The sequence below is a fragment of the Podarcis raffonei genome, chromosome 9 (assembly GCF_027172205.1).
Source record: "Podarcis raffonei isolate rPodRaf1 chromosome 9, rPodRaf1.pri, whole genome shotgun sequence".
NCBI lineage: Eukaryota > Metazoa > Chordata > Lepidosauria > Squamata > Lacertidae > Podarcis > Podarcis raffonei.
In genome coordinates this window covers 67261207-67403334 of record NC_070610.1, presented here as the reverse complement: position 1 = coordinate 67403334, position 142128 = coordinate 67261207, and the positions used below count along the sequence as shown (strand labels likewise).

Genomic DNA, 142128 nt, shown 5'->3' with positions numbered 1-142128 from the left:
GAAAAGGAAAAACCCACGTGTTTCCAGAAAAGTGGATCTGAATGCTAAAAATAAGTTTGGCAGACACTGTCTGGCTGTCATTCCTGGCCAGCTGAAAGTTGGACCTGATCAGGGAACTGGAGCACACAAGGTTACAGGATGCAGCTTCACTTACGAGTTCATAGAGGGACAGATCATTATCATAAATTGAGGAAATCTCCATATGGATCAGGAAGAAATGTGGGCAGAATTCTTGGGAACTGGCTTCCCAGTTTTTGAGCTGAGACACAATTTCTGAGAAGTCACTTGACTTCCTTCCTAGCTGCAATGCTTTTAAGGCAGAAAGGGTTTCCTTAGTAGTTGGGACCCGAAACCTAAAAATGTAATCCTGATCCTGTAGTTTCTAAGAACAAAATAATAATAAGTTTATTGCATTAACAATGAACAGGAATGACAATCTTTTGTCAAATCTTGAACACTGTTTCAAGAAATAGAAGTCATTTTCAAGCTGAAGATTAAGGGCTGTGAATGTCCTAGAATCACAGAATTGTAGAGTTGTAGAGAAGGGACCCTGAGGGTCATCTAGTCCAACCCTCTGCGATGCAGGAATCTTTTCCTGAATGTGGGGCTCGAACCCATAGCCCTGAGACTAAAAGTCAGAAATGTGGACTGTGAACACATGACTGGTTGAAGCGCTTTGTTAATGTGTGGTTACAGAATGCAGTGCGAAGTAATTGCTGTGCAAAATGATGTTACATAACACTTAGATTGGTTAGCCTGGCAGACTGTGAGATGTATTCAAAGCCCCAATTACTCAGGCACGGTGAAGGTTACTGTGTGAGCCAGTCTATGCCTCTTTTCATTTCACCTGCGCAGGTGTTGTGGGGGGTGGGAAGAGCCATAAGCATCGCCTTGAGCTTCTTGGAATGATTGCTTCAGGAAACTCTGGCTGTGTACACACTATAGCTTTAAAGCACATTTGAAGGACATTTCCTCTCCCTCAAAGAATTCTGGGTCCTGTGGTGTGTTAAGGGCTGCTGGGAACTATAACTTTGTGAGAGGCAAGCTACAGTTCCCAGCATTCTTTGAAGCGTGTGTGTGCTTCAAAGGTATTATGCCAGGGGTAGGCAAACTAAGGCCCGGGGGGCTGGATGTGGCCCAATTGCCTTCTCAATCCGGCCGGCGGACAGTCCGGGAATCAGTGTGTTTTTGCATGAGTAGAATGTGTCCTTTTATTTAAAATGCATCTCTGGGTTATTTGTGGGGCCTGCCTGGTGTTTTTACATGAGTAGAATGTGTGCTTTTATTTAAAATGCATCTCTGGGTTATTTGGAATTCATTCCAAATAGGAATTCATTCATTTTTCCCCCCTTCAAAATATAGTCCGGCCCACCACATGGTCTGAGGGACAGTGGACCGGCCCACGGCTGAAAAAGGTTGCTGACCTCTGTATTATGTGGACACAGCCTAACAAAAGTTTCCCAATCGAGGTACCTCATTTGTCCAGTATCTACAAATCAAAGAGTCGGGTACAGGGGGTTAAAAGAAATTGCTAACACCCTAACCCTAACCCGAACAACATTTGAAAGGGAATGAAAAAGGTCTCCTCTGAAAATCCCAAGTTTTTAAAGCTCATATTAAACAAATAATATTTAGAAAGGCAAGAAAAGTTGGAATTGCTTACTTGGAAAGTATGCTGTCTTCTCCGTGAGGCAGTAAAAGATATTCATCTATTTGCCTGCTGGAGAAGGAAGAAGGTAACTGCAAGTGTTTTGTGCTGTTATAGAGGTTCAAGGCAAATAAGGTGATATCCCCTTCTCTGTACTTCGGGCTGGAAGGAAAACATGAAGCAGCCTGTTAAAAGGATATACTAGATAATATATAGTATACACTCCAACATTCCTCAGATGAAAATAAGGGCATTCTGTTTGACATGAGGGTTTCCTCCTGGTGAAGTGCAAAAGTTGTTGTTTGTTTGTTTAATTTGTGTGCCGTCCTATAACCTGCAGGTCTCAAACGTTATCAGAGGAAATGCACAACTGCAGTATTTTAAGCACAGAAATCTCTGCAGAAGTCTGAAGGGGAAAGAAAACCCCAAATCAATAAATACAACCAGCCAGTGCCATTTTTCTAGAAAAAGAGGTGTAGGAACTCACTGTGAACACCTCCCTTCTTCTCTTATAATGGCAACGGCACCCAATTTCGGCCTCGCACAGGGCACCGTATTGCAAAAGATTACAAAGTCTGCCTCTGCCAAGGGCCTGGGTTAGGAGGTGCCACACTCGGAGCAAAATGCATAGGGCAGGGCAAACTCCATTCTCCATCCATGGGGACACTCTGGGTGAGCAATATGTGGGGCTGTGCTGCACACACGTTTCCTGCCATAGTGACAGGCGTTTTGCTAGCATCTGCTAAAAATTGCCCCTGCGGATTACCAGGATCCTAGCCTAGAAAGGCATTTGCAAAGCGAGGATTCCTAACTCCTTTTGGAATTTGGGGGAGAGAGTTTATGTGTCTTCACTGCCATCCTTCATAGCTGTCAATTTACAGATTTGAAAATAAGGGACCAGCAGCCAAAATAAGGGATTTTCCCAGCGCAGGTATGTTCAACTTCTGAGGTCCTCCGAGCCAAAGGCAGAAAGCCCAGCCAGCAGCCAAATGAAGCCTCAAGCGGTGGTTCTCACAGCGCAGCAACCCGGCAAAGGGGATGCAGCAAGGAAAACCACCATCCCCTCTCCGCTGGGAAGCGCTGAGCAAAGGCGAGTCCCCAGGCAACGCGGCCGATTTGATCGGCACAAGGCATGCAGGCTCCACCCCCCAGTCGTTCTTAGACTCCTTATTGGGTGAGCAACACAGCCAAGCAACACAGTTGGAGCCTCCCTCCTCCCTGGCTGGCAGGGAGGGAGGGAGAGGAGCTGCTTCCTTTGAAACCCGGGAAATTTACGGGATATCATCAATCCGGGACAGCAGCGGGACATGGCGCTGGGATAAAGGAGTTTCCCGCCAAATAAGGGACAGTTGACAGCTATGCATCCTTTCATTCTGCCCCACTTTTCTTTATCTACACTCGACATGTACAAAGCTTCAAATTCTTTGGTGCAATTGCACTAGCGTGTTTTGCTGCACCAGAGCTAGTGTACCAGGGCCCTTGCACCTTTTCCAAGCCGTCTCTCCCCTTAAGTGAAAGTACAATACTGGGTTACTTTCCCAAAAGGTCTTCAGAGTCTACTAGGCATTTGCCTGAATGCTTACTGGTGCTCATTTGTACAGTGAAGATACACTCGAAGCCTCCTTGGGTCTTCACCCGACAGGCTGACGTGCAGGACTTTGGCACCCACTAGTTTCTTGTATACCAGAGAAAGCCAATAATCCTGTTTACATGGGAAAAGAAGACAGCTTTTATGCATAGCAAAAACATGTTAAAGAAACGTAACCAGCAAAGAGTTGGTGGATAAGCAGGAGCGAGATGGAATCAAAAACACAGAAGGCAATTCACCCTTATCCTTTTCCTCTTCCTATCATTTATTTTAAACTGCTTTGAAATTTGAATTTAAATTGCCGTGACCTGACTGCCTCGAGAGCTTATGGTGAAAGACAGTTAAGAAATTGAAAAAATAATAATGGTAATAATCAGTGGGATTATTTTATTTTATTTTTTTGAAGCAAAATATGTGTTAGCATGCACCATGCCCACCCAACCCTGCCGTCGCTGCTTGCCACCCACCCACTCCCTCCTTGCACCTTTGCCGCTTCCTCTGCCGAGGTATATGAATTGCTATCGACATAAGATAGTATCACCAAGGCAACTATCTGTAAACAAACAATAAACATCCATAAAAATGGCAAAAGTCCCATACTTTTCTGTGCATCAGATGAGGGTTTATTTTTTTAAAAAATGATGTTAAAAATTTGGGGTTGTCTTATACAGTGGTACCTCTGGATGCGAACGGAGCCCCGTTCGCATCCTGAGTAGAACGTAACACGCGACTGCACGTCGCGTTTCCCCGCTTCTGCGCATGCACGTGATGTCATTTTGAGCGTCTGCGCATGCGCGAGCGGCGAAACCCGGAAGTAACGCATTCCGTTACTTCTGGGTCGCTGCGGAGCGTAACCTGAAAACGTTCAACCTGAAGCATATTTAACCCGAGGTATGACTATACATGGATAGTGCATGTGGGGACGTGGGATTGGTTGCTGCCGCGAGTCGGAGATTGTCAGCGGCTATTGGGCGTGTTATTGGTGGCTGCAGCAAGGGCTGGTGCTGATTAGCTGTTGCTGTGGCAATTTGGCGGGCGATTGGTGGCTTCTGCTGGCGCGCCCCCACAAAAAAACCCTCACCAACTCTGGGCAATCCTCCCCCAAAAAGCTCAGCAACTCTGGGCAATCTCCCCCCTTTTTCTTACTTTTGGAGTCCTCCAAAATAGGGGGCGTCTTAATAATAATAATAATAATAAATTTTATTTATATCCCGCCCTCCCCAGCCGAAGCTGGGCTCAGGGCGGCTAACAACAATAAAACAATACAAAAGTACAACACAAACAACACTCTAAAATCATTCATTATAAATTAATTAAATTCAAGCCACTGGCCACCATTGGGCCAGAGCTCCGCGAAGATTGCCGAGGGAGGCAGTCAGGCTGTGCCCTGGCCAAAGGCCTGGCGGAACAGCTCTGTCTTGCAGGCCCTGCGGAAAGATGTCAAGTCCCGCAGGGCCCTAGTCTCTTGTGACAGAGTGTTCCACCAGGTCGGAGCCACAGCCGAAAAAGCCCTGGCTCTAGTTGAGGCCAGTCTAACTTCTCTGTGGCCTGGGACCTTCAAGATGTTTTTATTTGAAGACCGTAAGTTTCTCTGTGGGGCATACCAGGAGAGGCGGTCCCGTAGGTACGAGGGTCCTAGGCCGTATAGGGCTTTAAAGGTTAAAACCAGCACCTTAAACCTGATCCTGTACTCCACCGGGAGCCAGTGCAGTTGATATAGCACCGGATGAATGTGATCTCGCAGCGAAGACCCCGTAAGGAGTCTCGCTGCAGCATTCTGCACCCGCTGGAGTTTCTGGGTCAGTCTTAAGGGCAGCCCCACGTAGAGCGAGTTACAATAATCCAGTCTGGAGGTGACCGTCGCGTGAATCACAGTGGCTAGGTCAGGGCGAGAGAGGTAAGGAGCCAACTGCTTAGCTTGGCGGAGATGGAAAAATGCCGCCTTTGTTATAGCTGCAATCTGCGCCTCCATGGAAAGGGAGGTGTCGAAGATTACACCCAAACTCTTAACGGACGGTGCTGGCACTAACTGCGCCCCCGCAAGAGATGGGAGTTGCCCCCCCAATCCCATATCGTCCCGTCCCAGCCACAGGACCTCTGTCTTCGAAGGATTTAGCTTCAACCGGCTCCCACGTAACCATCCAGCCACAGCTTCCAGACATCTGGTCAGTGTGTCTGGGGCCGAGTCAGGATGGCCATCCATCAACAGATAGAGTTGGGTGTCATCGGCATACTGATGGCAACCCAACCCAAAACTCCGGACAAGCTGGGCGAGGGGGCGCATAAAGATGTTGAAAAGCATTGGGGAGAGTATCGCACCCTGAGGTACTCCACACACCAAGGAGTGGCGCGATGACAATTCCCCCCCAAGCGCCACCCTCTGTCCCCGACCAGAGAGAAACGAGCGCAGCCATTGAAGGACTGTGCCCTGGATCCCCACGTCGGCAAGGCGGTGGTCCAGAAGTTCATGATCGACCATGTCAAAAGCTGCTGACAGATCTAGAAGAATCAGCAGCCCCGACCCGCCTCGATCCAGCTGTCTACGAAGATCATCTGTTAGGGCAACCAGAGCTGTCTCGGTCCCATGACCAGCGTGGAAGCCAGACTGGAATGGATCCAGAGCCGATGTTTCATCCAGAAACCCACCAAGCTGTTCAGCAGCCGCTCTCTCAATCACCTTACCCAGGAACGGAAGATTCGAAACCGGGCGGTAATTGGATAGATCTAAAGGATCCAATGATGTTTTCTTTAAGAGCGGGCGCACCACTGCCTCCTTCAGTTCCCCTGGGAATGTCCCCGTGCCAAGGGACAAATTGATGATATCCCCCAGGAGGGCCCGCACCTCGTCTGGACACGCTCTAATCAGCCAAGACGGGCACGGGTCAAGAGGACAGGTGGTGGGCTTTCCAGCTCGGAGGAGTCTGTCCACATCGGCTGGGGATATCCAGTCAAAGTGGTCCAATACTGGACCCGAGGACAGTCGAGGGGCCTCCAGTTCCTTTATTGTATCCAAATTGGCAGGGAGGTCATGGCGGAGCAACAAGACCTTCTCCGCAAAAAAGCTCGCAAATGCCTCGCAGCCGTGTGTCAAATTGTTATTTAAATTTGGCTGTCCTTCAAGGGACGTTAAAGACCTGATTATACTAAATAATTGCGCCGGGCGAGAGCTAGCGGATGCAATGGAGGCCGAGAAGTAAGACTTCTTAGCAGCCTTCACCGCCATCTCGTAGGTTTTCATAAAAGCCCTATAAGATGTTCTTGAGGCTCCGTCACGGGCACCCCGCCATACTCGCTCTAGCCGTCTGAGGTCCCGCTTCATTTTCCGGAGCTCCTCGGTAAACCAGGGAGCCCGGTTTCTGCGGGGTCGCAGAGGGCGCTTCGGTGCGATCTCATCGATGGCTGCCAGGAGCTGGATATTCCAGCCCTCAACAAGCTCAATCAATGAGTCGCCAGGGGGAGCAAGGTCCCGCAAGGCTTGGCGGAATCTATCAGGGTCCATCAGCCTCTGCGGGCGAGCCCAAATCGGCTCGGCACCTAAGCAGGGTGGGGGTGGAAAGTCAATCCTGGCTTTCAGAGCGTAGTGATCAGACCATGGCACCTTCATCGAAGGAGACATGATCACATCTATACCTACACCAAAGATCAAATCCAGCGTGTGGCCTGCTTGATGTGTGGGGCCCGAAACAAACTGGGAGAGCCCTAGTGTCGCCATGGAAGACACCAGGTCCAGAGCCTGTGAGGAGGGAGTGGCATCAGCATGGATGTTGAAGTCCCCCAATACCAATAGGTTAGGGAACTCCAAGGCCCAGCCGGCCACCGCCTCCAATAGGCCTGACAGGGTGGCTGCTGGTGCGCTAGGTGGCCGGTACACCAGCCAGACAGCCAAGCTCTCCTCGGAGCCCCACACTAGGCCAACACATTCAATGCCGGGGATCGATGGTGATGGTAGAGCCCTGAAAGGACAATCTTCCCGGATTAATAATGCCACCCCTCCCCCCCGGCCCACGGTCCGTGACTGGTGGAGGACGGAGAAACCCGGAGGCGCCATCTCTCGTAAGGTAACTGTTGCCCCTTCGCGCACCCAGGTCTCCGTCACACAAGCCAGGTCGACCCCCTGCGAGATAAAGAAATCTCGCAGGGTGGCGGTTTTGTTGCCTATAGACCTGGCATTGCACAGCACCAGTGACGGAGGTGAGTAATCCTTGCTCGCCCTACCCTCGTCCCTCGGGATGAGGCGCAGATTGGAAGGGGTACGAGCATATCCATATCTCGATCCCCTTCGCCTATAACATCTGCCCCCACCGCCATACCTCCCTCGCCCCTCCACGGTAGCAATCCCAAGCCTCATAGTAGCCTCCATTGATGGCAATTAATGTTATTCTTTCGCAGCCTAAAACAATAAAACCTTAAAACAATAAAAACAAAAAACAAAACAACCCAGAAAACAATAAAACAATACAAATAAAAACTGCAAAAAATACAAATTCATCAAAATCTAACGAATTCCCAAGCCCACCCAAACATCCATCCCACCCCCATATATAAAATCTTATACATGAGGGCGTGTTATACACAGAAATATACAGTAATTTCTTTCCCAAATAGGTTTTATCTTAAACAACAGTAGATAAAGAGTTCACTTGTAATAAATATATCAGTGGTTCAGTGCTCATTTCTTCCCTTTCCAAAATACCGTATTTTTCGCTCTATAACACGCACCCGACCATAACACGCACGTAGTTTTTAGAGGAGGAAAATCTGTAGGCATGCCACCCGTAGGCATTTCCTCCATAACACGCACAGACATTTCCCCTTACTTTCTAGGAGGAAAAAAGTGAGTGTTATGGTGCAAAAAATACGGTAGATTTTATGTTGGAACAACTGCAAATGCAGTAATGAAGAGTCTACTTGTGATAAACAGTGGTACCTCTGGTTACGTACTTAATTCGTTCTGGAGGTCCGTTCTTAACCTGAAACTCTTTTTAACCTGAAGCACCACTTTAGCTAATGGGGCCTCCTGCTGCTGCCGCGCCACTAGAGCACGATTTCTGTTCTCATCCTGAAGCAAAGTTCTTAATCCGAGGTACTATTTCTGGGTTAGCAGAGTCTGTAACCTGAAGCGTATGTAACCCGAGGTACTACTGTACCAGTGATTCAGTGCTTGGACGTTGTTCTGGTAATCCGACGTTTCGTCGCTGAATAGCTTAGTCATCGAGCTTTGTAGTAAAGAATATACAAGTGAAGACTGTATGTAAACAACTTAAAGCACAGAAAGAGGGACGAGCGTAGAAAGAGGACGATGTCCTCCAGTTTGCTAAACCTCCTTGACGGATGCTTCTTCTGATGGAAAAATGCAGATGGGGACAGATATGCCCCTGCTTTAAGTCGTTTACATACTGTCTACATACTGTTACAAACGTATTTACTGTGTTTGCTATTGTTTAAGATAAAACCTATTTGGGAAAGAAGCTACTTTTGCCATTTTTATGGACGCTTATCGTTTGTTTACAGACACTTGCCATGGTGGTATTATCTTGTGTCGATTGCAGGACTCATTGTATCACCACCCTGTTCATTGTTTTATTCACTGTTCATTGTTGGTGCTGACCTTTAAAGGCCTAAATGGCCTCGGTCCAGTATACCTGAAGGAGCATCTCCACCCCCATTGTTCTGCCAGGACACTGAGGTCCAGCACGAGGGCCTTCTGGCGGTTCCCTCATTGCGAGAAGCAAAGCTACAGGGAACCAGGCAGAGGGCCTTCTCCGTAGTGGCATCCGCCCTGTGGAACGCCCTCCCACCAGATGTCAAAGAGAACAACAACAAGTACCAGACTTTTAGAAGACAGCTGAAGGCAGCCCTGTTTAGGAAAGCTTTTAATGTTTAATAGGTTATTGTATTTTAATATTCTGTTGGAAGCCGCCCAGAGTGGCTGGGGAAACCCAGCCAGATGGGCGGGGTATAAATAATAAATTATTATTATTATTATTATATTTATTATTAGAGGTATACGTACTGGCAAAGGCTCAAAGCTGGCGTTCACCAGATGATAGCTTCCTGCTCCAAACAAAACCTGTCTCATCACCACGTCAATGCCCAGTTTGGCAGACAGACCAAGTTTGTCCAGCCACCTGTGTAACAAAAGTAGGGGGGGGAGCAAGAAATAAAGAAAACTTCAATTCAAGCAACCTGAAAAGAATTGGGAGTGGCATCTGTTCTAACTAAAGAGGTGTGATGTTTTGTTCTATGTGCAAGGCAGAAACAAGAGCTGATGCAAACATAAGAAGTGGTGCTTTTAAAAAAAAATACATTCAATAGTTATAAGGTCAGAAAAGGCAGGTGTTCTTTCTAGCAGCATTGTAACCATTACCTTTAAGAAGTACCGTATTTTTCGCTCTATAACACGCACCAGACCATAACACGCACGTAGTTTTTAGAGGAGGAAAACAAGAAAAAAATATTCTAAACGAAATAGTGGATATATGATTTTTGTGGTTCATGCTGTGGCCACAGACATGTGATCTGACAGTGAGTTTGGAGTAGCCCAATGCAAAAATCCTGAGGATCCATTCGGATCCATGCTTTGTAACCACGGAGGAGGGAAGGAAGGGGAACCATGGATCCTCTGCTCACGACTGCAGCAGATCCCGCCCGCCACCCGCAGGCATTCGCTCCATAACACGCACAGACATTTCCCCTTACTTTCTAGGAGGAAAAAAGTGAGTGTTATGGTGCAAAAAATACGGTAGTTGAGAGGAGCAGAGAGAACACTGTAGAAAAGCATTCTCAGTTCTTGGCAGGGACATGAGAGGTCCTTAAATTGAAGTGCCTGTCCTTCAATACAGAATTTCACAGCAGTATGCAGTCCCACAGCTCCCAAATTCCCTTAGTGTGGCTTTTTTCCATAAGAGAAACAAAACAGATGATGAGATATCTAAGCAGACCAGCTTCTGTTACTGTCACCTTATGAAATTTTCTCAGTTGCACAGCAGTTCAACATGCTGCCATCATAGGTCCTGGGTAAAGGTAAAGGTAAAGGGACCCCTGACCATTAGTCCAGTCGTGACCGACTCTGGGGTTGCGGCGCTCATCTCGCTTTATTGGCCGAGGGAGCCGGCATATAGCTTCCGGGTCATGTAGTCAGCATGACAAAGCCGCTTCTGGCGAACCAGAGCAACACCATTTACCTTCTCGTCGGAGCGGTACCTATTTATCTACTTGCACTTTGATGTGCTTTCGAACTGCTAGGTTGGCAGGAGCAGGGACCGAGCAACAGGAGCTCACCCTGTCGTGGGGATTCGAACCACCGACCTTCTGATCAGCAAATCCTAGGCTCTGTGGTTTAACCCACAGCGCCACCTGCGTCCCTGTCAGGTACTGGGTAGGGTAACACAAAAAGCTTGATTCCTCATACAGGAGGATAAATGGGCTCCACAATAGGGGGGGGGAGGATTTGGGTTTGTTCTTAAATAAAACGAGCCCTGGTTTCTAATTCGTCTCCTTTCCGATTCGCCATATGGCATGGTGAGTTTCTAGATGCCGCTAGATGTTGCCGGTTGATGCTAACATTAGAGAACCTCCAGAATGTCAGTGTTTCGTGAGAGAGATTCAAGCAAATGCTAGGAAACTTGGGTGAAAAGAAACTGACTTTTTGTGGTTAGGGAAGTGATTGGGAAATGCACAGAAAAGGAGTAGGCAAGGGGAAGAACCATGTGAACAAATCTAGATGGATTTAGTATGAACACTCATGGTTGTACAGGCAACAACCGATTGGCGCATAATTGTGCACATGCGCATGGCACTGGACCTGGAAAAGACCCTAAAACACCACTAAAAGGTGGAGCGGGGGAGGGGCAGAATGTTTTCTGTGGTTCCCACTGATGTGTTGAGGGGTTGTGCAAGCAGATCAGGACATAAGAGGAGCCTGCTGGCTTAGACCACTGGCTCATCTGGTCAAGCATCGTGTTCTCACAATGGCCCACCGGATGCCTCTGAGGAGCCTAAAAGCAGAACCTGAGCACAAGAGCCCTCTTTCCTCCTGTGGCTTCCAGCAACTGGTACTCCAGCAACTGGTTCCAGTTTCTGGTACTCAGAAACATTACTGCCTCTAGCTATGGGGGCAGAACATAGCCACCATAGCTACTAGACATGGATAGCTTTATGGGCATCAATGATCACAACAGCTTCTCCTGTTTGATCAAAGGAAGGGCTTCTAGGGCATTGGTAGAGAAATCCGCTCCACTTCCCAGTGGGGAGGACTTGTGGTGGACCACATGGCCACCCACTCCCCACCGGGACCGGGGGACTTTGTCCCCCGTTGCCCGAGGGGTCCCGGTCATGTCAGAGCCTGGCCAGCCAATCCACTGACTGGGGGGGCATGGCTGGGACCGTTTAAATCAGAGGCGCGAGCCGGAAGGCCTCCTCTTTGGCTCGCTTCCTCAATCACCCGTCCTCCCTCCCTATTTTGCAGGTTTAGGCACTGGCCTTGCTATGGACCTCGGTTGGTCACAATTGAAGGGCCTGGTAGGAATTTTTCCACATGGCAAATTGGCACTGGCCATGTGGTTTCCGCCTACCTCGTAGCAATCGTCACAACTTTGTTAGGGTTGCGGTTAGGCATTGTTTGACCTTGTGATAGGGGAGGGGAGGTGTGGCTATCACCTGCCCCTACAAGCTTAAGGGTATTCCGTTAAAGGAATCTGGGGGTGTCCAAAGCCCGGGTCGAGGGCTAGGGCCATGACACGACCCCGACGGGAACACCAAGGGGAGCTTGAGTTGGTCTGCATCGACAGGGCTCCCCCTTCCAGTGGTTTGCCCTTACTGGACTTCCTGCACATCGGACAGGAGTCAGATATAGTCGGGTCCATTCAGTGCCTAAGCCAATACCGCTCACATTCTGTAATCAATAAAGTTGTGGCCAAATTTGCCCAATAACATAAACCTAATATCCGTGTCCTTGTGTGTGTTATTTCCCAACGAGGGGGTGGCTATGGGGTCTTGACACGCAACAAGATCCTGGTATTCCACAGACGGAAAGCAGAGCTCGTAGGAACGTATATTATTGTACTTACATAAAACCAGCAAGATACGTATTGGACAGCTGAGGAGCACCCCCTCCGTAGGCTGAACTAGTTTCTCCCAGCCAAACTTTCTTGCCTGGGACAGTGTCATCAACAAGCTAGAGAATGTGAAATCAAAGTATATAAAGGTGAGTCAATTCAGGGACTTGAGCCTGGGAGATTGGCAACTTTAAATTAGGAGGAATAGATGAGCTGTCCAGCCACCCACACAGACTCCCGATTACCTGAAGTTCTTCTTGTACGGCTGTGATGAAAGTGTCCAGCACATCAGGGCTCAGGAAATCTTCTCTGGTAGCAGTTCGGCCATTCAGATAATAGCTGTGAAATCAAGACATTTGACGTAAGTCTACCCATAATTTACGCTGGTGCTGGAAAAGGCTCTTGTGTTGATACAAGATGTCCTGCACAATTTGGATGCTTAAGCCCTTCTATTAGAGATCACCCAGAAGAGAGCTGTTAGGTGTTCATTTTGTTACAGAAGCCCAAATGACCTCAACAAGAAGTCGGGCATTTAATGTCACGGTGGAACACTCTCCTAGCAGACAAGTGACAGGCATCCTTGCTTTTTGACTTTAAGGCATCTGCCATGGATGCTTTAGCTGAGATTCCTGCATTGCAGAGGGGTGGACAAGATGACAGGATCCCTTCCAATTCTATGAGTCTATTCTATGATACCTTCTTGAGTAGCCAGTCATTTCAATGATTGTTCTGTGCCGCTTCTAATGGTTTTTTATGTTTTAATATGCTAGCCTAATATTTTGTGAGGGCAGCATATCTTCTTCTTTGGTGATCACTTGTAGCCAAGTAAGATTGTCTTCTATAAACACGATGGGTTGGGTTTTTGGAATTTGTTTTATGTGTGAAGATCAGTGCATGCTGACCAACGCACAGTCTTCGCAGTAGGGCCCTGTTCCGATGGCATGAAGTAGTCACGTCAAACCGGTAGATTCCTATCTGCTTTAGCCTTCATCCACCTTCACAGGCATTGTAACATACCGATAGTTATCATCCTCCTGTTCTGCCGTGGAGGACTTCTTGGATCATTCTTTGTCTAGCTCCTTCCCTTTGACCTTACCAGCTTGGGTGACCCTGCTGGGAGTATAAGATTCCCAACGGCTTTGCTCACAAGGGTCACAATTACTGAACAGATATCCCCATGGTCAGTTTCCCAAGAAAGACTGAGCACAACAGCACTTTTCCCTTCCACAGTTTCCAGTAACTGGTAAATGTTTTCATACATGCTGCCGTAATGCTTGGGTAGCAAGTTGCTGAATATGAACTCAGTACTTACTGATGCCATGTGACAGAATCAATTACTTTTCCTCCAGATTTCAGGAAGCTGCAAAACAAGAGCAACAAGGCTTAAATTTACCACCTCCTCTGCTTTTCTTCAAATTCTTCAAATTGTGGGAATGGTAATCCAGCAAAACAGACATTGGAACATATAAATTTAGGAAGCTGCCTCAGAATGATTAGGTATACTCCATATTATACTTATTAGACATCCAGCTCAGTATTGGGTCTGTGGTTTTGCTGCTCTGCTCTACTGTAACCTGGTCCGTTTTGTCTCAGAAACAACATTTTATCTAAACTGCAAAGAAAATTGCACCCTGCCCGGGCCTAGCGATCTCAGTCGGGATTGAGGCAACAAACCACAGCTAAAGCCAACAATGGTTATTTGTTATGTTCTGCAGTGGGGCAGAATATCGCATTCCTGATCTATCAAGTAAAATGATGCTGGTGATTTTATTTTTACCTCCTTAGCAACTTCTGAGTGTGCTTCCGAGGTTGACCTACATCAGGCCCATAGAGCTTGGCATTTCTGTAGCTGCTGTAGCTGTCCAAGAGCTGACGTAGTTGTATGAAGTCCTGTCCTAGCTGGGAGCCATCGATATAAATGCCAGACTTCTTCCTGAAGCTGTTGGGCTCTGTAGAAATTGTAAACATCCTTAGATGACTCTCAGAGCTGTGTGACTCATTCAGAATTTGCACAGTAATCAACTAGAAGTACAGAATGTTAAATATCAAACTTTACTATTCCAATGGAACACTTGGAACTAAAGATACGTGAAACTCAGTTTTATTTAAGGGGTAAGGCGGTATCTCAGATTACCTGAGCATCTAAACTGTGATGGATTTTTTTCCTTTCTTTCACTGAATTGCTTTCCATTAAACCAGAGCTTTCCAAACTGTGTGTTGTGACACATTAGTGTGTCCTCCCAGGGCTAGAAATGGGTTAGTTTAACCTCCGGTTTGCTAGTAAAACTGAATTACAGTGTCGCAAAATGATGCCGAGACCATATAATACCAGTTCTGAAAGAGTTACATTGGCTCCCAGTACGTTTCCAAGTACAATTCAAAGTGTTGGTGCTGACCTTTAAAGCCCTAAATGGCTTCGGTCCAGTATACCTGAAGGAGCGCCTCCACCCCCATCGTTCTGCGCTGAGATCCAGCGCTGAGGGCCTTCTGGCAGTTCCCTCACTATGAGAAGTGAAGCTACAGGGAACCGGGCAGAGGGCCTTCTCGGTAGTGGCACCCGCGCTGTGGAACGCCCTACCATCAGATGTCAAGGAAATAAACAACTTTCTGACTTTTAGAAGACATCTGAAGGCAGCCCTGTTTAGGGAAGTTTTTAATATTTGATGTTTTATCGCTTTTTAAATTAATATTCTGCTGGGAGATGCCCAGAGTGGCTGGGGAAATCCAGCCAGATGGGTGGTATATAAATAAATAGATGATGATGATTATGCATGTCTAAAAAGTGTATCACCAACATGAAATGTTGGTGCATTAAACATTCCAAAGCGATGTAACAATTTATTTCGTTGTTGTTGCTGTCTTCTGTCCTGAAGGCATCACTTCACAAAAGCATTGTGTTAAAAAAAATAAAAATCCTTGACATGGCATGTGATTTTGCAGGGCTGAATTTAGGGAAGAGGGGCTTATGGGTTTTCTTCCCCCTCCCACTTTGCCCCCCCATATGCATTTGCATACTGCCAACACAAGAGCACACTCAAATCTGAAACCTACCATTCCCAAGTTCCCAATCCATGTCGTAATTCTGAGATTCAGTATAATTCAAAATCAGCTGGGCGTTTGAGCTGTCCCAGTGGTTGCCTCTCCTCAGCAAAGCATTGAGTCCAAAGATCAGGTGCAGATTGGCGCAGCGTGCAAAGTCGTACAGAATATCCAATGTACTTCCTGTGAGCAGGTGGGAAAATAAGGACAAGGGGTCATGTTACGAGGAGGAAATCCCAGGAAAAAAAATCCCACCCCACCCCCCGGAATCCTAGGTCAGAAAAATCATCTCACTGGAGAAGGTCCACCAGCGAAGATGGATCACAGAATCATAAAAATGTAGAGGTCGAAGGGACCTACAGTGGCTGCTTAAAATTGCACGAACCACAGTTACACATTTTTCTTATCTTCTAGTTTGGCCCAAGTTCGCACAGTCTGAAACAGCATATAACAAATGTGTGGAAGCGGCAACTGCAAAGTTTGTTACATACAGTTGTGAAAAGAATATTAATGCAGAGGGTTACACGTTGTAAAGTTTAATTGCAGTACAGAGTCCAGAAAAAAACATTTGTAATTTTCTGCTTGTTATTCTTTTTTCTCTTAAAAAAGAATATATTTTCTTGCAGATTGGGGGAGACCCCCATTACCCTAGAAATTACCGTATTTTTTGCTGTATAAGACTCACTTTTTCCCTCCTAAAAAGTAAGGGGAAATGTGTGTGCATCTTATGGAGCAAATGCAGGCTGCGCAGCTATCCCAGAAGCCAGAACAGCAAGAGGGATCGCTGCTTTCACTGCGCAGCGATCCCTCTTGCTGTTCTGGCTTCTGAGATTCAGAATATTTTTTTCTTGTTTTCCTCCTCCAAAAACTAGGTGCGTCTTGTGGTCTGGTGCGTCTTATAGAGTAATAAATTGTAGGATTTCTGATTATGTGGAGTATTGAAGGGAAGATTGCAGGCCAATGGGAAAGCATAGGCTAAGCTTCCTTTTTAACCCAGGTCTTCTCCTGGGATTGAGGTGTTAACATGACAAAAGCTGTTGATTCCTGTAAGAGCAGGGTGGCCATCTCTCAAGAGACTGCAATCTACTTTCACAATAAAAAACTGCCAGTGATCTACCCCCGTTTTTTTGGGGGGGGTTCAGCTCAAAGTTGTTGACCTTTTTTTTAGAGAGGAGAAAACCCCATTTTTAAGGGGTTAAAAAGAAGCTTTTGGTGGGGGGACTTCTGTTTTTTGGGGGGGTTAAAGGCAAGGGACACTCACAAAAAGATCACTATGGATGCAAACAGCAGCACAGAGAAAGCTCCATCTTCCCTTCCAGAGATCGAACAACAATAGAGAGCGGGGTGAGGGGGCTGGGCAGGAGTCAGTTTTAGCAACAGTAAGGAAAGGGAGCCAGAGATTGACCGTGATCTACCAAAACCTTGCAGGGATCTACCAGTAGATCACGATTGACCTATTGGACATTCCTCCTCTAAGAGGAATTATTGGTCCTGGACAGACAGAGGTTGCCACATTGATGGGTTTGAGATGTCAGGAAAAGCGTGTCTTTAGTAAGGTGTGCTGGGAAGAAGGGAGAGAGAGAAAGACTGAGATCCATTTTGGGCTGGCTGGCTGAAGGGCGGATGGAGTGCTGCCTTTGACGCCAGGGCTGCTCTGCTGTGGGGAACAAGCCCCTCTTGAGATGACCACGCTATAAAATCCAGACTCCTTCCATGCAGGCTGAAGATGTAAATAGGTGAATTAACCATATTTCTTAAAACTACGACAGTCTCGGCTGTGTCTCAATTCTCCAAAGGAACACAGACCCTGGGTGAGTGCCTGCAACCCCCTGGGTTCTTGCTACCGCTTGGCAGAAAGTAGAGGTGGCACCTAACCCCTGTAACAATATTATATTGGTGGCAAAAATGCTTTCTACACCTCTTGTTCCTGGAGAGGCAAAGAGGACAGACTTGCCAGCGTGTCTGCCCACCTCTGGATTTTAATTGTTGGGCCTGGGAGAGATTCAGGACATTTTATCCTCAATTAATTCCCACTGCAGTGAAAGACTCCTCAATGGGCGGTAATCCAAGGAGTCACTTCCATTAGATTCAGAAGACACCTCTGGACCTTAAATTGAGGCTCATAGAACAAAAAATAATATTTAGAATATACTGGACCCCATTACGGTTGTTTAAAAAAGGGCTATCTAAGGTATCTAACTGCTGGAGATGCAATAGGGATAATGGTTCTCTGAAACATGTTTTTTTCATTGTCCAATGTTGAAAGATTTTTTGGCAGAAGGTAACTGAAACTATCAACTATGGAACAACCTTACATTTACAGAGCAAAATATCCTCTTGAATAATATACCCAGCACTTGGAACATTACAAATACTGTAATAGGCTAAGATCTGGCAAAGCACAATAACAACTTTATTTTCCCTTCTACACGGCAGTTTGAATCCCCATGGTGGGGTAAGCTCCTGTTGCTCTGTCCCAGCTCCTGCCAACCTAACAGTTCGAAAGCATGTCAATGTGCAAGTAGATAAATAGGTACTGCTCCAGCGGGAAGGTAAACGCCGTTTCTGTGCGCTGCTCTGGTTCGCCAGAAGCGGCTTAGTCATGCTGGCCACATGACCCGGAAGCTGTACGCCGGCTCCCTCGGCCCATAAAGTGAGATGAGCACCGCAACCCCAGAGTTGTCCACGACTGGACCTAACGGTCAGGGGGCCCTTTACCTTTAAAGGTAAAGGTAATTAGCAGAGCTCATTAAGTTTCCAGACCCCGTCATTTTCAGCAAACAGCGAAGAGAGAGACCTTCCAATTAGTGCGTGGTGGTTGCAAGCGTCTTACGCGTAATGGTTGTGTTTCGGGGCCTCGTCCTGGATTCCTCCCAGAGGATGACCATTTCCTGGAAAGGCCACTGAGACTGCAGTTGCTCTATGACGTCCATAGGCGTGGATCTGAATCCACAGACATCTGCAGCATCTGTGGCAGCAGAGAGAGAGGAGAGAGAGAAAGAGAACACACAACAGCGATCAACGTTTCAGGGTGATGATCTCACCAGCAGGAACAGTGAACCTTTTGAAGTCTAATAATAATAATAATAATAACAACAACAACAACAACAACAATAATAATAATAGTTTGTTATTTCCCTTCTCATCTGGCTGGGTTTCCCCAGTCACTTTGGGCGGCTTCCAACAGAATATTAAAATACGATAATCTATTAAACATTAAAAGCTTCCCTAAACAGGCTGCCTTCAGATGTCTTCTAAAAGTCTGGTAGTTGTTTTTCTCTTTGACATCTGGTGGGAGGGCGTTCCACAGGGTGCGTGCCACTACCGAGAAGGCCCTCTGGGTCCCTTCCAACTTTACAGTTCTATGAGTCTGTGAAATGCAATTGACTGTAGTTCATTATCCTGATCGAGTATTGGAACGCTGCAATAATGTCAAAAAATTGCAATTTAAAAAACTGATAGATCCATCGACTAAAATCTGACTCTAAACTCATCAAAACTTATTTCAGTTTGCAGTCCTATCCAATATAGATTTTCCCGAATTCTTCGGGGCAAGACCAACCCCTAGCAATGAGTGTCAGTTGCCTGATAGTCTTGGAAAGAACCAGCAGCGCCGTCAAGGATCGTGTTAATTTTGCTTTATCTCGTGTGCCGAGTGCCTGGGGGAGGCCCTTGCAAAAGACGCCAAGAGGCCCTGTGTAAGAATACAGCATTGTCAGCAGCTCCCAGTGCCTGAAACTGGATGAAATTGACATTTACAGTTAGTATAATAGGACTGCTGACACCCGTCTATGAAAAGCCTGTGCAGAAGTTCTAGAACAGATAATATTTTTTTACCCACTTGGCCTCACAGATTGATAGCAACCATTAATGCCACTAACAGAGGGAGCCTGGCTTTTGTTGTTTCAGCCAACTCAGGAGAGAGCAGGTTTTCCTGTGCTCCATTTTCCTTGCAGAAAAGCTGTCTCCCTAATTTCCTAAAGTGAAAGGTGCTGGGTGTCAGGGTAACCTGAAAGCCAAGGCAGCCTGAGGAGCCTAGGAAGTTGCCTTATACCTGGGTCAGACAAATGGTCCCTCTAGTTCAGTTTTGTCCACTCTGACTGGCAACAGCTCTCCAGGGTTTTAGGTACTGTTAATGGAGAAATCTGAGGGCTCCCTTGGACAAAAAACAAGAACACCAGCCAGGAATGCCAGAGCAAAACAGCAGCCAGTAGGCTTGGTTTTTATTGAAGACTGTTGCGACAGGACTCCCACCTGCCACAAGGTGAAACAAGATGGAAGCCCCAAACAAAAGAGAACCCAGACTTTTATTAGCTGCTAATTCCTTGGGATGCGGGTGGCACTGTGGGTTAAACCACAGAGCCTAGGACTTGCCGATCAGAAGGTCAGCGGTTCGAATCCCAAGATGGGGTGAGCTCCCGTTGCTCGGTCCCTGCTCCTGCCCACCTAGCAGTTCGAAAGCACATCAAAGTGCAAGTAGATAAATAGGTACCGCTCCAGTGGGAAGTTAAACAGCGTTTCTGTGCGCTGCTCTGGTTCGCCAGAAGCGGCTTAGTCATGCTGGCCACATGACCCGGAAGCTGTACGCCGGCTCCCTTGGCCAGTAAAGCAAGATGAGCGCTGCAACCCCAGAGTCGCCTGTGACTTGACCTAGTGGTCAGGGGTCCCTTTACCATATGTGCCACAGCTGGGGATGGGGAAAGAATTTGATTCAGTTCATATGCAAAGGCAAGCCTAACTAATTTCCGCTTTTGAAAACGGTAAGCAAACTAAAATGCAGACATCCTTTGAAATTCATGCTTCCACAAATTTTGCGGTGCAGTACTCCAGCCGAGCAGTGTGTAGAAAAGAAAAGCATATACCAGGATAAAATGCCCTGCTCTGGTTCGCCAGAAGCGGCTTAGTCATGCTGGCCACATGACCCGGAAGCTGTACACCGGCTCCCTCGGCCAATAAAGCGAGATGAGTGCCGCAACCCCAGAGTCGGCCACAACTGGACCTAATGGTCAGGGGTCCCTTTACCTTTTAATTCCTTGTTACACCCCCCACCCACCTATATCGCTAATACATCATGGTTACATCATAAAAGGGGAAGTCTGGTGGCAGTAATCTGAGCATCCTGGACCCTGCCCCATGGTTCCCCTTCCCCTCCACCAAACACCCATCAAGTGTAACAAAAGAGATATTTACATTTCCCTGTTTCCCAGCCAAGTTAATCACACCCTTTTGTCTTCATCTGGGTTTGTTATTTCTGGAATGACTACCTGTCTGGCACTCAGGTATCAGAATGCCAGGAATTATCACTCAGGCATGAGTAGCTGAGCTCACATGTCTATAAGGATTTCTGAAGTTTTCCCAGTGAGCCAGTACAGATACATTTATCAGTGAATTGTTACATTTGGTATTGTGTAGCAGAGGCCCTTTGAATAGCTAGGAAGAAACTGTGATGAAGTGTTTTGTGGGGACAAATCACAAAAGTCACAATAGTGATTGTGCTGATTTTGGTAGTGGGCTGCATGTGCATATCTGCTGGAGGGGCAACTCCCCTCCCCAACCTATACATAAATTCCTCCAACAGTAGCTAGCTCTCCTAGCCCTTTTGATACCTCCCTCTTGTGTAGAGGCAATACCATTGAGACAACATAATGATCCACACTTGGAAAATGAATCTGCTTCTTGCATAGAGGATGGTGTCAACTAGTTTTTATGCTGAATATTCTGCATAATCTATCACTCTTTCATCTCTGAAAATCAAAGGCATGCGTAATTGCTTTTGCCACCCAGTGCCCGTCTGCTTTGACTCTGTGCTTGGTGAGACTTACTCATGTGTAAGTGTGCTGCAGCTTGCAACCTTTCGGCTCCAACCTACCTTGTTTAGCCAGCAAATTCTGGCAAACCTCTTCCTCTGCCGTTGGTTTCTCTTCAGGATCAAAGATCAAGAAGTCTGTCTTGGTGCCGCCAAATCTCACAAAGCCAGGAGACAAACCTCGCGCCAATGTACGCAGTTTCGTAGAGCTGGGAAAATGAGAATGCCGAGAAATTGAAAGGAAACACCTTTTCATCCTGTTGGCTTTGATTCGTCATCATCCATTCAGCTCATTCAGTTCATATGAGGCGCTTCTAGACTGCGGCAATTTTGGGGTGGGGTTCAATCACAACTTAGTAAAGTAAGGGAGTGCTGATTTGGAGCTTTCGTGAAACGAATCTGCTTCCCCAAACAATTAGAGTTTTTGTGATAAGGAAAGCGATGGGAAAGCAAGCTGGAAAGTGTAGGATAACACCTAGTTTGACGCAACATTATCTAACCTCCCCACAAACAAATCAGAATAAGTGCTCAATAAACAGGCCAACCAGAGGTGCCCTTATTCTCTGCTCAGTAGTTCCAGAAATTATGTGTGGTACCCAAGTATCAACCTACCCCTCCACAGTCTTGGTGCTGCATGTGTAGAATTCAGCTGGGAGTAAGATGGGGACAAAACTGGAATGAGCTGGCTCTGCTTGCCATTGCCTGTGGCGCCATCTGCTGCTGGCCTCCCCTCCTTCTACCCTATGGGACCAGTTTCCACTGTGTTTTAGAGAGCTGGGAGGGGAGATACGCCTGGAGATCCAGTCTTAGATCTCCCACATTGTGTGTGGTTTGGTGCTGAGCAATCTCCTCCGGTCTGAAGTGTTTAATTGAACACGGCTGTTGGAACAGAAAGCGAAGAGAACCACTAGGAGGATTTCCTTTGCCAAACCTGACACAGCAGCGACCTGTGACTCATCATGTGTTCAACTTTCTTTCTCTTTTGCCTACATGCAATATTTGTAACTCTAAATATAAAGATGGCATACAGACATCTGAAGAGTTTCAAAGCTTGCGCCAGCAATTTAAGCATCACATGAAAGGCTCTCTTCAAAACAAACTTCTTGTGTCTGTTTAAGGAAAAGCAACAGAATGCAGACTAGTTTCAAGTTCTCCTGCCTGCTATATTTACTGACAATATACCACTACGGGTTTTGATGTCTTTTAAGCACCACTGCTAAAGATATTTCCTCTCCCCAGGGCTTAATCTGGATCAGGATTCAGCAGAATTCAGCTCCAGAATCTGTTTCCATCACTGGCGTCCAGAGAATCTGAAAGAATAACAACAAGCATTGCCTCTGGGCATGTGTGGAGTGCATTTCCCCTCACTGCTAGGAAACTGCAGCCTGGTCTACTCACGAGGGATTAAGAACCATGGTTTGCTGGACCTAGGCCTTTTATTTGAACTATATTAGAGATTCTCTAATACTAAAGAAGGCTGATCGCCGAAGAATTGATGCTTTTGAATTATGGTGTTGGAGGAGACTCTTGAGAGTCCCATGGTCTGCAAGAAGATCAAACCTATCCATTCTGAAGGAAATCAGCCCTGAGTGCTCACTGGAAGGACAAATCCTGAAGCTGAGGCTCCAATACTTTGGCCACTTCATGAGAAGGGAAGACTCCCTGGAAAAGACCCTGATGTTGGGAAAGATGGAGGGCACAAGGAGAAGGGGACGACAGAGGACGAGATGGTTGGACAGTGTTCTCGAAGCTACCAGCATGAGTTTGGCCAAACTGTGGGAGGCAGTGGAAGACAGGAGTGCCTGGCATGCTCAGGTCCATGGGGTCACGAAGAGTCGGACACGACTAAACGACTAAACAACAACAATACTTTGTCATATGTTAAAACTGTTACTAGACTGGAGTAGATTAGCGGTGGTGGTGCATTGCATCAGGTGAGATCTCTCCTGATCCCTACACACAGAAAAAATGGCATTTCAAGGACAAAGTTATGCAAGAACTCTTTTTCTAGTTTTCCCTGTTATGTGGATGTTTGAATATTATTCTGAAAATGAATGAAATGCAGCTAAAATATTATGTTCATTTTTCACATGGTCTAGTCCTTCTCCTGCCCACCCCCCTAATATTCTTAAGAGGGTCTCTTTTCCAGTCTTCAGAGAGCAACTGGAAGAAGAAGAAGAAGAAGAAGAGTTTGGATTTGATATCCCGCTTTATCACTACCTTAAGGAGTCTTAAAGCGGCTAACATTCTCCTTTCCCTTCCTCCCCCACAACAAACACTCTGTGAGGTGAGTGGGTGGGGCTGAGAGACTTCAGAGAAGTGTGACTAGCCCAAGGTCACCTAGCAGCTGCATGTGGAGGAGCGGGGAAGCGAACCCGCTTCCCCAGATTACGAGTCTACCGCTCTTAACCACTACACCACACTGGCTTCCACTGGAAGTGGGGAGGCAGAAAAAACTCGTCCTTTCCTTCCAACCTGCAGTTTTGATCTGAATTTTTCGGTGCAGTACTGCACCTAGAGCTCAGAAACTGCTCACGCTAATGAAATTCCCTGTCACAAAATGTGCTTAGAACAGTGGGAGTTTCAAATGCTGCTTGTAACGTTATAAATGAAAAATATATATTTTTCTTTCTTTTGTGAGATTGAGCACAAGGCATCAGATTTGCGCCTCTCATCAGCTAAATGGCAAATATGCAGCAGTTCAGCAGCCACCAACAACTTCCTGGTTGGAGCTGATAAAATACCAGAGTTAAATAAAGGACCAGCCTGATACAAGTGATAACAAGTTTGTTTCTTACTCCACTTTTCTTCTGCTTTTGAGAGCCAAAGTTCAAAGGGCACCCAGCAAAAGAACATGGAAATGAAAACTATACCCATTGTACACGAAGAAATGCTAGGAGGCTGTGTAAAATTGAGGAACAAAGATATAAGGAGTGTGCAGATTCATTAAATAATATGAAATACAATTTGAGATCTTTGGCGTGTTTTTAGTCCTGAGGATGATTAACGGGAGCATGATAATCTGTAGCCAATGTTGCAGAAAGGGGTGATCCCCATAGTCAATACTCAGAGTAGACCCATTAAAATAAAGGAGTTGAAGTTAGCCAAGTCCATTGATTGCAATGGGTATACTCTGAGTATTGACTCAGTTGGGTAGAACACAATACACGGATATTAGTGATTCTGCCAAAGTGGAAATAACAGACTTGGCATATGAATTCTCACAGAATTCAGCTGTATTGTGAGCTGAGATCCTGCAATTTGTACTCTGTAGTTAAACTGGAGACATGTGAGCATATATGCCAGTTTTGTTCCTGTGTGGTTGGCTTTCATCAGGCTATGCACCCAAAGCCAGTAGCCACTGTTAGCACATGCTCAGAAGCTAATCGCTTTAACTCTTTCCTTTTGAATGGAAAAAACCCTTTATTTACTTTCCAGAAGTGGAGCTGTGTTAAATCTCTTGCAGCAAAAACCAATAATAATAATAATTTATTATTTATACCCCGCCCATCTGGCTAGGTTTCCTCAGCCACTCTGGGCGGCTCCCAACAGAACATTAAAAACACGATAAAAGATCAAACATTAAAAACTTCCCTAAACAGGGCTGCAGATGTCTTCTAAAGGTCAGGTAGTTGTTCATTTCCTTGACATCTGATGGGAGGGCGTTCCACACGGTGGGTGCCAGTGCCATTTCCCCATCACATCATCGACTGCAAAAAATCCAATTATAATGTTTCTAAGTGCATTTTTTTGTGCTGGAGTGACAGAGTGCTTTAATCTACTTCAGTTGTGCAAACCTAAATTCGCAGCATGTGTTCTTGAATCCCTTCTGCAAAAGAGTAACTGTCTGGAGGTACCCAGACAGATGCCACAACCTTCTTCTAAATGTGCTTGAAATGTTAAAATGGGAATGTATTTGGAGAACAATACCTGGGTTCCTGTTGGAGAATCAACTGGCTTGAAAACGCCCCGTCTTATCTGTGTTCAGCTAGCACAGCAGTGATCTGTCCAGTGTGGCACAGTGGTTAAAATGTCTGACATTTGAGACATAGGATGAAATCCCCATTCAGCAACGAAATTTAGTGGGTGACCTTGGGCCAGCCGGTATCTCTCAGTCTAGCCTACACCACGGGGTTGTTGAGAGGAAAACCATGTATACTGCACCCTGAGTTCCATGAAGAAAAGGCAGGATAAAAAAAATAAAACAGAGTAAATAAATATCTGTGCTACCTCAGGCTCTTGTGAATCCTGCAGCCAGGAGATTTCTCTGGTGGTTACCAGGATTTTTTGATTTTTTTTTAATTTAAAACCATGCCTTATTTGGCTTTGCATGTATGAAAACCTCCAATCCTGTACTGCTCATGGCTTGAAACTCTGCTCTGGGAAATACAGTAGGGTTGCCATACCTCCGAAATTTCCCAGACATAGCCAGGATTTGGCCATCGGAAACAGTGCCCAGGCAGAAATCGCTTTAATGTCCGTGGAAATCTGGATGTATGGCAACCCATGTCGTAAGTGTAACATTTGGTGATTATTTTTTTAAAAAGTGAAAAAGTATTTTCACTTTTTGAAATATGGCAACCCTAGAATACAGTGCTTCTGCTCCAAGCACCTCTTGACAATACCCAAATTGCACTGAAGAAGAAGAAGAGTTTGGATTTGATATCCCGCTTTATCACTACCCTAAGGAGTCTCAAGGGACGTGGGTGGCACTGTGGGTTAAACCACAGAGCCTAGGACTTGCCGATCAGAAGGTTGGCAGTTCGAATCCCCGTGACAGGGTGAGCTCCCGTTGCTCGGTCCCAGCTCCTGCCCACCTAGCAGTTCGAAAGCACGTCAAGGTGCAAGTAGATAAATAGGTACTCTTCCGGCGGGAAGGTAAATGCCGTTTCTGTGCGCTGCTCTGGTTCGCCAGAAGCGGCTTAGTCACGCTGGCCACATGACCCGGAAGCTGTACGCCGGCCCCCTCGGCCAGTAAAGCGAGATGAGCGCTGCAACCCCAGAGTCGGTCACGACTGGACCTAATGGTCCTTTACCTTTAGCTTTAAGGAGTCTCAAAGCGGCTAACAATTCCCTTTCCCTTCCTCCCTCACAACAAACACTCTGTGAGGTGAGTGGGGCTGAGAGACTTCAAAGAGAAGTGTGACTAGCCCAAGGTCACCCAGCAGCTGCATGTGGAGGAGTGGGGAAGCAAACCCAGTTCACCAGATTACGAGTATACTTCTCTTAACTACTACACCACACTGTATGAATTAATGTGCAGAAAATATTGCAAATCAACTGAGGACTCTTCCTTTCGAGAGAAAAAGGGGGATGTGATCTTCCTTTTGAGCCTCCAACAATTTGGCGCTCTGCAAGCCAGTGTTGACATCGCCAGCCCAAATCAGAGGTGGTTGAGCAAGTGGCCGGGCAGCCCCAAAATCTACACAGTGCTTTTAGCTGCTCCAAGGCTAACTACAGGAATGTATATAGGCTGCACTTAACAAAAAAAACCAACAACACATGTCTAGATGCATTTTAAAACTGCTGGAATGCGGCTACATGTAGCAGAAAGTGATGTCAGCTATCTTAGCAGCAAGGGGAAACAGGATTCTCCCAGCATATCTCACCAGCCAAAGCACCCAGAGCAAACCACAGGAAATGTCAAAGCGAAAATGGTCAGATAATTAAGAGTGCATTTGCACTCCTTAATCCCAAGGGTGCCAACTCATTCATCCTTGCCACCCTACAGCCAGAGGGTAAAGTGGCAACCAGGAAAGCGGGAAAGTGTCACAGGGTGAGTTTTATAAAGAAAAACAATGTGCCTAAAAAAAGGCCATGGAAGTTAGGGGTCACATGGGCATGGCAGAATCCTAGAGTTGGGATCCTGAGGATCATCTAGTCCAACCCCCTGCAATGCAGTGCGATAGGAATCTTGAGGTCTTAGATATATGTTAAATGTTCATAAGTGTACCAACCAAGCAAGTATATAGATCAGCACAAGAAGACCGACCTGAAACCATTTTTGATTCCCAAACTGACCAAATGTTTTCTCTGCAAGGTCAAACGGAAATGGAAAAGCCTCCCCATTGTCTTTTCCTTCACAAATCCTGTCTTAAGGGCACATTTAAGATATGAATAGGGTGTGAGCCTGTGACCTGGCTCAGGAACTAAGTCTTTATCATTACAAAAGACTGGCCAGGCTCCCCAGGCAATCCAATCAAGTGATCATTAAACAGGTAACCTGTCAGACGAGATAAACAACGCGCTCAGATTTCTGCTGTAGACCGCCTTTTCTGTGATGTAGGTATGATGTATTTTGATGCAATTATTTTTAAATGGGTTTTAGCAACTGCTGTGATGGCAAGTGTAGGATTCCACATTAATTAACCCTATTTATCTAGTGAGATCTAATGCGCTCTAAGGTTACAATTTACAATCCTAAACTCTGAACCTTTAGGATCAAGGTCCCCAGGCTACAGAATAAATATACATCACTGCCAACTCAAGGTTGGGTCAGGCCAAGGAGGGGCCCTTCTGAATCCCTGGGGTCACATCAAGTACCCGACCTGGTTGACTGCTGGCACAAGCCCTGGAGATAGACCTCCAGGTTTATACAGTCATTACTGGGACCTTTCTAAGAAACCCTTTGCTGCCACAGCGAGAAATTGAGAAAGAGGCAAGCATATAGCCCAGGGGTAGGCAACCTAAGGCCCATGGGCCGGATCTGGCCCAATCGCCTTCTCAGTTTGGCCCGCGGACGGTCCGGGAATCAGCGTGTTTTTATATGAGTAGAATGTGTCCTTTTATTTAAAATGCATCTCTGGGTTATTTGTGGGGCATAGGAATTCGTTCATCCCCCCCCCCAAAAAAAAATATAGTCCAGCCCACCACATGGTCTGAGGGATGATGGACCAGCCCACGGCTGGAAAAGGTTGCTGACCCCTGATATAGCCCATTGGAGGCACAGTTTGTAGGCAGGAGGGGAATCTGGAAAAACTTCACCAGCACTTGAGATCTTGGCAATGTCTACATCTCTATGCTTAAATTGAAGGACCAGAGACGTCGTATTTAAGATGATGTATTGTTTCTACAGGAAATTTCTAAGGAAATCAGCCCTGAGTGCTCACTGGAAGGACAGATCCTGAAGCTGAGGCTCCAATACTTTGGCCACCTCATGAGAAGAGAAGACTCCCTGGAAAAGACCCTGATGTTGGGAAAGATGGAGGGCACAAGGAGAAGGGGACGACAGAGGACGAGATGGTTGGATAGTGTTCTCGAAGCTACCAGCATGAGTTTGGCCAAACTGCGGGAGGCAGTGGAAGACAGGAGTGCCTGGCGTGCTCTGATCCATGGGGTCACGAAGAGTCGGACACAACTAAACGACTAAACAACAACAACAACAAATTGTTTCTACACTGCCATCAGTTTATATGGAATTTTACAGAGTTTCCTAAGAGAAATGGCAAGTTTAGGTCTCTGCCTGCAAGGAGCTTATGTTCTAAATTTGACAGTGGGGTTAGAGACCTTCTGTGCCTCTGATTATATGCAGAGTGCCTTTTAACTCTGAGAAAAACAGCCCCCTCTTCCTAACTAGGAATTACGGGCAAAACCTAGCGCAGAAAGTATTAGCTCGTGGCTGGCATGTTCAGACTTCTATAGCCCTTTAGTTAGAAGAAATTTGGACAAAACATTTCAAAAAGGGAAGTTTCAGCTGCAGGCAAAAGCCAAGCAAGAGATTTTTCAGCTTTGAGACAAGTTTTCACTCTCTCTCTCACACACACACACACAAAACTTCAGGAGAAACCCAGCTTGGGACTTCCATTTTTACCCACGGACCCTGCACCGAGCTCCGGCAACTTCATCCGCGGCAAAGCAGGCAGCAGCTCGTCAGGTGCAGCTTCCCCCGTTGGTAAACAGCCTTCTCGTAAGGCGCAGCGGGCAAGATCCCGCACACACCCAAAAAGGGGGGAGAAACCAGAAAACGTAACCTACCCCAGGAAGGTGATGAATCTGGGATCCGTGGCTAGGTTGGCATCGATGGTGAGAGACAGGAAAAACGGGCTGACCTCCCTGGCCGGCTGCTCGGGCAGCTGAAAGCTCAGCACGGCCGCCTCGCTTTGGCCGGGATCCGCCCAGGAACCCCCAGTCAGCGGAGCCCGGCAGAGAAGCGCCAGGATCAGACCCAGCCGCGGCAGCATCCTGCGTCCCAGCGCGCGCTTGGAGAGATCGGGAGAAAGGAGATCCTCGCCGGCGCTTGCTCCTCCTCCTGCTATTTCTACTACTGCCACTGCCTGCCTGCCTCGGGAGGTGGAGGAGGAGGAGGAGGGAGCGCGCATTTCTGCGTCCCAAGCGCTGCCCTGCCTCCTGTTGCGGCGTTTTGGGAAAGGCAAGAAACGATCCGCCCTCGGATTTAGTCACCCGACGCGCAAAGACGCGCAGAGGGGACGACCCAGATCAGGCGGGAGAGGCAGTCTTGGAGGTGGTTGGGGAAGAGTTACCACGTTCAGGTGGATCCGGCATCAGTCTCCCCCCCCCCGCGCGCACACACACACTCTCCAGCGAGGCCTTAAATGGCTTGCCCCCCCGGGGGACTGAGCTTGAGGATATTGGTGCCATGGCCACCCAGAACAGAGTGCCTCTGGGCCTGTACAAAGTGCAGCCTTCAGTAGCAGACTGGCCGAGGTCTAGCTTCACGTGGTGGTGGGTACCCACATACACCCCTCCACACACACACCCGCAGCATCTGCCCCATAGGAGCCAACTTCTGGGGCCCGAGGTCCCTTCAGCCTCCCCCATAAAATACTTGAGGGGAGCGTTTACCCCCCCCCCAAGTTGTTGGTCATTGCATGTTTGGTAAGACATACTCTCATGAAAACAGGTTTAGGATTGCTGCCTTTGGGAAGGATCAGATTTGGGGCCTGAGGGCAGTCTCAGGGTTGTGAGGATAAAAGAAGACCACCATGAATAATACAAATAATATCCTGAGCAATTTGGCAGGCAGGTGAGATTAGACACACGCACACACACACACACACACACACACACACACAGAGAGAGAGATTTGCTGCCTCTGCTCATGTTGCTTGCCAGTCCTCCCTATGCCCTCCATCAATGCCTCACCCCAAGATTGTGATGAGGCTCCGCAAACTTTCCAATGGGGGCTGTGTGATGACAGCCTTACATTTTTATGGCTATAGGAAGATAAACATACAGCATAACAAAAACTGTCTTGGTGGGCCATGATATGAACTTGCTGGCTCACGAGTTGTGCAGCTCCGTTCTTCATGGATAGGGTTCAAATGATGTTGGAGATAGAATTAATAGCCTTTGAAACAATCCTATTTATGTTTGCAATTGACTTTTCCCCATGTCCGTTCTCTTCTCCCCCACGTTTTGTCATTTGCTGCTTCCCACAAGCCGCCAAGTTATCAGCAGAGCGAGCATCAGATCTGAATGATAAGACTACAGAGAAAAAGCCTGGGAGAGTGACAACCACAAAGTACGTGTGCATCATATTTCCCCTACACACTTCCTCCAAGGAGATGGTATATATACATGGCTTTCCCTCCTTCCCACTTCATCATCACGACAACCCTGGAAGGTAGGTCTGGTGCTGAAAGAGTCGCTTGCCCATGGACACTGTCTGAACTCTGGCTGAAGGAGGACTGGGGTCACCCCATCCTAGTCCATGCTACTAACAACAACAGTGAGCGAGGGAAAACGGTTCCCCTTTTTTGCTGCAAATTCTAGTGACCTTTTCAAGAAAACAGGAACCCGTACTTTTGCTTGCATGCATTCAAGTAAAACTTTTGTATGTATCTCCAGGAAATCCACATCCTGTTGACTGGGATACACCTTGCAAATCAGAGCAATTTACATATTTCAGAGCATGAAACAGACTCCTTCTAGTTTAGCATCCTAATCTTAGTGTTTGAGCCTATGCCAGAGGCAGAATGCCTCTGAAAATGCCAATTACTGACAATCACAGGTTGGGGAGAGTGCTGTTGTGCTCAGGCGCTCTTTGTGGGCTTCCAATGAGCATCTCTTTGGCCACTGAGAGAACGGAGTACTGTCACCTGTCAGTGTGGTGTAGTGGTTAAGAGCGGTAGACTCCTAATCTTCGTGTCTCCGCTCCTCCACATGCAGCTGCTGGGTGACCTTGGGCCAGTCACACTTCTCTGAAGTCTCTCAGCCCCACTCACCTCACAGAGTGTTTGTTGTGGGGGAGGAAGGGAAAGGAGAATGTTAGCCACTTTGAGACTCCTTCGGGTAGTGATAAAGCGGGATATAAAATCCAAACTCTTCTTCTTATGTCCTTGTGCCTATGGGAAGCCTGAAAGCAGGACCTAAACACAACAGCACCCTCCCCTATTGCTGTCCCCAGCAGCTGGCACTCAGAGGCATATCTTACTTGTGATAATTGAGGCAGAACATAGCCACTGCAGTTAGTAGCCATCGATAGCTTCCTCCACTCATAAATTTGCCCTATCGTCTTTTAAAGCTACCCAGGTTGTCGGCCATCACGACATCTATCTGGGTAGCAAAGTCCATAGTTTTAACCATGCACCGTGTTAAGATGTACTTCCTGAATAATGTCTGGATCAAGCCTTATGAGGAATGGTTGAGGGAGCTGGGTATGTTTAGCCTGGAAAAGAGGAGCCCGGGAAGAGATAGGATAGGTAAAGGTAAAGGGACCCCTGACCATTAGGTCCAGTCGTGGCCGACTCTGGGGTTGCGGCGCTCATCTTGCTTTATTGGTTGAGGGAGCCGGCAAACAGCTTCTGGATCATGTGGCCAGTATGACTAAGCCGTTTCTGGCGAACCAGAACAGCGCACGGAAACTCCGTTTACCTTCCCGCCGGAGCGGTACCTATTCATCTACTTGCACTGTGACGTGCTTTCGAACTGCTAGGTTGGCAGGAGCAGGGACTGAGCAACGGGAGCTCACCCCGTCACGGGGATTCGAACCGCCGACCTTCTGATCGGCAAGTCCTAGGCTCTGTGGTTTAACCCACAGCACCACCTGCGTCCCTAGGAGATAGGATAGCCATCTTCAAACATCTCAAGGGCTGTCACTCTTGTTTTCTCCTGCTCTGGAGGCTAGGACGGGAACAACTGTCCAACAGTGGAAAGGTCTCCATTGGGAGATTGTGGAGTCTCTTTCCTTAGAGGTTTTTAAGCAGAGGTTGGATGGCCATCTGTCATGTATGGTCTAGTTGAGAGTTCTGCATAGCAGGGGGTTGGACCACATGATTCTCAGGGTCCCTTCTAACTCTACAACTCTATGAATCTCCCAACATTCAGCTGTTTGTGGCAGAGGCAGACCCTTTGGATTCGTGTTGCTGCTGCCTACAGAAAAGGAGCTGGGCTGGGGCAACAGCAGATGTGAAGCAGGGCACCAGCAGCACTGATACAAACCCAGCACCACTGTTGACCTTGATGTCGCTCACGGTCAGCCCTGCCCTTGTCAGCTGCAAGGACACCCAGTGTTGGTAGCGCTTCTCTGCAGTTCCACACTACCATGTGTAAAAGGTAAAGGTAAAGGACCTTTGGATGGTTAAGTCCAGTCAAAGGTGACTCTGGGGTTGTGGCGCTCATCTCGCGCTCTAAGCAGAGGGAGCCGGAGTTTGTCAGCAGACAGCTTCTGGGTCATGTGGCCAGCATGACTAAGCCGCTTCTGGCGAACCAGAGCAGCGCACGGAAATGCCATTTACCTTCCCGCCAGAGCGGTACCTATTTATCTACTTGCACTGGTGCGCTTTCAAACTGCTAGGTGGGCAGGAGCTGGGACCGAACAACGGGAGCTCACCCTGTCGCAGGGATTCGAACCGCCAACCTTCTGATCGGCAAGCCCTAGGCCACAGCGCTACCCGTGTCCCCACTTTCTCTAAACAAGTGCATAATTCGGAAGTGGCAGGAGTGTCTTTGATGGCTAGCAGTGCCTTTTACTGGCTACAGCTGTTCCTGGATCAGGAGAGCTTGACCACAGTTGTCCATGTACTGTTTAGCTAAGGCTGGATTACTGCAATGTGTTCTATGTGGGGCTACCCTTGAGGTTTGCCTGGAGGACGCAGTCTGTTCGGCGCATGGCAGCTAGGTTTATTGTGGGTGGGAAGCATCTTAACACCCGGCTGCCACCCTGCTACAAGGCCACGTTTCAGCTTTTGGTACTTAATGCCTATACAGTTTGGACCAGGTGACTTGAGATCACCACACCCCTTAAGAACGTGATCCGTAGGGCATTGTGTTCTGTGTGTTCTGCAGGAATTTGTCCTTTCAGTCCCCAAAATGGCTGCACAGCAAATCAGAGCAGGGCTGTCAGTGGGGCCGCCTTGTTTTGTGGAATAGCATTCCTGTTGTTGGTGCCTACACCCTATGCTTTCCAAAAACAACACTTTTTGTTTTGACACGTTTCCCCTACTGGATGAAAGGTCTCTGCCTTGGATTTTCATTTGGCATTGTTTTAAAGCTTCTTCTCAGTTGCTTTTTGTACAGTCTTTTAGCTGTTCATGTCTGCAAATCACCTTGAGAGACATATTTAAGCAGAGGGTGTTTTGTAAGTTGTCCCTCTCCGCAGAGGTGCATCGAACACCTTCATTATACATGATACCTATTTACACTGGCTTTTGATGTTTGTGATGTATGTTTTTGGTACAACTTATTTTTGTGATCCTAAGTTGTTTTAAATGGTTTTGGTTGCTGTGACCTGCCCTGGGGCTAGGGCTGGGTGTTATTTTTTTGAACATGGCGATGTCTCACTAGCTAAACACTGCGATACGCCAATATGTCACAGTGTCTGAAATAAGGATGGAGCTATATAGAGGCATTGGATGGTTTTATGGTTTTTCCTGCATTGTGATTTTTGCTGGCACCTGCTCATGTGATTCACTGCCTCCGGCATGAGGCAGTGGATTGCTGAGCTGGCAGAGCTAACACAGGCTGCAGAAATAGAAACATTGGCTGGCTTCATAGTTTTCCCCATAAGGCGAGTTTTGCATGCGCACACATTCGCGATATATTGTCAAGTCAAAAATTACGAAACTGATATCACGATATAGACTTCAAACCAGTTTTGGACATGTTTAAATCTAAATCAAACAAGTGTTGGAAATGTAAAGAGAAAGAAGGTTATTTTTATCATATGTGGTGGTCTTGTATTAAGGTTAAAGCTTACTGGGAAATGATATACAATGAATTGAAAAGGATGTTTAAAATAACCTTTGTAAAAAAACAAACAAAGCAGAAGCTTTTCTTTTGGGAATTATAGGGACAGAACTACCTAAACTGTGTATAAATTTATTTATGTATGTGACTACAGCAGCAAGAATGCTACTCACCCCGAAATGGAAAGAAGCAGAAGTCCCAGCAAAGGAAGAATGGATACAAGAAAAGTAAGAAATGGCAAAACTTACTGAAAGAATAAGAAATCAAGATAACAAACTTTTTATAAAAGATTGAAAATGGTTTATTGAATATTTACAGATAAATTACAAACAGATAAAAACATTGGCAGGATTATTGTACTAGCCTGCAGTTTCATAAGAGTATATATTTAAAGTAGATAATTAAATGAGGGAAAAGAGGGAAAAGGAAGTCAAACTCTGAAATGTTAAAATGATTGTAAAACTAATGAAATGTGTAAATTTGAAAAGTATAAATAAAAACTTAAAAAAAGAAGAGTGTTTGGCATCTTCACTACCTTTCAGCGAGTGCTGAGGATGTACCTATTTAACCTGGCCTGTGATATCTCAGGTGTGTGTTATTAGAATCTATCCTATTCCTGTGACAGCAATCTGTTTTAACTGTTTTAATACTGGATTTTAAAATTCTTGTAAGCTGCCCTCGGTTCTGCTGGTGAAGGGTGAATAATAAATTAAACGATCATCATCCCTGACCATTAGCTGTCCTGGCTGGGGCAAGCAGAAGTGGAGTGCAGCAATATCTGGAGTTTAGCTATCCCTGATCTAAGGCATCTATTACTATTTTTGCTGCCAGGTCCAATTTGACTCCTACTTTGGAGTTCTGAAAGTGCGGCAATAGGAATTTGAAAAAGCCACCTGTGTTCGCACGTGTTTTCAATGCAAAAATTGCAATTTCTGCTTCAGGCACATTGATAACACCAGCACATCTGTTCCGAAGAAAGGTGTATTTTCAAATTAGCTTTAGTGCCTCCCAAGACTTGTCATCATAAATACAGGAAGTCACAGTTTAAAGGCGGTGGCACATAAACAAGGAGTAACCTGCCAATGAGTCAGCTGTTCCCAGGCAATCTCCACCCAGCAACAGGTTTTTCTACTTTAATCAATCACAGAGCCAAGTGGGGCCAAAGTGACCAAGTAAATCGAAATGACACAGGCTATTGAAACATACCTTCCGTTAAATACACTTCTATCTTTTCCTACATCTCAAACCAATAATACTTCTTTTCCAGGCTCACAGGAAGACCTCCTCTCTTTGCTATTATGATGCATGAAAATAACCCAAAGGCAAACATTTCAACAGAGTTCTCATAAATCTTTGGACCAAGGCTTGCTCAACAATTCCAATGCACAACACACATGAAATTATTGTTGTTGTTGTTGTAGTATAGTTGTGTCCGACTCTTCGTGACCCCATGGACCAGAGCACGCCAGGCACTCCTGTCTTCCACTGCCTCCTGCAATCTGGTCAAACTCATGTTAGCTTCGAGAACACTGTCCAACCATCTCGTCCTCTGTCGTCCCCTCCTCCTTGTGCCCTCAGTGTTTCCCAAATTCAGGGTCTTTTCCAGGGAGTCTTCTCTTCTCATGAGGTGGCCAAAGGAGCCTCAGCTTCAGGATCTGTCCTTCCAGTGAGCACTCAGGGCTGATTTCCTTAAGAATGGATCAGTTTGGTCTTCTTGCAGTCCATGGGACTCTCGAGTCTCCCCCAGCACCATAATTCAAAAGCATTAATTCATCAGCCTTCTTTATGGTCCAGCTCTCATTTCCATACATCACTACTGGGAAAACCATAGCTTTAACTATACGGATCTTTGTCGGCAAGGTGATGTCTCTGCTTTTTAAGATGCTGTCTAGGTTTGTCATCGTTTTTCTCTCAAGAAGCAGGCATCTTTTAATTTCGTGACTGCTGTCACCATCTGCAGTGATCATGGAGCCCAAAAAAGTAAAATCTCACCCCAAAGGTGGCAGGTTCTCCAGATCTAGGGAAAACAGATTGCAGGGCTAGATAGGTCTTCCAGTCTGATGTAGCTGACTCCGCTTAGGTTTATATGTAAAGGACAGAGACAATCACCTAGATTTTTTAGGGTGGCATTGCTCCAAAAATGGCAGATTACAATTTGCAGCTCTCTGCTGTGGAGCTTACTTATGTTGACGTTTGACCATCCAACTCGCTTTGGTTTCTGAACCTGCTATGTGCCTTAAGTGTCTGCACACACCTGGTTAGAACTTGCAGTATTGCCATCAGTACATGGTAACTAGGTTTGGTTGTCTATAACACTAGCTACACTCACCCAGCCGCTTCCACTGTGGCCTCCTCCTGTTGGAGAATATCCCACCCCACCTAGTTCCCTCATGGACTCAGCAATGGGACCAGAGAAAGGAAGAGGCAATGAAAGTGGCAGATAAGCAACATCCCTGCACCCCAAGAAATGATGGAACACGTGAAGCAGCTTTCCTGTCCCCTCCTCTCTGGTCCCTTGACCAAAGCCGTTTGCCTCGTGGAATTGGTTACAAAAGGTCCATAGGGTTTGTTCCCCAGTAAGTGGAAGCAGTAGTGCGAAGGCTGTAGTATAGACACAGGAGTTCCATTTGTTACTACACTTGTTGTTGTTTAGTCGTTTAGTCGTGTCCGACTCTTCGTGACCCCATGGACCAGAGCACGCCAGGCACTTCTGTCTTCCACTGCCTCCCGCAGTTTGGTCAAACTCATGCTGGTAGCTTCGAGAACACTATCCAACCATCTCGTCCTCTGTCGTCCCCTTCTGCTTGTGCCCTCAATCTTTCCCAACATCAGGGTCTTTTCCAGGGAGTCTTCTCTTCTCATGAGGTGGCCAAAGTATTGGAGCCTCAACTTCACGATCTGTCCTTCCAGTGAGCACTCAGGGCTGATTTCCTTCAGAATGGAGAGGTTTGATCTTCTTGCAGTCCATGGGACTCTCAAGAGTCTCCTCCAGCACCATAATTCAAAAGCATCAATTCTTCGGCGATCAGCCTTCTTTATGGTCCAGTTTTCACTTCCATACATCACTACTGGGAAAACCATAGCTTTTACTATACGGACCTTTGTTGGCAAGGTGATGTCTCTACTTTAGTTACTACACTATAGACACATTAAAAGAGAGTGAGATATACATTCACCAACTTGTGAGGTTTTTTTATGTCTGTTTTGGCATCTTGTCAATGTGCCATGGTGGGACACAGAGCCACAAAATTACAAAACTATACCAGCATGAGTTTGACCAAACTGCGGGAGGCAGTGGAGGACAGAGGTGCCTGGCGTGCTCTGGTCCATGGGGTCACGAAGAGTCGGACACGACTAAACGACTAAACAACAACAACAACATAGAGCTGGAATAGGGTGGATTCTGAAAACACACACCTGAGATATCACAGGCCAGGTTAAAGCGGGGCATCCTCAACACTCACTGAAAGATAGTGAAGATGCCAAGGGTCATCTAGTCCAACTCCCTGCAATGCAGAAATCCCAGCCCCTAGAATATGCCATAGGGAGATGTAGGTACAGCTCTATACATGTTTATGTAGAAGAACTCTCAATATGTGCATAAGATTGCAGTCTAATATACCAAAGTATATTTTAAAATAGCAACTTTTATTAATCCAAAATCAATAAATCATCATTCAGAATGATTTTGTAACCCAGGCATTAAAGAGGTACGTTTATTTGATAGTTTCTTCAGTGCTGGCAAATCATGATTAGGTCTATAAAATTTTTATGTTCAGAGTAGCCCAATAAATTGATCTTTGCTTCAGAACCACAACCCTTTTCTAATTTCCTAACGTGGACTTATGAAAGGCATTGTTTACAGAGACAAAACAAAAATGATTTTCAAAAAGAAAAGCAGCACTTTATAACAGAAATAAGCAGATATCCATAACAAATGATGATGCCATGAGGTCTGAAAGATGATAAATCAATTTCATCTTTGCCAAAGAACATCACAGTTTCATAATGTACTGAACAGAAGTATAGTGAATTTTTTGGAGCTTTTATTAATAGTGAAATAAGCTCAGGTACATGTATAGCAAATAATAAGGGTAGAAAAATAATTGTTTGATTCTTGATTCACATGCTAGAGTGATTAGGGAGCCTCAAGTTATGTCTGCAGGTATTCTCAGTAACTCTTCCACTTCTTCTTGTAATGCCTCGGCTTTTTCAGTCAGGAGCATCTGCATCCAAAAACAACCATGCAAAGTCAAATTAACCTGATACAGTATAAGAAACATTTCAGAATGCATTGGTGGGGGGAAAGTTGACAGTTCTCAGGATGATGTATATTTCATTCTCCTGTAGCGGAAACAGATTCACAAAGACAAGACTAGTCTGATCCCTACAAAGGCTGTATCACACACTCACACATGCCAGTTTCCAATATGCTGGCACCTATTGGTAAAACAAAAAAACAAAAACAGAACCAAGGAAGGGGTTATGCAGATGAAAGGGCAGGGTTTGAGTCTCAGTGGCTATGGTCTCCAGGAGCAAGGGCTAGACTTGACCCTCACTCTTATGGCATCTCCAACTATATCTCTTTTACTTTCTCCCATTTTAGTGAAATCTTATTGTTCATAATGACTTAAGAAGAGCCTGCTGGATCAGGCCAGCATCCTGTTCTCACAGTGGCCAAACAGATGCCTGTGGAGAAACCAGCAAGTCGGATCCGAGCACAAGAGCATTCAGTCCTATGCAAAAAGCAGGCGTTCATTTTTATGCACCTTCCCCCAATTTCTGGTTAGAGAACTGCATCGCAAAATTGAGAGAAGTGCAAATTTAGAAGGATAATTGTGTCTTGGTTGGTATATTGGTTTGAAAATGTGCAGATTAGACCGTTCCCCATTAAGATTCACAATTTTCATCCCCATTCCTATTGATGCTTTTCACAAATTTTACTTGCCTTTGCAGATGAAACTATTTGCCTGGCTTGGCTTCTGGACAAATGCTCAATAGTCTTCACCAGCACGTCTGGATTTGCATTAGCCAAGTGTGCTAAAGTTTTATACCCTGAGTTGTAGAGTTGCTTGGCTCGAGCCTGAGAAAGTGGACAAAAGGCTAATTACAAAGAGAAGTGGCAACAAATCTATTCATCATCACCACTACACCTCTAGTCTCTACCAACCTGTCATATTTCTAGCTACCGTTTCTGACCACTTAATCTTTCATCAAAACAGCCCTTTTTTATAGTAGCTCTGTATATTGGTCAAGATCTTTCACCACCTCAACGCACACTAGCCTCAGTAAGATTTATTGGGCCCTATGATAAACACGGAAACAAATGTGTTTGTTTAAAAATCAGGGCTTTTGGAAATATTTATTCTGTTATTCCCATGTACAAATGCTTTATGGTTTGTATTCTGAGCACATACACATGTAAAAAGGTAAAGGGACCCCTGACCATTAGGTCCAGTTGCGGACGACTCTGGGGTTGTGGCGGTAATCTCGCTTTATTGGCCAAGGGAGCCAGTGTACAGCTTCCGGGTCATGTGGCCAGCATGACTAAGCTGCTTCTGGTGAACCAGAGCAGCGCACGGAAACGCCGTTTACCTTCCTGCCGGAGCAGTACCTATTTATCTACTTGCACTTTGACGTGCTTTCGAACTGCTAGGTTGGCAGGGGCAGGGACCGAGCAACAGGAGCTCACCCCGTCGTGGGGATTTGAACTGCCGACCTTCTGATCGGCAAGTCCTAGGCTCTGTGGTTTAACCCACAAGCACCATCCACATCCCACATACACATGTACTAAGAAGATATTTAAAATATTGCACCAGCCGCTAAGCTTTTAGCTTTTCAATCCAGCATTTTATGTGGGGTTGCAATATCACTCCTGTATAGAGATGATGCAGTAGGTCTATTTAACAGCAAAACTTACTGAGGAAAGCTTTCAACTTTAGAAAGCTCAGTTCAGGGCCATCTCCAATCTGTCTAGTCAATTTCCATAAAAATACTTTCATAAAAAATGACACCAGAGAACTTTGGCTCCATTGGCCAAGTTTATTTTGTCCTCCGTCTTGTACTGAAGATGTGTTTGCTGCTCAGGGTGCTTTGCAAAACATACTCCACAATCATACTGCAATGGTACAGAATTTACAATTCCAAGACACCCCTTAATGCATTTATATACACCCTTTTAAATATGTATCCCAGGGTGGTGTTGACAGCTGTGCAGCTACAGTTAATGGTGCATAAAATAACCGAAAGAACACAGAGTTCGAATAACTTCCTCAGTGCAGCCTACAGCAAAAAACCGCAGTCATTCACTATGACATATCAAACAGCAGCGAAGATCTGTTCCTGTACTGACCCCTCCCAAAGGAACATCATCTCAAAAGCTAACATGGCAAAATGAGACTTGCTGGAGCAATGGGGTCAGAAGCATAGGAATGCAAAGCAGGAAACTTCTGCTGCAGGAATTACGTTTTTTTCAGAGCTTGCAAATGTGCTGCTCTTTTGCTGGGTATTAAAACCCTGCTTCTCTGGAAAAGGGAAAGCTGTACCAATCTCAGGTAGTAACAGTTACTTTGAAGGATTTTCTACAAACCATCTTTAAATTCTGCTTGGATTTGTTTGGTGAAAGAATACAGTCGTATCTTGTTTGTGACTGGGATCCGTTCCGGAGCCTCGGCCGCTAGCCAAAAAGGATGCAGGGCAAAGTGCCACGTCTGTGCATGTGCGTGGAGCGGTTTGCGCTTCTGCACATGTGCGAGCGGCAAACCCGGAAGTAACGAGTTCCGGTACTTCTGCGTTTGCAGCAGACGTTTGCTGGAATAGACGCTAGACAAGGCGGACGTTCGCGGAGGTATTACTGTAGTTATTCTGGTTTGTTACGCATACTGACCTCTAAAACTCCTGCCACCTCCATAAGAGGGATAAGCTCTGCCTTAACACAGTAGGTTAGTTTCTTGGTAAGTTCCGTCAAGAGAGCTTTATAAACCCAAAATTCATCCAGCTCCTGTAAAAATAAAACAATGTAAAATGTTAGGAAACCCTAATTGTTCAGTCCAGACACTGAGGTCCAGCTCCGAGGACCTTCTGGCAGTTCCCTCGCTGCGAGAAGTGAGGTTACAGGGAACCAGGCAGAGGGCCTTCTTGGTAGTGGTGCCTGCCTTGTGGAACGCCCTCCCAGCAGATGTCAAGGCAATAAGCAACTATCTTACTTTTAAGAGACATCTGAAGGTGGCCCTGTTTAGGGAAGTTTTTAATGTTTGATGCTGTGTTGTATTTTCAATATTCGGTTGGAAGCCACCCAGAGTGGCTGGGGAAACCCAGCCAGATGGGTGGGGTATAAAAAATAAATTGTTGTTGTTGTTATTTAAACTTTTGTCCGTCCATTTTGGTCCAAATATTGTCTACCAAAATCCTGCCAAATTTCTGGAAGAGGAACCAATATGCAGAAGTTATTGTGATCTTTTTGCTGCAGATAATTTAAAACAGTGGAAGGTCACTGGAACAGATTCCTTGGGTACCATCTTAAAATGCAATGATTCAATAGCAATAGAAGCAGCTAACAGCAAGAAATCCTTTGCTTTTTTAATTGAAACATGTATTAAAGTACTGTCATAAAAGCACAATGAACTGGTTATTTATTCTCAGCTTGAGGATTCTCCACATGCAAGTGACGTAAAACAGAATGTGTTGTATGTGGACTATTTTTAAGAAATGCAGCTTTGATCAGTTCTGGAATTTGAAAGGGAAGCTGCGTGGAACCATTTGGAAAATCTGAAGTAAAAGAAGTTTCTGAGTGACATTTCTGTGTTCCATCAATGAAGTATTCAGCTACTATACATTACCTCACAGAAATGTAAAACTGAGGAGGAGAACGAAGCAGCTGAATTAAGAAGGGTTTGAATGAATCCTCGTGATATGCTGAATTTTTCTGCCACCTCCCATATGTTGTTCACTTTTAACAAAGCATGAAGAACCAAGGACAAGTAGAGTCTACTGGCTGTGCCAATGTCCACATCCTAAAGGAATATGGAGTATAATTAGAAATTGAAGACACAATCCAATGGAAAAATTGTCTGAATCTTTCCATTTATCTGAAATAGTGGAACACTCTTACAGTTTTAAATCCATCCATTTCTGAGGCTATCTAAACCATGAAATGCAACATAAGAGACCACACAAGACAACTTCCAGCTAGGAATTTCAGAAACAAGTAGTCCCAAATATGACAACAAATAAGCTTTAGTATGATTCTAATATGCTGCTTTTCCGCCATTCATGTGCAGCTAATTTCTGATCTACTTAATGTTAAGGTACCCAAAATTTTAATCCAATCTGTAATGGGAATTGGGGGTTGCTCGTGCGTAAGTTGCCGCCACTCTCGGCGAGGTTGCCGGGATAACCTTTCCCTGGCTGGACAGTCCTGATTCCGCGTCTGTCTCAGTCACTGGCAGAATCCGTCAGTGGGCGTTTCCTGAACTTCTTCCAACATAAAAGTTCCTTGACGGATAGTCTCCGCCTAGCCTCCCTGCGCGGAAGTCTTCTGCGCAGGGTGGGTGTGGGCAGTGGAGGACCCGTGCTCTCTCCGCTGGTCTCTGGCGAAGAGTCCTGGAGCCATCTCTCCGAAGCCCGCCTCTGCCCGCCTTTCTCCCTGGTGTAACGCTGATTTCCTTCCCCAGTCGCTGAGTCCCCTCTTTTCCTGCTAGGACCTTCTCCGGCATCGCTTGGGAGCCCTTCCTCCACTCCTGGCTGCAATGGCAGTTCCCTGACACAATCATTTATGACCAACTCCAAGAAAGGAATCACAGAAGCTCCCCTGAATACACAATTTTGATGGATACCGCAATAATCCATTCCCCCAGTTATCTTTAGACACCTGAAATAAGAAATCTTCCTCTTACCGTTCTGACAGCTTGTCCAGAAGCCTTTTTGGTAATAAAGCTTTCCGGCACACCAACAATCTCTGCCACTTGTTGTTCTGCTGGACTTAGCTGACTGTACTAAAAAGCAGAATTAATCTCAGATCTAAAGGAAAGTTACATTCTGCAGAAAACACAGGGCATGCTCTGTGCCTTGTGAGAGACATAGGAGAGCGGCACTGGACTCAACTGTACAGTGTTCTCCTCCCACCACCCAAACTTGGCATGAGAGCAGAGATATGTGCACACTGCATCACCGCAGGGAATCTCTGGGAATGAGAGATCCCTCCACGAATCCTCCGAGTTCTCTTGTCTTGCCTGGGTGCAAGTTACTCAAATCATGCACGTGCTGGGCTATGGGAAGAAGAGTCCCGTGACGTTGATTTCTAAATGCAGTTGCTGCACGCAAAATGAAAAACTTCACAGATGTGTAACAGATAAAACACTCTTGAGGTATACTGCAAAAAATTCACTAGCTGCACATAAGTTTCAATATCTGCCTTGTAACAAAATGCAAAAAGAAAAAGAAAAACCCAGGAGTTTAATTTTAAAAGGTCTGGATCCTGCATGTATCTGAGCATAATTTATTCCCTAGGATATTTAAGACCCCATGTGCACAAGGAACAACTTTAGCTGTTCCACTGAAGCTGACAAGAGAGCCTTGTGCTTGCTAAGCTCAGAAAAAGAGAGGAAGGCTCCCAGGAACGCTATGTAAATATATAAAAATCTTCTTTTTTCTTTTTAAAAAAGGTTACCTGTCTAAAATAGATCATCCAGTTTGGGCTGCACTGCAAAACCATACTGTATGGTGTTGTCAGGTAGATTAAATGTAGGCAACTTTCAAGGATTAGCCCCTCAAGGCCTTTCTTCAAGTCTGCATAGAGCGTGTCACAGTACGCCAAATCGATAGAACCTAAGGTGTAATAAAAAGGTAGACATCATACAATGGCCCACATTGTACAGATCTGATCTTCAGAATTTGATGAGACATTTCAGCATGTCAACATGTTGGAAGACTGTTAAATGCTCACTACCCTTTCAGGGTGGCAAACCACTTGCTCTTCTTAGCAGGAAGTGCTGTCACCACAAACTCCATATTTGATCCCCACAAGCCAGGTCCAGCAGAGCTCTCCTTGATTCAAGGGGGCATCAGTTCTGTGGGGAAGTAGCCTTTCCTTATGTCTATGACATTCCACACTAAACTCATCACTATCATGGACATGCTTCCAAGCATTGTAGAATACACAGTGTTGCTTTGTCTTTCCCATACCTATCTAGTTGGCTGCTCTGCTTGAAAAGATTGCTGAACAGAATGCTGGATGAGATAGGCTTTTAAGTCTGATCCATGTAGCTTACATGCAGATTGAATTTGTGGAGTACTGGGAAATTGCAGTTCCCTTGCAATACGCACCAGGAACATGTTTTACCTATTAATGTTTCCTTCCACCCCAATGTGACAGTCGGACAAGGTCTGAATGTGATTAAACTACAAAAGGAGGATAATATTTGGGGGGCAGAAATGAGAAGCTAAAGAGATACTGGATTTATTTTTATACGTCCATACAAAATCAGTAGTTGAGCTGGGAACTGAGATCCATCTTGGCCAGGCTAAGACATTTTGATGAGTGAGGTGAAAATCGAATCGAATCAAATCAAATCCCTTTTCACTTCAGAAAAAGATACAGGCAGCAACCATTTTGCATGGAGGGTCCATTTTTTGTCCCTGCACGCGTTGGCAGAGTGAGCATAAGCCCACCCTGCCGCATTCTTCCCTCTCCCGGGTCCCGTGCATCAGCAGATGCACACAAAATGGTCACTATCTGTAGCTATAAATTAAAATTATGGAGATTTCCTGCCCCCTAATTGCAGTCAGAATCCGATTCAAGGTAGCCACTTCATTCTGCCTGCTCGTAAGACTGGCCTTGCGTGACTGTATTTTAATAGATCCCAGAGGGAGGTTTTATACCTTTGTAAGTGGCTTGACCCAACCTAGTGATAACTAGAATTTGTCCACCATCGCAGCTTGTATTATCTTTTAGGAGTCCATTTTGTTTCAGCCCTTGCAATACTTCCGTAGTTACATCCCGGAGGCTCTTTCCTTCAGGCAGAAGCTGTGGCTGGACACTAAACAAGGTTAGATGCATGAACTGGAAAACCTCTTCAGGACTGGTTGCTATCTGTAGTGGAACACAACAGGACAAACGAGAGTATACAAAGACTAAAAAATACTAAAAAAAAGAGTTTGGTGTTTCGTTATTCTACCTGAAACTTTCCCTCCCCCAATCAGTCTTCTTAATACAATCAACCAGTTTTAAGGTTTCAAAATTACCTTTAATCCAACCAATGATAAGATTAAACTCCGGATACCCTTGTTGAACTCAAGCAGGAGATTGCTGTAACAGCTTTCCAGAGGGCTGTATACTAACTTTTGAACCTTAAAAAAAGAGCAACAGCTATGTGAATGCAAGTTATAAAATATGGCATATTTGTACCTAATGTTCCTAAAAGATTATCTTCTCCATTATGTCCTAACAAGATCTCCCCAAGATCTGCACTGCTTTAACCACTGCATTTGTGAATCAACTGCAAGTCATTTGCAGCTAGGAGTAGCATCTTCTCCGAAACTTCATGTTTATGGAATGACCTCTTTCTCGGGGAGTGGCTGTGACTATATAATGTCCATCTATTAATGAAACCTTTGGGCAGTAACAGCTCTTGGCTCTTTACAACTCCTTTTGAGTTTTTAGGATGTATGATAGTTTGCCCTGTCTTCTGCTGTTGCATTTGCATTTTAAAAATTGTGGGTTTGCTCTGCTTGACTACAGCTTTAAATGCTGGTTGTAATCTGTCTCGAGCTGTCTTGGAAAGTTATAAAAGTTTTAAATAAAAACAAAAAAAAAGATACAGAACAGAGCTATTCTCAGGGGATGCTTCCCAAATCTACAGATCTATTCCTCTTCAAATTTACTGTGGATAGTTTTCAATGCTAGCCCTACTCAGAATAGATCCATCAAAGTTAATGGACATGATTAACTTGTGTTCAGTAATTTCAGTGAGTTTACTCAATGTAGGACTTACCTGAATATGACACTGAGCCTTTCTCAGTGGTGACAATTTGGCATTTGTTTAACAGATAAGAAAGCAATTATTTCAGCTGTATATACCTTAACAATGCATATGTTTCATATTTTAAATATGTGGATTTATAATCAGTATTTTATTTTTTCATATATCACATTTTTGTTACAGAATGCTATCTACCCAAAGCCCATGCAGGCAGGCAGTTTATCTTATAAAACATTTTCTAAACTCAGTATGTTATGTTACTGGGTGGTGATGCTATTTTATGATGAGATATCATTGGTTTTCAAGATGAGGTACTGGCCTTGCTTAACTTATAATAAAAGAAAAAGGGCCTTTAAATATACTTCCTAAAAGGATGATCAAATTATTTCAGAGCACGCTTACATTTAAAAATTTGACCATCACCCCATATTACACAACTGACTTATAGTGATAAGTGTGAAAATCAATTTATTTATTTTTTTTGCTGCAGTTACCAGATTCCTGTCTTTCTCTTGCACAATAAGAATGCTTTCACCAGCTTTGTCAATACCGGCACGGCCAGCTCTGCCTATCATCTGTTTATACTGGTTTTTCTTCATGAATTCTGTTGCAACATATGGAGCTCTTAAAATGACCCTGTGGAAACATTGAGAATGTGTTTTAATTACCGTATATAATGTTCAAAGCATTTGATTTTTTAAAAAGTAATTACTGAAATGAAGAAACAAAATGCATCAGATTGTTGGAACCCCATCATTCCTCAGAATTGTTACAGTGCATACAGTTATACAAATTTTTATACCATAGCAACTTTTGACTTTGGAGCACCTTTTATTTCTGAAATATGCTCTAAAGGCACGTAGGAATCTGTAGAGCATTGCATGCAACAGGGGACACAGCAACAGTATCCTTAATAGCCAAACTCTAGAATTCCGCTATGTTCTATGCCTGGTGCTACAGAGAGAATAAAGAATAGTTAGACCAAAAGACAAGTATACTACATCCAAGTACAGTGGTACCTTGGTTTAAGAACTTAATTCGTTCTGGAGGTCTGTTCTTAACCTGAAACTGTTCTTAACCTGAGCTAATGGGGCCTTCCGCTGCCGCGCGATTTCTGTTCTCATCCTGAAGCAAAGTTCTTAACCCAAGATACTATTTCTGGGTTAGCAGAGTCTGTAACCTGAAGCGTCTGTAACCCGAGGTACCACTGTAACTTGATTTAGATTTAATCATAGAATTTTGTAGTTGGAAGGGACCAAGAGGGTCATCTCGTCCAACCCCTTGCAGTGCAGGATTTGCCCAAAGAAGGGCTCAAACCCACAATTCTGAGATTAAGTCTCATGCTCTACCGACTGAGCTATCCTCGGAATTAATGAGTAGGCAGCAGCTGAGCAGCAAACAGTTCCTTAAGGGATACTAAAATCCTCAAGACTAATGCTGCAAATTCCATTCCTTCTTCATCATTGCCAGAAGTGCTTCCAGGAGGAATCATTGAAGAGTGAAATGAGACTGGAAAGGGAAGTTACTTGCTATCTCTAGTACTGTACTGGTCATATGTGAACCCATGCAATAGGAACTCAAGAGCATCTTCACACCAGACCCTAAACTCAGGCCTAGTAAGGACCCCTGACCATTAGGTCCAGTCGTGACCGACTCTGGGGTTGCGGCGCTCATCTCGCTTTATTGGCCGAGGGAGCTGGCGTACAGCTTCCAGGTCATGTGGCCAGCGTGACTAAGCCACTTCTGGCGAACCAGAGCAGCGCACGGAAACGCCGTTTACCTTCCCACTGGAGCGGTACCCATTTATCCACTTGCACTTTGACATGCTTTCAAACTGCCAGGTTGGCAGGAGCTTGGACCGAGCAATGGGAGCTCACTCCGTCATGGGGATTCGAACCGCCAACCTTCTGATCGGCAAGTCCTAGGCTCTGTGGTTTAACCCACAGCGCCACCCACGTACCAACAACAAATAAGGTGGTAAATCTGTTTCTGCAAATTATCACTTCAGACTCCTGCATTTCTTTTGTGCATGGGAGGAGGGAAGGGGGCTCAGAGGACAAAATGTTCTTCTATGTAAAAACATTTCCCTGCATACAGAATGCTAGCATGTCAGGACAAGGTGCCTGAGCTCTCGTTTTCTGGTCAGCTTCCAAAGCTCTGCTGGACCCCTGACTCTGGCTTCATGCTCCTGAGTGAAGGAAATGTTAAAATCTGTTCCATGCTCCACAGGATAAAAACAGAAAGACGCAACATTTCTTAAAGATTAACCTTCGAGCTGGCAAGTTAACCCCAGCAGCAAGGGTAGAGGTGCAGGTAAGGAGACAGAGGATTCCTGAAGAGTAAGCTTCTTCTATTCGTTTCCTTTCCTCACTGGTAAGGCCACTATGGTGATAGGAGATTCCATATGGAATTGTTTGCTTCAGTACTGGGCAAAGTCTTCCATTGCAGATGTTTCTCAAATCTGTAAGAAGATCGCGTTTTTCTTTCTCCTTCAACTTTTTATAGTCTCTAGGAAAGAAAAGTACACTTAGATTATGTTTGCATACCAACCATCTTGGCTATTCCACCTGACTTTCAATTTGAACTTAGCCTGATCTTTTATTCCCCTTCCTTCCCTCCCCCTCCCCCTTTTTATGAAGATTACCCACTCTGGGATCCCACAGCTACTTCTCCCCTGGTCTCCTCGCTGGCTCAAATAGGACTAATTTAGCCAGCTAGCCCTGGTGATCATCTAATGTTTATCGGATGGATTTCCCCCCTAATTGATTTTTGAATTCGGAATTTATTGTTATTCATGTTTTATACTGTATTTTATGCTGTTTTCTGTTGCATCAATTAAGTGCTTTAAATTTGTTGTTAGCTGCCCTGAGCCTGGTTTTCTGAACCGGGAAGGGTGGAGAATAAATAAAAATTTATTTATTTATTTATTTATTTATTTATTTATTTATTTATTTTGTGTCACACAGTGCTAAATTTTTCCTAGTCTCTCCCTTTCTCCATCAACATTACTGCCATAACACAGAATTATATGGTACTTCAGAGGTTGTTATTCTGGACACAATAGTACCATCACACCCTGCAGTACTCAACAGTTTGCTCAAGCTGCAGATATAATCCTACAGTGTTATACATGATCCTGTTTGATCAATGCATACCATTCTGATCACTCTGCTTGCAAAGTGAAGGAACAGGCCTCTGCGCCAACATTAGTAAATTCTGAGGTTAATTGTAAACATGCCAATCGAGTAGGTATACAGCATCCAGGAAGCATACCTGTTCAAGTGCTTGCAAATCATTTCTGCTACGTTTTCACAGTTCTTTTTAGTGGGACAGAAGACAAGGCAGGAGTACTTTGGAATAACTTCCGTCACCAGTGCAATAAGGTGATCAGGGTCAGTCTTCTGCAGACCAGTAGAATACTAAAAGATAACACAGTTTTGTTTCTGTTCTGGATAACTTTGTTGTGCTTCAGTTAATCAAAATATTTATACAAAACTTCAATGTATTTGATGTTACAAACTTATTCATGACTGAAGCATCCGTTTTAAATTGTTGCCTTAAATGAAAAAATAAATACACCCATTTCTTTTGTCATTTTAGTATCCCCCACCTAAGGATACTAGAATCAGGACCATACATTCTCTGCTGGTAAAATACACACATATCAAACATTCTCTGTAAACAAAGTAAGCAATTCTGTTACTACTACTATTACTGTCTAGACTGATTTGCATTTTTAGAGCCAATAGTATATTACTTTAACTGGCTATGGATAAATGTTAAAGAAAAACTTTTTATGCTTATTGACATTACCTTGAAATTAAGAAGACGTGAAAATCTAAAGCCATCTTCCGCTTTGTTATCAACTTCATAGATTGTGTCTCGTATTTTTACATATTCTTTCAGTTCTACCTATATTTTTTTAAATGTACATAGAATAATCAGATTATGACTTCTATTGAGAAAAAGCTATACTGCGAATGTAATGTGGAAGGCATTTGAAGAGAAGAGAAGCTTATTTTTTTTAAAAAAACATATGCATTATTCTTTTTGCCTTTCCTAAAAATCACAAATACTGTAAATTGAAACACTTTCTTGAATCATGGTGTCGTGGCTTTTACATTTTGTAAGGTATTTTCCTTATGACTTGTTTTACAAAGAGGAATCTGTAAACTCATCTTTGCCACAATAGTGATTAGAAAGTAACATATTTTAAAGAAATTTGACCATGCAAAGCTAAACATTTGAAAGGCTAATGATGAATGCTATGTTCACTGTCAAATTAAATGCCTGGAAAAAACAACAAATACCACTTTCCACCAAATTAGTTGCCTAAAAAGCTCAGAAAGGAAAAATGCCTTCTCGTCCCTTCAGCTAGTTCAAAATGGTCAATATGCAACATTTACCTCTAAGAAAGTCAACAAGTTCTCTAGTTAAATACATACTGGTCTGAAATTACTGGTGTAATATTCCGCTTTCAGGAATTGCTGCAGATCTCCAACGTTATTTAAAGTTGCACTCATTCCAATGATCTGAGTGGTTTCTATACAAAATATAGCAACATACTTTGAAATATTACCCTCATTGTATCATAGAAGAATAGTAAAGGAAATTCATAGTATCTCATATTTAAAATAGAACAAGACAATCACTTTCTTCATTAGATAAATAGCAAGAGCAGCATCAACCTCATAATCACCCTTTTTGACTAATTGCACCGGATATTGTTAAGACTGACACACAAAATGCAGCCCTGGATAACTCTAAGCTGAGGTGGCAAAACTTCCTAAGTCTACAGTTACATAATAAAGTATTTGTATATCTGAGGCTGCAATGGTATTCACATTAACTGGGGAATAATTTCAGTGGAAATCAGTTGGACTTGCTGCCAAAATAAGCAGACAAAACAGAGCTATCCCTATCATGAGACAGCTGCCTCAGGCACCTTTCTGTTGAAGGAAAGAGCTCTCCTTGCTACATAGCCTGTTGCCTCCCATGCTCCCTCCATTCTAGGATGTAGCTTGAAAAGGTGAACAAAACAAAAGATAAAGAGGGTACTTTTTATCACATGTGGTGGACCTGCCCCAAGGTGAAAGACTTCTGGGAGAAGATTTATAATGAATTGAAAAAAATGTTGAAATATACATTTGCTAAGAAACCAGAGGCCTTTCTTCTTGGAATAACAGGTTTGGAATTGCCCAAGAAAGATGTTAAATTATTTTTGTATGCCACAACTGCTGCTCAAATTTTATTAGCTAAGAAGTGGAAAACACAAGAAGTACCAACAGTGGAAGATTGGCAGGTGAAGATGATGAACTTTTCGGAGCTAGCCGACCTGACTGGAAGAGTTTGTGACCAGAAGGAGGAGGATTACCAAGAAGAATGGACGAAATTCAAATACTATTTAGTTAAATATGTTAAGTTAAATTAATTGGAGAAGCTTGCAAATAACAGATAGGCTTAGGATTTAATCAGGTAATGGGATGAATTAGTATGTTTAATACTAAATTGGAAAGGAGAACAAAAAGATGTTAAGTGATTAAGTTAATTTTATAAGAATAGTGGTTTTGGAAAACCGTTAAAATGATATACACTGAAATTCAACCAGGGGGATACGAGGAAGTCACTTAACAATGTTACTAAGTTTGGTTTAAATACGGTAGAGATTTATGTTTGTTTATTTATTTAAAAAACATTTGGAAAATCAATAAAATTTTTGAAAAAGAAAAAGAAAAGGTGAACAAAACAAACCTCAGTATATACAAATAGGCTACTTGATTCATTTAATTTGTATTTCTCTTTACCATCTTGAAATAATTTTAAACTTCATGTTGCCAGTGTTGTTTGATGTTTTATTTTGTGTAGCTAACAGCTGCCAACTAACGCTCTCTGAGTGGCTCACAAAAATTAAGAATAAAATAAAAATACAAAATACAAAACAATACAAATGGAATATATTTTATGTTTCCTGGGGTCTGGGGGCATGAGATGAAAAATAAGCATTTAAAACACTTTGCATGTTGAAATATACTATTACACAGACAAATTACATACGTTTTTAGAAACGGCACAATTGCTATAGCTATTATTTGAGTCCAAGACGTGCAGAAATTACTTACTGCTTGTATAAAGAATCTTTGCAAGAGTCATTTCTAGAACAGCCCCACGACTTCCTTCTCCAAGCATGTGCAACTTGAATTAAAGAAAGGTGTATTGAGATTATGAGAGTAGGAAAGAATCAGAACCCAAGAACTTTATGAACGTTAAAATGAGATCAGATTTCTTTGGCATACGTGCTGCATTTTGACCCACCTCCCTCTTTAAAGCTATAGGCTTGGTTCTCTGGCATAGTGTGGGGAGACCAATTAATGTCAGTCTTAAAACACATTTTTATATTTTGTGTTGGTTACAATTGAATGCAAGTATTTGTAATATTACTAGTTACCAATACAGAATCTTGAATATATTTCAACCAATTAGGGATTATTTAAAAAGCCAAGTGCCCATTAATATAAATAAGTAGCACAGTGCAACTTCTACAAACAAGTTTGAATTTATAAATAAATTAAAAGCATTTTAAAATAGTTTCAGGAGTTTTATAACAAACCTCGTCAACCACAACTAGACCCAGGTCACCAATTCGCCCAGTTTCAATCAAGGAATTCACTAGGGTGTGCCCTCTTTCAATAGTAGCAATGTACAGAGATTTCTTAAGCCTTCTTTTGATTGGAGGAATCCTTCCTCTACTTCCTGCATATTCTTCAACCAGAAAACCTAGTTCCATTCCAAAACCCGACAAACCAGCCACCTACCATATGCAATAAATAAACAATAAAAACACAACTGAGAATTCTTTTTTTACAATTATTATCAAAATTTTATACCAGTAACATGTTTGCAAGTAGCTTATAATAGAGACCAGCTGCTGCATGCAAGCTTTATTTCACAGCTATTTTTATAAGTGTTCAGAGGCACTACAGCTCAAAATCAGTAAGTAAAATATCAACTGTCAAATGAAGAATGCCTGCCCAGTGCTGTGCTCATTTCCTCAGAAGTGAATCCCACAGAATTCAGTAATTCCAGTTAAGGAGACCTACCTGCATAAAAGAGCTTTAAAACAGCTTCCTTTGATTATCTGCTCTCTAGGGCTCCCACACTTCATCTTTAGACGGATCACATGCAGACCCCCGCCATTTAACCACCAGCCAGTTACCATATTTTTCGCTCTATAAGACACACTTTTCCCCTCCTAAAAGTAAGGGGAAATGTGTGTGCGTCTTATGGAGCGAGTGCAGGCTGCAAAGCTATCGCTGAAGCCTGAACAGCAAGAGGGAGAGCTGCACAAAGCCTCTTCAACATTTGAGTGTCTTATGGTCAGGTCCTATAGAGTGAAAAATACAGTATTTCCCCCTCTACCACTCGTTTTGTTTATCACTAGCCTGATTAAGAGTACTGGAGAAAGCTTGCACACTATTTGGGGGCATTTTTATTGGCCTGATCATCCTAAAATGGATTTTGGAACTCCCAATTAAGTGTGCACAGGGTTGCAGCCCATCACTTTCAGCAATTTATGCAAAAAAGTTGAAGTATACTACAAGGATGCATAAGGATAAAAAGCCTATTATTTCCACACCTTCTCCTGGACTATAGCCACGTATGGTAGGATCATTAAAACATCCATTTGTTTGCAGAGTAATTCTTGAAGAATTAAAATTTCAGCTACAAGTGTTTTTCCACCGCTGGTTGGCAAGGAGTATATTAAATTCTTTCTCTGCTGCAGGGATTCTAACGTTAAACAAGCATGCTGCCAGTCTGTAAAAATAAGAAGACAGGTATTACCCTTCTATTCAGTTATTAAAGATCAAAATAAGAGTCTTTTGGAATTCTGCAAATTGTTCACTAAACAGGATCATTATTGGTCAATTTGTTAGAGCATGGTGCTGATAATTCCAAGGTTACAGGTTCAATCCCCATATGGGACAACTGCGTATTTCTGCATTGCAGGGGGTTAGACTAGATTATCCTCAGGGTCCCTTCCAACTCTATGATTAGCACAGAATTTAATACTACAACAAGCAGTACAGTGGTATTACCATAAAGTTTGTCAATTCCTCTGAACTCTGCTAGCAGCTCCTTGACCTTGGTTGGCAGTCCATAAAATGGACCAATGTCAACAAAGGAAGCACTATGAGTTCTCTCAGCAACCCCAATCTCTTCAGATACAACAGCCTCTTTGAGTTGTTTGCTTTTAGACATCAGTGAAGCAGGAGCGCTAGCATTTTCAGTCATTGCACTTTTGAGATGATCTTTGAGACTCCTCCTCCTTGGTTCAGACAAAGAACTTGCAGATGGTTCACTATCTTTTTTAACATTTTCTGTATCGTGACAATGAGGTACGTCTGAGATCTTATCAGGACTTTGATTCCGGTGATAGGCTCTTTCTTTTACATTTGCCACTTTGTGAGGATGAATCAAGCATTCCTCTGATTGTTTAAGAAATAAAAGCTGTGATGATGGCAGGTTTTCTAGACTATCACCATGAGGATTTAGATTGCTATCCTTCTGCTCTTCCATAGTGCTTAAAAAATCATACTTTCTTCTGCTTCTGGATTCGGTAGTTGATTCTGGAACTGGCAATATCTGTTCTATATTCTTAGCATTTTGTAGCTGAACATCTCCACATACAGGCTCCACATAAGTATTGCAATCTAGGTTTTTACTATCCAGGACCCCATCAGTGGACTTCACGCATCTTTGCTCTAGATCATATACTTCAGCTAACAAAGAGTTGTTGCCAGAAAAACTGTCATAGTCCCCAAACAATTCAACTTCACTGTCAAGATACTGCAAGAAATAAAAATCTGAATGAGTTTTTTATAATATTTAGCATTTACATAAGCACCTTAGAGAGTTTAATGTACTTCAGACACATTATCTCAATAACCCTAATGGCAATCTATTAGGATGGAAGAGTAATATTATTCTCACTGTTTAGAAGGTGAACCAAGACATAATTTATCAAGGACCATCTAATGAGATTTTGCATGAGACAAGTTATTGTTATTGGTTCTGTGTCATTAACAGCATTCAAAAGTGGGAAATTAAACAGCAAAACTTTCTGTCTTTAAAAGCTTCCTCTGTTTAGCTTGCTTCAGGTTATTTTTAGAAGAGCATAAAAAATGATGGCAGTTCTACTAAGATTTACAGGACAATGAAACGTGAATCTGGTTCAAACACTGACAAAATTCACCTAATATACACTAGTTTCTTCAAATTAATGTTTAAATTAGATGGATTCCAACGGTAAAATGCATAGCACAGGTTTGTTTCATCTGCCAAAAACCCAATTAGCCTCCACAATCACTGTTGTCAAAATTTCTTTACAAGTCTCACAGAGCTGGAAGGGCTTGGAAAACATTACTCTGGATTCCTTTCTACATTGGAAGCTGGCTCATACTGAATCGCAGTCCCTTGGCTTCACCTAACTCAGTATTACAACTGACAGGCAGTGGCTATCCAAGAGTTCAGAAAGAAGCCCTTCCCAGCCCCACCTGGAGATGTCAAAAGATTGAAGTCTGCATGCAAAGCAGATGCTGTACCACTGAGCAATGGCCCTTGCCCTTTGGGGAAACGTTGCAGAAAGGCAAACAGGAACACAACACAGCAGATCCACCTCCTCGGCTTGGCTCCCCCTTGCCAAATCCCACCCGTGTCTCCCAGAGCCAAGGCGAGGGCCATCCCTTCCTGCTGCACTTCTGCAAAGGGCCACATGCACTGACAGAACAAGAATTCATACTTCCAACCAGTGCCACTGCACCTAACAGGTGCATTGTGCTGGGTGGGAATTATCCCCGATGTCTTGAGTACACTCTGCCAGTGGCGTAGCGTGGGTTGTCAGCACCCGGGGCAAGGCAAGTAATTTGCGCCCCCTAACCCGTGGATTTGCGCCCCCTAACCCGTGGATTTGCCCTAACCCCCAGATGTTGCGCCCGGTGCGGCCGGCCCCCCCTGCACCCCCCACACTACGCCACTGCACTCCGCGGAAGGTAGCAGGGAGCATCTCCTTTGCATGCAGGTGGTCTCAGGTTCAAATCCCAGATAGGGCTTGGAAACCTTGGAAAGCCAGTACTGGTGGGTGAAGGTAATATTGAGCATGACAGACAGGCAGATAGATCCCTCAGCTCCTAAGCCCACAGGGGAAGGGCTGCAGTTTAGTGGGGCTCTCACTTGTGGGGTGCCTCAGGGTTCTGTCCTCTCCCCCATGCTTTTCAACATGCAGTTGCTGGGAGAGATCATCAGGGGGGTTGGACTGGGTGTCTATCAGTATGCGGATGATACCCAGCTCTACCTCTCTTTCAAATCGGAACCAGTGAAGGCAGTGAAGGTCCTGTGTGAGTGTCTGGAGGCGGTTGGAGGATGGATGGCGGCTAACAGATTGAGGTTGAATCCTGACAAGACAGAAGTACTGTTTTTGGGGGACAGGAGGCGGGCAGGTGTGGAGGATTCCCTGGTCCTGAATGGGGTAACTGTGCCCCTGAAGGACCAGGTGCGCAGCCTGGGAATCATTTTGGACTCACAGCTGTCCATGGAGGCACAGGTCAATTCTGTGTCCAGGGCAGCTGTTTATCAGCTCCATCTGGTATGCAGGCTGAGACCCTATCTGCCCGCAGACTGTCTCACCAGAGTGGTGCATGCTCTAGTTATCTCTCGCTTGGACTACTGCAATGCGCTCTATTAGGGGCTACCTTTGAAGGTGACCCGGAAACTACAATTAATCCAGAATGTGGCAGCTAGACTGGTGACTGGGAGCGGCCGCCGAGACCATAAGACCTACACTGGCTCCCAGTACATTTCCGAGCACAATTCAAAGTGTTGGTGCTGACCTTGAAAGCCCTAAAGGGCCTCGGTCAAGTATACCTGAATAAGCGTCTCCACCCCCATCGTTCTGCCCGGACACTGAGGTCCAGCGCCAAGGGCCTTCTGGTGGTTCCCTCGCTGCCACAAGCCAAGTTACAGGAAACCAGGCAGAGGGCCTTCTCGGTAGTGGCACCCGCCCTGTGGAACGCCCTCCCACCAGATGTCAAAGAGAACAACAACTACCATACTTTTAGAAGACATCTGAAGGCAGTCCTGTTTAGGGAAGCTTTTAATGTTTAATAGGTTATTGTATTTTAATATTTTGTTGGAAGCCGCCTAGAGTGGCTGGGGGGACCCAGCCAGATGGGCGGGGTATAAATAATAAATTATTATTATTATTATTATTGTTGTTGTTGTTATTATTATTATAGTGGTGGGCAGCACAAGGTCCCAGGTTCAAATCCCCCGCGGCTGTTCCTTAAGGGCATAGGCTTGCAACCCTGGAGATGCTGCCAGCCCGTGTAGGCAATACTGAGCTCGATGGATCTGTGGTCTGAGAGGAGGATGGGGCCCAGAGTCAATGTGGGTACCTCATCCTCCGGTTCTTCCTCCGCTTCCCCGGTGCTCAGCTTCTTGGGAGCCGGCGGGGAGCGGGAGGAGGTCCGGCCGCAGCTCCCTTCGCCTTCGCCAGGCTCGGCTCCCGACCGCTGTCTTTTCTGCCGCCGCTCCCGCGCCCTCCTCACAGCGACCCCGTCGCCCTCCATCGGGCAGCGGCATAGCCTAGCAGAGGGCTCCCCCGCCAAGCCGGCACCGGGCGGGCGGGCGGAGGAGGAGGAGGAGGAGAGAGCCGTTTCCCGCGAGGGGAAGCCCCGGCTCCATCGCCTCCCGTTTGCCTTCACCCCTCCGGACACAAATGGAACCGCCCAGCTCGCCTCACAGCCGCGTTCTTGCCCCTAGGAGGGCGATACCAACTGCTATAGAAAGAGGGGGAAAGGAAGAGATATAGTTGACTCGAGGAGCTCCGCTTTTCCCCTCAACGGCTATAGTTCTGTAGGACATGGCATTACGGCGGCCTTCCGCAGCACCGGTGCCCTCTTGGACTACAACTCCCATCAGCCCCAGCGAAGGACAGTTGTAATTTAAATCAGGGCAGTTGCAGTTTAAAATTCCCGATAGGCAAAGGCTGTGAGGGATATGTTTGTGTGATTAAACGTGTGTCTGCGGAGTGTTACGTCACTTCCCATTCATGAGCCCTTTGAGGAGAAACTCAGGAAACGGAAAAGTGGGTATAAGAAAACTCGAGGGGGAGGGGCAAGGAGTGAAAGCCGTGCTGCGATTGGACTCCGTGTTTTGTTGACAGTTCGAACTGGGCGCTCTTGCGGATTCATCCCGGCGCGGCGCATGCGCGGGGCCTAAAACGTGTTACGAGACAGGAAATGTACCGAGAGGGAAGGATTTAGGTGCTGCTCTGTGCGTTTTCCGCAGCGGAAGCTTGGAAGGCGGAAAACATGGCTGCCTTGGCGATGGCCGCCAAGGGCTCAGGGCGGGTTTTCTGCCTCTTCGCTGGCGCAAGGAAGGGCGCTGTTTCCTCTGGCGCAGGTAAGAGACGGAAGGTCCTGCCCCAACCAGGGAGGGAGTTGCTTCTTTCGCTAAGGCGTGGCCTGCCTCAGGGCCGGATTTAGGTTTGATGAGGCCCTCAGCTACTGAAGGTAATGGGGCCCTTTATATGTCCAGCTGTCCTTTCTCAAGAACAAATTGTCGCTGTTTTTTGTGTTGAATATATGCTATATGGTCATTTATGGACCTAATAGCTATCTAAGGCCATCTGCACATGTTGCCATGCAACCAGTCCATGCAGAATGTAGGCACCCTATATATAGAAGTGAGCAAACCAGTGATATTTTAGGGATGCTAGCAGGTGGGGCCCATGACTTACATCACAGGAGCCTACACAACACAAAACACTGTTGCTGTATGTAAGTTTTATTTTATTTTTTTATCTTATGTTTTGGAAATGTACATCCAGTTTTCCTCCCCTTTAATATTTTTGGGGGGGCCCAAGAAAGTGGGGCCCTGAGCTATAGCTTGTTTAGCTTATATGTAAATCTGGCACTGGCCTGCCTTGTGTGGGGTGGGGGACGGATAATAGGAACACCTAAGAGCTTTAAGCTTGAATAAACAACACAAATGGGCGCCATGTTTCTATGCATTTCGACATAGTAACGTGCAGCACAAAACTTATGTATGTTTATTGCTAGGGAGTAAGTCCTGCTTGTCGTCAATAAGTGGGCACACTTTTGAAGTGTTAAAATAACTGCTTCATATTTCTTCAGAAGGGATGCGGGTGGCGCTGTGGGTTAAACCACAGAGCCTAGGACTTGCAGATCAGAAGGTCGGCGGTTCAAATCCCCGCGACGGGGTGAGCTCCCGTTGCTCGGTCCCTGCTCCTGCCAACCTAGCAGTTTGAAAGCACGTCAAAGTGCAAGTAGATAAATAGGTATCACTCCGGCGGGAAGGTAAACAGCATTTCCGTGCGCTGCTCTGGTTCGCCAGAAGCGGCTTAGTCATGCTGGCCACATGACCCGCAAGCTGTACGCCGGCTCCCTCGGCCAATAAAGTGAGATGAGCGCCGCAACCCCAGAGTCGGTCACGAGTGGACCTAATGGTCAGGGGTCCCTTTACCTTTTTTTATTTCTTCAGAATAGCATGGGTGTAAGTAGCTCAAGCTAGGCTTAAATCCCTAATGCTTTACAGATCTATTTAGGAAGAGCAGCTCCTCAAGCAAACCCTGAACCACATTATATATTAACTCTATAATTCCGTTCATTACGGCACTATTTGTAGATGTCCAAGGGTCTACATAACCCCATTGTGAAGCTAGATGTCCAGACTTACATATGTTTGCATTGGCTCAAGGGCTGAAGTGTCTCAGCTTTTTCATAATGCTCATCAGTGTTGTATTTCAGAGTTCTGAACCTAGTGGAACTGAGGCTGATTTCACTAGAATCTGCACTTTGGATTTGGCTTGGTCTGGAATATTTCCCTTGTGCGTGTTGGACCTTACAAAAGCCTTTAGAGAGAGCCTGTGTCACAATAATGTGTTGATGACATTGACTTGTGCTGATCCCTAGTAGATACCATCCAAACAGGTTGTGGCCTATGCACTGCATGCTCGGCTCTTTCCATCTTTTTTTTTTTAACTTGGTGTGCATTGTTACACACCCATTTTAGCAGTGAATGCAATTAATTAGAAAATCTACTCTGAGGGATTTCCCCCGTTTGATCATCTTTGCATCCAACTGTGTGTCGTGGAATGCCAAAGTTGGTAATTGGGAGCTTTCCTTAGCCTGTGTGCACTCTTTCTGAAGTACCGTATTTTTCGCACCATAGGGCGCACCGGACCATAGGGCGCACCCAGTTTTTAGGGGGGGAAATCAAGAAAAAAAATATTTTCTCCCCCCAGCCCCAAAGAGCAGCGTACAGGCTGCATACAACCTCTCCCTGCCAGAGGGGTTGCGTGCAGCTATGGAAGAAGGCAAGGCAGTGAGCGGGATGGATCCCGCTCGCTGTTTTGACTTCCCCTTTAGCCCCGTGCAGCCTCTCCCTCCCGGGAGAGGCTGCGTGGGGCTAAAGAATCCATAGCCCCGTGCAGCCTCTCCTTGTGGAGGGGTTGCGCGCAGCTATGGAAGAAGGCAAGGCCGCGAGCGGGATGGAACCCACTCGCTGTTTTGGCTTCCCCTTTAGCCCCGTGCAGCCTCCCCTTGCCGGGAGACGCTACGCAGGGCTAAAGAAGCCATAGCCCCGTGCAGCCTCTCCTTGCGGGAGAGGTTGCGCGCAGCTATGGAAGAAGGCAAGGCAGCGAGCGGGATGGAACCCACTCGCTGTTTTGGCTTCCCCTTTAGCTCTGTGCAGCCACTCCTTGCTGGGAGAGGCTGCGTGGGGCTAAAGAATCCATAGCCCCGTGCAGCCTCTCCTTGCGGAGGGGTTGCGCGCAGCTATGGAGCAAGCAAAAGCAGCAAGCGGGATGGATCTCGCTCGCTGTTTTGGCTTCCCCTTTAGCCCCGTGCAGCCTCTCCCTCCCGGGAGAGGCTGCATGGGGCTAAAGAATCCATAGCCCCGTGCAGCCTCTCCTTGCGGGAGAGGTTGCGTGCAGCTATGGAAGAAGGCAAGGCAGCGAGCGGGATGGAACCCACTCGCTGTTTTGGCTTCCCCTTTAGCCCCGTGCAGCCTCTCCTTGCTGGGAGACGCTGCGCAGGGCTAAAGAAGCCATAGCCCCATGCAGCCTCTCCCTGCCGGAGGGGTTGCGCGCGGCTATGGCACAAGCCTGCATTCGCTCCATAGGACGCACACACATTTCCCCTCAATTTTTGGAGGGGAAAAACTGCATCCAATAGAGCGAAAAATACGGTAGTTGAAATCAATAGTATAGTACTGCTGGCTGAATTCAATAGGAACACTACATTGCACCTCCTCCAGCCCACTTGGCTTCTGTGCTTGCTGTGGAGGAAGGGAATTTGCTTCCTCTTGAGGCTAGCATGAAACTAAGGGGGCTGAAAGAGGAGAGTGATCTGTTCCTCCTCTACCAGCCTGCTCATTCCTCTGCATGGATTTCCATACAGCTGCCTGCATGGGACTCTTTCTCATTTGTGGTCACTATGTTAAATATAAACACAAAACCTGTGCTAACATCAGGGGTGGGGTGGGGAACCATTGCTGGTATATTAATGCATATCTGTTGGGTTATGATAAATCTCCACAAAAGTATTAAAAAGGGGAGATGGGCTTTGGGTGCTTTAACATTAATTCTTTGCTAACTTTAAATTTCTTGTGAATACTTAAAAACATGTTGTGAGTGTGCTTTGTTACATATGTCTTTTCCAGTTGCATCATGGAGACGGGAGTGTAGTTCATATAGTGAACAGTTGTCCAGTAATGCAGATATGGTAAGAAATGTGTGTTACAATTAACATTCTAATCAGCCTACATATTTTTGAAAGTTTTCAAACTCAAAACATAGGATGGTAGTGGTTTGCACAGGTTGTACAATGACAATAAAGGTATTATTATTATTAAAGAAAATGTGTTGCAACTGCACTTTTTGCTGTGAAACTGCACAGGAGTCAGTATAAAATATATAAGAGCGTAATCAGGTATTTCTACTTTATTTAAGGCTCATTATCAACTGTAGACTGTAAACATAGAAGACACCTTGTTGGAAGATAGCCGAAGTAAAATTGAGTTTTCAAAATTACAGTGTTTACAACAATCTTAATTTATTTACTCTGAAAACTGTGACGCATAAAATACAGAACTTGTTTGGCAAATAATTAAAAGAAACTTTGTGTCAAGTTGGAAAATGGTGCCAAAATTACCAAGGAAGAATGGCTAAGGCTGTCGGTGGTAGCTAGCCACAACAGCTATGCCTCTGAATGCTTGTCTATGGGATTGACAGGTGGGGAGACTGCTGTCTCGCTCAGGTTCTGCAAGTGGCTTAGGCATCAGGTTGACAACAGGCTGCTGGCCTAGAAGGTCTCTTGGTCTGATCCAGCAAGGTCCTTATGAATCTCCCCAGGTGATCTTAGGCCAATCACTGCCTCTTAGCCTATTTTATTTATTCATTTATTTCATAAAAAATTATATACTGCTTAATTGTAGAAAAAACCCCTCAAAGTGTTTTACAAAAAGGAAAAAAACAGTAAAAAACTACAACCATAATTAAAAACATACAGAAGGTTAAAACCACAATATAATAGATTAAAACAAATCAAAACTCACGCAAACTTTCTAAACATCTGGGTTGGCTTGTCCAAATATGAATGTCTTCAGTAGGCACCAAAAAAGAATACTGTGAAGGTGCCTGTCTGATATTAAATGTTTGACCACAGCCTGGTATAAATTACACTAGCCAATGCTTGTAAAACAAAGTGCCAGAAATATGGTTAAAATTTCTACCCCGCCTTTCCTGTACTAGGATGGTACACAAGGGATTGAGATGTAGCAACATTTTATGGGCTGAGTACATATATACGAGGGGAGACAATCAAGAAGATTGATCAATGACGGATTCTGTTCTTACATTTAAAGTTTAATATAAGAACTATGGCAATTTTAAGATAAGTTAAAAAACCGCCCAGAAGCAGCCTTTTGCTTTTTTTAGACTATTCCATAAAACAGTTCTAACTAGAAGCCCCATTTGGTGGGTCAACCAAATAGACAGGTACCATATATCTATGCTAGAGTCCAACCTAGGGCTGATTTTTGTGTAACATTTGCAAGGCACTTGCCCTGTATGATAGTATCATGTCTGCTTCAGCACATAAGCCAGCAGTTCTCAACCTGTGGGTCCCCAGATGTTGTTGGACTACAGCTCCCATCATCCCTGAGCTCTGTCCTTTCTAGCTAAGGGTGATGGGAGTTGTAGTTCAACATCTGGGGACCCACAGGCTGAGAAAGGCTGACTTAAGCAGTCAGTACTAAAAGAAAGTAGAAAGACACTTCTGCTAAAACTATTTCTGTTTCAGCCTGTACCAATGGACAATCCCTATAAGGAACCCCCTAAAAAGTGTGTCTTGTGTGGGGTAGCTGTTGACTACAAAAATGTACAGGTAAATTCCTCTGTATTTGTTGTGTTTGTTGTCAAGGTGTACTAAAGAAGGCTGAGCAAAATCCGGCCTATGCTTATCAGAGGAGATCATACTAGTTCACTTGTATACTCCTACGTGTTACAAGAATACTGCTTCAGGGCGGTACTTTTGCAACATTTCTGTTCCTTTCATGTGGCTCCGTTCACCTAGGAGTGAATGCCACTGGCACTAAATATGTAAAATTAAAATTCACTCTTTTAGAATACACTCAGGAATACGTGCAAGGAAAATATAACAAGATCAGTTGCATGTTGGAAATCCAAAGTATGCCTTGGACACATGCCAAATCCCCATGGTGCGGAGGCAGGATAATTGCAGGAATGCAGAATACTGTGCTTGCCCAGCACATGTGGTTGCTAGGGTTTCACCTTGCAAGTACAATAATTCTACACCTAATAACCAAGAGTAGGAGGTGTAAAGCCAAGTCAAGCAAGCATAGAAACAGGATTACATTTGGAATAAAGTATATAACATTGCTGCATCTCTTAACCATGGCTATATCAGGATTATCTTGTGGGCTCATGTACTTCTTCTCTTGCATACAAAATAGTTTCTATACCTGTGGTACAGTGTTAAGCCTCACCCAGTCTTAAGTGCACGGGGCCTCTACTTTGGTTTATCCTATCAATCCTCTGGTCTTTCTTTGGATTTCCACTTTGCAGACTGACTGGCCATACAAAACAGAAACTACATTTTAAATTGTTTTCTGCTTGTGAAATTTCAGTACTTAATTTTCTTTAAATATTGCATGATTGGTATGTTTAAGTGAACTGTGGAGATTTGCTACACATATGTAAAAAAGAAGAAGAAGAAATCAAAATGTTGCTTAATATTTGTTAATTTTTTTCCTCCTTCAACAGCTTTTATCACAGTTTATTTCACCATATTCTGGTCACATTTTTGGAAGGCATATAACAGGTATGTGAAAGATTTAGCAGTATTATATTCAAGGTAAATGCTTTTCACTACTTATTAATTTTAAGGCTATTTAAATAGCCAGCCACCTTTGACCTGTGCATCATTCTGAATTATATTGAATTTGGTTTCTAAAACTTAAATCGAGACCAGTCTTGAGTGCTTCTATTTTTAAAAGCCCCTTATAGGTTTAATCTGCATTGATAAAGGAATTGATTTTTGATGTTTTCAAATGAAGTGGCTTTTTAGGATTTTTTGATTTTACAGGCTTATGTATGAAGAAGCAGCAAGAGGTTGCAAAAAATATTAAAAGAGCCCGACAACTGGGTGAGCATCTTTTTAAAATATGGGGGTACTTAGATGTTTTGCAAATTGCTTTGTTTCTAAAGCTTCTGAATTTATTATGTTGCAGGATTTATGTCGGTTACATATAAGGACCCAACATTCCTCAGCGACCCTAAAGTATGTAGTATCAAATATCCAGAATGAATTATGTTAACTGTACTTAATAAAACTGATTTTGTAACTGATTTGTTGTCATTCCTGGTACATCCTTAATAAGCAAACCACTAGCATGTCAGATACGATCCTGTTAATTCTGCTGTATACAGAGTACAAAGGATTGCCATGTGAATGGCAGAATGCTTCTCCTCTGTGCTAATAATCATGTCGTTCTTCAAATGGCTGTCATTTTGTATGCAAGATGGAAAACATGCTGTCATAAAATGAAATAAAAACTTTATAAAGAAGAAAACACATGCTGGCATGCCTAACAATAAAAGTACCTACTTGGAAGCAAGTATCTATGTCTAATAGGGCTTACTCCTAGGTAGGTGTAGGCTAGGCGCATCTGTGTGCTATATTACTATGTACTATATTGCCCCGTGTGGAAAATGGAGTAGTGGAACACAAAGGCAGTATCATGAATGAAATATTTGTATTAAGGTCTTGCCCATTTCTCTGTAGGCTGACATGAAACCATGTTTAGCCTTCAATTCAGCTGCTTCGCTTTCAAGCACAGCATGTTACTTAATGGGTTATAACCATTTTGTATCCTACTGATGACAGAAGACTCTGATCCAGTGGAGGAGATTTCCCCCTGCTTTCCTCTGCAGGCCTGTGCACCACCCCTTTCTGCTCCAGAGGGTTGGTGGACCCATTGGAATTACATGGGAGGCAGCGTGAGAACCTGAAGAGGGGAGGAACTAGTGAAAATCACCTCTCCTTTCCCTCAAGAGAAGCCTCCACTGGATCAAAGAGGGACAACTGGATAAAAGCCAAGAAATATTGTTGCATTCTTAGTCCAGCCTTGGAGAAAACAAACACGGTACTATCAGTACAGTACATTTTATGCTGAAGTCTTCCACCAGGGATAATCCCTGTGGAAAATAAGGAATTTAAAAATCTACTGAGGAAGAAACTAGACTATTTTGTTTCCCCCCCAAATTGTGGGGATTAATGCTGGTTTAATTTTTGATGGGTGAGTTTTCATAAACAAGACCCACCCCCGAGACCATGAACAAATGGAGAGTTATATAGGCAACAATTTCTGGGGGAAAAGAAATCCTTTATCTGTACAGAAAGGGATTAAAAACTTGGAGATACTCTGCGTTCTTCATGCTCTTTTGTAACATCCTCATCAGGTTCAGTGTCACTGGTTGGAATGTTTGTTTCTTGGTCACTGTTCTTTTGGTCCTCCTGAAATAGATTTCGACGAAGTTTGAAAGATCGTAGCCTTTTGAATGGCTTTGGTCCACTTGTAGTTACAGTAGCCTTTCGCTTAATTACCTGCCTTGTCTCAGCTTCAGGGAAACTATTTTCTTTGAACATTAAGGTCAGCCAGTCCATTATTTTTGTGTTGTGGTCAATGTTGCAGCAATGCTTAGAAATTTGTCTTCCTTTTAAAGTAACACTGCTTGACTGCAGTCCAGAATTTGGGAAAAAGTTTTGCAAAGCTTGACAAAGGAAGATATTTTCTTTCGATTCATCTGGGTGACTTTTCTTTGTTTGGGTAACTTCTGAAACAGACAGAAGGTATTTTCTTTTGATATAACAGCTACAGCAGCCTACAAGACTTCCAACTGCGTAGAACAGCAGCAGCTTGACTGGTAACTATTTAATGAGCAGTCCTAAGACTTTGGCAAGCCTCAAATCCCTTGATTTGGATGACGTGACAAACTATGGTTAAGGAAAGGCAAAAGCATGGGGCCTGAGACTTGCTGAAGCCTTTTCATATTGTGCGAAACTACAGCATAATAAAACATCCAACCATAGCGTATGTGAAGTAGCAGCTCATACATTCTAAATATCTGAATTATTTGCTGAACATGGCTTTTGCAACATCAGGGTCATTTCTAGACAAGTATCAATAATAATAATTATTTATTATTTGTACCCCGCCCATCTGGCTGGGTTTCCCCAGCCACTCTGGGCAGCTTTCAACAACAATTTAAAATACATTAAAATGTCACACATTAAAAACTTCCCTGAACAGGGCTGCCTTCAGATGTATTCTAAATGTCAGGTGGTTGTTTATCTCTTTGACATCTGATGGGAGGGTGTTCCACAGGGCGGGCGCCACTACCGAGAAGGCCCTCTGCCTGGTTCCCTGTAGCTTTGCTTCTTGCAATGAGGAAACCGCCAGAAGGCCCTCGGCGCTGGACCTCAGCGTCTGGGCAGAATGATTGGGGTAGAGACACTCCTTCAGGTATACTGGGCTGAGACCATTTATATATTTATATATCTATATCAGAGGTAGCCAGCCTGGTGTCATCCAATTGGCTGTTGTATTCCTAACCATTACCGACCCCTGCCAGCATGGCCAGGGGTCAGGGTTGTGAAAGCCGAAGTCCAATAACAGCTGTAGGGCACTGCGTAGCCTATTCCTGATCTATGCTCTTGATTCCTATTGTAGAATTCTGAGTAGTGCCTGATTAAGTGTGTAAGCTCTTTATACAGGAGCAAAGGCTGACAAGTAAACTGAAGATGCCAAAGGTAAAGGGAATCCAGTGACAATTCATAAGCGCACCCCTGCTTTAGAATCAGAACCAAGAGATTGAATTTAAGATCCTAGGACAGGTATTGAAGTAGGAACCTGTAAATCTTATTCTTCTGTCTCCTACATTTCTATGGAGCTTTCACTAAAAGGGAATGCGGGTTCCTATTTCAGCTCTGGAAGATTACGTACCTTGTCAGTTTAATGACACAGAACAGAAAGTTAGGTGTTTTAAGTTACCTGCAGTTTGTATCTGTTCTTTTTTCCTTCGTACTTCTTGTCTCAGTTGATCTACTTCTGCTAGCAGATTCTCTACTGATCTTTCACTGTCTGCTACTTTACTGCCTATATTCTAGGAGAGAGGGGGGAAATGGGGCACCTTGTGGAATAAATTGTCATCCGTATACAAATAATTCATAAAAAAAGCTTAATCAAAATGTTTAACAGCTAACTGATGATGGCTATCCTCTACCTCCACAGTTGGCAGTACCAATGCTTCTGAATACCAGTTGCTGGAAATCACAGAAAGGGAGAGAGTTGCTCTTGCACTCATGTTCTGCTTACCGGTTTTCCACAGGCATCTGGTTGGCCACTGTGAGAACAGGACACTGAACTAAATGAGCACTGGCCTGATGCAGCGGAGGGCACTTTCTCTGTGTGCTGTTGGAGACTAGATAATGCTGTCACCGAACACTTAACTTCCTGAATAGAAGTTGTGTGATTAAGCTTTCAGGTGACCCCAGAACAACAGGTTTTTCTGGAATACAGCCTAAATAAGTGTAATTCTGCACATGGCACTCATTTCCCCACCTATGGTTATTTCTAGGATACACAATAATATTATATCTGCCTGGTGCACAAGTTAATGGAGTTTACTTTCCCCTAATTTCCAGCTTCAGGACATTTTGCGTCAACATTTCTTCATATAGATTGTGTTGCCAAACACTTATTTCAAACTTTGTGTTACTGGTTAAAAGGTGCGTGAGAAGTTTTCCAAAAGCATGTAACTTACCTCCATTTCCTCCTGCAAGGTGGCAGACATTTCAGCAGTCTTCAGAACCTCTTTTAGAGACCCATCTTCATTAAAAAATTCTGACCTTTTGATACAAAACAGAAAATATAGAATGTACTATTTCCATCTGCCATTTTATGCAAAGTGGATTTTGAAATCTCTAAATTTTGGCATTGACAACCGAACACAACCTTTAAAAAAAGGTAAAGGACCCCTGACAGTTAAGTCCAGTCGCAGACGACTCTGGGGTTGCGGCGCTCATCTCACTTTACAGGCCGAAGGAACCGGAGTTTGTCTGCAGACAGTTTTTCTGGGTCATGTGGCCAGCATGACTAAGCCGCATCTGGCAAAACCAGAGCAGTGCACGGAAACGCCGTTTACCTTCCTGCCACAGCGGAACCTATTTATCTACTTGCACTGGTGTGCTTTTGAACTGCTAGGTTGGCAGGAGCTGGGACAGAGCAACGGGAGCTCACCCTGTCGCAGGGATTTGAACCACCGACCTTCAGATCAGCAAGCCCAAGAGGCTCAGTGGTTTAGACTACAGCGCCACCTGCGTCCCTTAGCTGACATGAAAACCTATAGGAATAAGCAGGAAATCTCAAGCACTAGGGCATTTAGGAGACAATGCTTGCTGATGGAATTGCTGGTTAAAATAAAACAAGTTTAAGGCAAGTTAAAAGTCAAACTCCAGTGTGGTGGGTGGAGTTCTTAAAATAATGCAAGTACATGTTTTTCCTTAGTAAACATCAGACAGTCCAGTTTTCTAGGCTGAAGCCTACCATCCACCCCTCTTTTTAAAAATTACTTATCCCAACAGTGAAATTGAGCCACTGATAAACAAGAGGGGAGAATCCTGAGGTTTGCAGAATTAAAACAAAACAAAACTTATTAACACCACCAAAAGAGGAGCAGCACTTAAAACAAAAGTCCAATGAGGACTGAGCATGCTCGTAAGATACAAGCAGGCACAGAATGCTGAGTGTCAGGAGAAGAGAAAAATGGAAAGCCAAAGGAGGAAGGTGAATTGGCTTGCTTGGCCCTCATTGTGGTCTGGTTCACATATAGCACTAAGCATAAATGCACAAGCTCACAAGTACTTGCAGCAGAAATTGCAAGCACTTTGCTCCTGCCTGAACCTGGGTTTGTGGTTTGTCTCACTTGACAAACTGCAAGCGATAGCCAAGGTTTGCTCTTGGCTCACTGTCCAGTGTTTGTCGGAGGGAGACAGACCACAAGGCTGAGGTTTAAATACAACACTATGCCAAACAATGGCTTTGCTGCAGGTAGCACAGCAGCATGAGGACCGAAGGAGCAAAGCAGCCACTATTTCTGCTTTGATTACCTGTGCACGCGGGCTTAGCTATGGTTTAGCTTGATTTTACATGCATACTGGGCCAATTTGCAATATCGAGGAAGAGGCCATAGCTGGAACAGGAGTACTCCTATTAGGGGAGATGAACAGACACTGTGGTATTTTCCCACTTGTATGAACTTAAAAATGGAAAGCGTAATGCTGGTGGTCAACAAAAGAGGTTTAAAGACTATCTCAAGGCAAATCTAAAAAATGTAGTATAAACACTGACAACTGGGAAACACTGGCCTGCGAGTGCTCCAGTTGGAGAACAGCCTTTACCAAAGGTGTCATGAGCTTTGAAGGCACTCAAACTCAGGATGCAAGGGAGAAATGTGCTAAGAGGAAGGTATGCTTGGCAAATTCACACAGTGATCAACTCCTGCCCGGAAACCAAATGCCCCCACTGTGGAAGGAGGTGTGGATCCAGAACTGGCCTCCACAGTCACTTACGGACTCACTGTTAAAACCGTGTTTATGGAAGACAATCTTACTTGGCTATGAGTGATCGCCAAAGAAGATGATGAATTTGTGTGTGTATATATGTGCATATATACACACACGCATACAAATATATATACAAATACACACACACACACACACACACACACACATCTATGCTGCTAGCTGGCAATCATTTGGAGTCACCAAAAACGCAATGCAAAAAATTAAAACATCCTTTTCATACCTGTGTTTTGCAACTGCTCTACAATAGCCGGAAGAAATACATGAACTGGACGCTGTATGATATCCGTGCTCTTCTGCCATTCTCAGATTGGCAATAACAAGAGGAACTTTCTGAAAAGGACTTTAGAAAAGGATAAATAGAAGAATTTAATATAACTACAATGGGAAGGTTTACTGAGTGCACGAAATAGTGCCATTCCATTATTAATTCTTAAGACAACTTACCGTATTTTTCGCCCTATAGGACGCACTTTTCCCCCTCCAAAAATGATGGGGAAATCTGTGTGCGTCCTATGGGGCGAATGCAGGCTTCAGGAAGCTATCAGCAAGCCTGGGGAGCCCGCGGATAGCAGCCTGCTGCACGGAGTGTGGGGAGCGCTGAAGCAGAGCGCCCCACGCTTCGGGCAGCCCCACAAGCTCGGGGGACAGTGGGGAGGCGCACCGCCGCCATCCCGCTGTTCCCCGACCTGGTTTGGAGGCTGGCGCTAGGGAGAAGCGCACTTCTCCCCAGCACCAGACCCACAAGCTGTTCCCCGACCTGGTTTGAATTCCCCGACCTGGTTTGGATTCCCCGACCTGGTTTTGGGGGGGAAATAAAGGAAAAAAAATTTTCCTTTATTTTCCCCCCAAAAAACTAGGTGCGTCCTATGGGCCGGTGCGTCCTATGGGACGAAAAATACGGTACTTTTAAGAATAGTTGTATAGGATTGCTTTGTGCCTCCCACTAAGTTCAATATGGTTTACTCCCAGGTTTCCAGCCTTATAAAAAAATCTTATACATTCTTACATGGGAGTTAAGTCTACTGAGCCCAGAGGAACTTACTTCTGAGTAAACTTGCTCAGAAATTTGCTTTTAATATTTTAAGATTGAGAATTGCTCAGACACAAACTAATCCCGTGGTTGTCTTGGAACTTACGAAGATGGTGTGCAATGCCTAGTGCATTGCCTAGACTCTAATGCGCCATTGAATCTAATGTGCACCTTAATTTTCGCAACGTGATTTGGCCAAAAAAGATGCGCATTAGATTTGAGTAAATACAGTATTATGCTTCGTGACAGTTTGCTATCACTTGCACCACATCAGCTCTCAAGCTTTTTGTGCTAATGTGATGTTGGGTCTCTCCCGCACATTTCTGTAGAGCTATCACAAATCTAATTATGTTCAAGATTGCAGCCAATGATATCAAGAGTAAGAAAGCGAAATTTCAACAGAAAGAAATCATTTCCATTGCAAGATTTCCTCCAAATTTCAAAGGAAAGGGATTAACCCAAGAAAGTGATTAGCTATATTTCATTGAGTTACAGAAGTACACTAAAGGATAATGAATATACTTACCCTTCTTGCGGTTTATGTAAGGCATATTCAAGTTTGTAAGTGGATAAATTTGAAGACGTTGGGCTGAAAGTCAGTAACAGAAAAACAAGGCCCTGATTTGCCAAGTGTGACTGTAAATGCTTATGAAGAAGTTGCTCTCTGAACGTCATCGTCTGGTCAGTATTACGCCTGAGTTTGTACCAGCCCACCACAGTCTGGAAAAGAAATGGCAATCTGAAAATTAGATACAGCTTCTTTAAATAACAACAACAACTATTTATTATTCATACCCCGCCCATCGGGCTGGGTTTCCCCAGCCACTCTGGGCGGCTTCCAACAAAACACTAAAATATAATAACCTATTAAACATTAAAAGCTTCCCTAAACAGGGCTGCCTTCAGATGTCTTCTAAAAGTTCGGTAATTATTTTTCTCTTTGACATCTGGTGGGAGGGCGTTCCACAGGGTGGGTGCCACTACCGAGAAGGCCCTCTGTCTGGTTCCCTGTAACTTGGCTTCTCGCAGTGAGGGAACCGCCAGAAGGCCCTTGGCACTGGACCTCAGTATCTGGGCAGAACGATGGAGGTGGAGACGCTCCTTCAGGTATACCGGACCGAGGCCGTTTAGGGCTTTAAAGGTCAGCACCAACACTTTGAATTGTGCTCGGAAACGTACTGGGAGCCAGTGTAGGCCTTTCAAGACTGGTGTTATATGGTCTCAGCGGCCGCTCCCAGTCACCAGTCTAGCTGCCGCATTCTGAATTAGTTTTAGTTTCCGGGTCACCTTCAAAGGTGCGCATTGCAGTAGTCCAAGTGAGAGATAACTAGAGCATGCACCACTCTGGCAAGACAGTCTGCGGGCAGGTAGGGTCTCAGCCTGCATACCAGATGGAGCTGATAAACAGCTGCCCTGGACACAGAATTGACCTGTGCCTCCATGGACAGCTTTGAGTCCAAAATGACTCCCAGGCTGTGCACCTGGTCCTTCAGGGGCACAGTTACCCCATTCAGGACCAGGGAGTCCTCCACACCCGCCCGTCTGCTGTCCCCCCAAAACAGTACTTCTGTCTTGTCAGGATTCAACCTCAATCTGTTAGCCGCCATCCATCCTCCAACCGCCTCCAGACACTCACACAGGACCTTCACCTCCCTCACTGGTTCTCATACCTCTTACATAATGACTGAGAGTCACCCTATTGCTGGTGCTAAAAGGTGATTTTACCTGGGTTCCCTAAGACTCAGCTTAGCTTGTCTTCTGAGAGGCACTGGAATTTCCACCAGCCAAGGTACTAGGCCATACTTAAAATGTCTCTTTGGTAACAACCTTGTGCCCATAATGTGAAAAGTTGAAAAACCATGTCACTGCCAGAGCAACTGTTTGCATGTTCGCTCTGAAGTATGGTCCATTGTATTCAATTGAGCTTCTTTGCCAATAAGTATGTGGAGATAGCAGTCAAAAGCTGCAATTCTACACACACTTATATTTACTTGGAGTAAGCCCACTGAACTCACTGGGACTTACCTAAAAGTAAAACCTGCCTGTACATGTCTAATAAGAACCAGTCTGTAGGATATTATGCATGCATTTAAACAAGAATATAGTAGTAATCTATAGTATCCATACATTTCTGTTTTGTGAAGAGGTTAGTTCTAAATGCAAAATACCTTTTTGCAACTCGACAATATATTATTCAGCAGTGGCTCGTTCAATTCTCCTGCCGAGTTGTAAAAGCTGGAAAAAATAAGAGGAATCCCAAGGGCAACAGATGCTGAATCAAAGACATTTCTAGAGTGGCATTGGTTTTTATTACTAAGCTTCACACATTTGCTCATACAGCAAATGAACACAGGGTATAATGATAATTTCAATAAAAATACAGAAATCAAATTCTTTGGAAGAGAAGGAAGTCATGAAGAAAATCATGTAACATCTTCTACCCTAAAATAAAAATCACTTTGATTTACTGACTCTCCATATGTATTATTAAACATCAATTGAAGGCATATTTATTTACCCAGGTTTTTGCCACGTGATGACCCTAGCACCAATATGTATTCAATGATTGGTTGCTAAAATTGGTGGTTGATTTTTTTTATCCTTGTTTTTAAATTTTGGTTGGTTGTACATTGCCCTGAACTCCTATGGAGGACATGCAACTAATAAATGCCCTGAATAAATAAATAAAAATACAGTGGTACCTCGGGTTAAGAACTTAATTCGTCCCGGAGGTCCGTTCTTAAGCTGAAACTGTTCTTAACCTGAAGCACCACTTTAGCTAATGGGGCCTCCTGCTGCCGCTGTGCCACCAGAACACAATTTCTGTTCTCATCCTGAAGCAAAGTTCTTAACCCGAGGTAATATTTCTGGGTTAGCGGAGTCTGTAACCTGAAGCGTATGTAACCTGAACTCTCTAAACATGCTTCCCTTGCTTACTTAAACAGCAAACATTTATCTGTGAGCAAGCCCCACCGAAATAAGTTTCTTTAGGCGTGCATATTCTGTTACCATGATCCAAGGCTCTGACTGAATCCAACGCATGAAGTGCTCCATGTGAGGGTTTTACTATCCCCTTGTATGAAACAGAATTCAAGTTTCTTTCTGAAATAGGGTACAGCACTTACCTGAAGGGTTGGTAGCATGGAATGTGACTTTGTATATCTGAAATTGAAACGACATCTTACTTTCCCCTGAATGATTGTGTACGCATAGCTCTGCACAATGTGGTCTGCTGACAGTAATAACTGAATTCTGTGTTCAGTCACAACCTTACAAGATACTCAAATACTTTTAATATTTATTACATCTGCTAGTCGCTTTGTACAAAAAAAGTCTTAAAGCGACTTAAGATGAAGTACTGCTAAAATCAACTAAAAGTCAGAAAAATTAAGAACAACGTACAATATAAAATTCCTAAAATGTTCGCCCACATTCCATTTATATACTTCAAACAGTGGATAAGCAAAAGTCCATGCGACTAGAGCGCCTCTGTATAATTTTTCTTCCTCAAAAACATGCAAAACAAAGTAAGCAGGCCTTTGATCACATTTGTTCTCTTTCTGCTGCTCTGAAGAGATAGGAGTGTCAAGGGACCATTATGAAAAGTTGTATAGAAATAAAAGAACTACACAGCCACGGCACAAACCTGGAGATGACACTATTCCTTGTGGGGGAGGAAAGGACCAGTTGCGATATAAAATAGATCCTGCTGCTAGACACCATGGAATCCCACAGAATGACTTCACAGCAGCTCAGAAGCAATGCAGCACCATCACCGCATTCATATACAGTGGTGCCTCGCAAGACGAAATTAATCCGTTCCGCGAGTCTCTTTGTCTTGCGGTTTTTTCGTCTTGCGAAGCACGGCTATCAGTGGCTTAGTGGCTATTAGCGGCTTAGCGGCTATTAATGGATTAACGGCTTAGCGGCTATTAACGGCTTAGCGGCTTTAAGAAAAAGGAAACAAACTCGCAAGAACTCGCAAGACGTTTTGTCTTGCGTAGCAAGCCCATAGGGAAAATTGTCTATCGAAGCGACGCAAAAACCGAAAAACCCTTTCGTCTTGCGCGTTTTTCGTTTTGCGAGGCATTCGTCTTACAGGGCACCACTGTATACTGGTATACTCAAGCACTAATAATAATATTTTACAAGCACCACATAATGTTCATTCTGCCCCAAAGGAAATGCATCAGTTGATAGCTGACTTACCAATTGTATACACAACCTCAGCGCCATCCATCTGAGAGTCAGTAATGATGTCCTTGGCTTCAGATTTCACCTCCCCAAGGAGGAATCCTTCCTTTGCAATTGAAGAAACACCATAGTTATGCATCACTCCACTAGCAGGAGCTGTATAGTCAGTATTATTATTATTGTTACTGTGATCCACGCGACGGTCACCTCCAGACTGGATTATTGTAACTCGCTCTACGTGGGGCTGCCCTTGAGACTGACCCAGAAACTCCAGCGGGTGCAGAATGCTGCAGCGAGACTCCTTACGGGGTCTTTGCTGCGAGATCACATTCACCCGGTGCTATACCAGCTGCACTGGCTCCTGGTGGAGTACAGGATCAGGTTTAAGGTGCTGGTTTTAATCTTTAAAGCCCTATACGGCCTAGGACCCTCGTACCTACGGGACCGCCTCTCCTGGTATGCCCCACAGAGGGACTTACGGTCTTCAAACAAAAACATCTTGAAGGTCCCAGGCCACAGAGAGGTTAGGCTGGCCTCAGCTAGAGCCAGGGCTTTTTCAGCTGTGGCTCCAATCTGGTGGAACGCTCTGTCACAAGAGACTAGGGCCCTGCGGGACTTGACATCTTTCCGCAGGGCCTGCAAGACAGAGCTGTTCCACCAGGCCTTTGGCCAGGGCACAGCCTGACTCCCTCCTTTGGCAATCTTCACAGAATTCTAGCCCAATGGTTGCCATCAATTTGATTTGAATTAATTTTATAATGAAATGATTTTAGAATGCTGTATTATTTTATTGTTGTTAGCCGCCCTGAGCCCGGCTTCGGCTGGGGAGGGCGGGATATATATAAAATTTATTATTATTATTACTAAACCACGTTATATTTTGAATAAAAAAATCTCAAAGCGGTTTGCAGCCTACATTAAAACATCAAATAAAACAATCCCGAATAAAACATTACTGAAGAAAGTAAAATATAATGTATACATCCAAAGTAACAAAATGAACAGGAATCTAAAATAATAGATTTCAAAACGAAACATTACAAAGGAGGTCAACTACAGAATGCATATTTAATGCAGCAAAGTTAGCAAAAGAAAGCAGGACAAAACAAAATTTTTAAAAGAAATCATTACTAAAGGAAGTCAAATATAAAACGCTCATTTAAAACAGCATAATTTAAGGGCTGGGCCTGGGCGGAAGTATTTGAGTCGTCCCCCTTCAAAAAGCAGATAAAACCCTTTGCCGCTGACTAGTCCCAAACTTTAGCAAATTTGGAAGCATATTCTAACATTAAACTAATTATGGATGCTTCCAGGTGACCTCTCCATGAAACATCCATTACTGTATAGCTGTTTTGCAAGGTTAGGTGATTTGCGTCAAGGGAGTAGTGGCTATGGATTGTCAGACTACGACTAGGACCCGGGAGATCTGCGAGGAGGGAAATTTGAAATACATATATCTCAAGCACGCCCAAGACACAGCGGAGACACACAGCAGCATTTTATGGAGACGTTAAATCTTCCTGGGGAGGAGGGGAAGCTCAATTTAAGCCGTGCTTTTAAGAGGGGTCGCAGAGAGGGTTACGGTCCCTCTGTTGTTACAGACCCACGCAGGGCACCGGGCTGCCTGCGCGCACAAAGCACTCGGGTTTGGGAGTCACACGAGACGCGAGGCAACTCTTCCCAAAGTAAGTGGTGGAGAGGGGGGTCTGCGCGCGTTACAGTTCAGTCGCTGTCTAAAAGTGGGAAATGCACACGTGCATATATACACGCATGCAGACAAACATATAACCAGGAGTGAAACTTGGTGCGGGAAGGGGCAGCCACGGCAGGAGATGCGCTCTCAATTGGCCTCTGCACACACACATACACAACAACAACAACACACCCTGGCTCCCTTTTACGCATAAAGCACCCGTTCTCCCATTAAACAAGGACAAGAGGTGCCGGAGCGAAAGCACTTCCTCGGGTTAACCCGAAGGCACCCCCGTCCACTCCATGCGTAATGGCGAGGGGGGATGTTAGCCAACGCGGGGCGAAGGGCACCTTTTTACGCACAGTGTCGGAGCCGCTGTTGACATGGTGGAAAGCGAGCGCGCCTACGAAGGCGCCCGAGAGGAGGGCCGTCGTGCTCTCGGCGGCTGCCATGGCCGGATCCGCGCCCAACGGGCCTGTTCAGCCGCGCGGCGGAAGGCGGGAGAGGCCGGTGGGGAAGGAAGCGAGGCCGGCTGCGAGCGGAGCAATGGCCGCGCCCGGCCCTGGAGACCCGACGAGGGAGGAGGCGGAGACATCGGGCGCTCAGAGAGAAAGAGGCCGCCCACTGGCACGCAGAGAAAGGGATCTAAAGGGATCTATATTTGTCTCCGTCGATCGAAACGAAATAAAGACACGTGTGTGTGTACATAAGGAATCAGTACACACACGCACAGCGCTTATCTGGTTTTTATTAAGATACACGCGAGAAACAAGGAATCATTGCAGGTGTCTTTCTTTGGCTTTTATTAACACACAAACAATAAACATAAGGAAACACACACACGTGCGTTTTTGTTCGGTTTTTATTAACAAACAAACCTAAGGAATATATGTATATTGCACACCTTTATTTGGTTATCTATTTATTTTGGTTCCCTTCCCCCCATCGTGGTCAGCACAGTGAGTGATGATAGGAGCTGTAGTCTGAAAACAAATAAAGGTATCTAGGAACAATTTTAATTAATATAATTTAATTTATATTGCAGTGTGAATAAGGTTTTCCTTTCCAGTTTTTAAGCATCCTTCTTGCCTGCCTCAAAAGTAGTAGATAATTCAGTGTATACAGATGTGGGGGAGGTATGCGCACTCCCAAATAGTTAAAAGCCAAAAACCTAATAGGAACTTTAACCAGTTATTGAATTAACCATTGCACTTTGGGTTTGAGGTTAAGGAGGAGCATTCAAGAGTTACAAATTATTTTTGACTGCTATGTTATGCAACTATAGCAGGTTGACAACCTGCATTTCAATAATAATAATAATACATACTATAACAACACACACCTCAGGTTTCTTGCACTTATAATGGTTGGGGAGGGGACAACTCATGGCACAAATACATTATATACCCTCAAGCACTGCCTACTAGTGTGGATGGGATTTCAGAAGCATAAAATTTGAAAGTGAAAACTGCTAATATGTTTATTATAGCCATGCGCATGGGAAAGGTGCTGTCAACTTCATGTCGGTGCTAATCTATATATTTTGGAAACCTGTTTGTTCTCTGTGCATCTGGGAACCTCTTAAGACACCGTAACCAAATTTTGCATGGTGTTCTGGAGATGAGGAGCAGGCTTTCATGTACATTTGGGGTGCCATTTTGAATCAAGATGGCGGAATGAACCTTTCAAAACGGCACTGATTTTACCCACTGATCTTAAAACTGCATTTATTTTTTGACGTCTTAGAATTCCAAAACATTGCTGGGTACAAGGCTGCTGGTATGATTTATTTCAGTTTTACTCTGCAATGGGTTTATTGAACAGGTGGTGGACTCTGAGGCACTGTAAGAAAACCTGTAGGAACAATTTTTTTTAAAACAGTCCAAGGTTCAGAAATAGCAGTTCTTTGGAGTCAGCATTTCCCTCTCACCTAATTTAACAACCAGTTATTATACGATGAGAATGCAGACAGTGCGTGGACAATGACCTTTAGCATCTTTTATGGCAGAGTTTGCCAATAGTTGTGTCATTAAAAGAAGATCACAATTAGGCACATTTTTTTTATAGCTGAATGATAATTACAAACAAGGTTAGAACAATTTTTAAAATTCCACACTGCCTTTACACCTTATACAAGTTTTCTGAAGCAGTTTAGCATACAAACCTCTGCATGTTACTTGGGTGTAAATTCAGCTGTGTTCAATGGACCTTACTTCCAAGTAGCGCGTGTTAGGTTTGCAACCTGAGCATAAAAATCAAACCAAAATAAGTAATGATTGTAATCACCGTGAGCTCAGCTTAAGAAAGACAGAGATGTTTTAAATGAACAAACATCAGCAGCAGATGACGCTAGCAATAATTTAAGATGTACAGTAAAAGTAATTGTAACCGGCTAGGCTTCTATTCTCTGCAGAGCTGTTGTTGTTGTTTAGTTGTTTAGTCGTGTCCGACTCTTTGTGACCCCATGGACCAGAGCACGCCAGGCACTTCTGTCTTCCACCGCCTCCCGCAGTTTGGTCAAACTCATGCTGGTAGCTTCGAGAACACTGTCCAACCATCTCGTCCTCTGTCGTCCCCTTCTCCTTGTGCCCTCCATCTTTCCCAACATCAGGGTCTTTTCCAGGAAGTCTTCTCTTCTCATGAGGTGGCCAAAGTACTGGAGCCTCAGCTTCAGGATCTGTCCTTCCAGTGAGCTCTCAGGGCTGATTTCCTTCAGAATAGATAGGTTTGATCTTGCCGTCCATGGGACTCTCAAGAGTCTCCTCCAGCACCATAATTCAAAAGCATCAATTCTTCGGCGATCAGCCTTTATGCAGAGCTAGGTTTACCTGCAGAGCTAGGTTTACCTGCAGAGCTAGGTATGCTTAAATTCATTGATTTTTAATGGGCTCAGGTGCAGCTAACTCCGTATAGGATCGGGTGTGCATGTTAAAATACTACGCCTGATAGTTGACGCTAAGCATGTTATAGTGCAGGAATGCAGAACATATGACTCTCCTCATGTTGTCAGAAGTACAACAGCAGAGATCATTCTGTGGGTGACTGAAGGGTTAAGTCAGTTAATCAAGGGGTGGGTGGGTGTTGTGTTGTTTAGCAACCAAGCAGAGTGGCCTGTTCTTTGCTGAGTTAGTGTGTGCTCTGATTGGCTATGCAGTTCTGCAGTTGTCCTTTGTATGTTTGGTTGTTTACGACCCAACATAATTGACACATGCTGCCAAAACACTTCTCCTGGGTCCCATCTGCACTAAACATTTAAAGTAGTGCCATACCACTTTTAAGAATCATGGCTTTCCCCCGAAGAATCCTGGGAACTGTAGTTTGCTAAGGGTGCCAAGAGGAGATCTCCATTCCCCTTGTACAGCTCCAGTTCTTATTGTTGACATCCACCTGTCTTGAGAGACAATGGTGTGAACCTCTGGTGGCAAAGTCAAACTGCTGCATTAGCAGAACCAAGTGACCTCAGGGTGCAAGCCTGGGCAGTGGTTTAACAATACAGTTTTCTCCCCAAGACACTCTAGCATGGGCGTAGCCAAGGGGGAGCAGGGAAGGGCAGTTGCCCCCCCCCGAATCAATAAAAATAAATAAAAATACATAGCAAACTGAGGTTCTTCTCCCCCCCCACGAAAGGCCTGCCCCCCCAAAAATCCTGGCTACGCCTATGCATCCTAGGAATTGTAGTTCAGTGAGGGGAATAGGAGTCTACTAACCAAACTCAGCATCCTTAAAACTTCAGTTCCCAGGATACTTTAGGGGAAGCTATAACAGTTTAAAGTGTTACGATACTGCTTTAAATATACAGTGCAGATGTGAATCTGGTTGTGGCGCATGCCTTAAGTGCAAGTTAGACCATAGCTGTCAACGTTTTCCTTTTTTTAAGGGTGTTGTAAACAGAAAAGAAATTCCCTATCACAGGGAAATTCCCTTATTCCAAATAGGATTCCTTGCAAGAAAAGGGAAAAGTTAACAGCTATGAGTTAGACCTATCCAGTGGTTTTTTGTCTCCTAAAAAAAATGTTTAGGGGTTACTCTCATTTTCCTACTCATATCGAAATACTGGCCTCCAAAGAGGCCAAACCTAGATTCACAAAATGTTTAGGGGTATGTGTACCCCTGCGTCCCCCTAGGGAAAAAAGCACTGGACCTATTTGTGATCTTGCGGATCATAAAACTTCATATTGCGATGCGGAAATAAAACCTGCTTTCGACTGAGGTCATTTCCTTTCATTTCCTGCTATTATTTCATGTCCCTCAAAATACCTTTCCCTTCCCTTGACTGATAGAAAACTCTCCCCAGCAGCTCTGCCTTTGACAAACAGCACAGCTGTTTAAATAAGTGAAACCTGAGCCATCGTAGATAAATATCTGCAAGGCAGGGTGGTTCCCCCTGACAAAGATGTTGGGGGCCTTGAAATGTGTCACTGCACACAAGCACAGCAAGGAACACATTGGAATACTGATGGCTCACTGCGGATCAGAGCATGTTTCTGTGACCTTGAAAAGGGAGCTGGTATAAAGTTACATTTTCTCCTCTCTCCCACCCTGAGAAGTGAGAATGGACACTCCATTGTCCAGGGGAGTCTGCCCATACTACTGTCGCAGGAAACCCCCCCCCCAATAATTCAGTTTGTACAAACTTCACACACACTCACACACTACATATGCTACGCTTCTGTTATAAATTCATAGAAAATCGACCATACATCGGATTTGCACTGTTCCACTTTTATTTTACTCCATGAAGGAAGGACTACAAAATGGGGAAGGTTTGATACAGGGCAGCCATAATCCCTTGAGCATACCAGCACATACACAGGAGCCCTGCCCAGTTGCTATGCCAACCCTGATGGTCCTAGACAGAAGACCATCAAGATCACAAAGAACTTGCGTATGGGAGTGGATTCAGCACGGACTGGAACAAAGGACAATAATCAGCTCTTCCCTCTGGGGGCAGGAAACTGCAAACTCCCCTCTGTCACCTGGAAAGTACTCATGGGGAGGGGGAAAGGGGGAACCAGCCAGGTGACAGGACACTCAGGTTACCACCGCAACTCCTCCCTCAACCCCTCCTTTCTGTGATGAAGGTGTGATGTATCTGAGGGGTGGTCTTAGGTTACACCCCTTCTGTGATGTATGTATGATGTTTCTGGGGGTGGTCTTGATCTACAGGGTGGCAATTTCAAAAGTCTTTATAAGGCCTTGCGCACCATTTTTCTGGGTCCTTCTCTCTCCTGCAAGTGAGGGGAGCACCCTGTTGCAACAGATCAATAAAGGCCAAGCCTACAGGCTGCTGTTTTGCTCCAAGTTATCCTGGTTGGTGTCTTTATTTTTGTCCAAGGGAGCCCTCGGATTTTTCCGTTAACACTACAAATATTGGATACATACACATAGAAGAAGAATTTATTATTTCTGTCACAGACCAGTTCCAGCCCACAGACAATATCAAGGAAATCATAAAACACAATAGGGATACATTTGAATTTGCAATTAGGTATAACAGGGACACTACAGATATAGCAACAGTTTAAAAAATATATAAATTAAAACTTAGTCACTAACATATAACCTAAAATAATCACTTAAAGCCTTAATCATTATGATAGCACAGCTTGTTCCCTAAGTTTTAATGGCAATCACACAGAATTTGGCTACCCTTAATGTGATCTCAGGATCCTTGTCCTCTACCAGGAATTTTAGACATTGAAGTTCGGATTCATACATAAACATACCATATATTTAAAGCACAAGACTTTCCCAAAGAAGAACTATAGTTTACCCTTAACAAACTACGGTTTCAGGATTATTTGGTGTGCATGCATTCTTCATATGGTTTATTAACTGCTTTACCTATCATGTTTGCAGAGAATTCTCGCCACTCAATATTCCACGACTACTGAGCACGCTTAAGCCACACCAGAATTTTATTTTATTTTTGAGCTGCAGGGGGAGGGGGTGTGTGGGTTGTCTGCTTAGTTACTGGGGTTTTTTTTGGGGGGTAGATTTGCAAATCTTCGAATTCCACTGAAAATGCTACTACCTCTCACATGTCGCAATCCTGTGGGCTGGGACTTAACTACAGAAGGACTTCCTATAACGCAGTGGGTAAAATGATTGTAATCAAGGCTGGCCCCATATCTTGCACTATCCACACCCTCGATACTTAAAACCACTTCTTTAGTCTGACTGATGCAATAGTTACCCGCGTTCATCTGTCACATACTTATGTAATGCGTTAATGCGAGATGTGAAACCCTGCCAATTGCTATCGTTTCTATTTAGATTGAACTTTGCAACAAGTAGGCACCTAGCCTAGTTCTCCAAAGGGGATGGTTACCTTTTGAACTCTCTTACATATTTAGCGGAGAGGTAGCTGGCTGTTTTAGCTGCTTATTTTGATTTCCCAGCCTCAAACCCTCCTGGTAGGAACAGGGTTTTCTAGAGGAATGAGGAAAGTCACATTAGCACAGCAGAGCCAAGCAGTTGCTGGACTGAAGCTTCAAAAACCCCTGTCTATTGGCCATATCTGTGATATAATTTTCCGGTTCCGAAGAACAAAAGAGAAGCCTGCTGAATTAGGCCAGTGGCCCATCTAGTCCACCTCCCTGTTTTTGTAGCCGCGACCCAGATGCCCGTAGGAAACATTCAAGCAGGACCCGGGCAAAAGAGCACATTCCCCTCCTATGGTTTTCCAGCAAACCAGCGTTTGGAATCGTACAGCATTGGGAGAGAGAGCATAGCCATCCTGGCTAGTAAGCCATTGATATTATCCTCCATGAATTTGTCCAGTCCTCTTTTCAAGCCATCCACGTCAGTGATTACTACTGTCTGCTGTGGCACAGAGTTCCATAGTTTAACTATGTCAGGGGTCAGCAAGGTTTACCACACCTGGGCTGGTTCACTCCAGCGGAGATGATGATAATAATAATTTATTTATACCTGCCCATCTGGCTGGGTTTCCCCAGCCACTCTGGGCGGCTTTCAACAAAATATTAAAATACAGTGGTCTGTTAAACATTAAAAGCTTCCCTAAACAGGGCTGCCTTCAGATGTCTTCTAAAAGCCTGGTAGTTGTTTTTCTCTTTGACATCTGGTGGGAGGGCGTTCCACAGCGTGGGTGCCACTACCGAGAAGGCCCTCTGCCTGGTTCCCTGTAACCTCACTTCTCGCAGGGAGGGAATCACCAGAAGGCCCTCAGCGCTGGACCTCATTGTTCGGGCAAAACGATGGGGGTGGAGACGCTCCTTCAGGTATACTGGACCAAGGCCGTTTAGGGCTTTAAAGGTCAGCACCAACACTTTGAATTGTGCTTGGAAATGTACTGGGAGCCAATGTAGATCTTTCAAGATCCCTCTGTGGGCTGGATCGCACGTACGCCTGCGATTTCCGTCATCTGTGAAGACGCAATTTCAGGTGCCACAGCAGTGAGTCTCTGTGCTGTGCTGGTTTAGCGCGCGGGGACTCACCAAGTGGGCGGCTTGGTTCGGGGGTGGCTCGTGGGCTGTTTAAACAACCCTGTGGGCCACTTGTGGCCCATGGGCCTTAGGTTGCCGACCCCTGAACTACGTGCTGTGTGAATACACACGGCCTTTTGCTCATCCTGAATCTTCTAACATTCAGCTTCATCGAATGTCTCCAGGTTCTAGCATTATGAGAGAGGGCCTGACCATTTTCTCCCTCCCGCCGCACGTGCAAAATTTTATACCCTTGGAAGGGGAAAGGCCACAGCAAAGTGATGGATTATAACCCGCTGCTTGTCACTGATAAAGATACAAATGGCTTCCTCCTTCAGTGCTCTAGGATGACCAAATCAAGAAGAATCCAGGATCACCTAACTAAGTCAGAGGTCAGGCAGTACAGAAAGGCATTTTAATGTTCTCATACCTGCAAGAGTACTTCACTGATCATTTTGAGTCAGCTGTCCTGTGTTGCTTAATCATGTTCTTTCAGCCATTTCCTCAGATGACACCTGTGGCTGAATACCAGGTGTAGGAGGGAAAACAACAGGAGAGTGTGCCGCTGTGCTCATTAAGCTTCTGGCAGGTGACAATGGGAATAAGATGCTGAACCAGATGGACCTTTGGTCTGATCCAGTAATGGTTATTCTTGTGTTTTTATGACAGAGCCATATCTAAAATCACAGTGAGGTCAAGTTCTTGGATGACAATTAAAAAATAGGATTAGACAAATTCATGGGTGAAAAAGCCATCCATGGCTACAACCGCTGTAATTTTTATCATTATCAAATTTATAAACTGCCCTATACATGGAGGTCTCAGGGTGGTTCACAGAATAAAATCAAAATATAAAAACCACAAAATACATAATCATGGCAATATATGTGAAGACCACTTGTTGAGAATGCCAGGTGGGCAGGGGCAGAGCTAGCTGCTGTGCACCGGGTGTGTGTGTGTGTGTGTGTGTGAGCGTCGAATGTCCTGAGGGGGCGGCGTGGCGATGTCATCCCCTCTCAGGGATGACACCCAGGGCAGACTGCACCCTTAGCACCCTGCTTCCTCCACCAGTGCAGGTGAGGGAGACTTGCTACTGCTTGGGGGCATGCTATGGGTGTCTGGTTGGCCACTGTGAGAACAGAATGTCAAATTAGGTGGGATGCTGTTTTCCCCCCTGTTCTCCAGGACATGTTGCTGAATACACCTGCTAGTGGCCCTGATAGTAGTTCCGCCCACTGCCACCGGTCTTACTCGCTGCCCCCATGGGTGCCAACTTGAATAATGGGGGGTGTGACAGGTCAGCCAGATCGATCACAGGACGGGGCGCACCCACACTATTTAGATGGCAATGACTATCAAATGCGGGGAGGGGGCTGGGGATGGCAGCCTCAACTATTCTATGGGAGTTGGCTCCTATGCTGAGATCACAATGCGGCCGTGAGTGAACAATCGAAGGGGCGGGATTCCGCCGCGCGCCGGAGTTGCGCCTCGATGGCGCGCCCCCAGGAGCCTTCGCAGGGAGACACCCATGCCGCTCATGAGATCGGGGCAGCTCGTCTCTTGCGGGGCTCGGCAGGAGCTCCGCGCCTTCTTGACCAACCCGAGTCCCAGCTCCGAACACGCCTTCCTGGACGTAGTCTCCCTCCTGCCCAAGCGCTCGGCCGGCGGCGACAGCACCCTCGCCAACAGCAGCCTTGCGCCTTGGGCGCAAAGGAGTTAAGTGGGTGGAGCTGCGCCGCGGCGGAGCCGCGCGGAGAAAGAGGCGGCCTCTCCGGCGCTGCTCTTTGCCCAGCCTTCCCCCGGCGAGCCCGCACGGACGGCTTCCCCCTGCCGAGGCGGGGCGCGGCGAGCCGGCGTCCGGCTCAGGCGCTGCAGCGAGTAGGGCGTCTGGGGAAGCCAGCGCGGCGCCCGCAGCCCTCGGGATGGAGCAGCTCCTGGATCTCCTGCTGCGCCTCTTCGGCTTCTGGTTCTCTGCGGTCTTCCTGCTCATCGTGCTGCCCTCCATCTTCGGCGTGTCCTTGGGGATCTCGGAGCTGTACCTCAAAGTCCTGGTGAAGACCTTGGAGGTGAGTCGCGGCTCCGCGCAACCTGCGCAAAGGGCGACGCGTGCCGCCCCCTCGGGGCTGCCTCTCCAAAATGATCGGCAGAGCTTCCCTCCCTTTTTCCTGATCCCCCCCAAGGTAACGCTTCGCCGCCTGCTTTCTCCTTGCTGCGCTTCCCCCCATTCCGCCCCCCCATGCCATAAACAACAGCTGACCTTTCTTGCGTGATTCAGCGGTTTGCAACGCGGAGGAGGGCGTGGACGTCCTCGCACCCGCGATGCTTTTTATTTTTATTTTGCACTTCAATGAAATGGGCCTGTGGGAAGCCCGGAAAGGGTCTTGGACGCGAACAATGGCAGCTCTTTAGGGATCCCCCCTAAAAATCCTAGATTCAGTTCTGCGGAGGAGCGAACGCGAGGCTGACCTCCAATTCGACGCTGCGCCTGTCATTCAGTTCTCCCAAAAAAATTCATTTTCGCGTTGCATCCCCCGCGTTAGCCAATGGGGGAACGCAGATACGCGCACACCCAAAGATAATAAAGGGCTATAGGCTCGAGAGATGTCTCCTCTGTGTTGTTCCACCGACAGGTTAGTGCATTTAACCCGCCCCGCCCCCCATAAAATACGCTTTATGCTTATTGATTCTGCTTTGTTGTGAGATTATGTTGGCTTCACTCTAGAGATGTCTGCAGTCCCTCGGATAGTTTCTTCTTATGGGGGAAAAACGGCCTACTGGTCTTATTTAAAAGCCTGAAGGACATCCGTTCTCCCCCATGCAGAGCATCTGGGATGCATTCTTCCCATTTAGTGCCTCTACCTCATTTTTGTGTGATTTCTGGTTTCCTTGTTTTTCTAGAGGTTGGTTTTATCCTTATCCTCCCTCCCTGATGCTTTGGGCTACAGCTCCCATCAGTGTTGGTTGGGGCTTATGGGAGTTGTAGTCCAAAACATAGGGAGGGCACCAGGTTGGTTAAGGCTGGCTCTCATGATATATATATTAAATGCTTTGGACGCTTATATATATGCTGACACACAATGGCAGAGTCAAGCCAATAGAAGAAAAGATTGATGGTGAGCCTTTTCATGGAGCAGGTAAAGAAAAACCTTGTCTCCTCTTAACAAAACGCATAGTTGTTGCAATGGTAAATTCAGTCGCTTGCCAGAGCCACCCAGCCTATTGTCAGCAGCTCCCAAGGCCTGTTGACATCCAACCACCATGTGTAGAATGCAATTGCTCTCCAGAGACTGAAATCTGATCTTCAGGAGCACGACTAACTCAGCGTCCTCTTCTTAAACCGTCCTGCTTGCCTTTCATCGTTGGAAGATGAGTTATGGGATCTTGGTTTATTTTGGACTTGCATCTGGCTATTAATGAATCTTGTTTGTTGGGCAACAAAACCAGGAACTTAAAGGAAAAGTGCTTAAAGCAAAAGGAGGACAATTTAAGGCTGGAGGTGGACATAAAGAGTTGCCCTTTGGACTCCACTTACTGACTCGTGGTGGAATAGCAAAATACTGTCCTGCAATATTTTTCTTCATCTGAAGCAGGTTTTAATTAACAGTGCTGGGAGAGAGAATGGACTTTATTGTCCTCCTCTGCCTGTATAAAGCTGCCATTCAGTTGCCTTAGACCCAGAATCGTGCTTACACTCTTGCGATGAAGTCCTGATTCATCATGCAAAGGGGTTATGCCCATGGTCAGTTTTGTTCTTGGTAAAGATGCAAAGGATGCTTCCAGAGTGTCGCTCCTTTTCGGTGGGATTCAGTCACATACTGGCCAAGTCAGGTTGTGCAATTAAAGCTGATTTGGAGCTCTCTTGGCAACAACACTGCTTCTCCAAAAGGCTGGTCATTTTGCTGTAAGGGCATGGTGGGAAAGTGTGGGATGAAACTTGCTTGATCTAATCTCCCCGCAAATCGTGATGACTGCACAATAAACAGGTCATCTGGAAAGGGACCTTGGAGTCACAGCTGTGGTCTGCTGTGTGAAGTTAGTATTGCAAGTTGTGGCATTTCATGAGCATAACAACTTCATTGCACTGAACCTTTCACTGAAGATATAGGGTGCCTTTGTCTTGCATCAGCTGCAGCATACATATATATGCCTTCAAGAGCATCGTTCAGAGACCATAGGTAAAGGGAACCCTGACCATTAGGTCCAGTTGTGACCGACTTTGGGGTTGCACGCTCATCTCGCTCTATAGGCCGAGGGAGCTGGCATTTGTCCGCAGACAGCTTCTGGGTCATGTGGCCAGCATTACTAAGCCACTTCTGGTGAACTAGAGCAGCACATGGAAACACCATTTACCTTCCCACTGGAGCGGTACCTATTTATCTACTTGCACTTTGACGTGCTTTTGAACTGCTAGGTTGGCAGGAGCAGGGACCGAGCAATGGGAGCTCACCCCGCCGTGGGGATTCGAACCGCCGACCTTCTGATCGGCAAGTCCTAGGCTCTGTGGTTTAAACCACAGCGCCACCCGCGTCCCTTCAGAGACCATACTGCTGTACTAAACTTCTTAACATTGGTAAACATCATGACATTGCTGGATCTGAAGGCCTTGTCATGGAACAGTCATAATTAAATGCATTCAACCACTGTCACAACTTGGAGTTTCCACACCCTGAAACCATTTATCGACTAGTGCTGGGACATTGTGATCCAGGCCTTGGACACATAAACACACATAACTGGGAAATAAGTTCTGTTGAGATCAGTGGGGCTTTCATTCAAGTCATTTGCTTAGGATGATTATGATGATGATTAATTTTGTATGCCGCCCTTCATCACAAGGTCACAGGGCGGTTCACAACATAAAAATACACAATTGTGTTGGAGGTGACAAGAATTAGCTAGATGCTGTTCATCACGGGGTCGACTATGAATAGTAGAGCCTTAAAAACAATCGGCTGTCTCTGTTTACTTTCTTCATGGGGTTGCTATGAGGATAAAATTAGATGGCTCCATAATAAGCATCCCTGGGCTCCTTGGTGGAAGAAAAATAGCGGATACTGGTTTGATTCCAGGACTCAACACAGCTAAAGCAAGCTAGCTGGGAATGAGGGCGAGACGGGGCATGTCAGTGCAGAGAGGATCCTTGCTGGATGATGCCAAAGGTCCAACTAACCCAGACTTCTGCTCCCCAATAACCAAGGAGAAGCCTCTGGAGAAGGAAACAAGCAGGCTTTGTAGGACAGTAGAATAGGAGGCATGTGATTGATTAGTAGAGCTGCCTCCTGGTTCACCAAGAAGAGGTGAGGTTCGCAGGTTGAACCCCTAACATCTCCAGGTAAGAGATCCCCTGCTGAAATCCTGGAGAAATGTTACCTACTAAGCTCGATGGAGATCGCCGAAGAATTGATGCTTTTGAATTATGGTGCTGGAGGAGACTCTTGAGAGTCCCATGGACTGCAAGAAGATCAAACCTATCCATCCCTAAGGAAATCAGCCCTGAGTGCTCACTGGAAGGACAGATCCTGAAGCTGAGGCTCCAAGACTTTGGCCACCTCATGAGAAGAGAAGACTCCCTGGAAAAGACCCTGATGTTGGGCAAGATGGAGGGCACAAGGAGAAGGGGACGACAGAGGACGAGATGGTTGGACAGTGTTCTTGAAGCTACCAGCATGAGTTTGACCAAACTGCAGGAGGCAGTGGAAGACAGGAGTGCCTGGCGTGCTCTGGTCCATGGAGTCACGAAGAGTCGGACACGACTAAATGACTAAACAACAACAAAAGCTCAGTGGATGGTCGTCGAGCTCAGTAGAAGCCAGCTTCCTGTATTCCTGTGAACAGGTCCTGAGGGTGCTCTAGAAACCCAAGAGTCATAGCTGAGGCCTTAACTCCTTTGCTGTCATAGCTATGTGGGAGTAGGCAAGGATACAGGTTTGAAAAGGAATGGGAACTGAAAAATATGGGTCAAAACATCACTCCACACAATGGTGGGTAGCCACGATGACTGTGTTGTACCTCCACCGTTGGAATACCAGCATTTGGGAATTGCAAGTGAAGAGAGTGTTATTGTGCTCAGGAACTGCTTGTGGGCTTCCCACCATAAGGGTTTTGGTAGCTATTGTGCGGGACGCAGGTGGTGCTGTGGGTTAAACCCCAGAGCCTAGGACTTGCCGATCAGAAGGTTGGTGGTTCGAATCCCCGCGACGGGGTGATCTCCCGTTGCTCAGTCCCTGCTCCTGCCAACCTAGCAGTTTGAAAGCACGTCAAAGTGCAAGTAGATAAATAGGTAACACTCCGGCGGGAAGGTAAACGGCGTTTCCGTGCGCTGCTCTGGTTCGCCACAAGCAGCTAAGTCATGCTGGTCACATGACCCGGAAGCTGTACGCTGGCTCCCTCGGCCAATAAAGCGAGATGAGTGCTGCAACCCCAGAGTCGGTCGCGACTGGACCTAATGGTCAGGGGTCCCTTTACCTTTAGCTATTGTGCAGTGTTCAAAATTTGCCAAGCACATTTTGCACCTGGCTTTTGACCGCTTGTGGCCAGGTAAAGATGCCTGGGTACCAGCATGGCACCTGACATCGCCACCATCTGGGGATCATTGGATCTGGACTGTTTTCACACACTAATACTCCATCATGTAGAATTCTATCAGTTCTATTTTATCTGCACAATCAGAATGTATTTCTGTATCCAAAATGCTTTTTCTGTGCAGCCTGAGCAGGAGCAGTCACCATTAAGAAAAAGAGGTCAGAACAGGCCAATATATATATGTAGACTGTCCCTGGATCAAGTAGCTTTTCTTCTTTTAAGTTCTCCAAGCTGTTAACCTAGCTCAAGGTTGTTCATCTGAACTAGCCTAGCCAGATGTTTAAATGGTAATCACAGTCAGTCAATCATTTGAAAAATAAGAATTTAGAGCCGTCTTGCCCCAAAATGGCAACATCAGTTTTAGTTGAGTTGTTGAAACCTATTTGAATGAAACTGGTTTCCACCATCTTTTCCTGTGTACTCTGTGGGGATTAAGTTATTATAGTTGTTAGGTGTTACCTTGTTGAAGTAGTCTGTTGTTTGAAAACCAGTAAGATTACATATTACTACTACACCTTAAAACCAGTAATTATATTATACAGTTAACAGGGATGAGGATCACATGTTACAATCTGCATGCAGGTTTCAGATTAATTTCTACTGCAATCAAAAGATGTCCAGATATTTGCTTTAAAAACCGCCAGCGAGGAAGGAGATTCCAAGCAGAAGTGTTGGTTTCTCACGAACATCTTTCTCCCTCCTGCTCTACTTCTTCCTCTCCCCAAAACATGAACATATGGGAGTTGTTGGCGTGTCTTTCAATATTTCATATCATTGTTGACATACATGAACGGGAGAACCCTTGAGTAGGTGCTGCTGGCTGTTCTTCAAGCTCTTTCCTCAAATCCATTTATAGATCCATCTTCAGACCATTTATCTTGGACTGGTAGCTCAGCCCTCATACCCGGATTGCAACCAGCCGTGTTGCAATGCCCTGTCCCTATAGGTGATGGGAGCAAATTCTCTTTTGTCCAGAGGGGTAGGTTCACATTTAAGTGAAAGAGGATGGAGATGAAACATTGGGAAGAACTGCTTGACAGTGGAAGAGATGGCTCTTCATTAGAAGGCTTGAAGCTGAGGCTAGATGACCACCCTTTGCGGATGCAGTAGAAATTCCTGGATCAACAGGAGGTTGTTGCTAGCTGCCACAACTTTGATTGGTTGTGTGGTGCTGTCACAGGCGTGTGGTCCAACTGATCTATGTGGGAAGCAGATTTCTGGTGGCTGCGATGCCCTACTTGCAAAAGTTTATTTTGAGTTGGGCTGTGGTGACAAGCCTATAGATAGGAAAGGGCAGTGAGCATGAGCTGGGGCCGGAATAATTGTTTCCTATGAACCTGGCTTGGCATATCTTACTGGGGGGTGGGAGGTGGGGAATGGCTCTTAATATCAGAAGAATGCTGCCAGTTCCGGGCAAATGCCCATCTAGTCCAGCACTTTGTTCTTACGGCGGCCAAGAAGATGTCCATGGAAAGCCAGCAAAGAGAACAAAAAACTTAAAAGCCACATTGACAGGGCTTGGACTAGATTATCCTTGACTTCTCTCCAATTCTTTAATTCTGTGCCACAGTAGCAGTTAGAATGTGATTGGAGGTGTGGTGCTGGTTTTTGTTTTTATGGTATAGAAAACTTGAGAATGGGGAACTGAATGCTCAAGTACGGTAGCTATTAGCGCATTATCAATACAGTATTAATTCAAATAAGTCTATCTCTTAAGGCAACTCTTAAATGGGTAATAGTCACCATAAAAACACACATACAGTCATACCTCAGGTTAAAGTAGCTTCAGGTTGAGCGTTTTCAGGTTGCGTTCTGCGACGACCCGGAAGTAACGGAACGGGTTACTTCCCGTTACTTCAAAATGATGTCACGTGCATGCGCAGAAGCGGCGAATCCAGACGCACAGACACAGGTTGCGTTCTGCTCAGGATGTGAATGGGGCTTCGGAACGGATCCCGTTCGCATCCAGAGGTACCACTGTACCAATAAGATGTTAGAAATGATAAAAGGATCTCTTGCGAGCATCTCTTGCAACAACAATATTTAGATCAGGAAGATGAACTAAATCAGAATTAATACTGCACATTTGCCTTATCTGTCCCTTTTCTTCTTTACAAAACAGTGGGCCACGCTGCGTATTGAGAAACAGAGAGAGGCACAGAGGCTTCCTTCTTCAAATGGTAAGGGTTTTCTTAAGAATTAGAACTGTTGCACCATTATAACAAGAATGGCTGTTTGGAAGGGGTGTGTGTATGGCGGAAATGGTCCTGAAATCTGATGTAAAAATCTTACAAGACTTGGCTATCATCTAATGGTGGAGATACTCATGTGGGTCCATCGAGGCTGTTAAACCAAGTCCTCTGTATGGGGGTCTTGATGTGATAGTCCTGGAACCCTGATTGCATGCCTGACCCACAATTGCCTGTGTTACTCATTTGGGACGCATAAGTGTGGCTTTTAAGTAAAACAACTTTTGCAATGTTTTCCTTCCTGGACGCTTAGAGGAGGTTACTTCTTGCCCCAGGTAGCTGTTTACAAGCTTGTGCAGATCCATTTGGTTCACGTTGCCCAAAGACAGTGGAAATTTTGTTCACTAGTTGCCCTTCCTTTTTATAATTTTGGAAAGTGATGCCAAATTGCAAGCTGAGCCCATGCCCCCTTTAGTGAAGAAGGCCTCTATGTCAGGTTTGTGAAACTACAGCTCACTTCATCCCTGACCATTTGGCATGCTGGCTGGGGCTCATGGGAGTTTGGAGTGCATCAACATTTGGAAGGCTCACAGCTTAGCCACCTCTGATGCAGATGCACCCACTGGGTTCCAGGTAGCTTTAATTAGGAGATTAATCAACCAAACAAACATTTTGTTGATTAAGTGGTGTGGTAGATGTTAAGGTTAGGCTCAAGCAAACATAATACCAAATTTTGGCACTACATAGACTAGCCTTGGGGGACGTGGGTGGCTCTGTGGGTTAAACCACAGAGCCTAGGACTTGCCGATCAGAAGGTCCCGTTGCTCGGTCCCAGCTCCTGCCAACCTAGCAGTTTGAAAGCATGTCAAAATGCAAGTAGATAAATAGGTACTGCTCCAGCGGGAAGGTAAACGGCGTTTCCGTGCGCTGCTCTGGTTCGCCAGAAGCAGCTTAGTCATGCTGGCCACATGACCCGGAAGCTGTACGCCGGCTTCCTCGGCCAATAAAACGAGATGAGCGCTGCAACCCCAGAGTCGGCCATGACTGGACGAAATGGTCAGGGGTCCCTTTACCTTTTTAGACTAGCCTTGAAGAATTTGTGTGCTTCTTGCACAAAGCAATTCCCAGTCTTAGTCTGAGGCAAACCATAGTTTATTTTTTCCAAATGACCAAACTATCGTTTGTGCTTGCCTGCAAACCAAGACCACAGGTTTGTCAGTTTGGTGCAGAACACAGTTTTGCACTAGGATTGGAGAGATGCGGATTCGAATCCTTGCTTGGCTGTGAAGCTCGTGGTGTAGCTTTGCACCAGTCACCTTTTCTTGGTCTATCCTGCCTCACAGGGCTGTTGTGAGAATGAGAATGTGTGTGGCAGAGAAGAGCTATAGATATTCCCTAAGCTCCTTTGGCGGGAGGGTGGCATTTTTTAAAACAACAACATAATAAGTTGGTTAAATCTGTCCTTTATCCGATTTATTTTACTTGCTCTTAGTTGCAACACATTTTCCCCCTCTTGATTCCTTTGCACTTAAGGAAAGGTGGTTGCTTAATACAACTTCCATTTAACCAAGATTTTGAAATTGTGGTTTCACTGCACTGCGGTTGTCAATAGGCCACGGTTGACCGGGTGGAAAAGAATTACGCTGCTTTTACTTTTGTCGTCACTAGCTTGAGGTTTTGAAGACTTCTGTTGTTACTGCTTGATATCCCTACCCCACCCAGAAGAGGGTAAAAGGAGAGTGGATTCAGCCCCTGAGCTGTCTCAGCTTCCTGCTTCCCTGGCATCCCTTTGAGGCTTGCTCCAGTTCTCTCTGCGAACGTGACCCCTGCTTTACTCAGTGTTGCACCTCCTTCTTCTATAGCGCATTGTTAGCTAAAACGCCGCCCCAGGCTTGCATAATTCATCACTGTCAGGCCGGCCTCGAGGAACAAGATCTGTGGGGAGTCTCTTCCCTTCACCAGCTGTTGGCTTGGAGGATTGTATTATTCTCTCGAGACCACAGAAACAACTCTTTCATTTCCCCCACCGGGCATTGCATTGGGGACCTCGGGTCATTCCAGAGTTGCCCTGTCATCTCTCCTCTGGTTTGGGTTCCAGCGCATTGGGCAATGGTGCGGCAGCCAGACATCCAGCCTTTCCTTCTGGCTCGCCTTCATTTTCTCATTGAGCTGTAATGTGCTTTTTATTTCTTTATTCCCTACCTGAAGTTATCATACAGAGGGACCAGACCACCATGGAGAAAGCCATTGCTGGCCTGCGCCATGGGGACTTTGAGCTCTCCGATGTGTTTTACTTCTGCAAAAAGGGGTATGAAGCGATTGTGGAAGACGAAGTCACCCAGAGGTTCACCTCGGAGGAGCTGGTCTCCTGGAACCTCCTCACCAGGACCAACGTCAACTTTCACTACATCAGTTTACGGCTGACCATCGTGTGGGTCATTGGCGTCTTCGTTCGCTACTGTCTCCTGCTGCCTCTTCGGTGAGCCTGTCTCTGTTTGTGGACGTAGGAAGCTGCCTTTATACAGAGCCAGGGTGTGGGCCCATCATGTTCACCATTGTCCACACCTTGAGTAGCCCGTGGGCAACCTCTCCAAACTATCTATCTAAAATTTAAAAAAATCAGTGAAAAAATAATGTGGAAGAAAAGAAAGATGAATAATGTGAAAGCAGGGTGGATTTGATTTAAATCAAATCAATTTAAAGTGGTACCTCTGGATGCGAACGGGATCCGTTCTGGAGCCCCATTCGCATCCTGAAGTGAACGCAACCTGTGTCTGCGCAGGTTGTGATTTGCCGCTTCTGCAAACGCGCGCGAAGTCATTTTGAGCATCTGCGCATGCGGCGAAACCCGGAAGTAACTTGTTCCGTTACTTCCGGGTCGCCGCAGAGCGCAACCTGAAAACGCTCATCCCGAAGCTACTTCAAGCCGAGGTATGACTGTAAATCATGATTTAAATCATGGTTTAAATCACTAGTCAGTAAGAGAAGCCAAGTTACAGGGAACCAGGCAGAGGGCCTTCTCAGTAGTGGCACTCACCCTGTGGAACGCCCTCCCCCCAGATGTCAAAGAGAAAAACAACTACCTTACTTTTAAAAGACATTTGAAGGCAGCCCCGTTTAGGGAAGTTTTTAATGACTGATGTTTTATTGTATTTTTAATATTTTGTTGGAAGCTGCCCAGAGTGGCTGGGGAAACCCAGCCAGATGGGCGGGGTATAAATAATAAATTATTATTATTATTATTATTTAAATATTTTTTTTTTTTACAGAAATACTCATTCTTGCTGGGATAATCTTAATGTTTACAACAAGGTGAAGGCCTCATTTTTGGAATAATAAATTTTCAGAGTAGTTTTTTCAGTTATATCAGAAATTACTGATTTGGTTATATTATAAGAAATACATAGACAGATAACTTATTAAACCTCACACTAATTTCATAATTAACTGCTTATATTTGGACAACTTTTCTGCTGTATTTTATTAGAAGGAGAGAAAAAAATTCATTTCCTTAATAACAATTTAAACAATTTATTTAACAAAAATTGATTCTGTGTATATAAATTTGCAAAGGAACAATGGGATTAAGGTTCTTCCTCAACTCTGTTATGTTTATTTTATAACATTTTTCCTGTGAAGGAAAGGCATGTTATCTCTGCAGACACAAATCCACACTTTTGAGAACTGCAAAAACAAGCATCTGTGATAATACCGTCTCGTTAGAAAAACTGCCCCAAATAACCTTACAGAAACGTCTGGAAGAGCATGACATTATGAATGGATCAATTTACCAAAAAAATTAAACATGGCATATAAAGCCTCATGCTACATAATTAAAAACAAACCCTTATTTCCCGATGAATAGCCTTTGGACTATAATGTAAATTAACTAGAAAACTAGAAAGATTTTTCCTCCAAAAGCATTTAATTTTAAAAAATCGGATTTAAATTTAAAAAAACTATTTTTTTGATATATGTATTTTTAAAATCGTTGATATTTATCCACCCTGTGTGAAAGGAAGGAAAGAAAGAGAAAAAACCTCCTATTTATTCAGAAGGAACCAGTTGAGCTTTAGCAGTTTTAAATGAGCAAGGGCCTGGTGCACAAACGCTGTTCTCTGCTCAACTAGCCCCTGAGAACAAGCCGAAACTGCATGCCAGGCTGAAGGTTTATGCGCAAGCCAGCACCGGTTTCTTTTTTAATAGAGTGGATTAACAAGCCTAGCTGCCACTTAATGACATGGCACGTCTATTTGGCAAAGGGCGGTAGCTCAGTGGCAGTGCACTTTGTTTTCCACGCAGGCGGTTTCAGGTTAAATGCCTGGGCTGGAACCATGGAGAGCAGTGGCCAGTCAGTGTTACCAATGGCCCAATGTGGTATAACGCTATGTTGTCCCTTGGTTTTCTGGATGATTCCTCCTGCTGGCCTCTGAAACCTGGCAAATGCTCTACTTTGCTATTCTTTGTCACTGGGGTTGAGCTGAGATGGACCCTTGGACTCTGCAGGAATGCTGCAAATAACATACAAGCTTGAGTTAAGTATTATTATTAATTACACTAGTGGCCAAAATTGTGGAAACCTTTTGGGAAAAGGGTATTTCTGAGGTTTGATGGCTCACAACACCACTTTTCTTTTGAGTAACACCATAAAATTATATATCAATGGAAAGATAATTTAATGAAGAATGTAATGTAACGAAGTTTGCTCAGTTATCTGTATTCTATCAAAAGTTATAGCCAAATAACCAGAAAAAAGAAGCATAAGTTGCTTAGGTTGATATTCAGTATGTGACCAATGAGCATGAGTGTTTAGAGAGTCAATTGGGTTTTGTGAGCCATCAAACCTAGAAATACTTTCCCCAAAAGGTTCCCACAATTTTGGCCACTAGTATGTATCCCAGCTTGCGTCCAAGAAGCTCAAAGTGACAACATGGCCCTTTCCCTCCTCATTTTATCCTCACAACAACCTTGTGAGGTAGGTAAGGCTAAGACACAGTGACTGGCCGAAGGTCACCCAGCGAGCTTCATGGCTGAGTGGCGATTTGAACCCTGGTTGCCCAAGCCCTAGTCCGGCGCTCGGTGTTCCCCGAACTTGGGCCTTTTTTTTGGACTATAGTTTTCACCATCCCTGACCACTGGTCCTGCTAGCTAGGGATCGTGGGAGTTGTAGTCCAACAACAGCTAGAGACTCGAGTTTGGGAAATAGTGCTCTAAAAGCACTAATCCATACCACAATACGTGACCCAAGTCCTCGCCTGAAGGCACACGATGCAGTACTTTGCTGCAGCCAAGGTGGTCAGTGCCTGGATGGGAGAAGGATGATGATGATGATAATAATACAGTGGTTCCTTGGGTTAAGTACTTACTTTGTTCCAGAGGTCCGTACTAAACCTGAAACTGTTCTTAACCTGAAGCACCACTTTAGCTAATGGGGCCTCCCGCTGCCGCTGCGCCGCCGGAGCACAATTTCTGTTCTCATCCTGAAGCAAAGTTCTTAACCTGAAGCACTATTTCTGGGTTAGCGGAGTCTGTAACCTGAAGCGTATGTAACCTGAAGTGTATGTACCCGAGGTACCACTGTAATAATAATAATAATAATAATAATAATAATAATAATAATAATGAATTTATTATTTATACCTTGCCCATCTGGCTGGGTTTCCCTGTGAACCCAAGTATGCTACATGGTTATGGAGATGGTTACATTTTAAAAACGCATCTGGAGACCAAAAGTATGCACTTTAAGGAAGCCTTTCTCTTCCGATCAAACTCGTTTGTCAGGATTTCCAATTGCAAATTATCTGAAGATGCTCCAAGTAGGATCTGATGGTCTTGAATGGATAATGCATTTTGGATTTTCCCTTCTGTTTTCCCTCCCCAGGGTTACCTTGGCACACATTGGGATCCTTTCCATGATTTGCGGCGCCACGCTGGTAGGCCAGCTTCCAAATGGGGAGTAAGTGGATCTCCTTTGCATCAGTAACTTTGGGAAAAGAAGAGGTTACGAAACAGAAAACAAAACTCCACCTCCGCCTTGGGCCAACCTCTTGCGTCAACGCAAGCTGTTTATTGGAATTATTGGAATGCCGATTGACAGCTGGGATTCACCTGCCAAAGCATAACGTTATATCCTGCGAAGCTTTATAATCTTGCAGGAGCAAGTTTCATTATTCGCTGTGTAAAACTAATGGCCCATCCGTTTTGCCAGAAAAGTTCTTATAAACATACGTGACTGTGTTTATAAGAGGGAAAGTAAAGGGGGAATTTCCGTTTATGGAGACATTGAAATAACAAGCAGAGAGATGGGAACCAGCTGGTGACACAATCTTATAGACTTGGGGTGTAAAAGTAATTGATAAGGGGAGAGCATGATCAAAAGCAGCTGAAAGGACAAGAAGAGTTGAGAATTAAGTGGGGGGGGGGGCTGCTGGATTTTGTAGAGAAGAGGGTATCCATTATTTTTGGGAGGCCACTTTTCCCAAATCATCCATTTTCTGAATATGTATCTTTATAGACAGAGCTACTGAACTCTTTGTTCTTCAGCTTGTTTAGAATGCTGACTCCTCTTTTGCTATCAAGAAGTTGAAATTAGGTTGTGATGTGTAAATAACCAGTGCTGAAACTCTGAGATCCCGGGAAATGTGGACCTACGTAACTTAGATTTCTAAGGCTGCTGTTACACCCAGTTTTTCCTGTTTTGCAGAACCAAAGACTGGCTGAGTGACCTTGTCCACCTCACCAGCTCCCGGATCCTGGTCAGAGCGCTTTCTGGCAACATTTATTACCATAACAAGTGAGTGAAAGAAAACACGCCCCCTTCCCAGGACTGAAGTTAGATAAGTTCTTTTCTGATGGTGCCGGGTAGATCAAGGTGCATTTTGTTGCTGCTGCTGATGTACACATCAGGCAGAATCAAGTGGTAGAATGAATTGTACCACTAGAGTTTACAAGTCTGGGATCACATATTTTTAACATTCTGTTGCGTAAAAAAACAAAACACCCCTGCAAGTAAACTGCTAGCACAAGGAATGGATGGCGCATCAACTCTTTTAAGCTGAAGTGCTGTTTGTTTAACTTAAAGCAAGTTCTTTTTGTGTGTGTGTTTGGGTCCCTCCAGACAGGTGTGTTGCTTTTGCAGGTACATTCTACACTACGTCTTTGGTACATCAGTAGTTCCCTAGTTGTTGTTGTTTAGTCGTTTAGTCGTGTCCGACTCTTCGTGACCCCATGGTGGTGGATTAATACTGGGCTGTCCACACATTCCTTCCACTTCTGCAATGCTTCTCCAACGTTTCTGCATTATTGTACTTTTGCGCTGGAGCACAACACATCTGGGACAACCTGTCCCCCCCTCCCCCCAGTACATTTGTGGTCTAAACAGTTACAGAATTTTGGTGGGAAGCAAAAGGGCAGCCACCAATTGGAAACAAAGAAATTATGTCCATCCTAAAATCTTTGCAGGCTCAAACGGTATGCGAAGTGGGATTGCACATAACTGCCCCCGAAAGCATCATGAATACACAGTGAAAAGGACGCTTGGAAGGGCCTGTTGTGTTTTGTTGTGAGATGGATTCAGAAACTTCATCTTCCCCCAGCTGTCTCAAGTGGTACAGTCCACTCTGTCATCTCTGGAATCTGCATGATGAAGAACAGGGCTTATCTGGCCTTATCTTTTCCTGCTCGGATGTCAACATCCTCTTCTGAGTATAGTCTGTGGGCCTTTGGAAAGGGCAGTGGGTAGTGGCATGAAGCAGGGCCTTTTTGGTGGTGATGCCTTGACTTTGGAATGCTCCCAAGGGGGGAGACTTACCCAGTAGCTATTAATAACTTTATTCTCCACAAAGTTGTCTAAACCTCTTTAAAAGCCATCCAAGTTGGTGGCCGTAGCTGCTTCCCGTAGGAGTGAGTCCTATAGTTGTAACTATGCACTGTGTGAAAAAGTGCTTTCTTTTATCTGTCCTGAATATTCAGCTTCACTGGATGCCTGAGTATTATGAGAGAGGGACAAAAACCTTTCTCTAGCTACTTCCTCCACAGCATACTTAATTTTATACAAGTCTTATCATGTCCCCTCTTACTTGACTTTTCCTTGAGCTGAAAGGTCCCACAAATTGTCTGTGTAGTGCCTGTGTGTGGGTCTTCTGGGGGTTAAACACCATTAAAAAAATGCCAAGTCCAATTGCTTTCAGAATACAGTGGTACCTCGGGTTAAGTACTTAATTCATTCCGGAGGTCCGTACTTAACCTGAAACTGTTCTTAACCTGAAGCACCACTTTAGCTAATGGAGCCTCCTGCTGCTGCCGCGCCACCAGAACACGATTTCCGTTCTCATCCTGAAGCAAAGTTCTTAACCTGAAGCACTATTTCTGGGTTAGCGGAGTCTGTAACCTGAAGTGTATGTAACCTGAAGCGTATGTAACCCGAGGTACCACTGTATGCTTTTTAAAGTCTGTGCGCTGCTTTAAATGTCTTGCTTGTGGCTGAGAATTGCAGCTTATAAATGTTAAATGTTGACAAAAAATGCATTTTCTTTTGACTTTTAAATGGCAACACTGCTCATTAAGCCTTTACAGCGAAGAATACTCATGTGTAACATGCTGCCGGTTTATGGGCATCTCGCAACCGCTCGTCCCCTACTGCAAAGTTGTGAAAAACTTGTGGTGTCCTGTTATTTTGCAGGGAGAACAAGCCTAAGAAAGGAGGAATTTGTGTTGCCAACCACACATCCCCAATAGACGTCATAATCTTGACCAATGATGGCTGTTACGCAATGGTACGTCTTAAGTCTCATGAGTTTTGCAATTGCAAGGACTGAGAGTTGTAAAGACCTCTGTACATGAAGCCAGCGTTGAACTGTAGCTACTTCCTAGTTGCTAATAATTGAAGTCATTGCTTCATGTTGAGTTGAGAAAACTCTTGATGCAAAAAGGAAGAGGAACTAGTGCAACTGATTTAGCTGTGCAGCTGCACAGAAGCACTTTTAATAGTTTTCACCTGTCAGTGCTATCAGTGTGGATAACACTTGACATTGCTTAAGAAAGCAGGTCTCTGTCCTGAGGAGCTTACAGTTGACACTGAGAAACGGAGAAAGAAGAGGCAAAGGTAAATAGGGAAAGAAAATGAGGAAGGTTTACTGCTATAGCGAGGCAGATATTCAAAAGCTGTGTCTTACCTGTGTGTAGGGTTTCCAGAAAAATAGCTCCCCATGCAAAACAAACAAATATTGTTGACATGCCTGCCCAATTCACTGCCACGAAGGCTTTGTTCAGTGGTGTCCAAACTTTTTTCAGAGAGGGCCAGATTTGACGAAGTGAAGGGCTGTGAGGGCTGACCAACCAAAGTTGTTAACCTTAGGATTTTACCCCAGGAAATAAACTGCCACAGGGGCCAGATTAAACCGACCAGCGGGCTGGATTGGGCCCCCGAAATGGTCTTTGGACATTCCTGGCTTTGTTAATCAAATAAGTGGCAAAGGCCCCATCTGCACCCTGCCATTAAAGCAATATTCCTGGAGAGCCAGTGTGGTGTAGTGGTTAAGAGCGGTAGACTCGTAATCTGGTGAACTGGGTTCGATTCCCCGCTCCTCCACATGCAGCTGCGGGGTGACCTTGGGCCAGTCACACTTCTTTGAAGTCTCTCAGCCCTACTCACCTCACAGAGTGTTTGTTGTGGGGGAGGAAGGGAGAGGAGAATGTTAGCCGCTTTGAGACTCCTTAAAGGGAGTGAAAGGCGGGATATCAAATCCAAACTCTTCTTCTTCAATGTTCCATCACTTGGAAGATGGAGTGAGCTTGATTTCTCCTACTCCGGAGAGCAGGACCCTAACCAATGGATTCAGGTTACAAGAAAGTAGATCCCAACTAAGCATCAGAAAATACTTTGACAGTGAGAGCTGTTTGGCAGAGGAATGATCTACCTCAGGAGGTTGTAGACTTTCCTTCCTTGGAGGTTTTCAAGCAGAGGTTGGATGGTCATCTGTCATGGATGCTTTAGCTTAGATCCTTGCATTGCAGGGGATGGACTAGATGACTTAAGGGGTCCCTTCCAACTCTACAATTCTATGATTCTGGGAAGTGACAGTAACGTGCAGTAGAAAGTGTGAGATAACCACCTCCCTGACACAACGTTGTTAACCTCCCAGCAAACAGATAGTAATGGAAGCTCAAAAAAGCAGATTGTGGGCACTTAAAGATGACATAATCATGTCCTTCAAGAATGACATCACTTTCAATGCATAGGGGGGGGGGCGATCAACTCCACTCACAAGGCTCCTTTATAGTTTTAAAAGGGAACTATTTTGAAGGAACTCCCTGTTGATTTAATTTTGTCTCTTTTTTTGGTGGGGGGATCTTACAGGTGGGCCAAGCTCACGGGGGCCTAATGGGCGTGATTCAGAGAGCCACCGTCAAAGCCTGCCCACATGTTTGGTTTGAACGCTCCGAAATGAAAGATCGCCACCTGGTGACGAAAAGGTATGGGGTTTGTTGTTGTTTTTTGACCTGAACACCAAGAGACAAATGGCTGTGGGTTGCTCTAAAGCAGGGCTCAGCAAACTTTTTACGCAGTGGGCCGGTCCACTGTCCCTCAGACCTTGGGGGGCGGACTATATTTTTTGTGGGGGGGGGGAAATGAATGAATTCCTATGCCCCACAAATAACCCAGAGATGCATTTGAATTTGAATTTAATTTGATTTGATTTAAACTGATTTTATAATGAATTGATTTTAGAATGCTGTATTATTTTATTGTTGCTAGCCGTTCTGAGCCCCGCTTCGGCTGGGGAGGGTGGGATATAAATAAAATTATTTTATTATTATTATTATTATTATTATTATTATATTTATTTATTTATTTATTTATTTATTTATTTATTTATTTATTAAATAAAAGCACACATTCTACTCATGTAAAAACACCAGGCAGGCCCCACAAATAACCCAGAGATGCATTTTAAATAAAAGCACACATTCTGTTCATGTAAAAACACCAGGCAGGCCCCACAAATAACCCAGAGATGCATTTTAAATAAAAGGACACATTCTACTCACGTAAAAACACCAGGCAGGCCCCACAAATAACCCAGAGATGCATTTTAAATAAAAGGACACATTCTACTCTTGTAAAAACACGCTGGTTTCTGGACCGTCCATGGGCTGGATTGAGAAGGCGATTGGGCTGGATCCGGCCCCCGGGCCTTAGTTTGCCCATGCTTTAAAGCTAACATATTTGTACGCTTCTTATTTACTGCACGGAAAAGTGTGGCGCTCCTTGTGTTAACTGACATCGGGGATTAGAAAAGTAAGATAAGAAAGAGGAACAGGCTAATGGTGTGTAGTCTCTGTGATATGTCATTGCATTAGTTCTGTCCATTGATAATCTTGCAAATGCAAATAAAGGTATAGTCTGCCTCAGGGTGGATTTGATTTAGCTCAAATCAATTTAAATCACGATTTAAATCACTAGTCAGTAAGACTTGATTTAAATCTCTCTTTTTTGCAGAAAGACTCATTCTTGCTGGTATAATCTTAATATTTACAACCAGATGAAGGTTTCATTTTCGGAATGATAAATTTTCAGAGTAGTTTTTTCAGTTATATCAGAAATTCCTAATTTGGTTATACTATTAGAAATACATAGACAGATAATTATGAAATTGTTTTGAGGTCTAATGAGTTAACTGTTTATATTTTGACAATTTTTCTGCTGTACTTTATTGGAAAGGGAAAAATAATCATTAGTAACAATTTACACAATGTATTTAACTAAAACAATAACATTATAGCATATGTATCCATGTTTGTTAACTGATGTGGTTAAACAATTTTTTTTAAAAACTGAAACACATGAAAAACGTAAAACAAATCCTTATTTCCTGATGAATAGCCTTTGGACTATAATGTAACTTAAATAGAAAATTATATTTAGAAAGGTTTTTCCTCCAAAAGGATTTTATTTTAAAAATAAAAAAAATCTGATATATATAAACATTGTTTTTTAAGCACCCTGGTCTGCCTTATCTCTGGGCAAAACTGGCAAAACGGCCTCGACCCAGTATACCTGAAGGAGCGTCTCTGTCCCCATCATTTTGCCTGGACATTGAGGTCCACCTCTGAGGGCCTTCTGGCAGTTCCCTCCCTCCAAGAAGTGAGGTTACAGGGAAGCAGGCAGAGGGCCTTTTCGGTAGTGGCGCCCACCCTGTGGAATGCCCCCCAACAGATGTCAAGGAAATAAACAACTATCTGACTTTTAAAAGACATCTGAAGGCAGCCCTGTTTAGGAAAGTTTTTAATGTTTAATGCTATATTGTGTTTTTAAGATTCGGTTGGGAGCCGCTCAGAGTGGCTGGGGAAACCCAGCCGGATGGGCGGGATATAAATAATATATAATATTATTTATTGCTTGTTCAACTGCTGGCTGGAGTGAAGCAGCTGCAAAAGTGCTTTGCAAACCCACATGCAGCTCCTTGAATATCCCGGCTTACTAAACCAAACCCCTCTGGCAAGTCCATGCAGCTGCTTTGCAGCCACTGCCAACAACATAAATAAAAATAAAAATAAAAATAAAAATATTTATTTATACCCCACCCTCCCTGGCCAGAGCCGGGCTCAGGGCAGCTAACACCAGTAAAATTACAATAAAAACATAATAGGAAAAAAACCCAATTTAAAATACAGGTTAAAATGCAATTTAAAACCTTACCTTCCTTCTGTTGGTAAAATTTCTTCCCCACCCACACCAAACTGAAATGATGCTTTGAAGAGGAGGACCTTGAAAGGTACCTCCCGATCTGAGAACCACTTGGCCTGCTTGACTCTTAAATATTTCACTGCACAGCACAGAGCTAAGGTGTGCAATTTGCTCCTGCAAGGTGTTGCCAATGGCCTCTGGCTTGGATGGCTTTGAAAGAGGATGTTGCCATCAAAGGCTACTGCTTGTGGGCTTCCCATGGTGGCATCTGGTTGGCCACTGTGAGAACAGGATGCTGGATTAGACCTTTGACCTGGTCCAGCAACCCTCTACTTACGTTCTGAGTTATTGGAAACAGATTAATTCCAAGAGACCCTCTTGAGTACTGAGGCAAAGACTGAAATATTTCTCCTTTTCTTTCAGGTTGAGGGAACATGTTGCGGATAGGGAGAAGCTGCCCATTTTAATTTTTCCAGAAGGTAAAACACACTCTTCTGTTCCCTCATTTGTGGGTTAATAACAATTACGATACGATAATCTTTATTGTCATTGTCCCATACAGAACAACGATATTGAAAAATCTACATCAGACATTCAAAAACCAGCACACCTGCTAACCCAGCTATCCCAGCCTGGTTAACCCCCTAAAAACTCTGATACCCCATAATTAAATACAATATACTCCCATAGAGACTACCTTACACTGTGTTTAAAACCAAAATCGTATTTGGATAGAAACTGTTTCTCAGGCGGCTAGTCCTAGTCTTTATAACCCTGAACCTTCTTCCAGAAGGCAGAAGCTGAAAGAGATCATTTCCAGGGTGTGCACTATCCTGCACTATCTCTGCAGCTTTCTTATAGCACCTGGAAGCATAGATTTGATCCAAGGTGGGAAGAGTGCACCCAGTTATTCTCTCCGCAGTCTTTACAACCCTGGACAGCATTGTTTTTTCCCTGACCGTGCAGCTCCCAAACCACACACACACAGACCATAAGTTAATATTGTCTAAGTCACACTTGGACTCTTCCCTCACCGTGAGGTGTTCCCCTCAGGTTGGTTACATCAAATTCCTGCGAGAACATCCTCTCTTGTGACAGTCTTATGGAGGAAAACAGCAGAATATGACCGTAAACAGTGAGATCATAATATGAGGCCCATCTTTGTTTGCCTCCTCCATGGCTACACAAGAGCAGGCCTTATCTGTGGTGGCTCCCTATTTGTGGCATGTTCTCCCCAGGGAAGTTCAATTGGCGCCTTTCATTAGGCACCAGGCAAAAGCATTATAGCCAGGCCTTTGGCCTAATTTAACTATCTGTGGCCACTTAGCAGCGGGCCACAGACATCCCATGCAGATACATGAAAACCAAGGGAAATAAGTTAATTTCTTATTTTCTCTTGGTTTTCACGTGTCTGCATGGGGTGTTTTCGTCTGGGTGGTTGTAAGTTGCTTTAGGTTGTCCTGGGCAAGGTAATGCGACAAACAATTCAACAAATAATAATGATGAATACTGTCAGGGGCTCAGGAGCAGAAGCACAGGGGAGAGAGGAAATGGAGAGCGAAGGGGAAGAATCCGAGGGCAGCGTGGGGGAGTATGACAGTGACCCGAGAGATTCCATGAGCTTCTCCAGCGAATCAGAAGATTCCCAGAAGGGGGCGCCGATGGTCAGGGCAAGGGGGGTCCCAGGGGGGACGCTCCATAAACAAGGGACCAGAGGGGACTCCCAAGGGAGCAGCGGAGGATCAGGACCAGCTTCCCCACCAGAGCGTAGTGGGGGGGAAGAGTCACATGTGTCAGGACCAGCGTCTCCTCCAGCGGTCTAGAGTTTGAGACGTAGGGCTGCACGCTGCGGCTGTGAAAGTGAAACTGAACTTCAATAAAGACTTTCGTACTTAACAACGAAGCGGCGTTGGTCCTTTGTGAGCTGTGACCTCGGGCAGCTCTGACAAATACATAAATAATAAAGGCGATGTGGCTGAGCTTCTCTCTGCCCTTGTCCCTTCCTGCCCCCTGATATGTGGCTTGGCATCCAGCATATACCCCTTGTCAGGGGAGTCTTTAGTGTATGTGCCGCCGGGGTGCAAAAACCCGCCCAGCGCCCACAAATTTAGTTTAGCCCCAAATTAACTTTTACAGTGGACGCTCAGGTTGGGAACGTGATCCGTGCGGGATGCATGTTTGCTGCCCGCATCTGCACATGCACAGGTTGCGATTCAGCGCTTCTGCGCATGCGAAAAAGCGCGACTTACTGCTTCTGTGCATGCACGACCGCCAAAACCCGGAAGTAGTAGGAGGGCAACCAAAATGGTCAAAGGCCTGGAAACGATGCCTTATGAGGAACGGCTAAGGGAGCTGGGCATGTTTAGCCTGGGGAAAAGGAGGTTAAGGGGTGATATGATAGCCATGTTCAAATATATAAAAGGATGTCACATAGAGGAGGGAGAAAGGTTGTTTTCTGCTGCTCCAGAGAAGCGGACACGGAGCAATGGATCCAAACTACAAGAAAGAAGATTCCACCTAAACATTAGGAAGAACTTTCTGACAGTAAGAGCTGTTCGACAGTGGAATTTGCTGCCAAGGAGTGTGGTGGAGTCTCCTTCTTTGGAGGTCTTTAAGCAGAGGCTTGACAACCATATGTCAGGAGTGCTCTGATGGTGTTTCCTGCTTGGCAGGGGGTTGGACTCGATGGCCCTTGTGGTCTCTTCCAACTCTATGATTCTATGATTCTATGATTCTAGTCCATTCCAGTACTTCCGGGTTTTGGCAGTCCACAACCCAAAAAGACGCAACCTGAAACGGCTGTAATCCGAGGTATGACTATTGTGCTTATGTCACACACCATGCTTACGCCTTATCTCTTGTTCACAAAAGAAGGGAGGAAAAAGAAACAAACTTTGTTTTTTAATTTATTTACTGACAAGTGCCACCGTGTTAAATGACAAGCGCCGCCTCTGGCACGGCGCGCCTTTGGTAAATGAGCGCACAAAGTTGAAAGTCCTTTAGTGAAGCAGGTATAAGGTAAAGGTAAAGGTACCCCTGCCCGTACGGGCCAGTCGTGTCCGACTCTAGGGTTGTGCGCTCATCTCACTTAAGAGGCCGGGGGCCGGCGCTGTCCGGAGACACTTCCGGGTCATGTGGCCAGCGTGACGAAGCTGCTCTGGCGAGCCAGCACCAGTGCAGCACACGGAAACGCCGTTTACCTTCCCGCTATAAAGCGGTACCTATTTATCTACTTGCACTTAGGGGTGCTTTCGAACTGCTAGGTGGGCAGGAGCTGGGACCGAAAGACGGGAGCTCACCCCGCCGCAGGGATTCGAACCGCCGACCATGCGATCGGCAAGTCCTAGGCGCTGAGGTTTTACCCACAGCGCCACCCGCGTCCCACTAGTGTCCTTTAGTGGACACGTCCTTTAGTGAAGCAGGTATACATTTCAGTAATACCTAGGTATATATGTATTTTGTTTTTCTCGCTTGATCAAAATTATTTGTTATTTCATAACAGGTAGATAAGAGCTTAGGCGGCTTCAGTGGCGGGCGTCTGGCTCTCCTCAGAATTTGGCGCCCAGGTGCCCCGCACCCCCGGGTAAAGATGGCCCTGCCCCTTGTGTAGACATTATTGAGCTGGGTGAACCCATGGCCTGGCTTTGCATAAGGCAACTCCCTGTTTTCCTTTGTCATTCACGGAACGACTCCAGCTTGCACAATGGAACTTGCCCTCCCTCTTCTTCCCCAACTCCCCAGCCTGCAAAAATAAATAAATTTAAAAATGTGGTAGGGATGTAGGGAGAGGATAAAGATCCATTGAGCAATCAGAAGTCTGGGCATAATCGGGTTAACTTAGTTCAATACAGCCTTCTGCAACTCAGGACTTTAATGCCTAATGTGAATAATGCTCCGTCGGGGTTTGTGTTTACTGATTGCTCTATCTCTTATTTCTTTTTAAAAAACCAGGCACTTGTATAAACAACACCTCGGTCATGATGTTTAAAAAGGGAAGCTTTGAAATTGGTGGCACAATTTACCCAGTTGCTATCAAGGTAAGAACACGCAAAAATATTCTAGGTTCTAGAAGGTTTTCTAGCCAATTCTAGCCGGTTCCTAGGAAGGTGTTCCTAGTGCCCTCTGGATGTATTGAACGCCACGTCCCATCATCCCTGATCATAGGTTATGTTGACTGAGACCACTGGGAGTTGGAGACCAGCAACATCTGGACGGCAATAGCTTCCTCATGTTTTCCCAGGAAGGTGTGGCTGCTGCTGGATCTCATGGATTCCTCCAGACAGGTTGCCTCCAGACAGGTTCAAGATACATTAAACTGGACGAAGATGCAAGTGAGAGTCAGCATCAGGAAGCTCAGCTTCCTCCATCCCTGAGCATTGCTAAAAAGGGACTAGGCAGAGGAATGAATGAAACACAACCAGTCTTTTCCTGTTCTTACATCTGAAAGCAGATTTGTCTCTTTCAAGTGTGCCATAAACCCATGGCACCAAGTCCAGTACAGTGGTACCTCGGGTTAAGTACTTAATTCGATCCGGAGGTCCGTTCTTAACCTGAAACTGTTCTTAACCTGAAGCACCACTTTAGCTAATGGGGCCTCCCGCTGCTGCCGTGCTGCTGGAGCACGATTTCTGTTCTCATCCTGAAGCAAAGTTCTTAACCCAAGGTACTATTTCTGGGTTAGCGGAGTCTGTAACCTGAAGCATCTGTAACCCGAGGTACCACTGTACTAACTAGCTACAGACTACAGTCAAACCTCGGTTGTCGAACGTTATCCGTTCCGGAAGACCGTTTGACTTCTGAAACGTTTGAAGACCGAAAACTGAAAGCGGAAGCCACAATACAATAGGGCGGCTTGAGTATAATTAGCCAGCTCCCCACCACTCTTTTTCCCCCCAAATTTTTTTATTCATTTTATAACACAACTAAACAACACAAACAGAAAAAACAAACAATACAAACAAATTCTTACCTTATCCTTATTTTTTTCTAAACATTGTTAGGTGGGCTTCCCCAAGTCCCCCTGTCTGATTTTCATTTTACCTCATCTTTAGCAGTTTACACATATCATAATTTTTAACCATTTTTTAAAATCATGCTTACTTTTACCATAAAAATCTTCACATTTTATCACTTACAAATAATACTGTTTTAAAATACACTATCTTCTACTTCTAACTCTACAGCCTATATCCACTTCCAAAGCTATTCTAAGATTTAAATACAGTGGTACCTCGGGTTAAGTACTTAATTCGTTCCAGAGGTCCGTTCTTAACCTGAAACTGCTCTTAACCCGAAGCACCACTTTAGCTAATGGGGCCTCCTGCTGCCGCCACGCTGCTGGAGCACGATTTCTGTTCTTATCCTGAAGCAAAGTTCTTAACCTGAAGCACTATTTCTGGGTTAGCGGAGTCTGTAACCTGAAGCGTATGTAACCTGAGGTACCACTGTATTAACATATTTTTTTCAGATATTCTTTAAACTTTTCCCAGTCTTCTTCCACCGTCTCTTCTCTCTGGTCTCGGAGTCTCCCAGTCAGTTCAGCAAGTTCCATATATTCCATCATCTTCATCTGCCAGCTCCCCACCACTCATGGATGCTTTTTTTTAAAAAAAAATTATTAAAATTTTTAGAAGTACAAAAAGAAAATACAAAAAACATCATTTTAAACAAAAAAGAGAAAATACAAAAGAGTAAAAATAAAAAAGAAAGAACAGAAAATTAAGATCCATTAAGCAAAAAAAAAACAAAAAACAAAAATCAAGGAAAAATACGGCAAATCTTCCCATTACTTATCTTTCATTAGCTTATTTCCCTGACCTCCTCACACCTCCCTTTTTTGTATTCTAGGTCAATTATCCATTTCAGCAAATCCTTTCCCTCTTTTCAAATTTTTTGTCCTGTAAATTTATCTTGATATTAATATAACTTTACTTTCCCTCCTTTCACCAATTAACAGTCTGTTTTTTCCTAAACCTTTATAACATTTCTGCTAAAATCACATAAATTCATTCCAACATCATTCTAACATTCATTAATTTTGCAGTGTTTCTGTAAATAGTCTTTAAATTTCTTCCAATCTTCCTCCACCGACTCTTCCCCCTGGTCTCGGATTCTGCCAGTCATTTCCGCCAGTTCCATATAGTCCATCATCATGAATGCTAACCTTGCAAGCCAAATGGGGGGAGCCTGCCGGACCTCATTGTGCCCATAGGCGAGAGGTTGTCTCACCGCTGGCCTAATAGTTGGCCCCCCCTCACCCTTTGAACTCTTGGTTAACTTCTCACAGCCCTACACAGTTTGAGAATTTCTGCTCCCTTCCAAGAATGCTCCTTCTAACACGGCTTATGAAATGGCCCTTTTCACATTGGCTGTGAGCGTGACTCTCAAATGCTGTCCTCCTTTCGCAGTACGACCCCCAGTTTGGCGACGCCTTCTGGAACAGCAGCAAGCACGGCATCGTCAGCTACCTTCTGCGAATCATGACCAGCTGGGCCATTGTGTGCCACGTCTGGTACCTGCCGCCGGTGACGAGAGAGGTATCTGCCCTTTTTTGCATTGTTGGCGGGTTGGCACAGACACTGCCGTTTAAGAAGCAGGAGGAATGGCCCATATTGGTGCCTTTATAACTTTTGGGGGCAAGCTAACCAGGGATGCAAGGGACGCGAATGGCGCTGTGGGTTAAACCACAGAGCCTAGGACTTGCTGATCAGAAGGTCGGCGGTTCGACTCCCCGTGACGGGGTGAGCTCCCATTGCTCAGTCCCTGCTCCTGCCAACCTAGCAGTTCGAAAGCACGTCAAAGTGCAAGTAGATAAATAGGTACCGCTCCGGCGGGAAGGTAAACGGCGTTTCTGTGCGCTGCTCTGGTTCGCCAGAAGCGGCTTAGTCATGCTGGCCACATGACCTGGAAGCTGTATGCCGGCTCCCTCGGCCTGTAGAGTGAGATGAGCGCCGCAACCCCAGAGTCATCCACGACTGGACCTAATGGTCAGGGGTCCCTTTACCTTTTAACCAGAGATGCTGTTTAGATTGTCAACCCCCTTCTCTCCCTCTCCTGGCTAAACTTGAGAAGTCCGCAGTTGACTTCCTTATTGCATTTATATGTGGGTTACAGACAACTGTGTTCTGTTTCTTTCTTTGCAGGAAGGAGAAGGTGCCGTTCAGTTTGCTAACAGGGTGAAGTCTGCTATCGCTCGTCAAGGAGGACTTACAGAATTGCCCTGGTGAGAAAAGTTAGACTATGTCCAAGAGAGGAGAGAGAGAGAGAGAAATTAGAGAGTACTCTGCAAAAACTTAGTGCCTTAAATTTCAGCAGTAGGTGGTAATGACCTAGAATTCAGTTTGCCATTTGTCTTGAATGCTTTAGTTGAGATTCCTGCATTGCAAGGAGTTGAACTAGACGACCCTTTTGGTGCCTTCCAGCACTACAGATCTGTGATTCTAGAAGTAACAGTGCAGGCCTAACCAGGTCTGCTCAGAAGTAAGCCCTAATCAGTTCAATGGTGCTCACTCCCCAGTAAATGGCACTTAGGATTGTAGTCTTGATCTGCTCTGAGCACTGCCAACAAATGCAATAAAGGTAAAGGGACCCCTGACGAATAGGTCCAGTCGTGACCGACTCTGGGGTTGCGGCGCTCATCTCGCTTTATTGGCCGAGGGAGCCGGCGTACAGCTTCCGGGTCATGTGGCCAGCATGACTAAGCCGCTTCTGGCAAACCAGAGCAGCGCATGGAAACGCTGTTTACTTTCCCGCCAGAGTGGTACCTATTTATCTACTTGCACTTTGACGTGCTTTCAAACTGCTAGGTGGGCAGAAGCAGGGACTGAGCAACGGGAGCTCACCCCGTCACGGGGATTCGAACCGCCAACCTTCTGATCGGCAAGCCCTAGGCTCTGTGGTTTAGACCACATCGCCACCCGCATCCCTATCAAATGTAGTAGTGTCTAGCTGAACAGATCTGCGATTGTAATGACTTTTGGTTGTGCAACGACCTTCTCCTTTCACCTCTCTCTCCACATACCCCTTTAAGTTCCTGCAGTCCTTTGCAGCATATCACCTGGATAGCTCAGTTGGTTAGAGCATGGTGCTGATAATGCCAGGGTTGCAGGTTCGATCCCTGTGTGGGACAGCTGCATATTAATGCGTTACAGGGGGTTGGCTTTCAACCCTCCAATTCTATGATTTGGGGAGAGAAGAGGGAGACGTTCTGTTGGGAATCCTTGCGCTAGCCAGCCTACTTAGGAGTGCCATCTTTATCCTGCTTCATACATTTCCCTTTCTGCCCTGTTCTTTTCAGGGACGGAGGTTTGAAACGAGCCAAAGTCAAGGAGACTTTCAAGGAAGAGGAGCAGAAGAACTACAGCAAGATGATAATAGGAAATGGAGCCTTGTCGAGTCGACCAGCAGACTCTGACTGATCTCTTCTGGCGGACGCTTTCCATGCCTCATCGCTATAGAAACGTGTGGATTGTTTCCCCCCCCCCATAAGAAAAGAGAAGAAATCACAGCACCAAGTGTGGGGAGAGCCAAGGCATCGCTTTGTTTTCCCTTCAGCTGTGGCTTGTTGGTTTTGCCACTGTCCGCCGGTGAATTCTTGCTTTTGATGTCTGGGAAAAAGAGGACTGGATTGAAGCAGAATGGAAAAATCCCAGGCAGCAACTTCTGAATGTTTGCCCAAGGGGGATTGTAGATAATGATTATAATAATAATAGTAATAAAAATCGAGCCCAAGTTATGTAGTTTGTACAAATAACAGTCAACGTTGTTTAAGTGGTTATGGAAAGTTTGGGAAACTCCTCTACGGTCACTCTGATGGATTGCTGTGTGTTGATTGTTTGAATAGGTGGTCTAACATTTCGATGGCTTGTTTTTGATGGGTGTATTTTTGTTGTTGCCGAGAAGTTTTTAGGGAGGAAGTGAATGTCATTTAGTGTTACCAGGATGAACAGCTAGAAAAATGAAACCTTGACTGGTGTCTATTCTTGACAGTTGCAGTGAGGAACCAAAACAGCCTGCAGACATTGTTTTTATTTTTGTTCTTTTAAAAAGGTTGCTTCTTATAGAAATCCACTCCATCTTTCAGAAGAACTGTCTGGAAAAATGTTTGATCCAGTCTGGGGAGCCGCTGTCCCACCCCTCGCAGAACAGAGAAGAGCAAGGGGTTGAAACGCTCAATTTTTTTTTAAAAAAAATCAGTCTGCTCCCTTTGTAATAAAACGCTAAAAAGTCGAAAGGGGAAAAAATACTGGAGGTAAACAGTGTCTGATGAAATGCACTTCTTCCATGGTCTGTGTTGGCAGCAGCCCTGTATCTGTCACTTCCTGTATGAGAAATGTTATGTTGCCTTATTGTAAATTGAAATAAATTCTATATTTCTACTAGTGGTAGCATCCCCCCCCATATTTTTTACTTGTTTCCCACAGCTGTGCATAGTCCGCACTTAAAATAGAAACCTGGGCCAAGGTCACCCAAAACATTCAGCTTGTATGAATTATGCACGTAAAATACCTTTTACATAATTTTGTCGGGAGAGACCAGAGAACTAATAGAAGCTCCTGGAGCCTCAGCCCCTATCAGTGTCAATTGTATTTCCCTTGTGGCTTTTGAGAGTTTGCCCCTGTGTTGCCACTCTCAAGCATATCTCCGTTTTTTAAAAACCGAAGATGAGCTTCATGGGAAGCTGATTTCTGTAATCAAGATTGCAAATTGTTTTGTGCTCATTTTCCGTGCCCCTGTTTTCTCCCATTCACCCCCCCCCCCAATGAAGACCTGTACGCACAATACAGGGAGAGACATCTGATCACGGAGGCAGGTTTTATTTTTATTTTTTTATTTTTTTATTTTTTATTTTGGATGTTTCAGTTTGAAGATCTCCCAGAGTGGCTTCCGGCTGTGCAACCAATACAGAAGTGATGCTCTCCCTTTCAAAGCTCTTAGTTATTTAATCAACAGATTTTTGGGGAGGCCGTGGGCACCTTTCCCCCCCCCCCAATAATATTTATTATTTTCAGTAGATAAACATAGTAAAAAAAGAAGAGATTAATAAAGACAAACAAAAAATAGGAGAAAAAGAGAAAAAAGATGCATACAACATATTACCACTTAATTAATTAAAATTAAGTACCATCCATCTTCATAAATATAATATTTGACTTCCTTGAATCTCTTCCATCCGAATTTCTTAGTAATTATATGTAGCAGTTTCCAATATCAGTTTCAAAAGACCATATCACAGTCCTAATCATATTACAAAGCTTTCCTTATCGTACATTTTCTTATTTATAAATTTAATTCCATTTTAATCCTAGGCCTAATTGTTTCTTTCAAGTGGTTACATATCTTTAATATTACAATATTTATTCAAATAGTCTTTAAATTTCTTCCAGTCTTCTTGGTGTTCCTCTTCTTTCTGGTCGCGGATTCTTCCGGTGAGGTCAGCCAGCTCCATATCGAGCTGGCTGTGGGACCTTTTAATTGGATTGTTTTGCCACCTGCCGCTCATGGGAAACGCCCGTGGGTGTTGATGACCCGTCAATCATGTGCACCCACCCTTCACCAACAGACGCAAGGTTCTCCTTTTTTGACCCTCCACCTGCAAACAAATGGGGCGAGGGTACCGATGCTGTAGATGTGCCAGCGAATTGGCCCTTCAGGCTGTATCTCTCTCTTTTCGAGGAGGGCATAGGTGGAATGGAGAACTCTTGCTGCTTGGATTCCAGAATGTAGCACAAGGGAAAGGAAGATGCTGTCCATCATAGCCCAGCCAGTTGGATGGGATTCGCTGCCTGTACTTTGTGGAGGCTGAGCAGTTGGCAGAGTGCAGGGCCTCAGCGTGGGCGTCCCACGGTCTTAGGTACCATCACAGGGGCCATCACATCTCTTATGTAGCCTCCGCAGACATGGGGCACGGATGCTGATCCAGATCTTAAGCCTGGCAGTGTCTGCATGGGAGATGCATGGGCTGGAAGATACGGAATGCACTCCTGCAAAATGCAGTGATCTGTCAGATGGCTTTAAAGGAGAAATAGACAAAATTCATGGAGAAGACAGCAATGAATACTAGGCATGATGGTTAGGTTCTAGTTCCACTGCTGAGCAATATGCTTCTGAAATACAGTGGTACCTCGGGTTACAGACGCTTCAGGTTACAGACTCCGTCAACCCAGAAATAGTACTTCGGGTTAAGAACTTTGCTTCAGGATGAGAACAGAAATCGTGTGGCAGCAGCAGGAGGCCCCATTAGCTAAAGTGGTGCTTCAGGTTAAGAACAGTTTCAGGTTAAGAACGGACCTCCAGAACGAATTAAGTTCTTAACCCGAGGTACCACTGTACCAGTTACTGGCAAACACAGGTGGACAGAGTCCAGTTTGCATCTGATTGGCTACTCTGAGAAGAGGATGCTGGACTAGGTGGACTTTGGGTCTGATCCAGCAGGGCTGCTCTTATGTTGTTAAGGTGATAAAAGGTAAAGGTAAATAACCCCTGTACGGTTAAATCCAGCCTAAGGTGACTGGGGTTGCGGCGCTCATCTCACTTTCAGGCCGAGGGAGCCAGTGTTTGTCCACAGACAGCTTCCCGGGTCATGTGGCCAGCATGACTAAACAGCTTCTGGAGCACAGAACACCGTGACGGAAACCAGAGCACACGGAAACGCTGTTTACCTTCCCGCCGCAGTGGTACCTATTTATCTACTTGCAATGGTGTGCTTTTGAACTGCTAGGTTGGCAGGAGCTGGGACAGAGCAACGGGAGATCACCCCATCATGGGGATTCGAACCGCCGACCTTCTGATTGGCAAGCCCAAGAGGCTCAGTGGTTTAGACCACAGTGCCACCTGCGTGGATCAGGTGCAGTCAGAAGCTTCCTGTTGAGGTCTTAATTCCACTTAACTGACTACTGATTTCCATGTAGCATTTCAAACTTGGTGAGGAATATCTTTGGGATACCTGTTGACCTCCTGTGCTATGCCAGTGTGGCATAATGGCTAGAGTTTTGGACTAGGACCTGGGAGACCAGGGTTCGAATCCCCCACACTCGGCCATGAAGCTTGATGGGTGATCTTTCGCCAGTCACCATCTCTTAGCCTAAACCTACCTCTTAGAGTTGTCACGAGGAAGAAATGAGGAGGAGGAGAACCATGTACACCGCTTTGAGATCCTTGGAAATAAAGGCGGTATATAAATGTAAAAAAATAAAATAAAAACTGCAAATAAGTACAGTGGTACCTCGGGTTACATACGCTTCAGGTTACATACGCTTCAGGTTACAGACTCTACTAACCCAGAAATATTACCTCGGGTTAAGAACTTTGCTTCAGGATGAGAAAAGAAATCGTGCTCCAGTGGTGCGGCAGCAGCAGGAGGCCCCATTAGCTAAAGTGGTGCTTCGGGTTAAGAGCAGTTTCAGGTTAAGGACGGACCTCAGGAACGAATTAAGTACTTAACCTGAGGTACCACTGTATTGGTGTAATGGCAGGAGAACTGAAGGGCTTCCCCCTTTTTCAATTGCCTGGTTTCTGCACTGGTAATAAGCATAACAGACAAAGCCAGAATGGGGAAACTGCATGTTGGACTACAATTCCCATCAATCTGATGTTGGACTACAATTCCCATCATCCCTTATTTTAATTTTTGTTTTTTTTTTTAAAAATAGAAAAAATTCTTGGAGATTTTTAAAATATCAACTGCAGTATAAATGCTTTTGTAAACTTTTCTAATTTTTGAGCAGTGGCCATGCTAGCTGGCGTTGATAGGAATTGTAGTCCTTTAGCTAGAGGTGTGCAATTGCCATCTTTCCCATCCTTGTTTTAATGGGTTACTAATGCAAAAGCAGGCACTATGTAAAACTGGTTTAAAGAAAAGACTCCAACATATAGTGATTGTTGGGATACTGCCAGGGAGACAAAGTCCATCTGAGCCCCCAAGCCGGCTGCCGGACGATCCATCAATCTCCCATAGACACGCAGTATCAGCAAATAGCGACACAAAGCCTCAGAAATAGATTGCCACATTCTTAGGCTGGTGCACACTCTATCAGCAGAATTCACACAGCGAAAGATGCACAGCAGGAGAGCACATTTACAGTTTATTCAGCGTTGATCAGAACAAAGAAAAACATGACCACCTGCATCGGCGTTCAGGCAAGAAGAAGAAACGAAAGCAACTGACAACATAAACATCCTGTGAACAGGAAATACGCAGACTCTGTGACTCACAAAGCCTGCTCCCTTTTAAGGTGGAACGGAAATAGCCTAACAGTGATGTGCTTTCAGGGCAGGGCTTTGAGGCAGAAGTCCGAGGTCCTACTCTGTGGTGAGGCCTCTAGGGTCAGCAGCAGGGGCTTAACACATTTTGAAGTAAGCAAAGGACCACAGCTCAGTGGCAGAGTGCATGGTCTTGTGTGTCAAAGGTCTCAGGTTCGATCCCTGGTGTCTCCTTGTAGGGCTGGGAAAAGTTCTTGGCTGAAACCTTGAAGAGCTGCTGCCCCTGAAAGTAGTCAATTCTGAGCTTGATAGACTCGTATAAAGCAGTTTCCTATGTTTCTATATTACTATGCAAATAAAATACGTACATTGTGGAACGGTCTCCCTCAGGAGGTTGTGGACTCTCCTTCATTGGAGGTTTTTAAGCAGAGGTTGGATCAGGGGTCAGCAAACTTTTTCAGCAGGGGGCCGGTCCACTGTCCCTCAGACCTTGTGGGGGGCCGGACTATATTTTGGGGAAAAAATATGAACGAATTCCTATGCCCCACAAATAACCCAGAGATGCATTATAAATAAAAGCACACATTCTACTCATGTAAAAACACCAGTCAGGCCCCACAAATAACCCAGAGATGCATTTTAAATAAAAGGACACATTCTACTCATGTAAAAACACACTGATTCCTGGACCGTCTGTGGGCCTAATTTAGAAGGCGATTGGGCCGGATCTGACCCCCGGGCCTTAGTTTGCCTACCCATGGGTTGGATGGTCAAGGATGCTTTAGTTGAGATTTCCCTTCCAACTCTAAAAGTCTACAATTGCCATCTAAAGAGCACAGGGCCGTCTTAAGCATATCTGGTGCCGTGGAGCAAAGATCCCTCTGGTCCCTTTCCCCCTTTCCCAGAGTTGACCTTTTTTGAGGGCTGGAGGAGGAGGGCAGCGGCTGGAGGGTGGGTCCTCTGGCGGGGAAGAGGCGGAGGTTGGACGTGGTGCCTCCTGGCTCAGCTGGCCGCTTTGTGCCACGGTGGCCACGGCAGGCGGCACACCGAGCGAGCCGGCTTGTGCCAAGTGAGTGAGGGCGCGTGTGCCTCTCCCGCCAAGCGTTGGCTCGGCTTTTTCCCTTTCAGCCTTCTGCCGCCCGGCAGAATTCGGCGCCTGCAGGCTAAAAGGGAAAAAACTGAGCCGACGCTTGGCAGGAGTGGCGCATGCACCCTCGCTCACTCACTCAGCGCACTCGTTCGGTGTTCCCCAGACTCTCGCCTGGCGCCCTCCAGAACTTGGTGCCCTGCTGTCCCACACTCCTAGCCTCTATGGGTAAGATGGGCTTGAAAGAGCACATCCCCACCTCCAGTAACAATATTAACTCCAGAGTCTATCTAAAATGACCCACCTGCACCGCTGATTGTACTTGAGCTATTTCCCCAAAACTTGAGCCAGCTCTGAGCCTGCAGACTTTTAGCAAAGATGGATCTCTCAGATGCCTGTTGCCGTTGTGAAATGAGTAAGCTTTATTTGCACAGAATGGTGACCAGCTGAGGCATCAGTTGCAATAAATCAGTGGTTCCCAATCTTTTTTTGGCCATGCCCCACCTAAGTATCTCTAAAATCCTGATTCCTCCCCACCCAAGTGACAAATAATTCTTATTATTCAAAAAGTGAACTCCTATTCACGTGGAGGAAGCCTAAAAGGCCATTCACTGTTAATAACACATTCCCGAATTGCTCCCCTTAAAATTCAAATTGCCCCCCTTTTCCCCCACATTAGGAACCATGGCACTAGATAGAGCTAATGTAGGAAAAACTGACCGGGTCTAGCATATGCCTTTGAATGCACACATGGCAAGATCCAAGAGAAACTCAGAATAAACAGATGCAGTTCTTTTGCCACAAGGTGGTAGTGTTGTAAATTGTTTTATCCAAGAGCCAAGTCAAAAGCAAAGTGTGTGGTTTTGTTTATCCCAAGAGGACCTTTGATTTGAATGCATATACGAGTGCTAGGCAGAAAATAACAAAACGATGGAATTTTATGGAAAAATCCATTTTGTTTCCTCCATTTGCTTCTCACACTCCTGTCTGCATTGCAAATGTTAAAAAGCAATCTACGGTTAAAAAACCTGGGAGGATGCAGCTATCAGCCAGGACTTTGAAGTCCCACTAATTTCAGTGGCAGTCTTCATTCACACTCTCATTGAAATGAATGCACTGAACCCCTTGATTCTAACTACTATCTCATGTCCCAAATGTCCCAACCATTCTTACATCATATTTTATTTCAAAATCTCATTCCTTCCCTATATTTATGGCTTTTCTAAGTAAATAATCTACTTTTCTTTCTCATCTTTGTCACAACCTTTGCACACTTTTTCAGTTAGAACCACATATTTGGCGTAATAAATTGAATTCAAGTAGAACCACGTATTTGGCATAATAAATTGAATTCACGTAAAAGCACAAATGCAAAGGTATTTTAACACCTCAAACGTTTAAAAAAACCATAAAGGCGATCCTACAATTTACAAAGGTTTGCATGATCTACTTCTCTGCGCTACATGTTTTCAAAGCAGAGAATAAAAATGCAATGAAAATTATAAACCATCAGCTAAATTTTTTCAAAAAATAATAATGAAAGGACAAGAAGAAGCATCCACCAGCATCTCCCATATATTTTTGGGAAGTTATTTGCTATGCATTTAACGCCTCTTAAGATTCTGCAATGGAATTTTGCATGGTGGTTCAGGAAAATAAGCAGCAGATTTCGGTCAATGTTTGGATGCAATTAGATGTCATTTTATTATTATTGTGATTAGTCAGGAGACTCCTTACAGAGCTACAATGTGGAGAGAGCCAGTGTGGTGTAGTGGTTAAGAGCGGTAGTCTCGTAATCTGGTGAACCGGGTTCGCGTCTCCGCTCCTCCACTGTTACGAAAAAGGAGCAATGCAGAAGCAAGCACCAGGTGGCTGGAATGGTAAACAGGATGTGAATGTTATTGGATTGTCCCGTGGGAAACTGGGACTGTCTGTAAAGTGCTCTGAGAGCCGGATGTTACCTCAGAGCAGCACATGACCCTGTACTGGAAGTACATGGGAGGAGTTTATTCTCTCTCTGCAGTGGGGAAGCAGAGTGTGCAGACATGTTTTCTCTGTACTGCTGAAAGACAGAAATAAAGACATGTAGATATATTTCTGTCTGTCTCTTTCCCCCTCCCTGGGAGAGGAGTGGGAGGAGTGGTGGTGTGTTCTCCTTCACGTTGAGGAGAATCGCCGAAGAGACCTCCTTTGATCTTGCCGGCAGCCGCTGGCAGGGGAGGTCTTAAGGATTCAAGCCGGGCACCTGGAGGGTGGCCAAATTCCTCTGGACTAAGAGCTGAGCTGGAGGCTCTGACTTTTGGCTTGATACCGACAACTGGTAGCAGACCGATGGATATCTGATCTATGAGAATCTGCATGAGAGGTGAGAGGTCGATGAATCGTTGCCATCCTCTGCACCTAAGGAGATAAAGAAAGCGTCTGCCTACAGCCAGAAAGCTGAAACAGACAGCTGGACACCGAGAGGAGTGTGTTTCAAGGCAACGGAGCCCCAGAAAGGTATGCTGTATTTCGGGCAAGAGAGAATGAACGCAGAAAGATTTATTTTCTGGTTCACAAGCTGCGTTTGAGAAAAACAGCTCTGAAAGAGCAAGCTTGCATACCAGGAATTCCTGTGGTTTAGATAAGGAGTTCCGTCCTGAGCAGGTTGCTAGGCAACGTCTGCCAGTTAAAGAATGGCTAAAAAGAGCCTGGGAAATCGAAAGTGTATCTGCGCAGCTGTGCAAGGGTTTTGAAAAAAACAGCCCAAAGGCAAGCCTGCCAGTGAAGCAGTAAACAGAGACTTTTGGAGGTTTACTGGCTTGGAAAGTGAAAGCTGGCTTGAGATTGACTGTAAAGCTGACCCTTGGATTCAGCATGGATTCCAAGAAGGCGGGAGGTTTGCCCTATCCCCCTCCCCTCACTAATGACAATTATTCATCTTGGTCTATAAAGATGAAGGCCCTGCTGCAGAATCAGAGGGTCTTTGACGTGATTGAGAACCCCATCCCAGCAGCACCAACCCGAGGTTGGGAGTCACAGAATCTGAAAGCCAGGACGGCTATAATTCTGTGTGTGTCAGATGACCAATTGGTGCATATTCAGGGTTTGGAATATGCACGGGAAATTTGGGAGATGCTACGAAGAACACATCAGAGGGATGCTGGTTCTTCAGCGTTGCTGTATTTTGAGAAGCTGACCAATCTGAGGCTTGCGCCTGATGGAGATGTTCAAGCGCACCTGACGGAGATGAAATATCTGCGCCAGCAGATGGTGGAACGCAATTTCCGTCTGCAGGAGGAAGTGTTTTGCTTCATGATGATCAACAGCTTAAATCGGACTTACAAAACGGTTGCCAGTCAGCTTGGTTCCCTCCCGGCTCAGGATTTGACCGCGGAGAGGGTGTGTGCCGTAGTTCTGAATGAACAGGACAGACTTGCTGCTCTGGAAGTAAAGGACAGGGGGAGGGAGGAACGGAGTTCTAATTCCCCCGCAGATGAAGCTACTGGAGAAAAAGCTCTAGCTTTGAACGCTGTCCGATGTTACAATTGCGGACAGGCTGGGCATCTTCAGCGGAACTGTAAGAAGCCACGTCAGCCAAAAGGAGCGAAGGGCCGCTCAGCAAAGCCTGAGGCGTCAGGCAAAGGTCATACCAAGCCTATGGTGGAACCTGCAAAGGCTTTGATGGCGAAAGGAACCACGCCAGATGTTGGGAACGCGTTTATTATTGACACTGCAGCGACGGTTCATATGTCCCCACACAGAGGACTCTTTTCAACGTTTAAGAAGCAAAGCTTCACTGTGACACAGGCCAATGGTCAGGAGCTAGAAGCGGCCGGCGTGGGGACTGTCTATCTTAAGAGTCTGGACTTGACAATAAACAATGTTTACTTGGTTCCTGAATTGAGGTTCAATCTGCTCAGTGTTTCGCAGATTGCAAAGAGAGGACTGAAACTGTCCTACGATGCTGAGAGCTGCGAGATCTACAAAGATGGAGAGTTATTTCTTTCAGCCAGGGAGAAGGATGGACTTTATTTGTTGACTTTTGCACAAAGTGATTACATGGAATGTAATTCATCTGTGTCTAACCTAGTTTCTCTTGCAGGTGTGAGCAAGAAGAAGACCGGAGTCAACAGAGCATTTCAGCGGGTGTATGCTGATGTGATTGGTCCTCTAGAACCATCTAGAGGCAATGCAAGATATTATCTTGTGTGTGTGGATCATTTCTCTAACTATGTCTGGGTTTATGTGCTGAGAAAGCCAAAGGAAGCCTTGGAGAGGTTTCAGGAGTTTTGTGACAAAGTTAAGAGTATGCATGATGCTAACATTGATTGTCTATTCACAGATGAGAAGCAGATTTTTCTTTTACAGGATTTCCAAAGGTTCCTGAAGAAGAAGGGGATCAGACACAAGATTTCTGTTTCAGCGGAAGCGTGGAACAGGGGTGTCTGTGTACGGGTGAACAGAGAATTGCAAAAGGGGATGGAAGCGCAATTGCTAAGTTCACATCTGCCACATGAGTACTGGGCCGAGTCTCTGATGTCGTACTGTTATACGAAAGTGAGAAAGGTTTCAAAAGAGTTGGGAAGTTCTCCTTTTGAGAAACTGTTCCACAGAAAACCTTCTGTTGCCCATTTCAAGGTTTTTGGGTCTCATGTGAGAACAGAAGCTCCAGGTGGAGTAAAGAATGCCAGAGGCATTTTTGTGGGGTATGAAAAGGGTCTCTACAGAGTAATTTTGTCTGAATCTGGTCAGGTGATTCTCACAAAATTTCTAGAGAGTGCTCCTGAACAGGAGAGAGTGATAGCACACACATTTCCCACTGAGGACGATTCAGATGATGATGATTTTACTGATTTCAGCTGTACAGAAAGTGATGACACTGATAGCTCGGAGAGCTCAGTTGTCACAGTCATTGAGAGGAAGTCTCACACAATAGATAGGCCTTCACAACTGAAGGATGAACCACTGTTTACCATTGGAACTAGTTCTCCAAAGAGTCCTGAGACTGGACCAGTGAGCAGAGAGGATCAGCACCTCATACGTAGGTCTGAGAGAGTTACAAAAGGTCAACCACCCAAGAGGTACTCAAAAGAGTTTGCTAACTTAGCTGTTGCATGTGTTGCTGTTGTAAACAACCGAGGACAGGTTGGAGCTGTGTCTAAGTCAGAGACAAAGACACAACAGAGAGTTGCTAGCCAAGGTAATGCAGATGCACTCATTCCTTGGAAACCAGACAACCAGAGAGGTATACTGGGGAAACCAGTGGCGAGGAGTTCCAAGGATGGAACTGAAACAACAGGGGAGTGTTATGTGTATAACAACTGTTTGTTTTCTTCTCTGGATCATGCCTTGCTTGCTGCAACACGCATTGATTCTTTTGGGGGAGGATGTTACGAAAAAGGAGCAATGCAGAAGCAAGCACCAGGTGGCTGGAATGGTAAACAGGATGTGAATGTTATTGGATTGTCCCGTGGGAAACTGGGACTGTCTGTAAAGTGCTCTGAGAGCCGGATGTTACCTCAGAGCAGCACATGACCCTGTACTGGAAGTACATGGGAGGAGTTTATTCTCTCTCTGCAGTGGGGAAGCAGAGTGTGCAGACATGTTTTCTCTGTACTGCTGAAAGACAGAAATAAAGACATGTAGATATATTTCTGTCTGTCTCTTTCCCCCTCCCTGGGAGAGGAGTGGGAGGAGTGGTGGTGTGTTCTCCTTCACGTTGAGGAGAATCGCCGAAGAGACCTCCTTTGATCTTGCCGGCAGCCGCTGGCAGGGGAGGTCTTAAGGATTCAAGCCGGGCACCTGGAGGGTGGCCAAATTCCTCTGGACTAAGAGCTGAGCTGGAGGCTCTGACTTTTGGCTTGATACCGACATCCACATGCAGCTGCTGGGTGACCTTGGGCCAGTCACACTTCTCTGAAGTCTCTCAGCCCCACTCACCTCACAGAGTGTTTGTTGTGGGGGAGGAAGGGAAAGGAGAATGTTAGCCGCTTTGAGACTCCTTAAAGGGAGTGAAAGGCGGGATATCAAATCCAAACTCTTCTACTCTTCTTCTTCTACAACTCCCAGCACCCTAAACACACAACAGTTCCCATAATTCTTTGTGGAGGAACTATGATCGTTGAAAGTGGTTTAAGAATGCTTTTAATTGGCAGCTAAATTCTACTCAGAGTAGCAATGTTCATTAATTTCAGTGGGTCTAGTATGAGTAAGGCTTAGACTACTACCCACAGCATGGATGCAAGTTTACTCACAGGTAAGAGTCATTCTGTGGGGTTTGCGTAAGAGAACTCCCTGCAGAATTGCACCCATAATCTATTACAAGCTTTAAACTGAAGGGGGAAGAAAAAGAAAAGAAAGAATCATGACCTCTGGATCATAATACAGACTCCGAATAATGTTTGCCATCCCCATCTTATTAGATTGTCTGTACTATTTTTATTTCATTTTTTTATTATTTGCCGAATAAAAATCCATACAAATGAAATCCAGGCGTACTCAGTAAATAATAACGAAAAGGTAAATTTACTTTATGAAGAAGCCGGTGCTTGTAAGACCTCGTTTTTGAATGACACTAACTTCCCTGCTCGCCGAGCTAATTCAGTCAATCAGACAGTCTCGCTCCCTCCCTCCGTCTCCCTCACAAACAGACATCATATCAGCCTTCAATGCTCTGTCGTCGTGAGCGTGACCTCTCTTTAAATGGGTTCTTAAGAAAAATTGGTTTAAAAAGAAGAGAGGGAGCTGAAGGACACGTGGCCAACAAGACATAGAAGCGGTTTAATTCACTGTACATTTCTTTTTGGAAGAAGACTTTATGCTGCTGAGGCCCATTTTGTCTCCAGTTTCAGGGGTGGTGTCTGAAAAAGAAATATGGGGGGAGCACAGAATGGAAGAAGTGTGTTTCTTGCATACCCTCCAACATTTCTCCAATGAAAATAGGGACGTCCCATTCCATAATGATAATTTTACTATTTATACCCCACACATCTGACTGGGTTGCCCCAACCGCTCTGGGCGGCTTCCAACATATATAAAAACATAATAAAACCAGTGCTTTTTTTCTAAAAAAATGTTTAGGGATACTCTCATTTTGACTCAAGAAAAACGCAATTTTATAATTCAAATTGGGAAATATAAATACAGTAAATGGACAAAAGTACAAAGATTCACAAAATGTTTAAGGGGTAAGTGTCCCCCTCAGAAAAAAAGCACCTCATAAAACATTTTTAAAATCTTCCCTATACAGGATTGCCTTCAGACAGCTCAGGGGTCGGATAATTTCATACCCTCCAACATTTCTCCAATGAAAACAGGGACGTGCTAAGGAAGAGGGGAACACTGCGGGATCAAATCAGAAACCGGGATGGCTTCTCCAAATCAGGGATGTCCCTGGAAAAAGGGACGCTTGGAGGGTCTGTTCTTGGCCAGGGGTGGAGGGAGAAGGCTTTGTCCTGTATTTGTCCTGTATTAAAAGAAAGGAAGGAAGGAAGGAAGGAAGAAAGGAAGAAAGGAAGAAAGGAAGAAAGAAAGAAAGAAAGAAAGAAAGAAAGAAAGAAAGAAAGATACAGTGGTACCTCGGGTTACAGACGCTTCAGGTTACAGACTCCGCTAACCCAGAAATAATACCTCAGGTTAAGAACTTTGCTTCAGGATGAGAACAGAAATTGTGCTCCGGTGGCGGGAGACCCCATTAGTTAAAGTGGTACCTCAGGTTAAGAACAGTTTCAGGTTAAGCAAGGACCTCCAGAACGAATTACCGTATTTTTTGCTCTATAAGACTCACTTTTTCCCTTCTAAAAAGTAAGGGGAAATGTCTTATGGAGCGAATGCAGGCTGCGCAGCTATCCCAGAAGCCAGAACAGCAAGAGGGATTGCTGCTTTCACTGCGCAGCGATCCCTCTTGCTGTTCTGGCTTCTGAGATTCAGAATATATTTTTTCTTGTTTTCCTCCTCCAAAAACTAGGTGCGTCTTGTGGTCTGGTGTGTCTTATAGAGCGAAAAATACAGTAAGTTCTTAACCCGAGGTACCACTGTATTGAAGATAGGTGGGCAGACTTAAAGTCCATCTGGAGGGCAACAGGTTGGAAAAGCTGTTCTAGGGGGTGGTTGGTCTTCTCATCCGCCTTCTGCCACCACCTATGCTGAGTTTGGCTATGACATTTTACCTTCTTGCTCTCCAGTCAAAGAGTTACACTAAGTGTGGGAGTTCTTTGGCCCTCTGGGTGTTGCAGAACTATCACCTCTCTGCCCTGCCTTTCTTGATGTCATCGGCTGATTTGCTGTGCACAGAAGCTGAGCACCTCTGACACTCCTGCCTTCCCCAAAACCTGGGAGCTGCAAAAAATGCCACTTTTAAAAAAAATAATAAAATTTATTTCATATTTAAATAGTGTACACTTATAAATAAAAACATAGGGATCAATATGAGGGAATACAATGCCAACCTCTTAATCACACATATCCAATTACTTTACTTTATAATTTCTTTTCCACATATGCTAAATCAGTAATTACATATATTAAGCCTTTAATCCTTGGTTTAACATGTTATATACATTTCAATTAGTTTCCTAATTCTTTTTTGCCAAGATTTCCCCTGAGCCATTGGATTGGACTCTATTACTGAGCTCCTGTTTTTATAGCACTATTTTGCTGGTTTTTCTCTTTTCTCTCTCTTTTCGTGAAAACGGCTGAATTGTTTTATGTTGCATTTCTGTACAGCACTTAGCGATTTAAAAAAATATATTAAGTGGTTTAGTTAAAAATGCTTTAGTCAATAATCTAATTCAACTCATCACACCTACAATAGAGTCCTTAATATAATATCTAAAAATGAACTCAAAATAATGTATTCAACCTCCTTTTCATCCTCACTCCTTATTTTTTATAAGTTGATTTTGCAGATTTAATTCATTTCCAACTCTTTACAGTATTCCCAATCAATGACTCTTGGTACTTCTAAATGTGTATATTATATTTAGATGAATGTTACTGTGTTTTTTGTAAAAGTGAAAATGATAAATATATATTTTTTAAAAACTCTTGGTACTTCAGCTGTTTTCCCCCTGTTGCACTGCTAACGTTTTTGCTGCCATCAGCACGTAATGCAATAATTATCTCTTTATCCCTAATAAACTTCTAATAGGATCTAGCCCTGCAATTTCCTTGTTCTTCCTTTTTGGAGGAAGTTGCCAAAAATAAAACGTTTTCTCAAGTTGTTCTGTCCATTTTCCGCATTCAGTATGTGGCTCTTTTGTTTTTTGTTTTAAACCAAGCTTTCTTTCTTTAGGGAAAAAAAAATCCACTCCAAACCTCTTGAGAGTGTTTTCTGTTAAGACTGAGCACATTTATAGCTGTTTTCCGTTTGGCATTTCAAAGAAGCCACCAGAGAGACGTTTAATATGAGGATAGTTTCAAGGCAATCCGACAGAGCTGGCATTAGGTAAGGTAAAAGGTAAAGGACCCCTGGACGGTTAAGTCTAGTCAAAGGCGACTATGGGGTTGCGGCGCTCATCTCGCTTTCAGGCCGACGGAGGCAGCGTTTGTCCACAGACAGTTTTCCGGGTCATGTGGCCAGCAGGACTAAACCGCTTCTGGCACAACGGGACACCATGACAGAAGCCAGAGCGCACAGAAATGCCGTTTACCTTCCCACTGCAGTGGTACCTATTTATCTACTTGCACTGGCATGCTTTTGAACTGCTAGGTTGGCAGGAGCTGGGACAGAGCAACAGGAGCTCACCCCATTGTGGGGATTCGAACTGCCGACCTTCTGATCGGCAAGCCCAAGAGGCTCAGTGGCATCTCTGGGCAGATGCCTATCTGTGGTGCTCTGCTGGGGGGAAGCCATTGTTTTAATTTCCCACAATGCCCCTGACAGAAACTTGTCCTGGGGCATTGTGGGAAACTGAAACAGCAACTGGACTCACCTCACTCACTGCTGCAGGTGAACCCAGCAGTGCCCAGCAGAGGACCTGAAAACAAAACAAAACAAACTACTTTGTTCCTGAAGGAACACTTTGAAAAGGGAGTGAGGGCTGTTGAGGATGGCATTGAACAACCTCACCTGACAACTAACCTCCTTCCCACAGCTGCTACTTCTCTGTACCTCTTTTGCCCAACGGGTACCACATCTCAGTGGGCAGATTTAGTATGGGGGCCTTTGGCTGCTGACAGGTAACACAGCTCAGGGTGAGCCAATGTACGGCCCTGAAAATCGCAAGTAGGGAGAGCACGGTTGCACTCACGTCCTGCTTTGGGGGCTTCCCATAGGCATCTAGCTGCACACTGTGGGAAAAGGATGCTGGATTTAGATGGACCACTGGCCTGATTCAGCAGGTTCTTTGAAGGATGTTGTCGGACTCCAACTCCCATCAGCCTCAGCCAGCATGGCCTATGGTCAGGTAGGATAGGAGCTGTAGTGCAACTGCCTTTGGAGAGTGCACGTTGGCTACAGAGCTGCAGTTGTTTGCTATGAAGATCATCTCATGGAAACTCAAAATCTAGTTTTGCAACATCCCTGGCCACAGCACCTCTCCATCCGTGGGGGTTATTTGGAAATACAATATTTCTTTGACCCCACATCAAAAGACCTTTTCAGCATTCACCTTCTCTTCCCCTTTATACAGTAGAGCTTGCGATCAGACCAGAAGGGATCATTCCAATCAGGCATCTTTATATATTTATATATTAGAAGACAGACATAAATGGGCAGACATAAATGGCAAAAGCACACCAGGATAAAGAAGGGGCTTTTCGGATTCAGAGCGTCAGCTCTGAGATTTCACATATGCATATAAAATATCTGCAGGGAGCTTTCCTACTCTCAGCACGATTTTTACATTTTAAAAAATATCATAGTGCTATACAGTAATTACCACCCAAGGAACATAAAATTCCTTTTAGGTTTTCCACCAACTTCTCTCTTACTCCAGTGTTTAGCTGCTTCCATTTCCTGGGTCATGGTGAACTTGTCAAAGTGGATCCATTAATCTAACAGCAATAAAAAAAATATTTTTTTAGAAGCACCTTGAAAGACTTGGAAAGTAGGACACAGGAGGGGCCAGCAACTCTTAATTGTATAGTACAGAATGGATTCCTAATACTTGAAAGTTTGTATCATCCCCAGCTTGGTCCGCTAGAGGTTTTCACCTTTGGATAAATTTGCTTGTGTTTGCACATATACACTTAGAGTACATTCAAAGCATTTTCTGTCTCTCAAAGAATTCTGGGTATTGCAGTTTACCCCTCACAGAGTTACAATTCCCAGCGACCCTCAACAAAACTACATTGTCCAGAATTCTTTGAGGGGGGAAAATGTATTTTGAATGTGCTTTAAAGTAACAATGTGCAGGCTCACACAGATAATTTTTGTTAGTGCAGGCAGATCTCTTTCTTTGATGCCCTCCTCTGAAGTTTCTTAAAGGCATTTGGCTGAAGGAAGTCACATTTCCTACATCACAGAGGACAGTCTCAGATGTTGGGAGTTTGGCATATATATCTTGCCACGCAAAAATAAATAGTCTGGTAAGACTGCTGGTGAAAAGAATAAAGACACTTAAGGTTTATTACTCCTGGCAAATAATACTATTATGAGCACAGGCTTACATGTGGCCAACATGGGACCAGAAGTTAACAAGAGGAAGGTCAAAACAGGGACAGCACTTCATGTTTTGCCACTCGAGGCAAAATGGGAAGGTGCCTCCTCAAGACCGGTTTTATGTGGTCTCGGCGGCCACTCCCAGTCACCAGACTAGCTACCGCATTCTGGATTAGTTGTAGTTTCTGGGTCACCTTCAAAAGCAGCCCCACATAGAGCGCATTGCAATAGTCCAAGCGAGAGATAACCAGAGCATGCACCACTCTGGCGAGACAGTCCGCGGGTAGATAGGGTCTCAGCCTGCATACCAGATGGAGCTGGTAAACAGCTGCCCTGGACACAGAATTGACCTGCACCTCCATGGACAGCTGTGAGTTCAAAATGACTCCCAGGCTGCGCACCTGGTCCTTCAGGGGCACAGGTACCCCATCCAGGACCAGGGAGTCCCCCACACCTGCCTGCCTCAATCTATTAACAATAATTTGTGTGTGTGTGTGTGTACACATCTGACCGGGTTGCCCCAGCCACTCTGGGTGGCTTCCAAGAGAATATACAAAAACACAACAGAACACCACACATTAAAAGCTTCCTGATGCAGGGTTGCCTTCAGATGTTTACAGAAGGTCGTATAATTGTTTATCTCTTTGACATCTGATGTGAGGGCATTCCACAGGGCGGGCGCCTCTGTCGAGAAGGCCCTCTGCCTGGTTCCCTGTAACTTCACTTCTTGCAGTGAGGGAACTGCCAGAAGCCTCCTTTACTTACGTTGTGAAGCGGCTCCTGCAAAATGGCAGCCACTGTGGGGAGTCATGGTGAGATTGCAGAGCAAACAAGGTCTTGTGAGATCTCACCAGAAACCACTGTCATTAGGGATGCCCCTTCCCCAGCAGAAGCAGTGGGGTGGGGTGTATGTGAGGGCATAGCTTCTTGGGTTTCTATCCGAGGCAGATGCCTTAGCCCACCTCATGAGCAGGCCAGCCTTGGGTCTAACACTAGCTAACTGAAGCAGCAGCAGGAAGGAAGGAAGTAAAGCATGAGGAGACACATGCTCTACATGACAAGAAGTGGTTACACAGGAAGGAATCAGTGAGAGAAGAATAAGTTGCCTTTCTATCTCCCCCCACTGATTCAGTGACTTATTCCAAGTATTGTTGCTTTACTTCCAACACTGGAATCCTCTCTTTGGTGGTTTTTAAGCAAAGGTTGGATGGCCACCTGCCATGGATGCTTTAGATGAGATTCCTGCATTGTAGGGGGTTGGACCCAATGACCCTTGGGGTCCCTTCCAACTCTACGATTCTATGATTCTAAGATTTAGCTACATATACTACTGTTGCATGCCGCCCCAATCTCCAAGTGGTGTGTGATTCCAGGGGTCCAGGAACTGAGGCACAGCGGAGACTGTGGTGTCTTTATGGTCTATGGTTTATTGACAAATATATACAACCTGAGCCTATGATGGAGAGATTTGCAGCACTGCATTAGCCCTCCAAGAGGGCCTTGCTTCTCCCATCTTGCAGCCTTGGATTCAAATAAAAATCAAACATCGCTCCGACTCTCTCTCTCCAGCTTGCTGATTTGCTTCTAGCTCACAGCACTGCAACTCTCTGCTCTCAACTCTAGCTGTGTCTTTCTAATGATTCACAGTTAGATTCGCAATTAGGGCCCATCCATTGGCCATCTTGCACGTTGTTGTTGTTTAGTCGTGTCCGACTCTTCATGACCCCATGGACCAGAGCACGCCACTGCCTGTCTTCCACTGCCTCCCACAGTTTGGTCAAACTCATGTTGGTAGCAACCATCTCGTCCTCTGTTGTCCCCTTCTCCTTGTGCCCTCAATCTTTCCCAACATCAGGGTCTTTTCCAGGGAGTGTTCTCTTCTCATGAGGTGGCCAAAATATTGGAGCCTCAGCTTCAGGATCTGTCCTTCCAGTGAGCACTCAGGGCTGATTTTCTTCAGAATGATCTTCTTGCAGTCCATGGGACTCTCAAGAGTTTCCTCCAGCACCATAATTCAAAAGCATAAATTCTTCTGCTATCAGCCTTCTTTATGGTCCAGCTCTCACTTCCATACATCACTACTGGGAAAACCATAGCTTTAACTATACGGACGTTTGTTGGCAGGGTGATGTCTCTGCTTTTTAAGATGCTGTCTTGTACAGAGCCCCTTTAATGGCCCATCATCCGGGCGATCGCCTCATTAGGAAGCTAGCCTGGCTTACACTTGCTGGATCCAGGCATTAGAAGGGCCCTGGCCTACAGCCTACTCTCACTCTCCAAACTCACAACACTTCTATGCACACCTCTGTGCAGGGGCGAATTTAGGGGAGTGTGAGCTGCGCAGTTGCACCGGGTGCACAGCTGAGAAGGGCTCATTCTCAAAGTCCGGTAAGCACTTGCCCTGCTCTGGGCAGGGAGCATGAGGGCTCTGGCAGGTTCCTAGAGCCCTCCTAACTCGTTCCCAAAGCCTGGCTTAAGCTGGCGCCATGAGGATCAATGGGAGGGCGTCAAATGGCCTAGCACAGGGTGGCATCTTACCAAGGTCCACCCCTGCCCTGTGTCCTGTTGGACAAGATTTTGCTGCAATCTGTGGCCGGAAAGAATAATGCTGCTTCCCAAGAAATTTAGGTAATTGTCATTGGTCTATCTTGCCGAACAATCTCATGTTCCAGAAAGTGGCTTCTCGCCAGGTATTAGCATGAAGATTACGGAAGCGTTGAGCTTTTTCAAAAAGAGGTATCTCCTATTTTCTCGGATGCATGCATTAGCATTTTCTAGCAGCGTAGGCCATCTGTGAAATTTCTATGCTGAAATATGTTCGGGAGACCAAGGTACCTGATTACCGGGAGGCAGAATGCAGAGTGAACTGCAAGCAGAGAATGGATGTTCTTCAAAAGGAAAACCTATTGCCTGTTCCTTTTGAATGCGCTAGAAGGAAATCCCACAACACAAGCCGGCATTCTGCAGCATGTAACAGCTAGAGGCCAGCATCACCACACACATTTCTCTTAATCACCTCCAACGTGATTCTCTCCTCTTTGCTGCTACTGGGAGCGGGGATTTGAATTCTGATTTCTATGGCCCATTATTTGCATACTCTAATGAGATGGGCTATAATTGGCCTTCATTGATTTTGTTTTCATTGAGCTAAAATAGAGTCAGTGCATCTTCGGCTAGGAGAGCCCATTGATTTGTGGTAGGATTCAGGGTGATTTGGTGGAAAAAAATAATTAATTATGCTCTTATTTAGCAATTGGCAGTGGCCAAGCAGATTTTCTTTACTATCCTAGGATGCTTTGCCACATGTGCATTTTAGAATGCGCCTCTGCTTGCTATAAACCAAAGGTGGGGAACCTGTGGCCTACCAAATGTTGTTGGGACTCCAGCTTCCATCAGCTCCAGCCAGCATGGCCAAGAGTCAGAGACAATAAGAACATAGGAACAATGTACTTGTGGGAGAAGGGTTAAAAGCCCTATACAGCCTTGGACCCTCGTATCTACAGGACCGCCTCTTCTGGTATGCCCCACGGAGGACCTTACGGCCCCAAGGAAATTAGACTGGCCTCGACTAGAGCCAGGGCCTTTTTGGCTGTGGCACCAGCCAGATGGAACGCTCTCCCACAAGAGACCGGGGCCCTGCAGGATTTGACATCTTTCCATCCTGCAAGACGGAGCTGTTCTGCCAGGCCTTTGGGCACGATGCAGTTTGACTTGCTTTCCTTTGTATAAAACAAGCCCGAAGGAAGCCCCCAACCTGCTCACAGGTATGATCAGTGGAAACAGTTGGTCCTGGCAAGTATTAACCACTCTCAATTCAAGGAGAGAGAAGGGAGAATTGCTGGAGCTGGAGGGGGCTAGAGGAGTACCCAGGGAAACTGGAGGCTGTGCCTTACAACACTGTGATTCATTTTATTTTTCTATTCTAATATACTTATTCCACGTCTTCGCCCCTCCTTTTGGTAGCTGAAGATGTCTACAGCCCTCGTGTCTCCAACCATCTTCGAGCTGAGTGAAGTTTTATGCAAAAGTAACAAGATGCTGAACTACAGCCCTTCTGGTGTCGGAGGGTGTCTCTTGGACAGAAAGGCAGTGGGAACCCCAGCTGGCGGGGGTTTCCCCAGGAGGCACTCGGTCACCTTGCCCAACTCCAAGTTCCACCAGGCCCATCTTCTCAGCAGCCTCAAGGGGGAGCCAGCCCCAACTCTCGGGCCCAGGGAGAATCGCTTTCGGGACCGCTCCTTCTCTGAAGGTGGCGAGCGCTTACTGCACTCTCAATTCCAACCTGATAATTGCCACCTGCCCAGATTTTAACTTGTCGGAATTAATTTTAAGATGTATTTTAATTGATTGATGTATGTTTTTATGCATAATGTGTTGTTTTATTGTGTTAGCCGCTCTGAACCAGGCCTCGGCCTGGGAGGGTGGGATACAAATAAATTATTATTATTATTATTAGTTTGTTTTTGTTTTTTTGTTAGGTACTTTGTGTCCTCATTTTGTAATTTTAGGTTGCAAACCGCCCTGTCATCTTCAGATGAAGGGATGTATACAAATTTTAACAACAACAACACCAATGGCCCATCTAGTCCACCCTTCCAAATTTATTCCCCACAGTGTGGCTTACGCAATGTGGAGGAAGAGGAGGAAACAGTAATGCAAAACGCAATACTGTGTACAAAGAACTGAACCAAGCAAAGTCAAAACAACAACCACAGCTGAGGTAAAAACTCCTGTTCAAATGACTGATCCCATAATGACCACAGAGTCAGTTGTCCAAGGATTTTACATGTGTGGGGCCACTGCAGAAAAGGCCTGTTCTCTGGTTGCCATGCACCATATCTGTGTCATTGAGAGTGCCAGCCATCACCTAGCCTTCTTCGGCCACCGTAGTTGCCATGGAGGCACTGTAGGATATTTAAAATTCGGCCAAACCAACAATTCATGTTTTGCTAGATGAGCACATGATAGGAGCTGAAGCTCACAGATTTCCCCCTTAAGTTTCCTAGAGAAAACTCTGGGAGAGACACTCCCACTGTGCCCTGACAGGGGGAGGGCATGGATATATATTCTCCTACCTGCCTGGGCACATCTCCTTCCTCTTCCCATCTCTTTCTGCTCTGCCAGCAATGTGTGAACATCCGCTTTGTCTGAGCTCCAAGCTCAGCCACCATTTTAAGCTAGACTTAGGTATGCCTTTGTAACTGAATTACCATTTTAAGTGTCCTGCCATGACACCCAAGGGGCCAGGCCCAAGTTTTGCTGTTGGGGACATAGGGAGCTAGCTTTGAATGAGTCAGACCGTTGCTCCATCTAACTCAGTGTCGTTTGCATGGGTGTAGCTGTCAACTTTCCCCTTTCCTTGCGAGGAATCCTATTCGGAATAAGGGAATTTCCCTTAAAAAAAGGGAAAAGTTGACAGCTATGCTCTTTGTTTTCAGGCACAATTCTCTCCCAGTCCTATCTGGAGACTCCGGGGATTGAACCTGGAACCTTGTCCATGCAAGGTAGATGCTGATACCACTGAACCACAGCTGGTCCCTGCAGCTGTGTATGGTCAACACTGGCTGCCACCAGTTCTTCATAGAACATTCCTGTCTCTGCCTTGAGATGCCAGGGATGGTAGCTGGGGTCTGCATGCAAAGCAGATGCTGTAGCACTGAGCTTCTCGGTTTTCTAAGGCTGCATGAAGGCCACACAGCCCGATTTGAGAGGTGTGCTCCAGGATCCTTTGCAATGTCACAGGGGACGCTGGGGCCGAACTCTCCGGCTGCTGGTGACATCCTATAAATTGTGCGGGACTCTGTTCATATATATCTCCTCCGGATAATGCAGGATCTTAGTAATCAGTATTGCAGTTGATGGGCACCTTGGGGGCCGTAAGGATTATTGGACAGGCTACTCCTGCGACTTGTGCTATTGCAGCACGAGGATAATGAATGATTAACAAGAGCTCATGCTTCACACTTAACGTTAATTGATAGCCGCGCTTCTGGCCATTTTCTAATGGCAAGTAACGGCTTTCGGGGCATTAGCGGAGCCGTGCCGGAGGAAACGCAAGGAGAAACGGAGGACGAGCCGAGGGGCAAAGTGTCACCGAGAAGATTGCAGAGCCAAAGCTTGTCAGGGGCATTACGGAAGTGATGGGGACAGCAGCATGGGGGAGACGGGGACTGGAGCCCACAGAGCCAGGATAATGGGAAGAGTGACAGCAACCTCTGCTAAAGTGTTTGGAGGACTTTGACTGATCATCTACTTGATGGGCGAAACCTCCAAAGGGGTGATTTTTCTCTTCCCCTCCATGTAACCACGATTGCATCTGACTTGGGAGAGAATTGAGGCGCAGACAAACCATGTACATCTCTCTCTGCTGCAAAAGTAAGGCCAGGAATGGGAGTGTGGGGAATAGGGAGGGAAAGAGACAAGCGAGCTTATGAAGTTGGGGGCAAACAGCAGCAGCTGCACAAGAAACAGCAAAGGTCACGTGTCCCTTTGCAGCAAAGAGCTTTGTAGCTGTTCAGGCACTCCTCAATAGCAAGGCACCCTTGGAAAACCAGTGGTGCCCAGGCCCTGAGGACATGGCTTAGTTCATTTTACAATGGTACCTTGGTTCTCAAACTTAATCCATTCCAGAAGTCTGTTCGACTCCTGAAACCGTTTGAAAACCAAGGCGCGGCTTCCGATTGGCTGCAGGAGCTTCTGGGTTTGCGGCGTTTGGGAGCTGATATGTTTGGGAGCCAAGCTGTTCGAGTACCAAGGTACCACTGTATTATTAATTTTCTTTAAAAAATGGACCTTTTGTACCTCTAGTTCTGAAGCTACCCATTGGGCTTAGCTACCTTACACTTATTGGCAAGACTCGCTCTGACATCACTGCAAATTAGCCAATTGCATTGAGAAAGGCAGGGAAGGCATTCACAAGAATGGCAGGAAAACAGATTTCAAACCCTACTATCTTAAAGCATGGGCACAAAGCCCTGAGCAACTTGGGCTCAGGCTACCTTAAGGACTGCCGGCACTGCTATATACCAGCCTGATCACTGAGATCATGTGTATCATCTATTTTAATGTTAGTTCTATACTGCTTTTAAGGGTTTTATGTTTTTATACTGCTGTACACCACCCTGATATTTTATGGGAGTGCAGTATGTAAATCTTTTTTGTAAGTGACGTGAGTGGTTGTGTGCTGCGTTCTGGCGGGTGAGCGATTTTTGGCACCCCCCCAAATAATCCTCCCCAAATGCTCAATCCCCCCTATTTTCTAAATTTTGAGGCCCCCAAAATTAGACAGGTGTGACCACACCTTTCATTGATATGACCACCTACTTCTGCTTTCAAGTGAGGAGCTGCGGAATCACCTAGCAATGAGTTTTTATTTTCAGAATGAAACCAATTTCTCCAGAAGCGCTTTTTGGGGGCCAAAAATATGCCGCTGATCCGGATCGTGTGTGAACTGTGTAGCAAAAAAACAAGTACCCACCTGCCATTGATTCCAGAAGAAAATGTGTTTTATACAGCCAGAGAATGCAACTTGCCACGTTTGCAAAAGCTTGCTGCAACGTCCAACCTGTGCCCATTCACAAGATTGGCCATCTCATCCAAAACAGCCATATACAATGGCTGCACTATTAGGAGCTCAGAACAGCCAAGCTACTTCCCTTTCGAGTTAGGAAGTGACTTGAAACAAACTCAACAGAGTTGTGCTTTGAGGAGGTAAGATCTACCCATTCAATAGAAATGTGAGAAATTAAGAGGTAAATATGATGAAGAATATCTGAACAGTCTTCTCCCGTTTCTTAAGTGAGCTAACATTTCCTTTTCCCAGCCAGTGGTGTTTGTGATGGCCCAGCGAGATAGGGAGTATTGCCTCTTCTGCCGCGATAAAGTGGAAAAACCCATTGGGTTGATTTTCTGATTTGCTTCTGCTTCAATTAACCTGTCCTTAAATATATATCTTGTCTCATATAATGATGAACACTTTCCAATATATTGGAACTGTGGTTCTCTCTACAAGGACAATTCGCTCGAGTGACCGATCTGTCATCATCGTTATCAGCTGAAACAATAACAGGAAAAGCGGTTGGTAGTTTTGGGGGAAAACAAGACGAGTTGTAGATTCTATCTGGAGCTGATTTTATTAAAATCTGCAGCAAACTTTATAAAGCCCAATGTATGGTTCATTAAGGGAACATTACATTACAATTATGATTAATTAGATTAAACTTATGAAAGTGTGTTATTTGTTTAAATCAAAAGGGGTGCGAAGGGGGGAATGATGGATGATGAAAGAGTGTGATAAATGAAGAAAGCAGCTGAACTAAATTGAATGTGTATTCATCCGTTTTCACTTCATAACTAATGATAAATTGAGCATGTCACATTTAACAATACATGTCCAGGTCTAAACACAATCTCAGGTTCCTCTGCTCTAATGTCTTCTGTCAGGTAACTGACTTCAAGAGATGCAATATTTTTGTTTACAGAAAACCTTATCAAAGTTCATTTTCATTCTGCTCCCTCAGCTGAAAATCACGATGAGTTCCCGCTTCTTCCTAGGAACACGTAAGAAAGGCATGATAACAGAAACAGATGTTCAGGGGAGTACACCCACATAAAAAGTCTGATATTAAGTTTTCGGCCTGTTACTTATAAAAATGGATGCAAAGTGACAGTGTTTGGGTCAAGGCTTTCCCCAACTCCTCCTGCATGGACCCTCCTTCCTCCACTGGGGTCTCATGGGTCCTGCTCTATGTTCCACCATCAAAGGAATACTGACTAGTGTCAGGGACCGTGCTGAGGAGGGCTGCAATGAGGAGGAAAGCTGGGAGCCTTCCCTTCCCCCTGCTCCTGCATCTTCCCAGGAGCAGGAGGACAGTATACCGTATTTTTCGTCGCATAGGACGCACCTACTTTTTGGGGGGTGAAATAAAGGAAAAAATTTCCCCCTTTATTTCCCCCCCAAAACCAGGTCGGGGAACAGTGGGATGGTGGCGCTGCGCCTCCCCGCTGTCCCCCGAGCTTGTGGGGCTGGTGATGTCTGCCCGGCGCAAGGGGCGCTCTGCTTCGGGGTGCCTCACGCGCCGGGTGGCAGGCTGCGGACACCTGCGCGAAGCACGGGCCGTCCTCCGAAGGGCGCCCCGTGCTCCGCGCTGCAGGCTGCCGCCCGCAAGCCTTGCACTCCCGGGGGGAGTTGCCCCCAGAGCGCAAGGCTTGCTGACACCTGCGCGAAGCACGGGGCGTCCTCCGAAGGGCGCCCCGTGCTCCGCGCTGCAGGCTGCCGCCCGCAAGCCTTGCGCGCCCGGGGGGAGTTCCCCCGGGTGCGCAAGGCTTGTGGACACCTGCATGAAGCACGGGGCGTCCTCCGGAGGGCGCCCCGTGCTCTGCGCTGCAGGCTGCCGCCTGCAAGCCTTGCGCGCCCGGGGGAACTGCCCCCGGAGCACAAGGCTTGCGGATAGCTTCCTGGAGCCTGGAGAGCGAGACGTGTCGGTGCGCACCGACGCCTCTCGCTCTCCAGGCTTCAGCGAAAGCCTGAATTCGCCCCATAGGACGCACACACATTTCCCCTTCATTTTTGGAGGGGAAAAAATGCGTCCTATAGGGCGAAAAATACGGTAGATTTGGAACAGTGGTTTGCAGAGGGGCACAGTTCAGAAGGCAGAAGCTGGGAAATACTGGATACAGCTAAGAGAAGAAGCACTGGAAGAGAGAGGGTTAACAGATTCACCGTATCTGGACAGCATTCACCCCCCAAAGTCACGGAGAAAGTGTCAGAACAGAAAGCACAGAGGGTACAAATTCAGATTACAAGACATAGAAGGGACGTAGACTAATAGGGACAGAAAGAGGTGGAATCCTTAATTGGGAGCACCGCCATTCTAGGAGATGTGTTCTTTGTTCTCTTGCTGTGATTATTAAAGTTTCTAACTGGTA

At 45.0% G+C, this 142128-nt stretch overlaps 5 protein-coding genes across 15 annotated transcripts in view; 2 read left to right on the top strand and 3 right to left on the bottom strand.

Moving 5' to 3' along the window:
* Positions 1–29399, bottom strand: part of HPSE (heparanase) — a 30574-nt gene extending 1175 nt beyond the window's left edge. The window contains exons 1-11 of the mRNA XM_053404206.1: positions 29112–29399; positions 21201–21346; positions 18165–18299; positions 15344–15514; positions 14070–14241; positions 13605–13652; positions 12538–12631; positions 12305–12411; positions 9250–9364; positions 3232–3350; positions 1664–1810 (exon numbers count right to left, since the gene is read on the bottom strand). Of these exons, the coding sequence (XP_053260181.1) occupies positions 1664–1810; positions 3232–3350; positions 9250–9364; positions 12305–12411; positions 12538–12631; positions 13605–13652; positions 14070–14241; positions 15344–15514; positions 18165–18299; positions 21201–21346; positions 29112–29317 (1460 nt within the window). The 5' untranslated portion in view covers positions 29318–29399. The remainder of the gene's footprint in view (positions 1–1663; positions 1811–3231; positions 3351–9249; positions 9365–12304; positions 12412–12537; positions 12632–13604; positions 13653–14069; positions 14242–15343; positions 15515–18164; positions 18300–21200; positions 21347–29111) is intronic.
* Positions 29400–37910: 8511 nt separating this feature from the next.
* Positions 37911–58293, bottom strand: HELQ (helicase, POLQ like). Of its 5 annotated transcripts, none has more exons than XM_053404201.1 (18): positions 57709–58289; positions 54355–55105; positions 53895–54073; positions 52869–53069; positions 52381–52453; positions 50707–50804; positions 50075–50173; positions 49535–49680; positions 48530–48769; positions 46756–46897; positions 45525–45629; positions 45162–45372; positions 43951–44108; positions 43178–43276; positions 42122–42295; positions 41170–41283; positions 39232–39366; positions 37911–38509 (listed from the first exon to the last, which is right to left on the bottom strand). In XM_053404201.1, exons 1-18 carry the CDS (start codon positions 57880–57882, stop codon positions 38432–38434), a joined length of 3177 nt encoding a protein of 1058 aa, XP_053260176.1. In that variant the 5' UTR covers positions 57883–58289; the 3' UTR covers positions 37911–38431. The 5 variants fall into 5 exon arrangements, 4 of the variants coding, with proteins under 4 accessions (XP_053260176.1, XP_053260177.1, XP_053260180.1 ...); XR_008332309.1 differs by lacking the exon at positions 37911–38509 and adding an exon at positions 39454–39588 and having other exon boundaries at positions 39261–39366; positions 57709–58291; XM_053404202.1 differs by lacking the exon at positions 45525–45629 and having other exon boundaries at positions 57709–58290.
* Positions 58294–58528: 235 nt separating this feature from the next.
* On the top strand, positions 58529–65207 carry MRPS18C (mitochondrial ribosomal protein S18C). Of its 2 annotated transcripts, XM_053404199.1 has the most exons (6): positions 58539–58717; positions 62000–62061; positions 63640–63723; positions 64623–64680; positions 64945–65004; positions 65090–65207. In XM_053404199.1, exons 1-6 carry the CDS (start codon positions 58627–58629, stop codon positions 65164–65166), a joined length of 432 nt encoding a protein of 143 aa, XP_053260174.1. In that variant the 5' UTR covers positions 58539–58626; the 3' UTR covers positions 65167–65207. The 2 variants fall into 2 exon arrangements, with proteins under 2 accessions (XP_053260175.1, XP_053260174.1); XM_053404200.1 differs by lacking the exon at positions 63640–63723 and having other exon boundaries at positions 58529–58717.
* Positions 65208–66223: 1016 nt separating this feature from the next.
* ABRAXAS1 (abraxas 1, BRCA1 A complex subunit) lies at positions 66224–78008 on the bottom strand. Of its 5 annotated transcripts, none has more exons than XM_053404193.1 (9): positions 77774–78008; positions 75746–75836; positions 74662–74698; positions 73705–73771; positions 72063–72256; positions 70727–70846; positions 68685–68769; positions 67913–68024; positions 66224–66695 (listed from the first exon to the last, which is right to left on the bottom strand). In XM_053404193.1, the coding sequence occupies exons 1-9, from the start codon at positions 77873–77875 to the stop codon at positions 66265–66267; spliced, it is 1239 nt and encodes a 412-aa protein (XP_053260168.1). In that variant the 5' UTR covers positions 77876–78008; the 3' UTR covers positions 66224–66264. The 5 variants fall into 5 exon arrangements, with proteins under 5 accessions (XP_053260168.1, XP_053260169.1, XP_053260170.1 ...); XM_053404194.1 differs by having other exon boundaries at positions 66224–66692; positions 77774–78007; XM_053404195.1 differs by having other exon boundaries at positions 77786–78007.
* Positions 77248–115707, top strand: GPAT3 (glycerol-3-phosphate acyltransferase 3). Of its 2 annotated transcripts, none has more exons than XM_053404192.1 (12): positions 77248–77415; positions 93576–93633; positions 95851–96121; positions 99524–99598; positions 100346–100435; positions 102323–102416; positions 104000–104115; positions 106754–106809; positions 110282–110367; positions 112738–112866; positions 113473–113552; positions 114627–115707. In XM_053404192.1, the coding sequence occupies exons 3-12, from the start codon at positions 95877–95879 to the stop codon at positions 114745–114747; spliced, it is 1092 nt and encodes a 363-aa protein (XP_053260167.1). In that variant the 5' UTR covers positions 77248–77415; positions 93576–93633; positions 95851–95876; the 3' UTR covers positions 114748–115707. The 2 variants fall into 2 exon arrangements, with proteins under 2 accessions (XP_053260167.1, XP_053260166.1); XM_053404191.1 differs by lacking the exon at positions 77248–77415 and adding an exon at positions 86685–86937.
* The last annotated feature ends 26421 nt before the right edge of the window (positions 115708–142128 follow it).

Excerpts from the sequence above, each read along its gene's own strand:
- HELQ (XM_053404201.1), bottom strand. The coding sequence starts at position 57,882 with ATGGAGGGCGACGGGGTCGCTGTGAGGAGGGCGCGGGAGCGGCGGCAG. Across the intron at positions 52,454-52,868 it reads GTCTAGTTGTGGTTGACGAG|TTGCACATGCTTGGAGAAGG; the intron begins GTTTGTTATAAA and ends CTTTAATTCAAG. Across the intron at positions 41,284-42,121 it reads CAGTTTTACATTTCTGTGAG|GAGCTGGATGAATTTTGGGT; the intron begins GTAATGTATAGT and ends TTATTTTTACAG.
- MRPS18C (XM_053404199.1), top strand. The coding sequence starts at position 58,627 with ATGGCTGCCTTGGCGATGGCCGCCAAGGGCTCAGGGCGGGTTTTCTGC. Across the intron at positions 63,724-64,622 it reads TTGACTACAAAAATGTACAG|CTTTTATCACAGTTTATTTC; the intron begins GTAAATTCCTCT and ends CTCCTTCAACAG. Across the intron at positions 64,681-64,944 it reads TTTTGGAAGGCATATAACAG|GCTTATGTATGAAGAAGCAG; the intron begins GTATGTGAAAGA and ends TTGATTTTACAG.
- ABRAXAS1 (XM_053404193.1), bottom strand. The coding sequence starts at position 77,875 with ATGGCAGCCGCCGAGAGCACGACGGCCCTCCTCTCGGGCGCCTTCGTA. Across the intron at positions 75,837-77,773 it reads CCGACACTGTGCGTAAAAAG|GAAGGATTCCTCCTTGGGGA; the intron begins GTGCCCTTCGCC and ends TCAATTGCAAAG. Across the intron at positions 66,696-67,912 it reads AGAACAGATACAAACTGCAG|AAGTTACCCAAACAAAGAAA; the intron begins GTAACTTAAAAC and ends TGTCTGTTTCAG.
- GPAT3 (XM_053404191.1), top strand. The coding sequence starts at position 86,794 with ATGGAGCAGCTCCTGGATCTCCTGCTGCGCCTCTTCGGCTTCTGGTTC. Across the intron at positions 96,122-99,523 it reads TGTCTCCTGCTGCCTCTTCG|GGTTACCTTGGCACACATTG; the intron begins GTGAGCCTGTCT and ends TTCCCTCCCCAG. Across the intron at positions 99,599-100,345 it reads GGCCAGCTTCCAAATGGGGA|AACCAAAGACTGGCTGAGTG; the intron begins GTAAGTGGATCT and ends CCTGTTTTGCAG.